General features: G+C 36.4%; 1 protein-coding gene across 1 annotated transcript; it reads left to right on the top strand.

Moving 5' to 3' along the window:
* Positions 1 to 60104: 60104 nt before the first annotated feature.
* Positions 60105 to 133573, top strand: PDE1A (phosphodiesterase 1A). Its single transcript, XM_026090980.1, has 16 exons — positions 60105 to 60160; positions 81739 to 81852; positions 93386 to 93568; positions 94018 to 94084; positions 95011 to 95127; positions 96540 to 96680; positions 100376 to 100476; positions 103058 to 103183; positions 106734 to 106835; positions 106955 to 107075; positions 111107 to 111188; positions 112896 to 113016; positions 115267 to 115451; positions 123643 to 123915; positions 132345 to 132464; positions 132781 to 133573. Exons 1-15 carry the CDS (start codon positions 60105 to 60107, stop codon positions 132419 to 132421), a joined length of 1866 nt encoding a protein of 621 aa, XP_025946765.1. The 3' UTR covers positions 132422 to 132464; positions 132781 to 133573.
* Positions 133574 to 144179: the final 10606 nt, after the last annotated feature.

Here is a 144179-nt window from a genome sequence, read left to right as displayed (position 1 = left end):
AAGTACCTGACCAGGAATAAAGGCTTAATTCTTAGTGTCAGTTGATCTAGTTTTGGTCATGTCACTGTGTTTTGCTAGCAAGAGAGTTTCTTTTAACACTTCATCTCTCAGAGAAAGAGACTGAAGTAGTATGAATGGCTGGTAGAGCTTGAGGTACTTCTTCAACAGTAAATTTAGGTAAGCAAAGATAATATATTTCAGATAAAAATGTATTAGTGGGGCTCAAGGAAATATGCATGTATTTGGTGGATGGTCCATTGGTATTTCTATGCAAGAACAAAGGCAGTAAAAAAGGTATTAAAAAAAGAAGAGTTAAGGCAAAAAATCATTGGAGAAAGAGAAATATTTTTTGAAACATAAAATATATTTTAACACCAAATTATCAGGATTTGTTTATATTCCCAACATTTTGCTTTATCTACAAAAGAAAGAAGGAAAGCAGCAAAGGAAGAGTTGCATGTTTATGTTACCACCAGGAGACACATCCCTTGTGACTGCTGTTGATTGCGGATTTGTCTAATCACATGTACAGAACAATGAGGCAGAGTTGATCTTTAGTGTTGGTGAAGCTGAGGGCTGTAGATTCTTGGTAACTCCAGTATCTGCAATGTCATGGTTAATTTTTGTGTTGGATTTTCATTTTAAGTAGGCATCCAGCTTTTTTTTCACCTTAAAGGGAGAAAAAACAGCTAACCAAATAATTTAAGTAGAAAGTTATATTGAATTCTCCTCATCTCCACGCCTGCTTCCCTCTGCAGTTTTTGATTATTCAGTGTTTCCTGCAATACACGCCACCAGGAGACCTTATTACCTTGGACTGACTTCTCAGGCCTATGGAATCCACAGTCACTGATAAAGCTGATTAAAAGCTAAGCTTCCCATTCTATAAGAAATATCAAATTTTGTAGGGTTTTTACTGGGATTGTAAGCAATTACAAGGTGATAGGTTGGGAAGTTCATGCATCTTTATTTTTTCTGATATTTTACCCCATCAGCTGGTCTTGGGACTCAGCTTCAGAAAAATGATTATTGACTCAGTCAGGTGTTCTGTCAAGATGGGACTTGCCCAAGTACACCTTGAAAAGGGAGTGGTCTTTAGTTAAAGAAGACAATGCATAGGAAGAACAAGTTCTGAACCTCCCCACCTCACACTCCCCCACCCTCCCTAAGAAAAAAAGATTCTGGACAATGGCCAGATTTGGGAAGTAGCTCTAGGTGGAGTTCACAAAATGCTATCTTAGTACAATATCCTGGTTTACTAGTAAAGACAGTCTTTGCAATAGGAATTTTTTATAGTGGGTATATGTGGGTACACCATAATCTTCCACCCTCTGCATACTCATGTAGACCTACATCTCATTACTGTCTAGCTCTTTATTAATTGTACGTGTCTGTGAACAATGATGGTTTCAAGTACTAAGCTGTCAATATGACTTTCCCAGATGAACATCCAAGTAGGCGTAAATGCCATGATAAGCATGCTGTCTTCATGTATCACAGAAAGTTATTATCTCCTTTTTGCTGATTCTTAAATAACTATACTTTTGCCTGATAAAATAGAATAAATACTTAATTTTTTCCTAGAAACTAGTTGTGTTCAACTTAGGCTCAACAGGAGTGAAMACTCCTCATAGTGGTATTTTTGCTTGAAAATATCCGACAAATCTTAATGATACTTTTCCACATGATATTTAAGTGAATTTGAATGCTTTAGAGCACTGGATACCTGAGGTTAAATACACCAGTGTGAATTAAATTCACCAACTCAGAAATTGTGGAGAAAGAAATGATTGGGATACTTTCTTTTACATAACAAAATGTAAGAAGTTAAGAATCATCTTCAGAGGTAGCAGCACTGCATACTTTGTCTACCAAAAATATATCTGAGTGGCTGGAGAGAGACAGACTCATCCACCTTTTTTTGAAAGTTATAAAGCATTAAAAAAGGTACAATTTACATTCATTTTGGATTTTTTTCTATTAGTTTACCCAATTGAAATAGCATTGCACCCATAATAAATAACAGGAAAATACACAGGAATAATGAAACATATTGCAGGAGATTGTTGCTCTAGACAAAAGCTTTGAAAATAAAGAAACATCAGAATGTGCCACAAATATATCTGAAAATATTCTATATGTTGATGCTGACTGTGAATTGTATGGCTAGCTGGGAAGTGGAGGACTAGAGATTATATCTGACATAACATTCAGCAATTTAAATTTGTGATTTTTACATTTTTTTTCTAAACAAAATGCTTTCCTTCAACATTATATAACTATTAATATTTGATATTAGTTGTCAGTATTTGATTAAATTCACATATTTGTCTCTGTAATGTTTTAAACAGTCTAGCAGATGTTTCAGTTTCCTAATGTTTTTTAGATACAATTATTTTCACTACTTGTGTTTTTTATCTTGATGCATTTTCTACTGTGTAGTGATACAGAATGAGGTTGTTGGATATTTTGTTCACTTGGAACATATAAAAAATTAAAAAGGTAAAGATATTATCACACATATCTTGAAACCTGTTCGATGGGACATTTTTGTGTGTAGATTTATCTTGAATAGGTGTGCTTTTCCTTTGTAAACGTATGCAAAAGAAGTGAATATAAGTCATCTCCAAAAATATATCCTTTTGAGTTTCAATCCTTTATTTTCTCCCTAATCCTAAGCATTTCAGAGGAAAAAAAATTATTTGTATTGTATAAGTAAATATACTTTGTATTTTTGTGTATATATGAACTATCTATAAAAAATCAAACAAAAACTCCAGCACACCTGTCATATCTCAGGAGTACAATTTATACATAAGTGTGCATGTTATGAAGCAGTATTTAACTGAGGAATTCTCTCACCTTAAGTAGTCCTTTTGGCTCTGGTGCTGATCTTGTCTAGGTTATCAGAAAGTGTATTTTAAAGTATGCATACTTTTAAGGAGATCTGGGTTTCCTATACAGATTATATGCAGAAAATTGCAGTACTTCCTTCACACTTGAAACTTAACCAACTTAAAGGTTGAAACTAATTTAACTATACTTATTCCCTCCTTAGAACAAAATGATTGGTATATAAATTTTCTCAAGAGACTTATAAAGTAAATCTAAGGACTGAAAAATTCCATATGGAATGGAATTTTTGGTTTGAAATTTCTAGGTGTTCCAAGTCAGACCACATACACAAAACCGATCACGTATCCAAAAACACTGAAGAGACGCTTTTACAACCATTGCTTTTACAAACACTGCTTTTTTATTTTTTGCTTTTGCAAACACTCATCTTAGTTCTTGCCCTATTTAGCATGTTTGACATTTTTTCTAGAACTTTATTTCACCTTTTTCCCTGTGCTAATTGTGGAAAGTTGAATATTCTGACAGTTAAAGAGGAACCTCAGGCTACATCTCTAGAAGATCTTGGACTTTTGTTGTCATTGGCTTTTCTCTCTTTCTTTTTCTCTTTTTGAGCAGTTGTTTTTCTGTTACATTTTTCTGTGTGTCTGTTTTAACCCTTGGTCTAGAAAAATACGCTACAGCTTTTTGGACATTTCCCAGAATAAAATGAGGATAAGCTCCAAGATCTTGGTTTTAAAATAAGACCAGCAAGAGAGTATAAAATGATTCATCACTTCCTGTGTAATTTCACTGCAATCACCATTCATTATCTATTTGCACCCTTTAAAGATGTGCTAAATATTACTGTAACTTCAGAAAGTTATCATTTCAACCTAATCAACTAAAAAATTAAAGCAGCACAGCTTTGTGTTTTAAGCAGGAAATGATACTGATTTCCAGGACTCTCAGGGCTGCCTTTCTTAGAATAACCTGCAAGAAATGTTTCATATCTGTGTAAAAATTGTATATGTTGAAGTTAGGCTAGCTGCTTTACAAAAGAAGGTATGTTAGCCTGTTTAGCTGTAGTATCTGTCATTATTGGAAGCTGGCTCTCAAAGTGTGAGACCAGTCCCACCTCATTTGTTCACTGTTGGAACTGAGACATCGGATATTCAATAATTATATTCAGTGTTTGGTTTGCATAGCTATTATCTCATTTTAAGCAAAGAGTTTGTTACTTTCACTCCTATAAATATTCCCTGGCATTTGTCTATAAACAAACAAGGAGTCTTATTTTAACCTGGTATAGTTGTAATTTCTCTGTGTATTGAACCTCATAAAAATGACTCAAAGCATAATTGATTCTGCCTACAAGTAAACTACTGTAGGATGCGAATTCATTTTCACCAATCACTGCTGAATGTTTAGAACAAAATTCAGACTTGGTAACATATCAGTGTGCTCATTTCTCAGATAACTAACTTATGTTGTGAGATCCCCTTTGGGAAGGAATCAGCTTTTCATTCTGTTTGTATAGCACCTGGTACAGTGATGTCTTTATCTACCACTGGGAACCGCGTACTATCACAGCAAACAAATGGCTATAATAAATTGTTTTAAAATGAAAAATTTTCCAAGGTATTATGAACAACTGCTACATTAGTGAAAAATCTTTACTCAGTAGGTAAATGCTATTATTTTAGTATTTTAGTATTTATTTTTTCCATGCTGGGGTACTAGCAAAAATGGAGGAATCAAATGGTGTGTAATAAAAGAATTTCTAAGAGAGACAGGTGGTGAGGAGAGAATGACTTTAATGGAAGTAATAAGGGAGGGAGAAGACCTAAAACTCCCCAGAACTGGTGGTTATAGGAATGGTCCTAAACCACATTATCCCTCTAAATCCCTTCAACCAGTATGCCCAGCGGCAGATTAATTTTGGTAGGACAAAACAGTCTTTCAATATAGGTTGCAGCTTTCAATATAGGTTGCAGCATGAATAATATATTGTCTATCTAGCAGGATTGTGTCAAAGTGTACACATTTCAGTACTTTTACATCAGGAAAACAAATAAGTGGATATTTCATGCATTGTGGTGTTCAATTTAGAGTCTTACATGGATTTGTCTTTTTAATTTTGTTAGTATCAAGAAGTGCTAGCAGTTAAAGTAGGTTTCATTTCAATTCTCTGTTAGAGTAAGTWTATAACTGGGAAGAGCTCTGAATAGCTCCTGTGTTTCTACGTGTTTCTTTACAATCCAGAATAGTTATATCCTGGACCTGTTCTCCTGGCTGACTTGTAAAATTTCAGTACTCTTCCTCCTTCCTCTCACCCCGAGTCAATGTTGTTAGTGAAGAGTCCTTTAAGCAGGATACTCCCAACCCTGTTTTTATGGCTTCAATTTAAGGGAGATTATTGACACACAATATTCCTTTCCTTGTCATGTTGCTTAACTTGAAAAATTGTGCCGTGCTGATGGGAGAGAGTAAGTAATTTGGCTTAACTCCAGACTCATTTAAAGATATTCTTCTATTAAAAAAAAAAAGATGATGATCATGAAACAAATTATAYACAGCCCTGTGATTTGACAAGTCAGCCTGGTCAAGTGTAGCAGCTCTCTTCTAATGCAAGGTTCTTCAGTATTTCTCACTGTGATTTGAAAGTTTATTTGCATTACTGACTGAGCAAAAGTCTGATATCATAGATGGAGTTTGTCAGCAAGCTGGCAGAACATAAGCTTTCCTTTCCTGGCACAGATCACATTAAGAAATTTATCAGGGAATATTATGCAGACTCCAAATCTGTCAAAAATATGAATGATGGTGTGACAGAAACCACCTGCATAGCTCATGATGTTCTTGGATCAAAGCACCAGCAGGAAATTGCTGCAGTATTACAAATATTAAGTGTGGTTTTGGAAAAAAGCAGAAACCTTGAGGACAAGATGATATTTGCCTTTTGTTGCTTTAAAGCAGTTCCCTAAAGCTTATACCAAAGGACATACTGAATTTGTGGAAACTGCTAATGAAAAATTGTAAGTTATATATGCACAAGTTGACAACATCTATATGAAGCTAAAGCATCTGATACATAAGAAGGATGAAAAAGATATTGTTAGATGTTACTGCATGGGAAACAGACTTTGAAAGGAAACTAATACTAAAAAGTCACTGAAATAGAAAAGAAAATATACCTGATATAGCAGAAACAGCAAACAAAAAAGGAATATGTAGTTCTTGCAAAGCATTTTAATCTGTAAAAGTCAAAGCACCTTTTGCAGGAAAGGAGTTTCATTAGCTCCCAGGGTTGAAACTTAGTCTGAGTTGAAAGCGACCTGTCCAATCAATAAACTAATCAAAAGCTCAAGGCTCTTAAGTCCTAGCCCAGAGGCTTATCTATCACTCCACACTGTCTGCATTTGTACAAGAAGGAAGAATAACCAGTTGCCACTTCAGGCAACAGAGGACGTTCTGTGAAGTGATCAGCTTTCACCATCAACACAGCATAAGCAAGGCTTTGTGCACTATTAGCAATAAATAACGTGCTAAATCTCTATAAGGCTAAAATCTAAGTTGTCTCATGCATATTCAGATGTCATCTCAATGTCATACTGTTGGATTAGTCTAAGAAATACAGTGAGGATAATGCACTTCCCACTTGTGAAGTATGTGATTTCCAAGATGGTTTCATACAGTTGGCAAAAATGTTTTTGTCCCAACTATAGTTAACCTGTGATCAATATCAGTTTAGATAAGAGTCTAATGAAGGGTCATTGCTCACAGCAGTTACTGATGGAAGGCTATTTTCCTGCAAATTTGAAAGTGTGGTTTTGATAATAGTTGGTTGAAATTAGAATGTGTACAGTCTGTTTCCTGTGTGGAGTCTTTGCCTTTTAGCCCTACTTTTTCCTCTGTAGTTGTCACTGTGAATAGTCACTTATTCATCACCTCTTTTGTTGTATGGTTTCTTGAGAAACACATCCATGTAATTCCTGTTAGGGCTCAGAGGAAGTTTCTAAGAATTACGTTGGAAAACTAATTTTGGCAAAGAATTATGAAAGGCTTATTGTCAGAATTAAAAGATGTGTCCATGGCTCTGAAGTACTCCATCATAGGTCCATTTCTGATCAAGAGTTTGGAGTGTTATTAATTTACTGCAAGAGCTTAGAATACACTGGAAAGCAAAATTAGAATTCAAAATGATGGATATGGTTTAAAAAAACATAATGCTCTTGCCAGACTTTTGCCACACTTAGGCAACAGTAATCAGCTGTACAAACACAGGATGGGGAACAACTAGCTAAGCTGCAGTTCCACAGAAAAGGATCCAGAACGTAATCACAAACTTGAACAGAAGTCAGCAGTGTTCTGCTGTTATGAAATAGGTAAAATATCATGCTGGGAGATATAATCTCTGCCACCACTTGTTTACTCCTTCAAAGTGATCTAACTACTGCAATTAATGCATCTCTTTCCAAACGGTGGCCACTGTCTTGCCTTGTTTGTGTTGCTTCCAAAATACTATTTTTGTGAATTCTGATTTTCAGCTTTACATGCTCTCCACAGCTTTTGGCTTAGGAGATTTTGTCCTTTCTAATATTCACAATGTCAATTGGGAGCACAAAACATTCTTTATTTGCAAATCTGCAAGTAAAGCAGTATTGCCATTTGCAAATTTACAGTTTATTTGGTCAGGAGCAGATATAAAATCTCTCAGTAGTATCATTCTGAGATTTTTGACAGGGTTCGCCATCATATTTTGTTTTTTATCAGAGATTCRGACTACATATTTTTGTCAATGAATGAATAAATCTTCTGTTTTTCACTCTTTTCAAGGATATTTKTTTGCAGTTTTCAAATTTTCAGCTTTAGCTGGAGTACAATTTTCTTCAGCATCTGCAATACAGTTTCCTAGTTAGAGTCCTCACCTGATGTAATAGGAAACTATTGAGAATGTGAAGTGCATCAGAACCAGTTATTGTAAGAACTAAAGCTACTTTCTGGCATATTGTCTCACTGCTGACAGCTGTTGCTTGGAAAGACCAGTGAAGCATTATTTAAATCTACAACTACTTCTTGTGTTTCCAAAGAGCCTCAGCTCTGCTGGAGCTTTTAATGGCTTCCTTCTTTCAGTCAGGTTATTTTCTTAATTCTTTTTGCTACTGACACCCCCAGCCACTTGGAAAGTCTGCTTCATCGTTATCCCACATCCCGGCTATGTAACATGAGCATCTGCACAACACAGTAACTGTTTGAACTCACTCATGAAAACTGCCCTGAAAATATGGTTCCCCACACCAGAGAAATATCTTCCTTTTAACATAAACAAAGTGGTTGACACAGGAATATGAAAAACAGAAGTTATGAGAAGCAGAAAACAACCTGTTTTTATACAGATACATATTCCTGCTATTTTAGTTTTTCTTTTTCCATGTTTTCCCTGGTTTTTTTCCCCTAAAAACGATCATGCCAAAACAGCTTTAGAAAAGTAGACCTAAGTACCCTATAACATTTTCCTTAGGCTATATTTTTGTGGAAAGTTTTTCTGCATCATGGTTTTTCAGTTGGTGCCTACAGTCTCCCTGCAAGAATCATTTCATGAGGGTCGAAGGGTATATAACTATAGAGCTATTCATATAACTAATCTGGATAAAGGTATAATTAAATAACATTGCATTGATCCATGTGAGAAAAATGCTTAATGTTAATTGACATTTTGCTGGCAGAAGTCATGTGGACACAGATGCTTGCTTGTATAGAGTCAGGGAGAAAACCAGGTTCATAAATGTTCCAAATGCTCTGTAAGTAGGGCTGATCAGTGAACAATTAAGTTTTAGTACCTGCCATGTAGTCATTAATTATAATATGCTCATTTCATTTTACATGCTATTTAAATGCTCACCATTGCTATATACTTTCTTGATTACCTGTATCTGCAGAGGAACGCCATTCACTATAGCAAACCAGAATCATTATATGGTCATTAAATTTAAAGTCTTTAATTTACTGTGATGGCATTAAACAATTTGCTTATTTCCTTTGCAATAAATATTGTGTGGTTCTTCAAATAAAACTCATTTGCGGTTAAAGAAAAGGAGCAGCTATCTGAATCTAATATCAAAAAAGTTAAAGCAAGAAGCTTCAAGAAACTGAGCAGCAGTATCAGARGAAAGGACGCAAGCTCATTCTGCATAGTTTGGAAGCAAGACACAAAATGTTGACAGGTGAGGCCTGGCTACTAGAAGGTTGATTTGACCCATGTGTTATTGCAGTCTAAGGCTTGGAGAAGGCACCAAGCTAAGTGCCGAGTGCTGTGCTATATGTTGAGGGGTAGTAATACTAGTGGCTGTTCTGTTTAGCATTCCTGTCTGTGAGCTATACTACTGACTGGTTATGAGGAAAGTTAGTTATCTTTAGGGATCGTATTCTTCTTATGTAAATTCCTCACTTCTTGAGAAATGTGAATGGGCTTTGCTAATATTTCTGGAAGCAAATCTTACAGGTGTTGTCCAAGTTCAGGGCTCCTGGGGGGGTTAAAATTCCTCTATGGAGAGTGTGTTTTCCCATAGGTTTACTTCAAGATCCACTAAAACCTGTTTCTTTAATGGAATAGGAGTTGTTCCTTTCTAATATTATCTCCAATTACTTTTTTTATTTTCCACCGCAGATGTCTTGATTAGATAGGGATAACTGTACGGGGTATATGGTTTTGCACAGACAGCTTGTTTAATGAATATAGCTCCTCTTGCTCTTTGAGGACCGAATTGAGAGTGAGTTAATCATGCAATTAATGCTGATGTTATACTGATGTTATAGCAACTTCTCCCTGGTGTGAATAAGAGGCTCCGTGTTTTTTAAAATATCTGTGAGTTGAATATAACTCATGGTGGGAAGTACTGAGTTCATATAAGTTTGTTTCACTGTGTGAATTAATTTTAATTAACTGGTGATGTTCAGTGTTCCAAGCTGGGCCTGTGTTCGTCAGTTAGAACTAGTCACATGACCATACATGTCATATATTTCTTTTTTCTAAGTGCATGAGTTTAATTCTTGTACCAAGTGCTCTGGTCTGAATATTCAAAAGCATAGAATAATGGACAAAATAAAAGCCTGATAATAGAAGAGCCATTAAATGCTTGACATTCCCCACGGAACACCCACCAGGTTTCAGCAGAAAAACCAGCTTGCTCTACCTGCAGTGGTATCTGTTACCTGTCGTTTGCCTGGATTGCATATTGTTATCTTGGACATGTTAATTCCAGTTCTAGCTTGTCTTTTCAGCATAGTAGCAGAGTAGCATTAATGAATGTACAGATCTCTATGCTTAATTATAAATTCAGCTATAAGATAATTAAAAACCTGCTACTGGGCTATTTATATCATTAATTTCAAATTAGTCTCATTATGCTTTACTGCTTGCCAATAATGTGTAACAAAAGCAGCTTACTGTGCTTGTGGCAGTGGTATTCAAAAGCTGTTGAGAATATGGATTTCATATTAAGGGGAAAGCTGTATATTAAGCATTAGTGGAGAGYTGATTTTGATACTTATAAAAATGAGATAAAAATTAATCACAAGTTCTAAACATTTAATAGATAGGAGCAAGAAAACAAATTATTGTGTAACACACTCATGTCAAAGAAGAAACTATGTTAAAATAACCACTGCATTGCACAATGCAATGGCAACTTTTGCTTTGGTCATAAGAATTTGAAAAAAGATGAGGAAAAGACACAATATTTCAGACTAAGGGGAACCGTGAGGCTCATGGGACCTGAAAGAAGAATCCTTCATCTTTGCATTAATGATTCACATCTGAATTGTGTTACCCAGAGTTCAGTGGTTTACATAAAATTAGTTTAGATTGTCAGTTCTGATTCTAATCAGAAAGTGCCCACATTATATAATCCAGAATCATAACAAATAACACAACTCAGCATGTTTTTTGGCAAGTTCTACAGAAAGAACAAGATGGGATGAATTGAGGGATGAGTGGAACTGAGTGGTAGAATTCTAATAAGAGCTACAAAATTGACACTGTTGGGGGGTGAGTGGGAAAACACACTCATTCTCCAGTTTTAATAACAAAAAAAATTATACTGGAAAACCTTTTTCTAACTGAATATGGGGTTTTAATTAACTATTCAGTAGTGACTCATGAAAAAAGTTTAATAACAGTTAAACCTGACAGTTTCATGAGAGATATCAATACACAGTTTTCATTAAAAGTACTGTTCTTTGTTGCTTTTTGTTCAATTTTAAAACTTCCATCTAAAAAATATCAACCTGTTCTGGGGTCCAGGTACACCTACAAGCCATATGTAGCAAAGTTTTCAATGCTTTATCTTTTTAGTGGATAAGAAAAATGCTCCGTTCTCTGAGGCTGGTAGTATAGCACCTTACATGTATACTAAATTCACATGTAAAATAAATGCATGAGTAATAAAGCCAATTATATTGTACCCACATTCAAAGACCACAGAGAATTTAACTAGCAAAATTAGTTTGCCAGATCCTGGAAGTCAGGTGTATTATTGTACAAAAAGAATATGTATTCAATTCTTTTGCAGTTTGTGGTTCGATTACAGTTTTCAAATTGATTTTTCTGAAATGAGATTTTGAAAGTATGAATGAAGAAAGATATATTTTTATGAGGAAGGGAAAAAAGAAAAAAACTCCAGGCAAAGAGCTTGCAGGAAACCATGACTCATTCATTGTTTATAAACTGTAACGTTTGGTATGTTTAACCTTCTTCAGTCAGGTCCTTTTTATTTTACGTTGTTTCCAAACTTTTGAGCCCTGATGAAAAGGGTGAGCACTGAACTACATTTGAGCACTGTTTTTATTAAAAAAAAAAAAAAGTTGATAAGGGATATTCCAGCTAATCCACTGTAGATTATCTGATTGTTGAAATTTATTGAAAGGAGTAACAGGTCCTAAACACAAACACAGTACTGAACCCTCCTTGAGGATCCTTAGCAGTGATTTCAGTGGGAAAATACACTATATGTTTCCCACACTTGTGTAACTGTGCTCACTTTCTCCAGCAGGAGGCTGAAGGATTCTTGGTCATACTTGCACACATAATCTTTTAAAACAAATAAGCTAATGCATTTGAGATATGTTCCAAAGATTCCTCTCAAACCTAGGSTACAGTTCTCAAGGGAGTCCCATTTTAGATACTTCAGTCATAGTAAGTAAGAATTAACTTTGTTGGGGAGAGAGGTAGAAACATTTGATATACAAAAAAAATCTGAGTTTCTGCTTTGCTTGTTAACGATATTTTTCCTCTCTGAATTTGATATTGAGAGAGCTCCTGCTTCTGGAAAGTGCTGCTGCTGTGGCCCACGGGTGGAGGTTTCTTCTGGGTCTCTTTGAAGTATTGATAGAAGAGAGAAACTTCCCAGTCTTCTGTCACTAGTAGTGCTGCTGTGAAGAACAAGTATCAAGCATAAGTGCTGCATGCAGTATTTACAAAGGGGAAAGATTCCTGGAATTAGGGATGGCCTTACAGTAGTCACAGAGAATGTGAGTCATATCCCTAGGTAACTGTGGAAGATGGCACACAGATGTTATCATAGTAAATAAAAATATATCAGAAGTAAGAGAACTGGGTTGAAGTCTATGTGTGTATGTGGCGAGGGAAGATGATGGCTTGGTATTAGGAGGAAAATAATATGAATAATTTATATGTAAAATAAAAGATATAAAATCTGTGCAGTCTTCCTGTCTTTGAAAACCAGTACTGTGCATTGCAAGGGCCATAATAGAATCTAGGCAGAATGAAAAAAAAAACCAAACAGATCATTACTGTATGCATTATGTTTTGTGAATATCTTTGTAATGGAAAGATAAGGTTGATCAAAATGTTATTACGTTAGAATAATAGATTTCTGAGTCATGCACAAGGCATCTTTTTGTGTATGGCCATATTACATTATCCTAGGGTAGAGCTGAACTCTGTACTTCATTTATCACTATTTGTAAAACTTTAAAATGAAGAATGTCAGATTTCAAGACATCTACAGGCAAACTGTTATTTAAAAGTAATTTTTGGAATCAGAAAGCAATGCTCTGGTATTATTAGTGATGCCATTTCAAAGAAGGAGTCTTGTAAGAAGATACATAATCACCTGCAGAGTTTCTGCTATTGCARCTTCTTTTGTATCTGGCCTGTGGATAATGACAATGTGACCAAAGAACAAATAGTTGATAAAAAAGACACCGTAACAACTGTCAGACAATGCCAATACTCTAGGGGAATGCTTGTGTGTGTACTTCCAGATAGTTGCCATTTCTCCCAGACTGGATGCCAGAAAGCTAATGATGAAAACCAGAAAATGTCAGTAACTGCACATAGGCCAGAGTTTTTTAGCCAATGAAAATGAAGTTCCAGAGAGCTAAGAAATAGCTGGACTTTGAGACAATGATATAAGGTAGTGATATAAAACACCTTCAAAATAAAAAACGGGAAAAAATCTTATCAGTGTATCAGAAGCAGTATTGCCTGAAAAAAATATTAAAAACTATGCTTTATTTTTCATATACCCTTAGTCAGAACAGGCCTTCAATTCTTTCAGCTCTCTGGCAATTGTTTCTCTAATATACATGACTGATGGTTGTTAAAAGCTCGCTTGAAATTCCTACTCTGGCAAAACATCCCCACCTACACGGAAGGGTAAAGCTAGATTTGAACCCTAGTTAAGAAGAATAAGCTRTGTAGTGGATAGGTTGTTATAATAAATTCTTGCCTCTTTATTCACATCTTTCAAATGGGAGCTTTCATTGTATGTAGAGAAAATAGACACAGTTAAGTTTCATAACTTTCATAACTTCCGTAAGTTCTTAAGAACTTCTTTCTTCATCAAATAYAGCTCAAGTGAACAGCCACCATCTACCATGTCTCTTCTGATTCCTTTTAGTATAGTCTCTGTCCTATTAAATGTTCATATATTTTCCCTGGGGAACTGCAGTTTAGCAGAGAAATTCTTTTGGTCATGATCCTGCAGCTGTCCAACAGCCATTCTTAACATGCCACAAGTTACTCCTGCTTTCCTTTCCGGATAAATTTGGAGATAGTTCTAAACTATTTTTTTGCTATCTTTAAGAATTATACCAAATATTTATACTGTCACATACATTTTAATTAATATCTTTTATAAAGTAGCTGTCATTTTTAATTAATATCTTTAAAAAGTTAGCCACTATTTTTACTAATATTCTGTATCTTATCAGTACAGGGCATTTTGTTACCACTTTTCCCCCTTGAAGAATAACAGTGTGCTTACTCAGAAGTTGCTTTATTGTCCGGTATATAGTTGCTGTTATATTTATGCATTTAGAAAGCACACAGCAAATCAACTACAATGTTTTCCAATAAAGACAGAAATTCCATCCACAGTGGCCAATAATAATATGGCACTGGCTCAAAACCAAAGAATGCCAAGTTTGACTTGTGTATCTCAGTACTAATTTAGCATCTTATATCCCAAAGGAATTTCTTTCTTCTTCCCATTTCTCCCCCCCTCCTTTTTTTTCCTCTTCACTAAAGATGCCAAGAATAAAATCCTGATAATACTAAGTAGAATCAAATAAATATGACTCTGATACTAGTCRTGGTCTTCAGAAGAGTTGTATTGACCTAGACAAGCAATGTCCTCGTGAGACAGTGTTCTTTGGTATCGTCAACTTCTGATATATATTTATGGCTAGCTAGCTAGATCTATATATATATCATAGATATCTCCATAGATCGATTATTCGATCAATCTATCTATCTATCCATCTATCTATCTATCTATCTATGGGCATATATTTTATGGTATATTGTTCAGTCTGGACTCTGGACTTCTGTTTCTCATGCTACTAGACTTGCAGCCTGTACTTCAACAACTAGTTAGTCTTGTGGCAACCAGGATGCTTCTTCTTCCAATACTATTCGTTATTTCTTGGTCAGAAAAAGTTGTTAAATTCACGGTCATGTAGCAGGATTCTAGAAGCTGTTGTAGTCATTGTTGTAAAGGATAATTCTATATCTTTAGTTACTTTGAAGATTGACTAATGCTACTGTTTTTATAAAAAGATATCTTTTAGGTTCAATATATTATAATTTCCAGTGAACTTGCCCTCTGATCTAAGCTAGCTGTTTAAGGGTCTAGTCTTCTCTTCTGTAAAGGACAGTGAAAGAAAARTACCATCAAAGGGCACCATTTCATGTTTAAGACATGTTGGATGAGTCACCTTCTGGAGGTGCTCCTGCAGGAGCAGAGAAGGTCTTCTTCTGGAATATTGCAGATGATGACAGATCCAAAGAAGCCCTGAAAAACGAAGGGACCAGTAGGATATTCACTGGGAATATCAGGCAGGGAGACATAGGTTTATAAAATACGATTCTCTGATCAAAAAAATGCAAGAGCATGTTTGTAAAGAGAACGTGTAGGGATATAAAAGAAAGCAGTGCCACTGGGTTTTCTGTGGAACAGTTTCACTTATTTGCTTAGAGCTTTCCTAGAAATCTTTAGATGTGTTAAAATATAAAAGCAAAAGTAAAGGCCTGGGAAGCCTCTTAAACCTAGTTCCTGTGCTCCAGTCTGAGCAGGAAAGTCTTTGCAGGGAAATTAATCTCCTGTACGATGACATTGACATAAGCTTCTGTGCTTTGTTTGCRTGCATGTGTAAACAGGGAAAGCAAGAGGGAGAATAAAGCAATTTTATAAATATTCATACAAATGAGAGGTGAAAAGGGAAGCCAGATCTTAAAGACCCGCACAACTGYTTGCACAGAGCTTTACCACATGCACTACAATAGAACCAGTAATGTTTGCCAGCTTTTCTATCTGGATTCTGAATAAGTCACAGTTATCTCCAGTACTGCCTAGTTTTCAAGCACAGAGAAGCCATTAGGTTAAGTTTCAGAGTGGGTTTTGCTGATGTCAGCACAAAGAAATGAATTGAGACTGACCTACACAGCTGTCAGAAGAACATACTAGTCAAATATTGTCTGTGATGGACTAAGTATATAACGTATCTCCATCCAAGTCATTGAAGAAAACATTGAATAGTGCTGGCCCCAGGACAGAGAGCTTCCTAGATAAATTATCTTTCCACTTTGAGAGAACCACTACTCTTCCAGTACAGTTTACTAATTATTTTTCTCACTTATATTCCAGCAGTTTCATAAAGACTGTTTCTTTCTCCCATATGTGGTTGGCCAATCATTTGGAGTTTCTCTGTCCTCCATTTTTGTTGGATCTCCCACCCATCTATCTGTCTATTGGGGTAGATGTGCTCTTAGCCCTGACCAGCAATCTTAATTTGTCAGTAGGTATTTTAGTCAGAAAGAATAGATAGTCTGTTTTTTAGGCACATACAGGTTACTGCTTCCTAAATTTACCATATTAATTGCCCATAGGTTTGAAATTAAAGTAGGAAAAGTAATTACATTTCTAGACTTTTAGCAGAAAGCTACAGATCATTATGAAATTAAAGCAAATAGGGTAAGAGTATTTTGGGCTCTAGTTCACATGCAGTCATTTGGATTAAGAAATAGTACTAGATATCAAATCACTTGCCTATTGCTATAGGTCTTGAGGTTGGTCAAGCTCAGGTTTTGTGAATAGTAAGGTGTTACATGCTTTTGGTCCAAAAAGTCTGCTTTCACATGAACTTATGCATGGGAGATGAAATAAAAATAGCTTCCTTATAGAAAGAACAATAGCTTGCAGAAAGAGCAGCGGTCATTGGTTGTGATGGGCAAACAATAGCAATGATAATTGGAAAAAAATTGGAAACAAACAATTCAGGAGTTTTCTGCTTGAATTTCATCCAGTGTTGGCAAATTAAATAAGAGATCTCTAGGGCATTATTTAAATAGTTTTTTACCGTTCTAATTTCTGCTGAAAGGATTAGTCTGAGGCAAGAAATAAAGTGAAGATTATCTATAGAGGATTTTTTAAAATTCTGATAATGCTTTCATGAAAAAGGCTTACTCATTCTAATAAAAATGCATCCATTCAGTGTATCTGATCTGAGTATGTCGTATGATTAACTAATATCACTGCATTGTTATACCCCAGTACTGTAATCTGCAAAAAGTTACATGCTGGTTAATTTTACTTGTGTTTTTCCACTGAACAAGATAGGAGTAATTTTAGTGGGATTTAGGCTTCAAATAGTCCTGTCACATTTTTCTGAAATGCCCTTTATTGAAGAAGTTGTGCAAATACTTTTTCTACATGAAGAACTGATTTCTTGATATTATAGGAAAAGTTTCAGTGGCTTTAAATGGACAAAAAAGCTATTTGGAAGATGAAACAGTGTAATTAAAACAAAGTTCTGTTACCATTTTATATTAAAATTTTCTTTCTCTCTCTCTCTCTCTCTCTCTCTCTTTTTTTTAAACAGCTGTCAATTCCTTGTATCCAGAGTAACCACACTGGAGGAATTTCAGTTCCCCCAGATAATACTTTCTTCAGTTCCATGCTTGAATTGAAGTCCCATAAACAACAATATTCACTGCACTAGGCCCAGAAAAAATTACTTTTAAAGTGTTTACTATTTTCAGGACTGGTAAAACTGCTAAATGAAAGGGTGGGGAGTTAATTGGAAAATAACATATTTAGTATAGCTCTCACTGAGAATTTGTAGATTTTTTTTCTAGAAACTCTCTGAAGATATCAGGCTCTTTGCCCTGAGTTACAGCTAGTCCTTCTGAATAACAGAAAACACAACTGTCCTATACACATAATGTGAAAAAGAAAGAAAAGGGAAGTTTTTTCAGTGATCTGCTGGGTCTGTAGACAGTGATTTAACATACTTCAAAAAGCAGAAGATTGTTTTGAAAAGCTGAAATCAGAGGAAGAAAACTACATAGAAAAAAATGTGAATCTTGACAGGCAACAAGATCATGACTATCTGAAAGGCTTTAAAAAATATTTCAACGTTAAAACTTCTTCATTTTCTAAACACTGCATATGTTTGAGCAAAGATCCTCAAGATCTTCAAGATCTTGGCAAAAACTAATCTGTGATGAAGATGTACTCCTCTTTACTTCTCAAATTAGTGAAGTGAAGGGTGGGCAGGGTGAAACTGGATTAACAAAAAATAGCTGGTGATGGATGTCTGATCATTTTTCCATTAGCTGATTGCTCCGTGGTTGGGTCAGGAAAATAATTTTACATAGTGTGGGGATCAGTTTCTGGGTCCTTCTAGGCTAACCAAACTTTACACTATCACTCTGTTCTATAAGCAATAGATATTAGATCTAGGAAAAGATTTGACCCATTTCAGTAAAATCTACTAAATTGCTAAATTTTACTGTGATTGTGAAAATATTTATTGCTGGAATAATGTTATGTGTCTGATTGTTACATATTGTTAGTTCATGGAAATTTTGTGAAATTCATAAAAAATTGTGCATAATGTAATATTAATTTTCTTAGTCATATACAGCCTAAGACAGATCTCAGTATTACTTAACTTGTCCCTTTTTTTTGCTAATTTATAATGTCCCTCAAAAGTAATTTGATTTTGGCAGTGTTGTATACTTGAACRTGGAAATTTAGCACTCTTCTGCTCTCCCTCCATCCCCTAATGCAATTTCAGGGGATGGCCAACCTTCCTGATCCTACTTGTCACACATTAAAAGCTTCACCTAGCCAAGAGTGTTATGACACCTACCAAGTGCATTTTAAGAGTCAAGTTGAAAGGGAGCCTCAGTACTGGATCATAGGGAAGAAACACCGGCAGCAGAGCCTTTCCTTCCTTTGCAGGAAGGTGGCATGCAGTTCCAGGGCACAGCCAGGGTGTACAGCTACACATATGCTGATGTTGAGGTGCTGGTTTACTGCTGCTGTAGCTGGGTTTCCTGTTACTGTCAAGCCCAGCGGCAGCACAGCTTTGTTATTGCTCCTGGAGGTGCCCAGGAGATGGCATCTCACCTGAACCACTCGTGGCTCTCAGTTCACCCAGAACCGTGGTGAGCCACTGCGGCTTTACAGCTTTCTTTACAGCCTCTGTTCACTCTGGTTGAAGTCTTCCTGATTTATGTTCACGTGACGTCAGAGTAAGCTCTTGAGTTTGAATTTCTGTTGAGATTTTTTCTTGCAAACAGTAATGGTTTGCTACTGCCACTATCTGAATTTGGTCGTTTTTGTTTTCCTCACTAATGTAGCATTGGTTTGTTTTATGTAGTTTTGGTTATACCAGCTGCAAACACCATATTCTGCTTCAGCCAACTGTAGGTTATTAGGTTATGAATGCTAAAAATTATGAGCAGTGCTTTAATTTGCCTAGTTATATCCACACATCATCCAGAGTGAATAAAAGCCAGATTGTAAAATAATTACAATCTCTTGAAGTAGAGCCAACCTCACAGACCAGATCCATCCGTCTTCATTAATTTGTGTACAGCTCTTTTACCAGAACAAACTTTCTGAAGGTACTCGCATGGGAATGCTGAAACAGCTGCACAACTTTTATTTTGAAGAAAAAAAAGTTGAGTCTCAGAACAGTGTGTTTTAAAGAGAGAGAGAGAGAGAGAGTGACTCTGCATTCAAGACTTTGACCAGCATGTGTAAGAAGTGTTCTCACGGCTGGAATAATCTAACAAATTTTTACCTGGGTAGCACTTGGCAAAGCTTCCCTTTTTTCTTGCACAGTTGAAAGGAATCCAGTACTATTCCGTGCTTCGATCAACTTGACTCCAGTGCTTTTGCACAGCCTGCACAGTTTGGTAGTGCACGGACGTGCCTGGCTTATGTGGCCTCTATGGCCCTTTTTTGCTCAACTGTCAGAGAGAGGGAGGGAAGCTTCCCCCAGCACCAAAATACCATTCTGTGTGCTCTCTGCAGCACAGTAGCTAAGAACAAGTTTCCAGATTACTGCCTGGGCTTTTTGGAGTTATTTGCTGGAAGAAGTCTTTTTTCCTCCTTTAAATGGATGATTGTGTTTCAATCAAGAAAAAGCATCTCCAAAGACCAATCTTTAGGTAAGTGATGTTATGGTTACTTTGAACTGAAAAAGTAATGAACTTTACTTTCTACATCCTATCTGTTAACTTAAATTTCATATGCAAGCACAGAGCAAAATAGTTCAAGAGAAATAGTTTAAAGTTTAACGTCGCGTATCCTAGTAACATATTAGATGTTTTGCTGCTCAGAATATATTTCTTCCACTTGTACTGAGACTTTGTAGAAGTTCTTTTTCTGTCCTCTCAGTCATCTACGGTCTGTAAAGTTTTGTGGGGGATTGGCTTTATTTTGAAAGAGGAACAGCATAGCTCCTGAAAACTTTGTGTTTTGTTTTGTTTTTGTACAGCTCTGCAATCCCTCAGTGTATTCTGGAATTATAAAGCTGTTTAAATGCGAAACATTGTTCTTGGTTGGTTTAGCTGATTATGTCTGGATGTCTGGATTTTCATACTCAAAATGATACACCTTTCAGAGTCAAGTAGCTTGTCTGCAGGGACTTGCAGCCGAGTGACTGAAGTATAGCTAATCCATAGGACTCTTCTGATAGAAAAGGTTCAAGTTTAAGGAGTAACAAGTTGGAGGTTTTGTGAGGTGACTCTTCACTGTTTCCAACACGTGTTATTTTGATCTATGAAATGTCTTTCTGATTTCAGATTGTTTTATATTTTAAAGTCAATTATAAAATTCTTTTTACAGATCTAGATTATTTCTGATTTTTACCCCAGGAAACTCCTTTCTTTCCTTTGGCCAGTCATAGTTTCAGATCAAGTGACCTTGCATGGGAAATAGCATCTATCAAACTATTATGAACAAGGATTCAATGGCTATAAAATTAAATAAACCTGCAGTAGTTCACACTTCTGTTTATAGCTAGTGACATCTTTAACAAAACTCTAACACTTACTGGGTGATATCAATAGGCTATTGTAACCACAGTATTGATAAGGCTATAGATGATCCCAGAGCAAATACAGGATTGTAACTTATTGGATGGCCTTTGCTGATGTCATGAATTATGGGATTGCAGTAATGATTGGCATTTGAGCTTCCGAGTAGATTCAGACAGGTAATAATCACAGGCTTTTATATTGCTATTGTTAAGTGAGGAAACATTTTTCAATAGTATTACAGTTATGGTACAGGAAGGAAATATGGACATTATGAGTACTGTGAGAATGAAATGATGTAACTGTCAACCTTAATTTAGGATGTCCTAAACTGTGTGGATTTCCTATGCGATTTGCATCATAGATTAAACTAAACATTTTGCACCCTACTTTAATAAAGTTAACAGTTATTTTGTAGAGAGCTTTTGACTGATGATTAAGAGATGTTCAATATTTCCCTTAAGTAATATCTTTATATTTAGGCTAATAATAGCTTTAGCTGACTATATTTGTGTTTAAACATCAATAATTATTATTGAGGATGTATAATAATTATCCACTAAACTGTGACATTTAAAAAATTTATTTTAAAGGCACATTCTTTGCAGTCTTTTGGGGCTGTTAGAACTGGGGCAGAATAAGTGCATATTTCCTGATGTTTTCGGAAGTCTGTTATAGAAATATGATGTAGCTAATTCAGTACTAGATAGTTTGCAAAGGCTTTCTTATGGATGTTTCAGTAAATTCTCTTTTGGGAGGAAACTTTAACCCAGTGAAATACAAGAAGTTTCAAAATTTCTTACCCAAACCAATTCTTGTAAATCAGTTTTAAATACATAATTGCAACTAACTGCTGTTGGCTCCTTTAATCCCGAGCTCGAAAACCCCTAATATGGAAAGCCCCCTAAGATTCCATGGCACCAAAGTTACTCCTTGGCAAAGGATCTCTCTTATAATACAGTAAATGCTTAAGAAGTGTTTCCAAGGTTGAGACCAGTGTAATATTTTAGGCAGCTCAAACAGAAAGACAATCTCTTTACGCCATAAAGATTATATCATGTACAGTAAATACAGATGCTATCAAAGTACGTTAAACAGCTGATTTTTTCATGTGTGTTCATTTTCCTTATGATTTTGGAAATTATTTCTCAAGTGAAAAAGTGTACTTACAGTATTGTGAAGATTTAGTCTCAGTTCTTTTAATTCAGTAATTATCTCTGCATTTAGGTGAGATGGCTTTATTAGGCACAGACCTTACATCCAGGTAACTGAATTGTCACTTCAAACCATTCTTTCCTCAAAAAGTGAGGAAAGTATCAAATTACCCATGTTATTTTTGGATTTTTATCCATATGTCACCTACATCAAACACTGACTGTAGATGTACTCTTAAAAATAGCTCTTTCTTGGGATCTATATCAGAATTTAATAAGTGCATGTGAATATCTTCCTTTCCTACTAAGCAAAGTTACATTTACCTTGGATCTGTACTTTTACTTGAGTTGCTTTGAAGGTAATGTGAAAAATAAACTGAGTATTTATTCTAAATAATCCCTTCAATATTGCCAATGTTCTGCATAAGGGTAGGATAACTATTATATTTTCAGACCTGAAAATGAATAATAAAAAGATATTTCTACTTAATTTTCAAAGTTTTTGTAATACTTGAATTCATGGAGGAGTAAAAATATGAAAATACTGGGAAAGTAGTGGAATTTTGATATTTCCTACCCAGTCATGCTTGGAAATAACTAAAAAAATTCATTCAGAAATATGACAGTGTAAAAAAAAAACCCTGCTTATGAGTAATATATAACTGCTTACTAAAGCACATCAGTTTGGATAAAAAATTATAATTGCATCAGAAACCAAGCTCCAAATGCTTAGAGATTCCCACTTCCCTTAGTATCAGAAGAATAGCCCGTCGTATGCAAAGATATATTTCATCACATCTCACGGCTTGGGTATTCTCTAGCTATTTTAATGCTAACATAAATTACTGAGGACATTCTGTATTTATTATTAAGAACTGCTATGTCTTGTGCATGTCTGTTGTAACTGGAGATGGTCAAAATGATTCAAACAATAAACAAAATCAACTTTCCCAAAGCAAGCAGTGGGGGCCTCATAGCTCTGACGTTTAAAATTGGCCTGAAAAAAGCCACATCAAATACACTGTAGGGAACACATCTTTCTCTGCCAAGGGCATAGATTAGATAACATAATAGGTATTTTTATTCCAAATTTCCATGATTTCTATTAAAATAAGGATCTATACAATCCTTTACTCAGATCTTATACTGAAGCTGATATTTTTCTGCAGTCTACTTTGGTCTTTCTTTTTGGTACAACTTTGGTCTTCCTGGTCTTGACAGTGAATCGAAGCAAAAGGCTCAGAATATTACAAGAGCAGTTGTTCTTCTGTTACCTCTACTTTGGCGGGATTGAAGTAAGGCTGGAATTATTTCAAGAGACCCATGGTCTTTCAAGATTTCCAGAGCAATGGCAGTTGGATAATAAAGAAGAATTTGTCATTGCTATATAACATCTTTTATTTAAGGCTTTTAATGTGTTTGAAAAAGATTAGTGCCTTAGCTTCAAAATACCTCTCTTTTCTGTTGTGCACATTCTCCTTGAACTCATGATTTTGGATTAAGGGTTTGCACTCAGAGCAGCAGGGAGAGAAAAACACAGCGCACAGTGCTGAAAGCAGGAGAAGGAACATGGGTGAAAAATACTTGTTTTCCAATTCTTCAGGGAGCTCTATTATTATATTTTCTATGGTTTCTGCATATGAAAGAAGTTCCTTGTACTGTTGCTGTTGTTCCAGAATCTTTGCTCATTATATATAGGCATATTGTGTTAATTACAGTTATCTAGACCAGTTCTCTTGGTAATTTTAACTTCTCCTTTCCTAAGAAAATGGCCCAGTCCAGTCTCTTTGGTCTCTTGCTTGCAGTCCCTTAAAATATGTGTGGCTGATGTTATCCTATGTTAAAATCAGCTCCAAAAGCTAGGTGCTGAACCTTACTGTAAGCCACTGGCAGAAGCTATTTCCAGATGATTCTTACACCGCCACTGGGCCTGTAGGTCATGCCAAGTGGCAGCTGTACAGTATACTGCAAACATTTACAAAGACTTGGTTTTCAGAAAATGTTCATACTGCCATAATTTGTGAAATAAGAATAATCCATACCAGTAACTTTTGTTTTTCTAACTTGCACATAGTGTAATAAAATATAGAAACAGCATGTTCTGTGACTTCTAGACATTCTAATTTGTTGGCGGAAACTCTCTTCCTCTTGAAAAAATACACTAACAAGTATTTTCTAGCAAAAAATAACCAGCAGTGAAATGCCCTTACATGGCTTCTCTTTTCTTTCTTTCTTTTCTTTTTTTTCCTGAGAAGCTCAGAACATTCGAAAGACCTTTACCACAAGCAAGCATATTCTCTTATGAGAGAATGCTAATTTATTATTTTTTTCTRTTTGTGAGTTCTACCTTTTCTCTTTTTATCCAGTGACTACCATACAGTATATGTTGAATAGATATACTTGTATTTTGCATGGGCTCACCTGATATTTGCACCTCTTCACTCAAGGTCCATAGAAAAGGTACAAAATTAGAATGTCTTATGAAAAGGAAGCACATAACTCTGTGAAAAAGGAAACAATTGATGTTCATGTGGGCGGCCTAAAAAGTAGTAGATTTTAAAACTACACAAAGGCTGCTTAGAAGCTCATAAAAATTGCTATTTTCTCCCTTTTTGTGTAGTGGCCTTCCACTGGTCCAAATTATTATCTTTCTACTGTGCATAGGGAATAAGCAGATGTGTGGGAAACTTTGCTGGTTTATGTTGAATTATGCGCTGCAATTACTATGAATGTACATTATATATCATTACTGCTAGTGATCACTTAATTGTAAATTAATGTGGCGTATTAATTTAATGAGTGATAATTTATTCCTGTGGTGTAGGAGGGAGGTGGGCAGAGAAGAGAAGATGCAGTCATCGTTTGTTCTTGCTTTAAGGAAAGGGTTGAACGCAAAGGTACAGCTCCCCAAGAAAACCCTGAAATCACTGTTCATTACTTGATTGCCCCTTCCCCTAATGACCAAGTAATTTGCTGCAGCTTCTACAAGGCTACATACAGTTCATAGCTATGGCCCTCCTGCTGCTGATGTTGCTACATCGCCACCGACTTGCCCCTTTATATTTTCTATCGACATGCTGACTTCTACCTGTTCCTGTGTGGCTCTAATGGCTGTGCTGATGGGTAAATACCCAAAGATACTATACAGCTGTGTGTTAGTTCAAACTGTCGATAATTTTTTTAAATGGTTGTACATTAGAAGAGTTAACTTAGAAATCAGGACTGTGAGGAGGTTGATGTAAAAAGTAATGATAGAGAAACTGGGCTTTGGGAGGAGGATCGAGAGAAATAAGAGCATCAGCTTGAGGCATTGTAAGAAGATGTGAGAAAAGAATTTTATTGAAGCAAAATTGAAAACATTTTTGAGGAGTGTCCAGACATTAGAAATGGTGTTAAAAGATCTTAGAAATCCAGGCTAGAGAATTGCACTGCTTTTGAGGGGCTGGCACTTCTAGAAGACAGTGGAAGGAAGGATAAAGTATAAAGCAGTACATCAGGGAGCTGGACAGTCGGTGGCATTTGTAAATCAGAAAAGCAGGAGACAGAATAGTAGACGAAGTAGGGAGAAGCCATGGAGAATCCAGTTTCTAGAGAAATGATACACATTCTTTTCAATAAGTAGATTGAAAGGAGGCAGAACCAAGTACAAAAAAGTACAATGGAATAGGAGCGAATGTCTAACATTTGCTTTTATAGCTTGAAGCTATTCAGATACATTTGAACAGCTGTCCAAATGTTAGTATTCAACCCCTTAATCATATTTGAAGAAGGTGAATAAATACATTTTAGGAATTTTAGCAAGAAAAAAACCTGCTTTAAATGAAATGAGTTAGTAATGCATTACAGTATAGCATGCAATATAATAATATAGGTAACTTGGCCATAAGCAGATTGAGGTAGGACATTAGAAGAATGTTTGTAGCCATCCARGTGATGATAGTCTAGAAAAGTATTTCTGTGGAAGTGATGGAGGAAATCTTAACTTGTTTCTAATGGACTTATGAAGGGGACTATTTATTATAGTACTTTTGATAGCAGAAAAAAAAGCTGGTGATAGATGAGACTTGTTGCATTTTTTACATTTTAGTATGCTAAACTTCCTAACTGAAGAGTGTTCATTAATGAGAACGTGCTTACTTGTTTTAGGGAAAAGCATTCTGTTTTCTATTGTTGTGTATCCAGTTTTATTCTGCCCTGGCTTTCACTCTCTAAGGAGCATACTATATGAAAAATAATATTGCTTATGTATCTCAAGCTTTGTATTAGAACTGTCCCTTTATTCATATTTAATCAAGAACTGATTTAACACCACATTTGGTTGTGCACTTCTGAAGAGAAAATGTTAAGTGAGAATTGATGTGCATCCAGTGATTCAGGCTAGATTTATTGTCTATCTCTAAACGTTACTTTTAGTTGGAATTAGAATGTCATTATTTGTGCATGGGTTGGAAGGATCTTCATAGGAAAGTCAGGTTATGCCTCCCCCAAAATCAAAAAGAGGCAATTTTTCAGGTAGTAGCAGAAGGGCAGCAGCAGATCAGGCATTGTTAGTTGATTTTAGAGGAATTAAGAAGGGAACAGAAGAACTTTTTCTGTTATCACTGAAGAAATAGGWGTGATAAGCAGTGAGACAAAACTCCTTCAAGAGGAGAAAGTGAAGAAGAAGGCACGAGAAAAGTTTCAAAAGAAGAAAGTGAATATTCTGCACATCCTAGAAGTGAGAGAGGACAAGAGGCAGCTGAGAAACTGAATTCAGTTGAGATCTGAAACAGAATTCATTTTTTTCCTGGTGAGAATTTTTTTTTTCCTATTTTTCTCTGAAAGATGAGTGAAAATGTAATTCAATCTGGGGAGGAATTGACCTATTTTGGAGGCAGATTTGAAATATGCAAATATTTGGGGCCCTGGCATTTTTGTGAAAACATTGTATTGGAAGTATGTTTCATCAGAGCTAATATTTCCATCAGAGCTAGTACCCTGCTAAGCTCTGTTCTTGACTTTTTTTGAGACAAAGCCAACAATGAATGAAGAAGAAACACCATAATTGGATTTGGTGAAAGGGAAGCAGCGGCCCACTCCACAGATCAGTAGTGATTTATACATTTGAAGTGGTGGGAACAGGAGTTGTAGTAAAAGATAAGAGTCAGTTTTCTACCTCACAGAACTTGCAGCCTTCAGTTTGGTGGGAAACATTTTTACTCCTTCTTTGCATTATCCTTTTCTGGAAAGTCATAGGTTAAAATCACCTGGTATAATTTAAAAGCACTCATGCTAGGTTTCCTGTGGCTGTAGYACTACTTATAGTGCCCCCAGAATACATGGTACCTATCTTGTCTCAGTGTAGCATGCTTCATATCCATGCAAGAAAGCCTGTGTATGAAAACTATAGCTTGTCTATCCTGATTCACCCATGTAGCAGAGTCACATATGTTGTGGTTGGTCAGGGTGCTGAGATGCTGATTACCATTTGTTTATTAATCTACTTGGAAATTATCTGCATTAAATAGGAGAATAGGAGCAGGGTATGTCTGGACGATGCAGTATTAAAAGTATTTCTTTCATTTTTTTCCACCGCAGACTTAATATTCCAGAGCACTCTGTGTTCACAATATTTTTGGCCTGCCCTTCCTTAAAAAGCTATCAGACAATGCCATTAAATTGATTTGCAAACCAGGAGAGAATAATAAAAACAATCCAAGCCAATATTCTGTTTATTACTGGACATTATGGAAATCTTGACTTCTCTTCTGAAATATTTAATTTGCCATTAAATCAGCTCACACTTGCAAACATTCGTTTTTATTCTCTGATATTTCTCCTTCTATGTACATAATGAAGGCTAATAATGGAAAAAATGACACAAACTGTCTATCCACCTAAAAATGATAACCATATTGAATTTACTTTTTTAAAGCATGTGAAGGTGAAAACAGGATTTGACAAGGCATTAAAAAGAGTTTATATTTTAAATATAATAACTTTTTGACATGACTGTGATGTCTATGAGGCAACAATGACAAAGTTATTAAGAAAATTAACAGAGCCAAAAGAGAGGCTGGGGAGCGGTTTATAGAAAGCTGTGGGAATGTTATCCCAAAATATTTTCTCAGTTCTGCTCTCAAGAATAATTTTAAATTTGTTTTAAAAATGTGAATTTCGGTGACCATGATGGACAACTGCATTGGCTGAGAATAACATTTGATATCCAATCTTGCTGATACGACCATTCTGAATGAATATTAAAAACATTTCCTTTTCTCACCTTGTGATTAGAAATCAGCATAAACCTGTGGTTTCCTGAGATAAGCTGGTAGTATACAAAAATACAATTATTAGTGTGTCTTCTATTAACAAGTTAGYTGGCCATTTGGAATATTGTATTTGAAATATTACCATTTGCTTTAGTGTTCTTTTCTGGCAATCCGGTTTTACTCAGAGGGTGGGAACCTGAAATTCAGCATTTCTAGGAAGAAGTGGAAGACAAAAAGCACTTGAAAGTCCAGGCACATATGTCTTCAGGCACAATGCAGGATCAACTGGAGATCCTAACCTGGCTAATATAAGTAGTTTGTTTATGTTAACCTTAATTAATATCTTAACTCATATACATAATCTTCTACATAGCCTTAACTAAAAATCTGTGCCTTCATTTATGTATCATGATTTCAGTGTAAAATTAGCCTGGCCAATGTAAAACTAGCCAGACAAATGGAGATTTCTTCTGTTACCAAACATAATTAATTTTCTGCTAGCTTGGGTATCTCCGCAAGACATTACATTGTATTGTGGAGACATAACAAGATTTTTATTTTTAACAAGAAGCATGCATGGAAACACAGGAAAAGAAATATTTTCCATTGCTTCATCTTTCAGTTTTAAAATTATTAGTACGATACTATGAGATCTAAGAGAGGAATGTTGGGTGATTACAAAAGGAGCAAGGAAAGGAGCTGCAATAATGGAAATATGATTTATACATCAAATATTTGTAAAAATTATATGCCTGGTGAGCTATTACTATATGTGCTTTCTGAGCATGGATATTCATAAATCATAGTAGTATTATGAAGAAGTCTGTCTGCAAATTATTAGTCTTTAAGATTGCATTTTACCATAACAAAAATGAATCCAGTGTTTATATTATTAGTTTTTGTACAATGTTAACATTTAGTAGACTCAGTCCAGATTGAGGCCCTTTTATGCTAAGTGGCGTACTGACAGAGAGTGTTAGTACATTTTGATGATAGCTTCATAAAAAGTTAAAAATACTAGCCATCTGAACACAACCATAGGATCATTAATAGTGATGGCTGTGAATGGTGTTCAGTGAATTGAGGGGAAGGAAAGCCAGACATCTAGTTGATGTTGGAGGTGGAGATTGGTTCCTAGTTAAGAACGGAGGAGGAGTCAAGTGTAGCTATTTTTTAAATGGAGAAGACCACTGCATTCTTGTACTGGGAGAGGAAGAGACCTGTGTTTTGGGAAGGTTGAAGAGAGAGCTGGTGATTGTGAGTGAGAAGGAATATAGGAAAAGGGGTAAGTGGGAGGATCAGGAATGGGGAAAGTGGAGGAGACTACGTTTGCATTATAAATTAAGCCTGAAAAATCTCAAGTTCATGACCTAAGTTTCCAACAACTTTCTTTTTGGACAAAAAACGAACACAGAAGTGTGGGTTACAAGCATACACCCTCTTCACAGTTTGGGTAGGAAAGATCACAAAGAGGTACTATGGGAAGAATCCGTTATTGGTCAGAAGAGAAATTAGATAGAAAGAAGAGGAGGAAAAAGGAAAGGGAAAGTCCGGATATATGCAGATACTGATAAGGTTGTATAAGGGATGAAAGTGAGGGAATTAAAAAATCCAAAAGTGGRAGAAATTCTTTAAGATGCCAAAGACAGTGGCTTTAGTGTCAGAGGCAGACTGGGAAGTTGGATAGGAATTGGTAGAACTGAAAATAAGAGGGGGATGAGAAAACTTTACAGAGATGATGTGAAGGAAAAAAAAAGCAAATAAAAAAACCCCTGGATAATAGAGAAGCGACAGCAAAATTAAAAGAGGGAAAACTGCTAGAAAAGAGAATGAGTAATGCAAAATGTAATGAGTCATGTGGAAATGTAAAGACAAGCAGGTGGTAAACTGACAAAGAAATTAATGAGAATATGGTCATTTGCAGTTTTACGTGCTTACTCATCCCTAATATATTACAACATAAATTGTGTTAATTACTCCATGTTATCTGTAGGTAGAGTATGATGACTAGTGACACTAGTGAAATATATTAAATATTTAATGTCATCGTGATGGTCTGTTTGGGACACTGCTGCTGTGGTGTTTYGTGCTATTTGCTAGGCAAACTTTTCCAATATTAACTATGAAATCAAGAGACATTACAAGATTAGGAGTTTAGTCATTTTCCATCTGGCATGAGTGAGCTTTGTAGTGTTTCTCAATATTAGTTTTGAAAGTTTCTTACTCCTTAATGTACTCCAAGGAAATAGGGCTCTGAAAATATCACTCGGGAAGCAGACCTTGGGGTTTTCTTTTTGAGTTTGCAAAAATCACTTAAAGCAATTTCCTGATCTCCAGAAATGTTGGCACTCAGCTTTCCTCCAGACCTGTAACTAGTATTTGAAAGATTGCCCAAGATAGAGAAGTCAGCTTTATTCTTTCAATATTGCCTTTCGATTCTTGGAGCTCAAAGATTCTCAGTTTTTGTTCAGATGTTAAAGAGAACTGCTTTTGCCAAACCATGGTGCTTGTTACACACTTTATGGGTAAATTTTTGTACTTTTTGAGGAACTTAATTTGGTCTTCTGGTAGTGCCAACTGAGAAACAATTTGTGATGAGCTGGTCTTTCTTAAATTATTAATTCCCTTACTTTAGAAAACCCAGTCCTCAGCACTAGAATAATAGATCTTGTTAACCTCTCAATTGAAAACTAATCATATATTTTTTGTAGCTTTGCATATACACTGACTGGAAATTTTATTTTATGTAAAGCAGGTAAAATGCATTTGTGTAAAAATAATGTTTTACACTAACCTTCTCTTAATAATGGACAATTACAAGGAATTGTTTAAACATTGTTGTGAAGCAGAATTAATAGTTTCCTTAATGCTGGAGGAAGAAAGGATATTAGCACTATAATAACATGATTCATAAAAATTAAAATTAAAATTAAAGAAATATTGCACCTGAATAATTGAGATGGTGTTTCTAAGTAGTAAACTGCATTTTCTGTTGTTTTGAACAAAAGCAAATTAACAAATCCATGTACAAATGCAGACAGGTTTTAAACAACTTTCAGCAAGACTAATCTAACCATAATGATTGCCCCTTCAGGGCCCAAATTAAAATATACTGCTGCTATGTTACCAGGTCTCCCCTTTTACATTCCATCCTCCTGGAATGTAAAAAAAAACCAGTTTTAATGATTCTATTACTTAATGTAAAACCAGACTACATGGAGCTTTTCTAAAGATTCCAGAAGAGCATGTCTTAACCTAGACAGAGCTGCATTCTGTTACTGGCTGCTTCCAACACCAGACTTAGCTTCTTCGTATATTCTCTCAAAATCTGTCCATTACACTGAGATCTGCAGTAAAGACATGCCAAAAGTTATTTAAAAGATTGCTTCTTTCTGTCCTCAGTTTATGGGGTTTAATAAGAACTTTTTACATGTTTACCCAGCTGGCTTTCAGTCATTTCTTATTTTGACTAATTCAGTCAAACTAACTAATCCGGTTCTTCAATATTTCATAGTGTTTTCCAAATTTCTGATCTGTATCGTTGCTTTTCTTTTCAGTCTGTGGTATGTCTATGTCTTTATTAAAGGTGTGATTCCTCCAAATGGACAGATTATTCCAGCAACAATTCTTTATAGCTGAGTTGACAGAAAAACTCCTTTTGTACCACTAAGATTTGATCTTTTACATCATCATCCATTCTTACTGACATTATCATTCCCAGTATAGCCCGCCAGATAATTTTCTGCATTACTGCTGCTTCATCAACTGTCTCCATCTCCTTTCTATAACATTTTTCAATTGTTATTTTATATACTGAGGACCTTTTTGCCAAATGAAATTTTTACTTAACCACCTTACCCAAGCTAGTAACATTCACAAGCTCTTATCACTGAGCTCTATTCCTTCATCCAGGCTGTCAAAGCGAATATGTATTAGATGTGACCAAGCATCTTATGATGTGCTTTGGCAGTGAACCATTGCTAATTATTTTCAACTAGACATGTCCTCATCTTAGATAGTTTCATCAAAGTTGTATTTCCTTACTTTCTTTATGAGAATGTCTCATTTTCTGCTTTAGCCTTTCTGAGTYCATTCCCTTTCTTATTGTATTATTTCTGTTCCTTCCTCTCTTCTTTTTTTCCTATAACTATCACCTCAACCATTTTATCACTACTTTTAGCCAAATTTCCTTGCATTTTCATATCATAACAGATTTCTATTTTAATGCATAAAACTGGAATAACTGACCATCTGCCCTCCCTTTCTGTAAATATCTCTACTTCCTGAAACAATTAGTTGCCCCCAGCACCTTCCTAGATACTTTGTGTTGTGCCATATTGTTTTACCAAGAAAAATAATGGAGCTGTCGAAGCGCCTCATTATCTTTGTGTGCTTTAGTCCAGCTCTTCCTCAGCTTGGTTAGTTGCTATATATTTACTTGGTTATTTGCTGACTCCCACTTAATAAAGCTACTTCTTACTGAAGGGCCCTATATCTTTCTAGCTGTTTCACTTGACACCATTTGTCTACATATTTACTTCTGATATTTATTTGTCTCTTTTGGGCCTTTAGCTTYAGCTGAAAGTAAAAGTTAGAACTCTTACTATGCCCTTGATTGCTTCACCATTGTGAGGATTGTGCCCAGCATTATCATCAGTGACCATGGATGAGCAGCAGCAATCAGAGAACGGATCGTGTTATTGCAATGTCTGTGATTTTGCCTACAGGACAGAACAAACTCCTGGAATATTGGCATACCTCAGGCAGAAGAACAGTTTTTGGCCTTCATCTTGCATTGATTCCTCCTAGCAGAAAACTGAGGTGTGAATTCTTCCCTCACTGGGGGTGTCACTCCTCTTTATTGCAGATTTGGGATCTTGATGGATAGAGGAATTGCACTGAAGGCAGAATACTGTCTGATACTTAAGGTAGGCAGTGGCTAATCTTCTCCTTATGCAGCTGTGGACTGTGCCTCCTTGCTGATGCAGCTGCTGTCTTCACTAGTTAGCTAATTTCCTCAATCCTGAATGTGTCTATGTGCATCCTGTTGATGAAGTCCTTTTTCCAAGGAAGTTTCACAATCAAACCATGCCCTCCCTGCAGCTCTTTCAAAGACTGGAGGGACTTCATTAGCAGACATCTCCCAGACTGAGTGATGCTTCTGACAAGCTTTCTTTGGCAGAAATACAGATGCTGGTTATTAGGACCAGGGTAGAGGTCCCCAGTGTCAAGATCCTTGTGTGGGCCAAGACTTAATAGGTGCAGAGAAAAGAAGAGCGGGCAGTGGTGTTGACATCATTTTGCTTTCCACCCATTCTGATTCTTCCCCTATGTAGTATCTGAAATAGCAGGGGAAAGACCTGCCTCTGTGACTATATCCATAGGTATATTTAGCAAAACAATTCACTTTGTCTCCTACCTTCTTTAATGTATGTCTACTCAGCCAGATTGACATGACATCAAGACCACAGCAACACCTTACCAGACCTTCTATCATACATTACAAACCAATATGTGTTAAGACTGGCCTAACAGGTGGAGAAAGTAGATCAGGACTGCTGGACTGAGTATAAGCAAAGAGAGAGAAGCAGAGCTGTAGTACAAAGACTTGGAAACTACATGGTCATTACTTAGTCTTAACTGTTAGGAATCAGCTCCCAGAGGAAGCCCAGTAGGAGCAGCTTTTCCTTCACTCTAGTGCAGTCAAAGAAGTTAGTTTAAATTACTGCCAAAGGAGGTTGAAATTAATGTTTGACTTGGCACTGAAAGGGCTGCTTCCATGGGCAACAGAGCCCTGAGTTACCACCTCTCATTTGAAGATGTAATGTGACTCCAGATAGTCTTAGGATGGACTACAATACCAAATGCAAATTTGTATCTATCATGCTGGTAAATAAGCTGTGAACAAACTCAGGCATGAGAGCAAAATGAATTAACCATGTTGAACCATGTCTCTAGAAACGTGTCCAGCTTAGTTTCACTTTTGAAATTAAGTGAAATCCAAAACAGTAAACAAACAGCATGGGTATATTAAAATTTCTTTATTTTTAATTTTCTCAAGGTAGTGATAAACAGTGTGGCTAGTTTAAAAATGCACCTGCTGTTCTACAAGTTTTCATTTAAAATAAGAGTTTTCTTTCTCATACAATAAGTTTTCCTTGTTAATATTGTATAGAGAATATTCACAGAATAAAGAGTGACTGGATGAATTGGATTGTTATCATCACTGTCCCAAGATGTTGTATGGATCATGAACAGATCCACTAGTGTGGTATTTTTTAGACTGCAGCACAGATGTTTGAAACTTCCAGATGAAGTGCCCGTCTGATCCTGCCAAGGATGCATTTATAGAATCTTGCAAACTTGCTTGTTAAAAGGGATTGATTTCATTATATCCATGTTCTTTCCTAACTGTCTCTTGATGATGTTTCTTTACTAGATAAAGATGTGATCCTGCAAATAATTGTGCCCATGGGTAGTCATTTTGAGAAGTCTAATGAAACTGCATTTAAGAAAAAACTGTACTTGACAGTTAGGGTTTSATAGTATCAGTATCCTAGAAGGTAAACAAATCTATCCAACAATGGTTTGGACTGAACACTGAATTATTTTTAATTCCATTCTTCTATTCTTCTGCTAATTAAAAGAAAATTAAAATACTTAGACTTTTGCAATACATGAAGTGATGGTAAAATTACATTTACATAAAAAGATCATATTTATAAGCAGTTATAATGCAAATAAAAATGTCTACAACCTAGACATAGGTTGTAGACATGCAATTTTTTCCATTTGAGGGCACATAGTCATAAGTTTGAGTCATAAGTGCGATATGCAAAGCTATGGTTGATTCAGTTCTGAAGACAGTATTTTCTTAGAAGGTAATATTTTGACTTTAAAACTCTATTATGTAACTTTACAGAAACTTTAGGCCAACTGCTGAGATAGATGTTGCACATCTTTCAAGATTAGTGTCGCTCGGCATGATGACCAATTGAGAAATAAAGTCTGTATGCTATTGACAAAATATTATCTTTATCATCTGCATGTAGCAATACCTTAATGTCAGATGGTACATTGCAAAAGGAAACTAAATATTACAATTTCATAGTATACAGGAAATGTTTTAAATGGAAAATGACTTTAGAGATTGTTCACTGCTACAAGTACAGGAGTCAGTTATTTCAGTTTCTCTTTTATATAATAATTTGCAACTGAATAAATCAGGCAGGCAGTGAGAGTTAGGAATGGTTTAATGATCATATATCCATTTCTTTATTACTTCTAAATAAATACTGGTTTTGTTTTAATTTATACAGTAATGGATTTTAAAAACAAGAGGGATTACTGTATTTACCTATATGGACTTCATGCTTAATAGAGTATATATGAATAAAACTCTGCTACAGATCAATTAGCATTTATTAGATAAAGCATATCTTTTAGAAAAAAAGCTGACAAAATTATCAGTGACAGATATTCTACTATGCATTTTTTAATTATTTTAATGCTTAATTATTTTTATCTTAGGACATCTCTAATGTCATTTTGTCTGATTTCAACTCCCATTTGGTCCACTTTTATAACTTTACCAGATTGAAATACCTCTCTTGTTTTGTTTTTCTCCCTTACTTATATGTTGTAGACTGTGATCTAGGAAATCCTTAAGCTGGCTTTAATTTTCTTTAGATAGACTGAACTCTAGAAGTTTTACTGCAGGGCATTCATTTCTGTGTATTCATGGCTTTTTTCTCCAGTTTTATATCCAGTTTTCAAAATGTTCGTTGAATTATAAACACCTGGTTTGGCTGCAACATTCCAAAGCCGATCTCACCAGTGCTAAACACAGAGGCGTATCACTTGCATCTACTTAAGATTCCCCTTCTTATGCATCCAAGACTGGAATTTACTCCTTTTAGGTACAATATTCAGATAACTCATATTTGTCTGATTATCCCTCATGATACCTGTGTAAGACTACATGTATATGTGAATAGGTACATATACATATATCTGTTTATTCAAGACCTCAACAAAAAGGTGAGATTTATGAGATTTAGTCACTGAAACAAGCAAACACATTCTTAGATCAAAATAAATTCTTTGACCTGAAATAAAACCAACTAATCACTAGTTTAAAAGGTATTGTGGGTTTGGCTTCTCAGAGTCTTCTTTTTATATTTTACCCCTTCATATTAAATATCCACTGGGAAAATGATTCCAGTTTTACGGCTCCCTTGCAGATGTCTTAATCATTGAGTTAAGTAACCATTTTCACACTTAGCTCAATGATTATTTCAGTACTCAGCACAGGAGCAACTGAAGATCCACTTTGTGATTCTCTTATTAGGACACTTCCATAAGATATGGAAGACCCCTTCCCTAAATCAGACGGAAGGTAGGTCTGAACAAGTTGCAAGCCCTAATGATCAGATGGGCATTAAACTGCATTGGTTGTCCTCTCTTCTTTATGATATCTTGCATCATTTCAATTATGTGCATCTTCTCATCAGGTTTTAGTAATTAAAATCATAATTAAAATTAATTTAGTAATGAAAAGCAAATACATTCTTATCAATGAATAATTTCAATTCAACTTATTTATTACCCAGCCCTCTAACACTATGTGACAGCCAACAGAGATTTGTTACACACAGTGTTATTGGACTCCGCTATGTAGTTTCTTGCTGCCTACCTCGCACCCTCCAAAGGATCTAGATTTACCTGTAATAGTGTACCACCCTCAGAAGAAATATTCTTCTTTCTCATCATATTTGCAATGCAACAGAAAGACTTTCCATTCCAAAGCACATGGATCCTGTCTCTCTGTAGTTCCTTACAACAGACACTGTTAATTTCCTGCTGACAGGGATTCTTCTCGCWGAGCCTCAGCTCCTCAAGGGTTACCCCTTTTTGGTCACCATGGGGTATCTCAAARCTCTGTAAGGTTTCACCACAAGGACCATGAAGGATATTTATTCCTCCTATTGCTCAGTCTGTTACTGATCTGGCTCCCTTGGAAAAGAATTTGCAGAAGGAGGGATAGCATATGCCAGTATATTTGTCATCACCAGCTGAGCCAGCCATCCTTTCATCATACTCTTTTATCCCAGATGAATACAACTCCTTCCAGGATCTTATGAGAAAAGTTTCTTGACATCTATATGGAAGCAGTCCAGGAAAACCCTTACAGTGTTGGATGTATTGCACACAGCTGTGCCCAGATGGATCGCCTTACCCATTGATGAAGAATTGTTGGACGTGGCCAAGTTCCTCTGACAAGCAACAAATTCTTTACCACCTATCTCCAAGAGAGCAGATTGTCATTAGTGTTGGCCTTCATGTGAGCAGTTCTTTACTTGTCTTTGCTGGACTTTCTGGTGGTAGAAGCAGTGAGCAAAAAGTCTGAAGAGCAGTAGTTTAAATCTCTTCCATGTGTAAAAGTCCACCTGTAATTTTTCTATATCTAGACTCCAAGACAGAATTCCCAGACCCCATTTACACACTAATTTCCTTAGGCATGAGGGAGAGTTTTAAGTCTTTTATTATTGATGGGCAGCTTGTAATCAGAACATCACTGAAGGCACTTAGTGCTGATTCAGTAGGCTCTCACATCCATTGCAACATCCATCTCAAGAAATGTCAGGYATGCATCAGCATTTGGGAGAGTTCGTTGAGGATTACAGTTTTTATTGAAAAAAAGTTACAAAATTTACGCTTTACCTTAAAGACTCCAATGTAATGGTAAGATTATCAGAAGTCAGATCTCCACCATCAAAAGGTAATTGAGAACACATATCAGAAATATCTTAGGTAGGGTACCTGACAATTTTGACAGACTGATTCTGCAAAAACTTTCACAAATTTTACAGAATCACAGAATGGCAGAGGTTGGAAGGCACCTCCAGAGATAGCCTAGTCCAAACCTCCCTGCTCAAAGCAGGGTCTTCTAGAACAGATTGCTCAGGACTGTGTCCAGTTGGCTTTTGAATCTCCAAGGATCTCTGAGGCCCCACAACCTCTCTGGGCAATTGGTCCCAGTGTTTGACCACCCTCAAGGTAAAAAAATTTTTTTTTTTTTTTTTTGTTTAAATCAAATTTCCTGTATTTCAATTTGAGTCCATTGCCTCTTGTCTGGTCACTGGACACCACAGAGAAGAATCTGGCCACATATTTTTAACTCTTCCCATCAGATATTTACACATTGATTAGATCCCCCTGAGCATTTTCTTCTTGAGGCTAAACAGTCCCAGCTCTCAGCTTCTTCTTGTATGTCTGATGCTCCAATCCCTTAATCATCTTTGTGGCCCTTCACTGGACTCACTCTGTCTCTCTTGGACTGAACATAGCACTCCAATGTGATCTCACCAGTGCTGAGCAGAAGGGAATGACCTGCCTTGACTTCTGGCAATGCTTACCCTATTGCAGGTCAGGACACCTTTAACTTTGCTGCAAGGGTGTATTGCTGACTCATGTTCAACTTGCTGTCCACCAAGACTCACAGTTTTTTTCYGTAAAGCTGCTGTCCCGCTAGTCTGTTCCCAGCATGTATTGGTGCAACGGGATAGTCTTCCCCAGGACTTTGCACTCTCCTGTGATGAACTTCATGAGATTCTTGTTTGCCCATTTCTCCAGCCTGTCAAGGTCCCTATGAATGGCAGCACAAACATCTGGTGTATCAACCACTCTACCCAGTTTTTTATCATCTGCAAATCTGCTGAGGGTGCACTTGGTCCCATCATCCAGGTCATTAATAAAGAGATTAAACTGTTTTGGCCCCAGTCTTTCCACAAAGAAAACTTGCATTGCTGCAGGTTATGAGTGCAGGGAACTCTGCAACAGGAAAAATAAACAGACTCTATTTCTAATTTACATGAGCCAGCAATGTGCCCTTGTGGCAAAGAAGGCCAGTGGTATCCTGGCCTGCATTATGAAGAGTGTTGCCAGCAGGACAAGGAAGGTGATTCAGCCCTGGTGAGGCCACGCTGGGAGTGCTGTGTGCTGTGCTGGGCTCCCCAGTACAAGAGAGATATGGAGCTACTGGAGTGAGTCCAGCGAAGGGCTACTAAGATGTTTAAGGGACTAAGTATCTGTCATATGAGGAAAGGCTGAGAGAGCTGGGACTGTTTAGCCTGGAGAAGAAAAGGCTCAGGGGGGAATCTCATAAATATCCAAAGAGAGAGTATAAAGAAGTCGGCCGAGTAGTGTCTGGTGACAAGACGAGAAGCCATGGGCACAAACTGAAACAGAGGAAGTTCTGTCCGAACATAAGGAAAAGCTTGTTTTACTGTGAGGGTGGAATAGGTTGCCCAAACAGGCAGTGGAGTCTCCATCCTTGGGGATATTCAAAAGCCAACTGGACAGGGTCCTGGGCAATGTGCTCTAGGTGACCCTGCTTGAGTAGGGGGATCGGACTAGACTATCTCCAGTGATTCTGTGAATTTAAGCCAACACTGCTAATCTCTTGGTGATCAGGGACTCTGAATCACAGAATCTTAGGAACTGGACATTCCTAGGAGGAAGGAGGCTTACTGGGTAGTCAGGACTAGACTGCCGCCTTTGCGGCACACATTTTTAGTTCCAGTCAAGTTGAAAGTAGCCTAAGGAGGAGTTCCTATGGAAAACTTTCCTGTAGCTTAATAATATACAATAAAATGCTTAGGTAGCTTGCTATTTTGCACAGCCACTCTCTTCAGACCAAGCGAAGACTGGTCTATTATGTCAAGTCCCAGATAGTAACATATCAAGGATTACAGTTGCATGTGAAATGTTCTTAGCAAAGTGATACACAGCTGTTATAAGGACTGTTAAATGCCTACTAATATTAGGAAAATCCAGAAAGAGTAATATTCAGATATTACCAAACCTGGACTCTGACCAGACAGTTCCAAATTACATCAAGAAATACCATTTCTGCAGAATCAGATCCCAACAGAGCAACATTGTGTTTGACATACCTTTTTGCAAAAATACAAACAATGTTTTGTGGTAGGTGAAATTTCTCTTTGTTCATAAACCTGTGTCTGGCAGCATGAAACAGATAGTTACAGCTTCATAGATCTAGAGTTAACTCCGTGTAGCTCTAGCTAGGTGAAGCAGTCCGCCCACATGCTGTCAAATGTTGAATAAGATCCTGGGGGTTTTGTTTTCTGTTTTTTTTTTTTTTTTTTTGAGCTTTTTTTTTTTTTTTTCTCAATGTTCATGATATAAATTAGGGTTAAGACTGTTTTGACAGTCTTTTCTCTGAAGTAGTCTCTAAACATGACTACTGTCTTGTAGTTTCAGCAGCAAGAAGTCTACTTCAGGAAGTCTATTTTATTTAATTTAAAATTAGTCAATGAAGTTTTCATACCTAAGGTGTGCAATTAAAGGTTTTCCTAATTGGAGCTCTGTTGGGATCTGATTCTGCAGAAATGGTATTTCTTGATGTAATTTGGAGCTGTCTGGTCAGAGTCCAGGTTTGGTAATATCTGAATATTACTCTTTCTGGATTTTCCTAATATTAGTAGGCATTTAACAGTCCTTATAACAGCTGTGTATCACTTTGCTAAGAACATTTCACATTTTGGAGTGAAAACCTGGGAGGCACAGGAACCCTAAGGTTTTAAAATTTTTCATTAATCTTGACAGATCTCCTGAAGGCAGAAGAAGAAATGCTCACAGGCATAATATTAGTGGTAGATATTTGTTTATAAACATGTGGATAGGTGGATAACCTTATGATAAAACATGAAYAAAGTATGGAAGGGGTGTCCTGTTGGCCTTCAGTGAAGAGAACCTACAGAAAATTGAAAGTGGTACAGTAGATATATTTATATAAAGTATGCCTCAGTCAGCCCTCATTTCATCTCTGAGATCTCTAGGATTACCTCAGTTAGAGTCATGCTCTTAGAATAGCAGAGGAAGCTGACAGAAGACTTCTGTGAGGACCATCTGACTATTGAACTTATTTCCACATTTCCTTCCAAAATAAGCTTCTATTGACTACCCCAAGCAACTGCCACAAAACTTTGTTTACCTCACAGTAAAAAATGGTGGTAAAGCAGCTTTACTAAGAAACTTTAGAGATCCTTAGAACATCTTCAGAAGTTGTATTYTATATAACTATATATATAATTGGGAATAATAGATTATTTTTATCACTATATTTTTAAAAGACATCAAACCCAACTTAAAATAAATGTTCTCACTCTGAAGTGGCATACAGAGCTGGTYAGCAAAATGTGCAGTCTTTCTTTTTAGTGAATTTTTTTCTTTTGATTACCTCTTGACACAGAGAAATACAGAAATTTTAAACTGCCCTTCTTTTTTTATTGCCCTTTTTTGGATGGGCCTCTCAAAAAATTTTTCTTATGCAAGCTGAAGTCACAATATGGATATCATTAAGAATATCTGGCCTAAGGCCAAGTGGTTCTTGGTGGGATAAGTGAATAAGTGAAAAAAACTTATAAAACATAGTGCCTTATATTTGAAGTCTTCATCTGTTTATCTTTTCCTTGATGGTTTCTTATTCATGAGCTTTAGGTAGGCCATAGATATAATTAAGTTGCTTTTCTTTTCATTGTTCACAGAACTTTATGCAAAGTACAATGATTTCTGGTTGTGCTAAACTGTGATTGATGTGGCCAGGAAAACCTTTGTTCATTTAAGGGATGTACAGGCTGCTGTCTCTATGCTGCTTTAGAGGCTAGTGCTCTGTCTTCTAGTCAAAACATTTCGCAATAAAAATTTAACAGGCTGGAGAGCATTTCCAGAAACAAACTGTTAATGTGAATGTGGGCTGGAATAACACAGGAAAAGAAGTCACGAGGAAATGATGTTTAAAGGGAAAGGAAAAATATCTTGACTTTGAAGAAATTTATATCCTCTGGATGCCATTCTTTGAATGGGTGGTCACAGCCTGCTAAGACAATGATGCCCCATCTGCTGCCCTAATACTATGGGCAATAATTCCAAATACTATGACAGTGCTCTGTTCAGTGCTAATGCAGTCTTTTTAGTTTGTGCTATAGCAAGTACCTGCATGAGGAGGTGGGGGAGAATGAGCATTTTGAAGGAGAATGAGCTTCTACCTGCAGATAGGCCTCTGGGTAAAATACAATTCTAGTAGGAAATAAAGAGAATAAAGATAGAAATTTAGTAGAAGTAATAGAAATTGCAAAATAGATAGCTAAGATTGCCCCAAACTTTTCATTATAAATACCTACTTCATTCATTATAACTTTGCCAAATGTACACTGAAATTTTCCATGCTAGATGCCTCTTCCAGGCTGATTTTTTTTATTCATTTGAAAGTTTTACCCGAAAAAGTACAGCCATTTCTGAAGCTAGGTACTTCAACAAAACCCTGGTGATTTTACTCCAGAGTGGCTCCGGGCTTCCCTGGCACTTGATATTTGGCAGAGGGGTCATTTTGTCATCAGCTTTGTACCTTTTGCTGACTACATGAAACTTTATGTGAAGTTGATAGTAATAATCTTCTAAAAAATTTCAGTTTTAGTAGACATAGTATTTGTTTGCTAGAGTTGTTATGCACAGTCCCCTGGGGATTCTCTCCAGCTCAGAAAGGGCTCTGTCCTCACAGCTCCTCTGTGCTCACTGGAATGGGTTTGAAATTACAAAGCAGCTATGCTAGGGGACTTTCCAGAATAGTCACATTGTTCTCCGGAGTGCTTTTGTTAGCAATTTTGCTTTAGGATTCCTGGTGCTTGCAGAGCTGAAGCTCAGGGCAAAAATTCAAGGTTGTCAAAATGATTAAAACTACAAGTGCTAGATGAAGCTGAGKAAGAATCTGCTCAGTGAAGCAAATCAAAAGAAGCCCGTACACATCCTGGGTTTTATTTATGTTCATGTGAAAAAATAAAGACAAAAACATCTTTATTTTGATACCAGCACAGTTTCAGACAGTATTCAGGTTGCTTTTTTCCTGACAGCTCCTTGTGCAATACCATCCAGCAATATACATAGTACAGTTAGTTCATAGTCCAAAAAGGTTAAAGCTGAGATGCTGGCCCAGATTACAATTATTTTTTTATTGGTACTTCACTAGAACTGAGGTCCTGGCATGCACAGCTTTCATAAACCAGTATTTACCCATACTGCCGAAGCAAACATTTCTTCTTTTTTCTCTTCTTTCTTAAAACCTTTGTAGAAGTAGAAGAAGGTGAAACGTTAACCAGTGTATTAAATATTTCCACAATCTATTCTGCTCATGCCAAAAATGGTATACAAAATTTGCTGTCAAGGAGAAACAAAAGATAAATTTTAAATTTATCTAGAAACTTCTACTACACAGTGAAGATATCACACATTCTCATGGAGTATATAAATCAGAAAAAATTATATAAATCCAAAAAATAAGATGATATATTTGATTTCGATTTTAGAAACTTTTTTTAGTTTTGCTTGTATCTGCACTAGTTCATAAAGCTCTTTCTTCTCTCTCTCGATAGTTGCTGCAAAGAAAACTACTAAAATCTGTGTTATTATGAGGATACAGTACCATCATCAGGGGAACAAAAGTGCATAAACAGTGTCATTGCTTGGCAAAGTCACTTACTATCCTACTCCCACTTCACTGGATAATTTTTGTTATGGTGTGACCATCTGAGTTTTCTCAGATGAGAAGGTTTATAGCATGTAGGGAGCAAAAAGCTCGTGGGAAAATGTCTTTTGTAACCTTTTCTCTGTTATTTTTCTTGACCATTAGATCAATATTCTCTTCTCTGTAAAATGTGTCTGCCATAGTACAACTGTTAAGTACTCCATTGCTATCTTGATATGAAAGTAGAATAAAATTACTTCATAAAATTACTTCAGTTTCTGATTAATGAAAAAGGGAACTTAAATTTCTTTTAAAAAATCTAATAATTGAAAATAGATATGAACTTAGACATTTTAGCTCTGGAATCTGGGAATTCATTTCTGCCTGACACAGAACTAGTGATCAGCCTACAGTTTGTTTAGATTGTGTTGCTTTTTTCGTTTTTTTGTTTCAATTATTTAATTTTGTTTCCTCCCAGTAAAGTAATCTTTTAAAAAGCTTTTAAAAAGGTGCTATAAGAATGTTTGAATAGATTGGTGTATATGATTTTCTAAACTGGGTGTTTTTAAAGAGAAATTGCAAGGCTTTTGAAGCCTGGGTTATTTCTCACCATCTTCGTGTTGTAGTTATTATTCAGACTTGAGTGTGCCCGGGGTCTTTTAGGAATCTGATGTATTTTGAAGTAGGGGGGCAAAATAGTGCTTTTGGATTAAAAATAGCACTTTAGTAGAATTACCTTTTCATTAAAAGCTGCCAATTGCTGAGGTACCCTTCAAGGAATGCTCATGGAAAAACAGTGAATGAACAGCTGTGGAGTGTGAGCTGTCCACTAGCTCTAAAATCATAACTCTTTGGGTTTGAATATCATGAAGTTGAATGTCACAACAAAGTGTCTGAAGTCCTATTCTTTCATTCCTGTTCTGTGCTAAGCATAGAGGAAATGTCCTAATGGTCAGTTTATTATCTAGGTCTTTCCATAAACCATTGAACATATGCCCAAAGCTGCTTTTAACAATAATAGAAGGATTATCATTCACTACTTATGAACAAAAATTTAACAAACAATGTAAAAAGTAATTATTATCTGGCTTAAAATATTTTCTGAAGGGTGGCATTCTTCTACCTTTGCTGTTAACCTGTCAATTATGTTTTTATGTTTAAACTGCTGTTTATTTTAGGAAGGGTGAAAGATTACAAATAGTTCATTACCAAGTTGCTTGTAGTGCTGTGCAACCCTTTTCAAAGAAATGTGGGCAATAGCTCTCTTTGATCATTAGTGCATGCACAGGTAAGAAAACAATTGCATGGGAAACTGTAGTAAGGAATGATTTTCCATGCTGGGCCTGTCAGCAGTTCTGAAATTTTCCCAGAATGGAGGAGAAAGGCACAGAATAGATAAAAAAAGTCCTTCCAGATTTACTAGCACTTCAAAACATCTTCTACTCATGCCATCACTACTCAGTTAGGACAATGCATATACTAAAATATTGGGAAATCAGTACTACAAGGGTCTTTTTGCTATTTTTTCCATAATTTATATTAACTTTTTTTCTTAAAGTGTCCCCTTAATTGATTTTAATCAGCTTCCTGTTTATCTTTTAAGTCCTGCCCTGCTTAATTCATTTTTGAATACTCAGTTAATATTGGTTTTCTTCCTTATAGTTTTGCTATTTACCAGCTTTTCTTTCCCCACAACTTTCTTTGTCTATCATCTATTGTGTTTCTTAGTGTAGGTGTTTTTTTTCCCCAGTCAGAAATGGCTTAATAATTAACCTGAGGACACCATACTCAGTCTTGTATGTGAGTACATCTCAGTGCTCTAATGTTTAGTTTAAACAATCTTTCTACAAATATAGGTACGAAAAATAAATATGTCAAGATTAGCATTGAAAACATCCACTGGCAAGGTGGATCGCACCTTGCTCACACCCTGCTCAGATCACAAAGATTACGCTGCTAATGTAATGTTTTTTCATTCTGATGTTAGGCATGACCTTGTGCAGGAGACATTTTCAAAGAGTGTATTTCCTTTCAAGATATGGTTTCRGACTTCATCTAAACCTGTTGGCATCTCCTCTCTGAGTCCTTGTGTAAAGAAGAGCTGAATGGAGAAACACAGTAATTTAGACCTGTTGCTGGAAGTGAACAGACTTATGAGGGTATACATAGGGTTGCTGTAAATGCCAAAGGTAAAGATGATTAAGTATCAGACTAGGTGGCCCATAAGCTAGAGAAAAACCCCAGCTTCCTGGTGTGCCAGTTTGTACTGTCATATGAATTTATAAGGAACAGAATTCCTCATAAGAAAATGATTATTTGATCSCAGCAACCATGGGACCTTCATTCTACCCACACATGACAACTCCTGGGATGCTGACTGAGCTTTTTACCTGCTGTATAATTGGAAGCAATTGCAATCTATTTGTATGCTGTTATAGGGCTAAATTTGGTAAGAAAGAGCCTATTTGATGTTCCACTGAGATTGACCCTGCAGTATTATTACGAGTGAAGTTTCACACTGCACCTAACCTACCCTGAGGTCCTCTTGGCCCCACATTTGCTTCCCTTCCCTTTCGTAGCAGGACGTAACAATAGCCAAAGGGTAAGTCAGTTTAGCCAGGTGACCTAAGGTGAAACCACTCTCTTTTTTATTTAGGAGAGGTTTGGGAGAGTGGTTTCGTTTTCTTCAGCTCAGATTCCTGAACTGACTTACCTTGTGACCACAATATCAGGTGCCTTGTGGAGAAAGCAGAAGGAGCATGTGGACAGGGGAGAAGAGAGTATGGCCATTGCACTGAATATCAATCGCTGTTACCCCAATTAGGTATGATACAAAATTAGACCTGGCAGAATGGATAGGGAATTGATCTATTTAAAAAACTGTGCAAAGTTTGGCCCCGATATAGCAGATTGACTGTTATAGTTGCACAGTACTTCTAATAGAAAAGTGCTTCTAATAGTAAAGGCTATGAAACATTTATTTCAAGGATGTAGATATTCTTTCTCACTTCTGACTCAGTAATTTAACTCCCCAGATTTATTTCATTATGTTGAAATCATTGAATGTAATGCCAAATGGGGGGGAAGATGAGGGCCAGTAGCAGGCCTTACCATTAAAATTCTACTTTCAGCCATAAAATACAGTCTAAGGTTATACCGCACTTTGCAGAGAGGTGCATGTTCCTTGTACAGAAGAAATCCAGAAGATGGACTGAACATTTATTAGCTGTTCGTGGGACATGACCCCGTAATGGTTATATCACAGAACAGTTGTTCACAGTATAGCCTATTCCTCTGTGGCTCCAGAACTGCCTGTTTTTTTAGCTGAAGAAAGTTTAGCATAGTGTATTGGAAATACAAATAGAGCTGTAAAAGCCGCAAGGCATCCTTAACAACAGTGCCATCAAACCTTCTGTTTCACAAATAAGTATCATGTTTTCCTTGGATTTATTAGCACTTTCTCACTGTTACTTTTTCCATCAGTAAAACTATCTCAGAACGTCAGAATTCATTAGAACAATTTTAAAAGATATAAAATTACTGCATTGTAACATAACTCTGCCTTCTAATTGTCCTCAGAGCGAGAAGCTCTTGCATATTAAATATCCTTTTTTTTAASGAATAAGTATTCCTGTTATCTGATTTGTTTTCACTGCAATCCTGTTTCATGGTAGTTACTGAATATTGCTGCAAATATTTTGCCAGTTCAGGTTTGTTTCTCAAACAAACACAAGGTCTTTATAACTAACTCTGAATCAACCACCTAATTTTGGAAAGCAAAATGTTTCCATGTTACAAAGATTAGCTGGTAAATGAATATTAACTTTTGTTTCTTTATGACATCAATAACAGGCAGAACAACTTGGCTCCAGGCAATTTTTTCTCATTTAGGGCACACAAGGTAAGCTTGTTTTTTAGTAGTTAAGTCAAAGACTAAATCAGGGAAGTATGGGCTGCAAGGGTGTATTAATAAACTACGTAACTTGTTAAAACATTCTGAACTGGGATAATCACTATGTTTATTAGCATATTAGTACATAGTGTACTACTTAATTCATTATAGCTAAATTCTAGTTACTGCTCTGTTGACAGTTACACCTGTGCATTCTCTCTGACGTCAGTAGGGTTTATATGAAAGTCAAGCAAGAGCAGTAATTGGCACTAAACATAAAAAGTTGTTTGTAAAGAAAACAATGTTTGCAGAAAGGAATGAGTATCAAGATGCTTTAAAAAGTTTGGCATATTATTAAGAGGAAATATTTAACAGGATGGTTAAACTTTAAACTAAAAAATACTTTCCCATCAGCTTTATTAAAAATATCTCTTTAGATTTTAAACGAGAAAAAGACACCTAAAGACCAACTGTTGTCACCATGACAACAAGTTAAACTCACCAAACACATAACAGTGTTATTTGGCAGCATTGTTAGCTTACAAGCTAGTACATCAAATCAGCAGAACACAGGCTATCCCATTTCACCCCAAATYGTGTATTTTTATTCCCTCTTAATGCATGAGCTAACAATGGCACACAGCAGACATGCAGTCAGGCTCTGCTCTGTGTGCTGCTGCCTCATTTTGTGAGTTTCAGTTGAATAACTAAAGGAAAAACCTGTTCTTTTAAAGTCAGGTCTTTTTTAGGAAATGTGACTGTCAGCGATTTTTAGCTAGTGGTTGTGAAAATAGAGACGGATAACTTTCTTGACTGTGCAGCTGGGGGGTTATGCATTTCTACATAGAATTATGGAAACCAGAAATGGCAATGACCTACCAGTATCAACTCATGCAACCGTATCATTTGCCAGTGCAGAAATAGCCCCCAAACTACATTGAGTGTTATTGTCTAGTCTAGTTTTAAAAGTTTGAAGCGATGTAGATTCCATTGTTTCCCTTGGGAACCCCATGTGTTTCACTGCCAGGAAGCTTTCCTGATACTCGGCCTCAATTTTTCCATGTTTAGTTTCAGACTGTTAATATGAGAGTCTCATACTGAATAACTATTCTGCTTTTTGTTTATGCTGTCAAAATATTTGTAGATGCTCTCAGTCTAGTCACACATGAACCAATCTATACAATCAACACCCCTCTTTAATGGGCCCTTTCAATCTCCTGATCAAGGCTCTCTTTGAGCAATTTCTACTTTACATAGACTTGTTTGATTATAGGAAAACATAATTCCATACCAAAGTTGTACAAAAAGTAAGACTTTCTTTCTTTTCCAAGATGTAATTCAACATCTCCAAATTACAGGAGTCTTATTTACAGCATCCTAGCATGAATATTTGTTTTCTTAGCTTTCTTTTTTGAGCCCCTTTACTCTGTCTTGGTGTTGCTCATTTCCAGTGCTCTCTCTTGCTGTAATGTTTGTGTATTCTAATATGTTCTCCCATATTTTGCTTAGCCTCCAATGTTGTGAGATTATTGTCATAGTGTTGTTTTCCATGCATTTCCAGTTTTTAAGTTCTCTTTGTTCTCATCTGGCTTAAAGTCTGAAAATGTCATTAATGTTTTGCAATTTTTAAATAATAAGTAAAAAATAATGAGTTTCCAGTCCTAGATGTTAGCAAAGATGCAGTGTCCCTTCTTGATGTTGCTCTGTTTATTATTTTCATGCCAATTTTCAATTCTCAAAACTATCTTCATTTGTGAGCCCATTTGAACTCTGTTTCCAGGTATGATTTAATGGGAGTGTCCGAATATTTCTGGAAATCCAATTATATAACATCTACTCTACTTACTTCATCTGCCAGTTGTGCTGCTCCATCAATAAGGCAGTTGAGATTGTTTGATTCAGTCTTTATTATAAAGTCAAACAGCTAAATTGTCCATGGTTCCGTAATTCCCCAGATAATTAGTATGCTTACTCTTAATATATTTTCTGAATTACTATGGAGCTAGAAATTCAAATGACTAGCTGATAACTGCCAGTGTCGCAATCTACTTCTTTCTGCTTAACATTTACTTTTCTCAGGTCTCCAGTTGCTAGTAGGTATATACATTGTCATTATTACGGCAAGTTCTTGTTTTGTTTTGTTTTGTTTGTTTTTTGCAAATTCCTTCTGTACAGGCATATTTGGAGCAATCGTTGGTGTGTACAAAATTCTTCCCTATGTAAATCTGTTCATTGTGATTATAGTGTTTGTAATGAAAAGAAAAAAAGCCCGAAGACCTTTCTTATAGGAAGTGCTCAAAAAGGAAGAGTAAATTCGATCATCAGCACAGTTTTTAAATGTAGTGGAAGACTTAAGAGACTGTTTGGATACATCTGTTTGTATTCTGGTAGATTCAGAGTAATCAGCAAAGAGAAAGAGAAAGGGAATACATCGTGCTTACAGAAGTCTGGGGCATGAACACCTGGGTGAAGCGCAGTAGCTCTCTTTCTGGAAAATAGTGTTACATTGTGTTGAGAAAACTTGGCTGTTTCTTGTCTGATACAATCATTTAATGAAAAATAATAGATTTTAAACCACAACCATTAAGAAAACACCATTGCACCATAAAGCATAGATCAGTGAAGTTTTAGAGTAAATCCTCCAAAACTTAAAGCTGAACAAGAAGACTGGCAGAATTCAAAATATTTCCTAATCCACATGTAATTTCCTCTATCAAATTCAAAACTGTTGTGAACTATGACAGGTGTAAAATAGAGTTTGGCAAACCGTGTCATCACTACAATATTCACTAGAGAAGAAGTAAATAAATATAAATTCATACAGCTATAGTTTACAAGAATCAGTATTCCTTCATATCATTGCATTTCGTTAGTTAATTACATAGCAAAAAGTTCAACTTACTTTTTTTTGCAGAAGGATATTTACTCATATTTAGCCTGAAGATTCAATAGCAGCTCACTAATCAGTTAGTGTTTGGAACCATGCTGGCATCATGATTTGATTTCAGAAAGGCAGAAAATAAAATTCCTATAAATGAGAAGGGATGCATTTCTAGAAATAATTTTTAAAATATACATCCATAAAATGCTTGTGTATCTATTTGTATTGAAAGAGGGAATATTGACATACCCAGACAGCAGAATGCTGGTGCTGTGCAGACAGTTTTTTCCATTTTCAGTGTTAACGTTCCATATCTCTGAGAATTTCAGTCTGAGAAACAGTTAAGGAGAGCCTACATCTGGTTATTCATTTATTCACTGTTTTTTTGATAAAAGAAAATGTTACAAATTTAGGAGCAGTATTGGTTTGACAACATTTGTTAACAATAAGATAGCATAAAGGTTACAGTTTGCCTTTTTATCCATATTGACAAATGCCATTGCTTTCACTTAATTAATGAGGTGTGCCCACAAGGTTTTTTTGTTACAATTTCTCAACCTTTGGCTTCTTGTTGAGTGGTGGGACAGCACCTAGGATTTGCTTGTTCATAGCTCTCTCTAAAAGCTGTTAGGAATCTTACCTGGGGAGGAGAACACTGTAAAGGATTTAAAATCACAATCACTGTGATTTTTAGTGAGTAACATTGAAAATTAAGGCCCTCGTGTATAAAGTTACTTGTGTATGTGTATCGTTTTATTTGGGGATATAGTGAGAGGGTACTGCACTTTTATGAGTGATTTAGATAAGGACTAGGACTGAGCAAAGGAGGTTTGGAAACTTAATCTGCAAAGGAAATGGCAAGCAAAAAAGTCTTTCTGTAAAGATCTTATGGCATACCATAAGGTGCTTTTGTGCTGTAGCTGTGTGCTTTTCAGCCTGTGGTCTGTATGCTCTGCTTCTCAGGGGTCTGCAAAAAGTAACTAAGAAAACCCACTTGATGTCTCTACTGGAAAAATATTAGGGGGGAAACCAACCGGGAAAAGTTGACAATCATTGCTTAGCTTGACCAAAAGCAACTGAATGGATAGGGAAATTTGTGGTGAAATAAAGACCCTTTTTATACATATCAGAATAGGTGACCTCAGCTGTCTCTTCTGACATTCAAATCTATGAAGTTTAAACATGTCAGTAGTCCATAGACTTAAATGGGCCAGCCATGACCTTAAAGTCACACACATGCTTGAATAGCCGATTGAAGGCTTAATTCTGTCTTTTGAYGGCTGATAACTGATCCAGTTTATACACCAGAAGAAACAGCTATCATTTCAGTTGTACAATTGGTAATCAAACACTGGGACTTCCCTATCAAGCAACATGCATCTCTCACATAACAGGAAAAAAGTGTATTTAGGATCTGGACAGACTGAATTAGAAGAAACAATGCAAGGGGCATCTGCTTATAAATATTTCATCTGTACCTCCTTAGGCATATGGGGGGACTTCTGACGGTTTCTGGAAGCTGCTTCTTCCACTAGTGGCTTCCTAGGCCTTCACCACAGCCTGTGGGTGGAGTTTCCCCCATGTGCCCAGCAGATGACCATTGTGTACAAGCACCCATCACAGGAGCTGTTCTTAATTAAGCTCACTATATCATAGTTTAGGTTCAAAAACTTTTCAAGATGGTAGTGAAATAAAAATACATATTTCAGTTAGGTTCTGTGGAGTTTTTTTATAGAAGGAGAAAAGATTAGATGGCAGTAAATTCTGGAGCTGGTTCAGAAGAAAAGAGTTAAATAATCAGAATTTCTTCATTATTGTCTTTGTTTGAATGGGGTTCCTGTCTTTGTCATGTAAATACTAAATGCAAGTAAATGTTTTAAAAAGTATGTCTTGAGAATGCTTCTGAGGTTAGTAGTAAAGAATTGTACGTAAGTACACGGGAAATACCATCTGTTCATTCTCTGATGTAGAGGTGTTTGTCTGGCCTGACAGCAAACAGGCTCTTTCTTTCCCAGAAGTTTTGTAATATTACATGTGGCCTCTGTTCCAGTAGCTTTCAAAGCAATTTTATTTCTTCATAAAAAAAGTGCTTCTTACATTATGGAAGCAAATCTTGGCATTGATTCATCTCTGAATATCTAGAAAGTAACCCAATATTTAGCAACCTATTTAAGTACTTAATAAATAAAAGACAGTAACAGTGCTTTAGTGCTGTTTGTGAGGAAGCAGTAGAATTGGTGATGAGRATTAAACAATTGTGAACTAGAGACAAATTTAGAAAGCAAGATGAAACAAGATTAAAATATCCTTCATTTAATGATGCTGAAGTATTTATCTCATCCTGTGCAAGAGCTTTGAAAAAATCATACAATTATTTTCATGTGGCTTGGAGAAAAATGAAACATTAAGCATTATTATTGTATTTTTGATCATACAATTTATAAAATGATTTGCATACAAAAAAAATAGGTCCTGTTATCCTTGCTCATTTTACTAGCATAAAAGCTCACTTTGGTAACAAGTAACAGCACTGAGTTACATGATTAAATGTTAGTTGGAAACAAGGATGGTCTCTAGCCTCTAGCTGTATATGCACAAATGAGTGAGCTTTCATGAATGTGATTTGAATTTTATGATGCTGGAGAATTATCTCAACMGATTTAAATCTGTTGAGGACTGAAGTACCACCTATGAACATTCTGAACGTGATGCAACTCAAAATCAGTACTTTTTCTCCAGACTTTAATTATGGTTCCTGGCACTCTAGAGTTTTCTCTAATTTAAGAATTTAGGAAAGGTAATAAGGATAATTTTCTTATAGAGAAAGATTGACTTCCTCATAGATTTTTGACAGATTGATGATGGTTATATGTGGTTTACCTGTTTTATTTTTCAACGTTATAAATATAAAAATATATTATAGATTCTGGTGGGATTATGGCCATGTACATTTGATAGTTGTCAAATTCCTTTGCATTGAATTATTAACTTGTTCTGCTAGGACTACTTGAGCTACTGTGTTTTGAAAATTAGGCAGAACATTAATGAGCAAAGTCAAATTAAAATGACTTTTTAAATTTTTTTGTTTGCAAGTTGATGCACTTTCTATATACATTGATCCTTGAATTCATTGCTAGGAAGCTGCATTAAATAACTCATTTTTTAGATGAAGTGGATATTATATTCAAAAATATTACTTAAAATTTCAACATTTTGTCTCAAATTTTCRTAATTAATATTAGTATTTTCATCTCTTCAGTGAATAAGTTAGTTACCTGCAAATATTACAGCTCCACTGTATTGCAGCAGTTACAATATACTGTTTTTTGTCTTTTGCCTATATTATTCAGTAAAGAAAGAAAAGATATAATTTATGTAACTTTACGACATAATGCAAAGTTTGAATTTTACAAGGAAATATGGCATTTTAAGTTAGCTTATGGTTCATATTCACCCATATGGTAAGTTCCTTTTAGCCTAGGGATGAAACTTGGTCTGACCTTGCAGCTAATCCTGCTTTGAGCAGGTGGTTGGAAGGAAGTCCCTTCCAGCCTGTTTCCTGCTCCTACATACTTTATTGAGAGCTGAGAAGCACTTGTAAAGGCACTGTAATAGACAGAACGATGCCAGAAAGTGCTTCTACACATTTCTGAGTTAGCAGGAGACGGACTTAAATTTGTTGCAAAATATGGACTTAAAAATAGGGGGAGAAGTATAACTGAAGTGATCTTGCAATTATGTTGATGTCTGCAACTGCTTAACCCTGTCCAGGTCTCTAATAGTGAATTCTAAAACAAAGCAAAGTTAGGCTTTATAACCACTTTTGCTGTCGTAAAATATTCTCTGAGTTTTGATGATGCTGTCTTTCAAGTGCACCAACTACAACTGGACCAAATTAGTGACTTACTAGTTCAAGTTCTGATGCCCTGTGACTGTTAAAAGAAACTAGAAGAAAAAACTTTCATACAAAAGCTTTGCCCTCCTTTTCCACTTATCCTTTCAATTTCTGAAGACTTCAGAATCAGGAGGATTTAAGTCAATGAACTATCTTGTAGAAGACTGTGAGAAGGTCCTATTATGTAGAACAAAAGGAATAGAGGACATCTCTCTCAGGCACAGGAGGAACTAGCATGTTTGCTGGGTTTTACATGTAATCAGTGCATATCAGAGAAATATAACAGTCTAGTTTTAAGTTTGCAGGCTCATATGATCTTCCAACTCAAACCTGAAAGACTGCAACTACTCTGGATGCAACTACTGATATTCAAGAGAATGAAGGAGGTTTGGCACAATCAGCTCCTCTGAAACTACTTTTTTAATTGAAGGGTGTATGACCATGTTAGGCAAAATAGAGCTAGTTTATCAGAGAGTATGGCAAAAATGTAATTTAAAAACTAGAAAGCAAACATCAGGACTAGAACTCGCAGGAAGCATTTTGAGCTTCATTTAAAAGTTAGGTTTGGGCAACATTTAATGAACAGATACTTTTCAGTAGTCATTGCACTGTCTTGAGGCTACAGTTTTGGGCAACGTACCTCACTCCCTGTGAGTTTTTCAACCTACAGGAGGAACACATGGCAAAGAGTGGCAAATAGTAAGCCTGTGAGCAATGAGAGTTGTGTACTGTTTCCCATGACCCCTGACATCTGTCTTCTCATGTTCCTCAGTATCCCTATTTGTAGAACAGAGATAAAAATTTGGTGTATAAGTCTCAACTTGTTTATAAAGTGCCATGGTATCCTTGGATAGAAAGCACTATGAAAATATAATCTATCCTACCAAATATAACCACACATTACCAGCTGCTTCCACTTCATTCCTTAACATTTTGGCACAACTCATTTCTATGCAAATAAACTGTCTTTACAAAAACAAAGAAATAAGTTAACTCACAAGAAATCAGTTAAGTACATCATCATGCTGATAGAAATTCATCCAACTCTTTGGTAAACAGATTTCTACATACTTCACTCCAGGTTAGTTTCCAAACAAGATGTCTTGGTATTCAAACACTTTTAATAGAATTGTTTTTGGAAGATTTCCAACAATAAAAAGGGAAATAGATTAGGAAAGCTTAGATAACAAGTATTAAATATATGTGATATAGGAAGTCTTAACCGGATATTTGTTACAAAATGTAAAGAGCCACATATTGCTACATTTATATGAATTACTTTTTTGCTCAAGATAATATAGAAACAAAGTAAATATAAAACGTGTAAATTCTGAGGAGCTAGCAAAAGCTTTTTCTTTAACCAGTGGTAGGATTCTGCTAAATTTTTAGTAGAATTTTAATTGAGGTGTGGCTAACTTGAAGCTGTTTTTTAGGTTTTATTGACAATAGAGCAACCCTTTCCAGGATACCATTGTTAGGGTCATGGCAGAGGAGAAGAATATGCAGGTTATAAAAGAAGATCAAACATTTCATTGCTGATTCTGTAGGGTCTTTTACTTGTTATTCTGAATGATGAGACATGTTGTGACAAACTGACCACAGATTTCTTCTGATAATATTTCTTTCAAACCATCTCATGATTGATAACTTTCTTTTTTTTTTATGAGTGATTTCCACAAAATGATTATTTTCACATAACATATGTTTCTATGTGAGCATGTGGGTTTTTTCCTTTTTTTGGTGGGGGAAGCATCTTTTAAATCAAAACCTATTTTTGATTTTGGAACATTCAAAAATCAGATTTGACAGATTCTCCGTAAATTTCTGGGCCCTTTCTAAAAGTGCTAAGTAACATAAAACCACCATATTTTTATCAAAACAAATGTGTAYGTTTATTCTCTGTTATTCACAAAAATACTTTTTAAAGGTAAAAGATGCACAAAGCAAGATGTGCACAAAGCACATTTACATCTTTTTATTTCCAAATCACTGGGTCAGATTCATAGTTTGATGGCATGAGCTGTCCTTGCTGAAAGGGATAAAAGTGACAGGATGAAGTTATAAGTTATACTTGAAAGTTCATATTAAGACACAATTTTAAACTATTGGCATCTGGATTTCATGTATTTCCTGACTTAAGGAAGACTACACCAGTTAGATAAATGTTATGTGGTATAAAGATGAGAAAGAGGAAAATTTCCCTTGCACTGAACATCCTACAACAGTAGGGTTTCTTCTCTTGTCCCCGACATCATTTTTTGAATTTCACCTTCCTGTGAAGAAAGTCGTCTAGCTGGGGAACGTGCAGGGCACGGGTGTTCCCTGACCTGGCCTGTTCCCTCCTGGAAGGGAAGTCCACTGTCAGGGCTCACAAGACTTCAGCACTTGTAGGCCTTTACAACTGCCCTGTTCCCTTGTACACTGAATTGAACTGCTCTCTAGATAAGCCAATAGATTCAATCACAGTAAATTAATAAACGCATGTCGCAACCGAAAAAGTGGCAGTGCAGTTAACTATGAATTAAACAATGGCAGTTGCTCCTATATCAGGAAATAGCAGGATGAGACTGTGATCTTTTCAGGTTTCAAGTTCAGGGAGCTGGGGAATTTTATACGATTTTATTATTATCATACTTTTCTGCTAATGTATTTTTTTTTCTTTCGTTTGCTTCTATTTTCTTTGTAGCTGACATTTTGGACTAAACTTCAGTATAGTATAATAAAATGAATATGGAATACTGATGTCCCACCTTACATGAAGAGGGATGGAATCCTATTATGTTGTTTTGGGCTTTTGAACATAGAGAACTCTGAATTATTTTGTACAACTGAAACTGTGGTCTAACAGCTGACAAATAATATTCGATCAAAGGAAATACATTCGGAGAGACATTGCTACTGAGAAACTTTTTCGGAGGTCTCTGAATGACTAAGAAGCCTTTATGTAATTATTGAGAGTTTGGTGCTAAGACAGAATAACAAGTGAAGAAAAAATATCCTGTTAACCTTTAGCTCTGCTCTTCCTTTCAGCTGACATTCTGGGAGATACAACTCATAAGTTATGCAGCGAAAACATATGGTTCAGCACTGTTTCTTATGTTTAGACAAAACATAGTCTTTTTTGAAATCAGTTGACTATAGGAATTAATAGCCAAATTTAGATAAAACCATTGGCTTGGAGTAACTTTAGAATCTCTTAAAATTAGTATTATAGGGCACTTGGGTTTCTGGGAAGGTTTTATTTTGGTCTGTTATGACGTGATATGGTATGCTGTGCAATTCTGTAGCAAAATAGCTGGCACTATTAGAAAAGTACAGATTAGTAGTATTTTCCATTGTTCACAAATGAGGCTTTCTCATTTATTGAATAGTATTTCTTTCCTTTGGAAAACTGTAAATATTATAATTATAGATTTGCAACAATAGATTTGCAATTCAAGTCTTCTCAGAAGAAGGATACTAAAAGTTTATGTATAAGGATATTGTGTACAGTAGCCATGAAATAGATTGTGTATGAAAATAGGAAGATGTGTTTATTTGAATAACTTTTATATGACTTTTTAGGAATAAATTTATTTTATGTAGCAATAGTAGTGCCATAGACCAGAAACACAGTCAAATACCTTTTAGCAGCTGGAAGCTCTTTACAAGAGCATCAGGTGGTTGCCTCTCACTTTTTACGGTGTTAAGCAAATAGTGGTAAAAAGCCAGAACTGTTGTCTTCTTGAATAAGAATCTGAAAAACAGAATAACGTCTCAATCTAACCATATGAAGCTACTAAATTAAATACTTGAAAACATACAACAGAAGTTTTTCATAGTTTGAACAGTCATTTTCTAGTTTGTAATATATAAAATGGCATTGTATTGACACGTTGATCTCTTTAAAAGAAAAAAGAGTACTAAAAGTTTTTATATAAGGATATTGTGTACAGTAGCCATGAATCCATTCCCACCTGTATGCTTGTATTCATAGATTACTAATGATATTCAGAAATTCATGAAATTAGAAAGTTGTATGTATTATTGATGTTTCTTTTAAGGTGCATCCTTTTAAGGTGAAAACAGTTGTACATGATCATGGCAAATATCACCGAGACTGCTGAGATGTCTATAGCTATTTCTGTCTACAGACAGAAAGTGCCCAGGGAAGTTATATTTGACTGGTTTAAAAAATTCCTCTCAGCGCCCTGTATTATAAAGTATGGTGCATAAATTATACCCTGTTAATTTTTATGTAAATGAAATAAATAAGAAGAGCTAAGACATGTAACTCCTATCAGATGAAATTCTTTTTGAAATTCCTATGGTCCTAGGTAGAGTGAGAATGGGTAAGCTACAGATTCAGTAATTACGCATTTAGACTATTACAGTYGCTGCTTGTGAGCCACTGATTCCTCCTTTCTCCAACTTACAAGTGTTAGCTTGACATGAAAATATATGGGCTACTCTAATGTCCAGTATCCATCTTATTCAAAAATATTCTTGTTTTGTAAGATAAATAAAAGTGTTGTATCTCACATACAATCATAGAGCCTAAAAAGTGTTTCTGAATATGATAAACTATATTAAAAAAAATTTTTTTTAAACATGGCAAAGTGGTAAGCTATTTCTCAAGGCACTATTATTTTCTGTGGCCTTTTATTATTAGCTTGTTACTGAAAATCTTCCTTAAGATAAGCATAGCTTTTAAACAAGTTTGTCTCTTAGTTCCTTTCCCATCCACACATAAAAGTATCTGGATGGGATTTGAAGGGATTTGAAGGTCAAATGAGCAGATACCTTTAGAAGTACAGGTGAGAGTCTGGATTCTGGTTCAGTATGTGGTGAACAACTGTTCATGCGGGTCCTATCTTTTGGTGGTAGATACAGTCTCACAGAACTGGCTGAGAAAAAAATCTTGGCCTGTCTCAGCCCAAGGAAGTGCATCCCCTGTCCTCAGGTACGAGGGGTTAAGGAGAGTGACAGAGGAGATTTAATACGAGGAGACAGGGAAGGGGGTGAGGGAGACCCTTGCCTGGGAACACTCACCTGTGTCCTAGGTGATCGGGGCGGTCACGCCTCCGAACTGGTAAGCTGGGTTAGCAGCGCGGAGGTCATACTAGGACTATGGTGCGTGGTCTTGAAGGAGAACAAGAAAAATTTACCGTGCATTAGATCAGATGGTTTTTATTCCCATTTACATAATGGCCAGTACATTATTTGCCCAGGAGGGGAGGCTGATTTAGTCTATGGCCCTTTAATATCGTGTTGGTGGTATAAAAAGATTTTGGTATAGGAAAGAATCAGGTTTCCTAGGTATGTTATTCAGGCTTCACAGTGGACTGAGAAGTGAGGTAAAACCTGGGCACAGTAGCATACGATGAGGCCTCTTTCATTAAACCAGGTTATAATCAGTCACAAGAGGTGAAAAATCATGTGTCATGCAGAACAAGGGGAAATTTGGTTTCTCTCATCTCAGAAGACTGCAGTATGTATGCGGTCTYGCTTGCTCGCTCGCTCTTTTTTTCTCTTCTCCTCACAACACATGTACCAGACCGGGCTTTTTATGTCATACTGCAGTAGCACCATCCCACACACTCTCTGTCTCTGAAGAAATGTAACCCTTTTCCCGTTTATCTTGAAGTAGTTTTCAGTGATTTGTGAACTGAATATCTTCTGTCTGAAGGAGCGTCTATCTGCCTAACCTGTAAAGAAATGACAGCCTAGGCTTGAATCAGTCGCTAAAATATAGGCATCTAGTGCCATTTGAGACACTTAAGGGTAACCGAGACATCCACACAGGGCTGGCAGATATGACCCAGGACCTGCAGGATACCTGCGCTCTTCTGGAGCAGCAGCTGGGGACCAGGTGAGATACTCCAGGGCATCTCAAATGGCGCTAGATGCCTATATTACATAAATGATTTGAGCCTCCTCTTTCTGGGCATAATGTATATTTGCTGTATAAGATGACTAATCAGAAATTACATTCCTGTTTTTGTTTCTGTTTTGTTTGAGGCCAAGTTGTACAAATCTGTAATTACAGTCTCCCTCTTGATGCTAATGGAACTGCTTATACACGTAATTGCTTGCTGTTGTGGGTAAAATTTACATGACTGAGCTCTCCAGTTTTGGCTATGCAGCAGCTGTTCTGGAAGTGAACTTTGCTAAATGACAGACCATTCAAAACCTGACTGGCTCACAATATTAAAGGAGCAAAGCAACACAATTTGTAGAGCTAATAACTGAAAATGAACATGTATATGTACACAGAAGGATTTGCACTTTAAGGCTTGTAAAATCTTCTGTCAATTCTGTTAGGATACAATTTGTGAAAGAAGCAATAAAGCACTAGATGATATAGCATCTCTCTCTGAGACCAGATTTATGTTTTGTGTGCCAGAACAATATTAAGCAAATCCTCTTCTTCCTGCTAAAAAAGCTAGTCAGTCTGCAGCTCTCGAGAATTTTCTGTTCCAGTGATAAACATTACTTTGAAAACTTTTCCATGCACCTGGGTGCTGACCAAAGACAACAAATAACAGAACAGGAAACCATAATTCAGTTCTTTACTATATAGAAAGCTTTGCAGATGACCTAAGCAGTTACATTATTTATATGCATTGGTTTTTTAAAGAGGTTGATATGGTTTTTTGGCTGATGAAAATGGAAAATCTGTCTCTTCTGGTGTATTCTGTGTACATTTAATTGTTTTTTAACCCTCTCCATAGTCACATGCCTCTATTGCTTTTCCTTCTGAGAGCAAGACAGAAAAACAGGCATGATGCATTTCCATCAAGGTGCCTTTCAAACATATAAAGGTTGCAGGGCAGATTGACCACACAGTTTAAAATGCTAAACACTTAGAGAAAAAGCAGTACAACAGGGACCTTTTTGTTATTACTTAAACCTTTCCTTACTTGAGATGAGTATTGAGATGGGCAGTTGTGGCACATTATAGTTTTATTATGAATGCTGCTTATTTTTTTCATTTCCATATCTAAGGCTGATTATCCATCTTAATGTTCAAGTCTGATTCAAGATTTTCCTAACAACAGCAATTTTAACATGATACCAGAGTTGAAACTTGTGCCAAACCTCAAACCTGAAGACAGGCTGGATTGCTCTGTAGATTGGCTCTTTTCCTTTGACCTAGCTTGAGAAAGCATACGAGCAGCAAAGCTTCTTCTGGCACTGCTCGTTGGGTCATGGGAAGAAGCCAATTATTCCAGCACGTCAGGTATATGCAGTTCCTTGAAAGGGTTTCTTCTACAGTGATGTGTAGAAATACATCTCAGAGAAAAGAGATGAAAAGTAAATTGTTCATTGACAGTTGCAGTAGTTTTCCTTAATTCTTCTGCTTGGACAGATCCCAGACATTTTCACCTACATAAACTTCTCCAGCTGATACTAATGGACAGCTGTCTCTATTGATAGGCAGTTAAAAGCTCAAGGGAACTTTTGCTATTATGCCAGTTAGGATTCTTTAAGTAATTTAATACAGCTTTTCTTTCTGACATTTGTAGATGCTTTCAGATGATGTGTATGTCTCTCTAGAGACAAAGAACTGAAGCTGAAATTTCCTATCATTCTGTCAAAAATGACTGAAAAAACCAAGAGCAAAAATCTACACTCTGCTTTCAGGAACTTTTTAAACTTCTGCACAGTAGATACACTATGCTTCAGTTCTCCAGAATCTTTACCTTTTTTTAATCCATCCTATAAGCCTATCTTGACAATTTGTCATATGAACATAAAGAACAAGACAATTTTCTTTGAATATGTTGGTATTATGTTGGGTAAAACCTCCTTAAAAATGTAATTGATATTTATTGCAGTTCCTGGCAGAAAGTRTAGAATACACAGATCCAAGTCCATTGGGGTTAGTGGAAAGAGCTCCATGAACATAAATAGTCTTTAAATCAAGTATTTCTGCACAAGATAAATTTCCCACTGTTCTGGAGAGAGGAAATTTAGTGTCCAATCTAGCTAGCTCCATAGAGTCAATTGGATCAGTAGATTTGATCTTGAATCCATTGATGTTAAGTGGATAATTTTTCCTCTTTGCCCTAGTGGAGTGTCCTAGTGTCCAAGAGGAGCTGGCTTGGGTACTATAGTCAGAATGTGTATATTTATGTGCAAATAGTTCTTATTAGGTGATTTCAGCTTTAAGTGTAGAATTTAGCACCTTTTACTGAGCTGACAACACTTCCATAGAGATTTAAAATGATGTTGTTAGTAATTTATTAATTAGTTACAAGAGGAATTTTAATTTTACTGAAAGGAACATGAATGGAAACTTAATAGGTTCATTTATTTCTCTTACTGATTTTTATATAAATAATTTTTTTGCTTCTTCTCCATTCCTGCTTCACCACCTTCTCCTCACTGAAAAAATACAGTCAGTTTCCTTAAATAAAATATATATACAGGAAAAAAATACAGAATTGTGAATTAATATGCTTATTTTTACAGCTGGCCAACCTCTGTATTCTGTTCCAGTGTCCTAGTCTCAGTGGTTGTGATCAAACTGGATTATAAAATCATCAAGACAAGGAACTAGGACAAATCTATTGTTTGTTGTTGGGTTGCTGAGAGCGCCCCTGATAAAGTAGGTATTCTGGAACTGGCTGGTATATAATTACATTGGCTAAATAGAGAAGGTCTAGTATTCTTACTAGTTTAGATGAGTGGAACAGTCCTTATTAGAAGACCTGGTGTCTGAGGCATGTGAAAATCAACCACTGAAGACATAAAGCTGCTGTGACATTCAGAAAAATGCAAAGTGACTGCAAAATGCTTCCACTGTTCTGTGCCCTACCAAAAAGACTTTTCTTGACAAAATACAGGCTTGTTTTTCAAAAGAAATTGCTAATTATTCAAAACCCAAACCTTTTCTAATGCTGTATCATTTTCAGTGAAATTCTGGTTGAGAAAAAGATCCAGACTTATGGTCTACTTGATAAACTCTAGGCTATTAAGAAGTAAATATTTTGTGTTCTTTCTGGAACATATTGAAATGTCTGAGGAAGGTTTTATGCTTTTGTTTACTATTTTAAGTGATATGAATGCCTATAGCTTTAAATATAAATGTTAAATATTATGTCAAATCTGAATGTAAAAGACAACATGTGATTTTAGGAAAGAACCACTATAACATATTGGTTTACTGTGATTATTACAAGATGGGACATTCTCATTTTAAGTTTTGGAATGCTGGCTAAATCTAGCAGCTAAATCACAAAAACAGTCCAGTTCTATATGAGGTCACTGATAAATGATCTGGCAGATCACATGGTTATACCATCTGATCCAACAGTAGATAAAAGGCAGGGACATTTTTTTATTAATAGTGGAAATGAACTAACATGAATCCATCTTACAACAGTGTTTATATTTTTAATAATTATCAGCAGCTAGTTATATGCAATGACAAGTCCATTAAATAGAGATTCTATAGGCATCATGAATAGGATTATCATGATATATTTATCTTAGTTTCCTTTTAAAACTCAAAATCTCTAAAAGGTCTGAAAAAGCTCTAAATGGACTTTTATGGTGTTTCTATTATCCTATTTATAACAGAAAAGTTTCCATGTTCATTCACTGATGTAGGTCTGCAAAATACTGTTTAAAGATTTTTCTGGTTAAATAAGATTTATGAGACAATATGTTTTGGAAAAGTGCCACAGTTTTACAAACGTGGGATAGGGAAGTGCTGACAAGATTCAGAAAAGCAACTCAAAAACTGCATTATTCATTGCAAGAAAACATTGAAGCAAATCTGAAGAAAAGGTAATTATAATTTCCAAAGCAGCTATAGGCCTTACAAATATCAAATTTACAGTGTTACGAGGGATGCTACAGAAAAACTCAGTGATTTTAAGTGGCAAGTAGCATTTATTCCGGCACCATGAGAGAAAGGAAAATTTAGATTGCTTTATAAGACACCTAAAATTGGTAGTTTAAGACCCAATTTTTAAACCTTCTGCAAGTAAAAGTCCAGTGGAGGTAAATGGAAAGTACGTAGTGGGTTTGAAAAATCAAATAATTTTTTCATTAAGGATGACTTGTTTTCCTCTTAATATCTTGTATGCCCTTACAAAATTGATCAGCCATGTACCCAAATTTGGAGCTTGGAAGAGGCTACATGGCTGAAACACTCTCTGCATTGCAACTGAAACCAACCATCCCAATCAGTAAGAGTCTTGTATGTAGTACAAATAGTGGAGAGGAAAGGAAAGGTCATTACATTGGTCTCAACAAAAGTTAGTGCTAAGTCATGAGTTCCAATAATGCGGACATGTAAACATGGCAGTGGTATAAGGCAGGTTGGTACTTGTGTTTTATGAGAAATGCTTGTGCAATGAATCTTCCTTCTGTGTGTGGGAGAGCTGTTCCCTCTCTCAGGTTCCAGCGTTCACCTTGCTGACACAGAAGTCACTTAACTTAGCTGTCTGCTCTTTGGTTCTGCTGGACACCAGTGTAACTCTGCTCTTCTCTGGGTATTTTCAAAGGATTCTCTCTTGAATTCTTTGCGAGCTAGTCCTGTAATGAAAAGAAGAATATACTGCAGGATTTACTATCTCAAACCTACGCAATTTAAAATTTTTTCATTCATGGTACTGAAACGTTGCAGGGGAGCATTGCAAATGAATGAAGTGAATTTGAAGGACAAACTGTGCTTCACTGCTGACAGCATTAAAATATTTTTCATTAACTGTTTATTAATCCATATATGATTATTATATGTGTAAGGTATTTCTTATCTGTCTTTATAATGGAAATTGTTCAATGGTTTTGTACTGAAACTGTTAATATATGCTGTACTGAAGTAAATTCAGTGCTGGTAGTCTAGACTTAGAAAATATTGATTTTGTTTCTTCATGCCATTACACCTAAAAGGATCAGAAAATACTTGTCCAAGTGTAAACTGCTACAACCCTGTTGTGGTCCATGAAGTTCATGCCAACTAAAATTCTTACCTGTGATTGCTAATAATATTACTGATATCAGTGCTATATTGTAGAGTGATGAAGATGTAGGAAACAATTGCCTTAAGTCCTAGAAAAGATATTGTGTTTCATATTCATTTGCTTTGCATCAGTTCAATATTGAAAATAAATACCTGTGTTGTCGTTAGAACAGGACTCACAAGAATCATCCATAGGAAGCTGCCTTGCCTAATGACTCTTGATATTTAGTTCCACGTACTTACTTTCATATTATTTTAGATCAACACATTTGAAAAAATTGGATCAAATAATATATCTAAACTTAGACTGTAGTTATATAATGTGTGAGCTATAGATAGTGTGATATGGTTATGTATAGTATATTTTGTGGATGAATGGGATAGTAGTGGAAAGTAAGGGAAAATGCTCTGTTAATGCTGTTACTGCAGTTCACCTCTTTGGTATGTTTGTTTGAGTGTAAGAAGCTGAGTGGCAAGAAAATAAACAAGAAACAAAATAATGGAAAGGACCAGGCTCAGCTGGAGTAAAAGTGTCAAGGGAACGGAAGTAAAGCAAGGCCTAGAGGTTTGTCTGGGGCAAAGTTTGTCTTTCACGTGCCTGGACCCAAGATTAGGGGCAATACTAAATAATTTAAGCATAATGTGACTAGAAAGTGAAAGTGGACAGATGGCATTAATGAGCTTTGACAGGAATAAATAGAGAAGGGAAGTTACTTTGTCCAGGGGAGGCAGCTTAGGATGAATGGGAAGAACAATGGCTAAGCAAGGGGGAAAGATACAGGCTTCATTGCTTTAGTCTTTGCAGGCATTTTGCTGCCTCTTTGAGCTGAACTGAATAAACAAAACTTTTGTTTAAAAAATCTGAATCACTTTACCTGCAGCTGTCACAGGCTTCTGAAAGAAAAGGGTTTGTAGGTACAAAACACAGTTAGGCCTCTGAAGTTAATGTAATTAATGAAATGGAATTGCAGCCCAGATTTTCAGTCCCAAAATGATAGGATAGTCTGGTCCTAGCCAGAGGTGGTAAGTCAGAGGGGTAAAACTCACAAATTGCCCTCACAAAGGAATTATTACCATGATTATGTTGTATTTTGTCAGATTTTGGGGCTCACATGAAGTTATGATCAAATATGTAACTATATGTCAAACCATTCTGCCTGTGAGTGGAATTAGTTAATTCCTCCTACTGCAAAAATAATTGACATCCATGTCAGACAACTAGATAATATAAATGAGATCATAGAAGTTTAGTAAATTTTTATGTAATTTCTGGAATGATGTTTGTGGTAGAGGTGCAAAGATCTCTTTTCAGAGTATATCAAAATGTAGCAGTATAGCTCTGGTTGAGTCAACTGCTCCAACTCTGTTATCACAAAATAACTAGATCTTGTTCTGATTAATCCTCTACCAGAGTTGTTATTGCAGTTTCATCAGAACAATTTTGAAAAGGTTTATTTCTTTGTATAGTAAGTGTATCTTACTCCATTGCTTTGTGTTTGTTCATTTAACGTTGCTCCTATTTGAACTTTGGTAAGTGTATTCCAGAGAACAGTCTGAGATTAACTATTCTGGATTAAATATAAACTAAATGCATCTGGCATGACCTGAGAATAATAAACATAGTGAATGAAAAGCTTAAGCAGGTTTTTATGTACCAGTACCTTTTGAAAACCAGAGCAGAAAGCAAGTATCTTATGGCAAAACCCACTTTAAATTACTCCCTGGATTAAATTCACATTCAATCTGATTCACAATAATACAAATGCCTTTCTTTAATACCTGATCTAGTATCTACAGAAGGAAAATTATTACACTGATTTTACTACATTTGTTTTTCATGTAAAATATATTAATACATATCCAACAGAGGACTATTAGCAGCATTTTAAGACACGTGTTGATCTATGCAAAGTTAGAATTGCATTCACAATAGACAACAAATTTGGAAGATAATAAAGAATTAAGATTAATAGATAAAGGTACAAAATATTTATAGGTTGTTTATTCTCCCAACAGTTATGCTAAGAATCATATCTTTTTCTTTTGGGTACACATATGTCTGATTTTTTTGTAACCATTAGCTATTCCTGCATATCTCACTTTAATTTTTCACTTTATTGAGCCTTTTGCAAATTTCTTCATGAAAAAATTTTATACATGTTTTTGCTCGTTTAACTGCTGTGTTAAATGTCAGTGTCTCTACTCTGGCTCATTCACATTTCCATTCATATTCCTTGGCTGTCAATGATGCAAGAGGGCTTTTGCCCGAGTTTCTTCCATCCTCTTGGTTAATCAATGAGGGATTTCAACACAGGATTCTTAAAAAGAAAGAGAATCCCTCTTTTAATAACTGTTGCATTTGCCTTAAGTGTTAAAAGCTAGATTTAGGTCTCTTCATTGCTTGCTTTGGTCCCCCAGCCTCAAGGCCAGTGCATATTTTTCTATGCCAATGTGTATTTTGTTTATTTAAACATGGGGAATAGCTCCAACAACAGTGGCACTACAGAGTTGTTAATAAGCTGGGACTAAGTTTCCAGCTCTATATCCGCTTTCCAGCTGGGTATTCTGCAATCCTTTTGCTTTTCCRTAAATGTTTTCAGGTGCATCCTTGCTGTGCAAAGAAATGTGGCTTTTCTTTCTCTTTTTCTTTGTGTGTTTGTGCTCACACAGAATGAAAATCTCTGGCCAATGTTAACACTGAAATCTCTCGCACATCTTCCCAAATTGTATCCTTGAACCCCTGAGTCAACTTACAAATCACTTAGAGTCCACAATTCCCTTTAATGTTCTTTACAGTAAAATTTCTAGTCAACAATAATCACAAAATATGGCATTAAAAAAACAAAGCCCACAGAAATATTGAGTTGAGATAGATACAAAATGGTTTAGAAGACACACTGCCTAGTATGGTCAAATAAATTGTTATTGAACATTGCAGGAGAGAGAGCCAACCAGGGTACTGTCTGTGGTATTCAATCCATATAAGCACATTGAAGTCTTCAGCAGTTACAGTCATTTGTTGACCTAAGAAAGAATGGTGGCCTCCCAAAAAGGTGATATCCCTCTGATTCGCTGTCATTTTAAGATCATCTTTCCAGAGTGAAATCGCACTCTAATGTGACTGTTCTCACCCCCTAATATTAGTAATAAGATCTTAAGTAGAGACTTCCCATCACAATGATGATAATCCATCAGAGTGTAAACATTAGTCTCATTAAAGTTGAGCTCTTACATGATTTGCTTGATCAAGGTATGTGTGCAAAATCACCTTCACCAGAATTGTTGTGCTTTTTAGCATTATACTTAGTTTTTCTTTCACCATTATCTGCTGAAGAATGTCCTGCATTGAATATGTGGGACAGAGTATGCAGATAATTGCTAACAGGCAACTGAACGTTTTCAAGGCATTTTCTGATTTGTGTTCCTTTTGTAAAATGTAACTCCTGCATACTTTTCTCTGGTATTTCTCTATGGTCCTTATTTGGGTAAGCGCTAATTGCTTATGTGTCCATCCCTTGATCAAGGTCTGGACTGATTACTACAGTATTAAAGCTGGCTTGTTGTTTTTGGGCAAACTATTGTCCTATTTCTCTGAATGACGTTATTTTAGATCAAAGTGAATAATTTGATTTCAATAGTGACTGCAGTAAAAAATATGCCTGCCATAGGAGAGATTGAAAAGCAATGGAAAACAAAAAGTGTATTGTTTGCGAATATGACAGGTAAATCGCAATATGTAGTTACACTTTATAAATCTAACAAACCTCTCTGTTTTTATTTTGATTTCAAATCATGTGTGTTATTTATTTTACACACAGGCTTTTCCTAAATCCTTAGTAAATGTATAAACAAACATTATCGTATAACACAGAATCAAGAACTTTACGAGTTTTCTATTCCAAAATTCAAACATAGCTAGGATCTTACTTAGCAGAAATGTCATGGTTTTGCAGAGAGACTGAAGAATAGTGATTCATTCAATAGAGCTATAAAAAATGAAGCATAATTTAGCAATTATGTTAGTCATGACCATAAGGAAGCTGAACTTTTCGGGTTGGATTTCAAGTCCCTAGAGGGGTACATTTAGAGAAGTTGTACTAACATCACGTTGAAGAATTCAGTTTTTAATTTCTGACTCCTGGAAAGGCACATGAATTACAAACAATATTTTATGTTATTAAAAGCTGTTTTTGAAAATTTCTTATAAACCAACCCCTACCTAGAAGCCCAACAGTTTTCATCTGAAAGCTCTTTCTCATGTAGTATTTGTCTATATAACAAACAGAATATTTCTAAACAATTTCACAAGTAATTAAATATAGCTAGATGAATTTAGTTACTTGGTTCATTTTGAAATCAGCGTAGGACTTCTTTAGAAAGTAATAGAGCAGTGCATCATTTAACAACCAAAAACAATGGTCATTGTGTTGTATAGAAAGCCTGATAATTACTTTTAGTGTCTTTTGCCGTGAGAGCACAAGAGGTGCTTTATAAGGCACATCTGTGTGCATTGCCTTCRGAAGGGATCCTGGATCTGATTCTTTAGTTAGCAGCACCAGTTGTACAATGATGTAGCTCCTTTGAACGGAGTGATGATTAGCTGAGGAACATTCAAACTCGTTTTCTTTTGTAGGAAATATGACACAGTTTGAAAAATTCTACTGCTAACCATTCAGGCTGAGAGACAGCTTTTGTGTTCTTTTTTCTTTCACCTGGAGATATGGAGAAGTTAAGTAAAATGTTGTATGCTGCAAAAATGCTGTTGATGAGCCAGTATAATTTCTATCTTAGTTTCTGAGTACTGTCATTATCAGCTTGAGCATTAGGTTCTGAATTTTCAGTCTATTCTACTTACAATAAGTATATAGCATATAAAACCAGACAAAGTACAGTCAGCTACACATACAATGAGGAACAAAAGTTTAAAATAATATCTTCAAGGTGAATTGCAGTCTGTGTTTGCTAAATTTTGTCAGTTTAAACAAAACATAAGACAAAAATAACACTTTTGATGATAGCTTCTGGACTACACCTTCTGAGGTATGCTCCATTACAAACATGGAACATCAACAAATTGGAAGCTATAAAAATATTGTCATTTTTTATTTGAATAGGCTGATAATCAAGTTGATTTAATGCCATGTTTTCAAATCAGCCAAGACAATGTGAACAGCCATTGCAGTTAGGTCTCATCAGGAGAGATGAGTTAAAGCAGTTCATTGGAAGTGTAAGAAAGAAGACCCAAACTCAGCAAAGTCCTGAGTTCAGTAGAGAAAAATCTAGGCAGTTATATGGTAGGGATAGTGACCTCTACTGTCCTCCAGATTAGAGCCAGCCTGCAGTTTGCTACTCTCTGCATAATGCTCTGACAAGCTATTCATCTGTTTTTATTATGTATGGATGGAGAGGAGTGGAAGGAATAAAGGTGATTCTGTTACAGGCAGCATAAGTTAAGGCAGAGGGAAGAGCAACAACTAAGGAATAGCTTTAATCCGCTTTTACCTTCCCAGACCTACAAAGCCCGAACCCTATATGCCATGGGGCTGGAGCACTTCACTGGCTGTTAAAAATGTCAGCTGTGTTCCAGGCATTGAATGTTCCCTTCTGTCTTGACTACAAATGTTTTTTATTTGGTTTGCTGCAATGCCTGTCACAATTGTTTACAGAGCCAAAACCAATATGCATATACGCCATACACTATATGCTAGATAATGGTGTAACCTGTGATATTGTGCAAGAGTAAGTGTTTCAGCATCATTCTTCCTGAAGAATTCCGGGGCTTGTTTCTGTTTGCTTCTATCCATCTGAAGTTGTCAAAGATGGAGTTATTCAAGCATAGATACTGAATTTCAGTTTCACACCTGACCTTAATTCAAATTTAATTTCTCATATAGACAAATCCTAGATCTTACTTACATGTGTAAGTAAGAAAGGTAATGTTACACTTCATCCTATTTATGGCCATTCTTAAAGAACATAGGGGAAATTTTGTTCACATGATTCTTTCCTCCTTTAAACATTTATACATCTCTCAAGATTGTTTAATCTTTTCTAAGGTTCTACTTTTCATTACCAAGATCTACTTTTAAGTACTTTGATTTGGCAATTCTTCAGGAGAACATTTATTTTTAACATTTTAAAATGCCAGAAGTTAGTTTCACACATAACAGAGTGCTGGATTCTAGCATCTCCTACTTTTTTCTTTTTTCTCCCTTTTAACTGCAGTTTTGCAATTTTAAATAAAAGCCCTATTCATGTTTTTAGGTTGTGATATATTTTACATGTTCTATATCCTTTCTTCAGMTTTACTGAGATGGTAACAATTTTATAGCAAAATTGTGCTGTAATTATTACAGACATTTTGTTAAAGCATTTATGTCTTGTTCTTTCTTTTGAATGAAAAAAATCTTTCATTGTAAATACATTTATTGTAGTTGTTAATTATTCAGTAAAAAAAGACCTCTGAATTAAGGTGGTGGTATTTTTTCTAGGATGTATGCCAACCGAGGCAACTCTTCATTTTAATACTTTATTCAATAGTCCATGATAGTTCATAATACAACTATTTGTATTTTTTCACATTTCACAATTTTGTCCCAGCAAATAGAGATCTGTGATTTGTTCTTCCAGTCCCATTACACACTTTAAAAATAGAATTAGAAGAAAATGGACTCTATGAATCCCATCTGTAAGGCATGATTAACGTATATATTAGAAGTATACCTTTTCTATTCTGGTGCTTCAAGTGTTTAGGCTTAATTTCAATAGGAATGTAGGACTTGTTCTAAACCTAGTAACAAGTTAGAGCTTGGACTGAATTAGGTTTATGTTTGTGGTAAAGGCATGGTTGTATGTATTGGTCCTGTTAGTCCAGCTCAGCCAACTATCCTTGATGCATCTCATAGCATAACTGCACCTATGCATGGCCCCTAATCTAGTTCTGTCAAAAGAGTTCAGTAAAAATCCTGCCTGCTTTAAAAAAACATGTTCAAGGTAAATCACATTGTTTTGACAGTGTCAGGTTAGAGAGCTGTTATTACGCATGCAGTTGTGTTGTCAGATGTGGAGGGCAGTAATTTGTAGAAAGCCTGGGATGGGACAGGGCAGAGAGAGCTAGCTGAGGCACCATGTCTGACCATGTTCTTTGGTTGCTGACTGATGAATATGAGAGACTGCCATATCAAAAAAATTTGCATTCTGTAAGTTATTTTTATGTAGGTCTGTATATAATCTCTGTTGACTGTTAATATAAAATCAGTAAGTTGTATGTATGTTGAGAAAAATGAAAAGGAAGACAGGGCCTACCAAGCAACTGAACTGTACCACATGTCGTGCTATGTCCAGTCTAAAAGGACTTCCTGTCTCATCGCATGCTGTTTTCAAAGGACAAGTGTCAAAATTCTTCAACCGAGATCTTCCGATCCCAAGGAACAAAAGAGATATTCCGCACGTTGGTTCAGCATGGGTGTACCATCCCCTCTATGCCAGTGACTTTAGGTTGGATGAAAGGAGACTGCAGATAGAATAAAAGAAAGAATAATGAGAGATCCATTTCTGCACCCTTATAATTATATGGTAATAAATTGAGAAGATAGCACTACATGAGAAGATGTTATCTCATCCATGAGTTTCAAGACTAACTAAAGCAAAATGTAGTTTCTGGCAGTACTAGGCAGCAGAGGGAACATCAGTGTTCAGAGCCAGGGAGAGACAAATATTCTCCGACCAACCGCTCAGTGTACCCAATTGCTGCTGTGAGAGGCTCTGTGCACTGGGTTGTGTGATGAGATCAAAAATCTAGTGCATCAAGATCACGCTGAAAGGAGTCTGGGTCATGTGAAGGAGAGAGGAATTGTGGCGCAAGCCTGTCCTTTGCAGAAATGCCTTCTAGCAGGAATGCTTTTAAAATAACAGACATCTATTCAATGACTCCATGACCATCTCAGGGTCAAAAACACATCATGACCCTGATTGCAAGTGTGCGAGAGGCAGTTGCCATGACGAGGTATTGTGAGGTAGGACCAAGAGGGTTCAGCTGGAGCACAGACACTGAGAGGGGACCTAACTGCTCTTCTCCGGGAACTGCCACTGGTACTTAGGTTTGCGTACACATTTCTTGTAAGAATATAGAGCCAACACTCGAATGTGATGGGAGGGACATCACCGTGAGGTAATCTGTTCGGAAATATCCTTCTTCTGCCATAAAGTTATTCTAAAAAAGAGTGTTTGTGACTGCTTTGCAAGATATAGAGGCTTAACTTTTGCCTCTTCACAACTTCTTTGATCAATGTGTTCAAAGCTGCTGCTTGCAACAGAAATAGAGCTTTTAAAACGACCATGGAGAATAAGGTATATGTGCCTTTTTTTGTGTGTTTATCACATTAGCTTCTGCAGATAAGACTTACTGAAAGTATTCCATCATCTTCAAGAATGATTTTTGACAGCTGATGATTTTATATTTGATTTTCCAGCTTGTTGGGAGTGAATTTATCTAGATTATAATGAACACTTTGAGACATACAGACTGTTCAAGCATTTGGCAACTTCAAGATTAAATAGCTTTATCTAGCACTCTATATAACATATATACAGTGCAGGGGAACCTTATAGATCAAATGTCAATCTTCAAAATTCACATTTAAAAATGTTCAGAAACATAAATATTCAGCAAAAGTGATTAGAAGGATAATTTGCAATTTACAAATTGGTCCTATAAATTTTGCATTATTTGCCTTTGATTTCATGGAATTATTATGAAATGGGAATATGGCAACTGAGATGATAGAAAAAGTCATAGAGTTTTAGGATAAGGAAAGACTAGATTTAACAGAAGACAGGAGTGAAGTATAGAATATTCAGATCTGTCTCACTAACTAGACACGAGATGTTGAGAAGACCGTGAAAAGATGCAGATAAAAAGACTCTTTTGCTTTAATCCTATTTAATGCAAATTTAAAAATGCAATTATTAATACTGTGGATAAGACCTGTGACTTTTACAAACTGAACTCCATTCAAAACAGTTCAAGGGACAGCAAAAGCAGGGGTGTCAGTGTTGTTTACATCTTATGGGGTATTATTATATATCAGCATCCATGAATGGGATGGAAATAGAACTGATGTTAATTTGTAAAACAAACTATAAACCCTGTAAAAGTTGCTGAGCTGATATTTCTGTCAGTGATGCTCCATGATGCTTAGGCCTGCTGAAGTGATTCCTACGATCATTTAGATTTCTAGGTTGATTTTTTCTTCTATAAGTTATTTGACAAACTGAAGACCATTACTGACAGTATGGTGTCTCAGTAATGCTTGATCTTTAACTGCATCTGAAATGCAGTGGAGTTATAAATCAGGAATGTAAGAATTCATCCTCCTTTCTTAAGTTGCCAGTGGGAGGGTCCTGTTTCTCATATGTTCCCTCAAAACTAATGAAAGTAGGCTGGTTAGGAAAGTTCCTGCTCTGCTAATGGAACGTATGGTTGCTGGTTCAATCAAATCTTCAATGCACGACTTGTTTGAGTTTGGGAAGTTCTTCTACGAGAACTCAGCAGTCATGTTTCATTGTGGGTTTTTTTTTTTTTTTTTTTTAATTTTGTACTTGTAGAGTATCCAGATGACTGGAGAGATGCAACTGGATAAAACATCCAAACATATATTCATACTAAGAAATGGGAAGTTTGGGGTTTTTTTTCATTAAGCTTCAACCTGGAAAGCAATTAAACAGAGGAACCAAATTAGCATTGTTTATACAGGTGATTCCTTGGCAGAAGTGAGAGAAGCGTCTGAAAGAAACTCAAAGCTTGACTGGAAAAGGTTTCATTACATGGCTTGTGTTGCACAGAGAAAGTTGTGACAAATTTACATGCACAAGAATTTATTAGTGGGGTCTGTATCTGATGGCATACATCAACTCTAATGGTGAAAGTTTTTTGTGGGGAAGAATGAATAACTGGGAGAGAGAGGAAGGACAGCAGGGAAGAACAGCAGCAACAGGCTCCCAGATGAGCTTCCTGGGGCATCTCTCCAGTGCAGCAGCTGGTGATGATGAAGATGATGGTGAAAGGTTACAGAGCTGCAAATAGCAGGTCTTTAACATCACTGAGGCTAAGACGCTAAGGCATCTCAGGCACTATGCAACATCTTTAGTCAGGTATGTTGAGAATTATGCTAAAATTCAAGAATGTTTTAGAGAGCTTGGCTCAATTTATGGTTTCAGGTGGAAATCATGTAAGACGTGGTTTTGTGTGGTTTGAGCACAGTGCTAAAGAAAACTTAGGAGCTTTAACTAAATTTTGATTAAGTCTTTATAAATAAACTTGAACCTGATACTAAATGAGACCCAAGGATAATATTTACATGGTATTACTGAGCTAAGTGCCATGAAAACTTACAAGATAGGTGAGGTAAAATGAAAGAAACCTAATAAAAAATCCCTGTCTGAAGGAAAAACAGTTCCTCTTGCATAACTATAATCAGTATTTAAATAGCCAAGGCAATTCTATCACCATGAAAATGTGAAGTTTTACCATGAACAAAATTTCAGTGTGTGCTATATAGCTGCAGAACTTGTATTTTAATTTTTCAGTATGGGATTGAAGTTTTAGTATATCAAAATGTTGGCTGCATTAACAGCATATTCAATATTTATTTTCTAATGACTGAATCATAATTACAGATCAGACTGTACCACTCATAGCGCTTAAAATAATCATGAAATAAATGTGATTCTTGAAACCCTTAGCAACCACAAGGCTTCCTGTGCATATGCTCAGACACAGGAGTAACTGAGAAGTAATTTTATAAAACACATTTGCTGCACTTAAAGTGTGATATATCTTTCTTGCATTTCGCAGTATCAGAATTTACTGAGAGGTAGCAACTCTAATTAGAAGAAATATTAGGTAACCACATTTAAAAGTGTATTTTTAAGGCTCAAGGGAAGTGGAATCTGACTCAGACGTCAAGGTCTGAGTCAGAAGTCCTCGGTTCTAATCCTAGTCTCCATTGACATGTTGACCTTGCCTTGATTGACAAAATGTCACTGTAACAGTATATGTTTTTACCTACCATAATTTAAAAAACCTTGAAGTGCTGGTTAAGCATTCTGAAGCCATGTTAGATGGTGACTTAGTAACTGCATGTGGGAGTGGGGGAACAGGAGTGACTGTTCAAAGGGATCACTCCTGAATCTTTATTAAAATATTCTGGATTTTTCTCTGAAATCTCTCATCCATTTATATGATTAGGTCCAGACTTTCATATCCATGCAATACAACTGTTACAAATATATCTATGGTTTTCATTTTGTCAAAGTCAATATTTTTCTTCCATCTTACAGAAAACACAAAAAAGGGAATTATATTCTTGTCATCACAGTAAAAGATTTCTAGTAATCCTTATATTATTACGATTTGTGACTTGAAAAAGTGAGAGCATGGGATTTGTGCATTTTTTTTGTTTTTATTATAATCCATTTTTTACTTCTCATCTATGTTATTTTTAAGCATTTTGACAAACACATTTATGTTTCTAGCTATGGATTTATTTCATACATCCATCTTCTTCATAGAAAAATATAAAATTCAAATGATAGTGAGTCACAAATAGCAAGAATCACTACATGTAGTATAATTGTTTTCCAATTTTCCAATTTTAATTCTAGATAATTTTAGAGGAAAATTTCCCACTTCCCCAGAGTTACTTAAAACTTATGGTGTTTAAACTGTAAGTAACCATATTGTCAGCACAGTTACTCTCCTCCTTCTTACTTTGAATTTCAGATTACAGATTATCTGATTTTTAGTTTGTGAGGTTCACTTGGAAGGTCAAATCACTTGTATAATCACGCTTATGATTATCCACTTAATTTTTTCATTCAATATTAAATTATCTCAAAAAACATGAAATTATTGCTTACAGGAAAACAATGATTTGTTCTGTCTTTACTCTTTTTAACGCATTGTCAGTATTTGCTTATCTTTTCAGGAGATTAATACGTTTGGCACACAGCTAGGATTTTTCTCAATTATTTCATGGGAATGTAACAACATGCAACTTACAATTGGAGTTGATTTAACCAACACAGGTCATTTTAAAAGTGGCATTATGATTATTAAATATTAATATGAATAACTCTTTCTATGTAATTAGCATTAGTGTGTGTTTATTATTTTTAAATAATTAATTATTTGTTCATTCCCTGTCCTTCCAATGACTTCCATTAATTTAAAACTATAAGAGGAAACAGGTTTGTTTACAGTTTACTTGTTACAGTTTATTTCACTTCTTCAATATGATCTGTTGCAGAAGCCAGCTTTTATTTTTTATTTTATTATTCTTTTTTTTTGCTAGTACATTTCCAGAACAGTTCTAAGTCTAAACGTGTAAGTTAGAAAGCTATTTCTTTGCGGTGGGGAGAATCAGATGGCAGATACAGGTCACTGAGAAGGCAGACACAGAGGTTTTCTGTCAAGTTCAGAATACACTAAGACTATATTTCTGTCTTTTGATTCTTGAAGACTGTCAGGTTGAACCTTTAGCTCTCATTTATTCACTGTGATCACTGATAATTTTCCCTTGGAAAAAGGAAGAGGCAGTCTGTAAAACTTCTGAAATTGAAATTGTCCAACTCATTTGCATCTCTACTTTACAATCTCCCTTCTTAAGTAAATTCATCCCTGGCATCTTGTCTTTGTAATCTGTGTTTAGGACAATTTTTCAGCATTTCCATCCACATTTCTCTGAACCTGTCCAAATTTGCTTGACTCCATAAAGAAAAAAATTTCTCATGATGACATTACAAAAAGACTTTATCAGTCACTGATTCCTCTTCCTTTATTTCCTTAGTTGCTTCTTTTTTTTTCCTTGGTTACTATCATAGAAAGCCTTCTCAAATATCATAAAATCTATCCTCAGTTAATCTGGTACAACCCCTGCAAGTTTCAGTAGATTTCCCAAAACTTTAATTCAAACATGAGTAAGGAGAGAATTTTTAACTAGGACAAAGCAAAAAAACAAGTCATGATTGTGATATTGCTAATCAAGGACATACGGCTCCTCATTTGCTCCTGATTTGCCTGTCTTGCTGGATGGGTCTCCAAGCTTACTGTGCTGCAGTTGGGCATTGGTATCAGCTCCATGGGAATATGAAGAATGGGGAAAGCATATTCCTGGAAACCTGACACTCACAGAGAGCACTATTAAAGATAGGTGGGAGCAGAGTGTCTTTGGATTGACCAGTAAAAGATTTTAATCGCACAGCACTGTTACTGGTGTTTACCCAGTATGACAAAAGAAGGTTCTCCATCCATACYCTTATTAATTGCAGATGTGTCATTCACCCTTACAAACCATGACTGCTAGTTTTGAAATGAGGTTGTCAATTGTCCTAAGAGAAATGTTTCTTCTTCTCCACAAATCTATTTCTTTCACATTGTATCATATTAAGTCCGTATATTGTTTTCTTCATACCTCAACATAGTTCATTTTTCTATTTCACAGTTACTTTGAGTATATACAGACCATTTATATACTGTTATAGCCTACTTAATAAATTTTGCTGCGTAGGAAAACCATTTTTCTAACTATTGCAGTACACCTCATAATTATCACCTAACAGAATTCCCAAGCGGTCAATCAAAAATGCTGTGGAGTGATCTTCTTGCTGTCTCCAGCTACCTAGTGGGAGGTTATAAAGCAGATGGAGCCATTGTAGCCRGACTTTTCTTGGAAGTGCACAGCAAAAGATGGGGAACACAAATTGCCACAAAGGAAATCCCAATTAGATATGAGGAGAATATAATTCTTGGTGAGGCTGGTCAAACACTGTAACTGGTTGCCCAGAGAGTTCATGGAATCTCCGTCCTTGAAGATATTCAAAACTCAAGTGGATATGACTCAGAGCAACTTGATCTGACTTTGGAGTTAGATATAACTTTGAGGTTGGCCCTGCTTTGAGCAAGGGGTTGGACCATATGTAGGTCCCTTTCAACGAAAATTATTCTATGGTCCTGTGATAGTTCTGCAATGGGTCAGCTGCAGACATTCTTGAGGACATCTCCACAAAGCCCATGGGTGCATGAGATGACAAGGTCACTTGCATCACTGAATTGTGCAGGTTTTGTGTTTTTGTGGTTCTGTGATCTCTTCAGAATTACTTTAACTTCAGCTGTGCATCTTTTCAGAATTGCCCTGTCTGGTTATTCTACTCTGCATTCCTCTCCAAATATGGACAATGACTACAGGGCAAATTACAGCAGCTGACTACCACCTTTGGCATAAAATATTCCAGGGTCATTGTGGTTTGCAGGCTCCCTTGGTGACTGTTCCTGCAAGCTTAAACATAACTCCACACATCCGTCAGGTGGCCAGTACCATAAGAAAACTCAGAACCACATAGATGGGAGCAAAAGACACCATGGAAGTAGGATTTGAAGCCATTTTGAAATACTACTGTACTACTGTAGCCTGGCTCCCCTCTGCAGCATGTTACATTTTAAAATTAATTTACCCTTCCGATTTGGAAAGTGTGACTTTAGGGTACATTCCATTCAAACGTCACAGGAGCAGCACAAACGATAAAACTGTCTTGCCACTATTGGCATGCTTCCAGTCTCGTGTGTGTGTGTGTGTGTGTGTGTGTGTGTGTGTGAGGAAAAAGAGAGAGGGAGAGAGAAAATTAGAAAATTAGTGAGGAACAGACTTCTCAGGAGAGTTACAGTCCCTGTGCTGGGTGCCACAAGATGGGTGTATATTTGCTGAATTAGCTTCTTCAGTCTATAGGTACTTCTGAAACGGTGTGCATTATGTAGTGGGAATATCTCCCCATGCATTCGGTTGTTTCTTTGTAGGAGATGCATTCCCACAGTATTTCATCTGCCCATCTCACTTCTCTGACAAAATTTTTTAACTATCAATCTCCTGTTCCGTTGATAATCAATTCACTGGGTAAAGTACTAAATAATTAAGGTTAATAAGAGTCTCGTTTGTGTTATGTCCTTCGCTAATCTGAATTGAATTAAGACTTTGGAGAACTGAGGAGGCTGGTCTTTCACAATCTGTTTGTTAAAATTATCCCTGCAGGCTTGGACATAATTATGCTTAGGTGGAAATAAATATACAGAAAAAACATGAAGGTGTTTTTTTTTTGTGGTGGAACAGTATTTTGCAAGCTTATGAGAGATTTGTTTGAAATACCACCGTATTTTCTTTTCATACGTTTTAATCGGGTGCAATCAAACATTGTGTATGACCACTAAAAGTAAATGGGCATCAGATTGCCATCATTTAAAAATTTTATTTATTATTACTTATCTCTGGTTTTGTATTTTATATATATTTATATATGTAATTGCTTTTTTGTGTGTCATAAATATGGTTTTATCTGAAAGTAAAATCAGCTACTGCTGACTCCCAATTTCAATCCACTTTTTAACCAAATACTTGTTTCACACATTTTTGCCATATTTCATAAGTGTAAAAAAAATTATTTCATGAAAATTATGTTAAAGTAATGATGTAGTATCTTCAATGAAAAAAAAATCTTTGTTTTACATAATAGAAAACTGTTTCGTTTCAACTTGGAGATACAACACAGAAAGAAGAAAATCTCCCAACCTCTTTAAGCATTCAATTAGTCATAAACCTATACAGTTACTGATAAGATTTTCATTTCACTACAGTATTGTGAGTGCTCTATATGGTTAAATACAGCAGGGTCAGAAGTGTTCCTCTCATCAAAGAGTTTAGGAAGAACAATCTGGTGTTCAGATAGTTTATCTGTATAAGTTTATTACTACAGAGACTTCAGCTGATGCATTACAAAATCTCTTTTGGGTGTATCCATGTTTGTAATGTAAAACAATGCTCTCAAAACTAAAAGCAAAAGCACACTTGGAAAAATATTTGGATTTTTCAAATGCTGTAGGCACCACCTTTCATCTGGTGTAATGATGACTTTTCTGTAAACACAGGAGCAACGGAGCTCCACATTAGCTCATGCTAATAAGAAATATAACTTCTGCAGAAAAAATGTACTGCAAGCATAAATAAAAATTAAAGACATGAAAATGAATGCAATAGACCTTCCAAGCATAGAACAATTATAGCAAGACATCTTGCAATTTTTTTTTAATTATTTAATCAAAATTAGAGACTCACTCAGACATCAYAGTAGTATCACAAATAAATGTAAAATAAGTCTGATGGTAATTATTGAGTCCTCTCTGACTTACTGAAATGCATATGCCTTTTCTTAATACACACCACAGATTTAACATTGACCAGCTGTGCACTTTTACAGCTGTTATGTGTGTTCTGAAAAGTTTTTTTTTGAAAAAGGACAAGAGATGCAATGAAGGTCTCTTGCTCCTACGGCAGCTATTGTATTGCTTCCAACATTTCAAATAGAAAATGCAGTTACTAAAATTTGATACAAGCAATGCACTGGTATTTTTATTTTCTTTTTTGCAGACTAAGATGCTTGGTAAAGCAGCTGGAGAAGGGTGACATTAATGTGGTGGATTTGAAAAAGAATATTGAATATGCAGCATCTGTGCTAGAAGCAGTTTATATTGATGAAACCAGGTACGTTGGGGGAGGTGGGGTGGGAGGAAAGGATGTTGGGAGTCACATTTATGAAACTTGATCTTTGCATGCAATTCTAACTAACATTAGCTGTAGTTCTCCACAAATCAGGAGAATAGTATGTGGTTTTTAGGTCCCTTAGTGACAAGATTAAAGCAAAAGATTCTAAAGGTCAAATGTAACTGCCATCTAGAGAATTTGCTTAGTTCTCGTCTACCTCAACGGTCAAATGTGCACAGTATAAAGTCATCAGAATTTTTCTGAAGGGTTTTTCCACCCCTGCCAAAGGCCACATGATAATCATGCTGAGAACTATATCATTGAACAAAATGAGTTTTTTTGGAATTAAGTGCTTGTGGAGATGAGTCAGAGTATTATAATTTGGCCCTTAAATCCAAAAATTCATGAAAAGCTGATTTATTTTATGTTTGATGTTTTGTTTATGATTTATTKATGTTTATGTTTATTGCTACTGGAAGTATTGCTGGCAAGTATTTTTGATGTGGGTTGACTTCAGTGAAATTACAAGTTTTAAGTATATGACTTCTTGAAAGAATTTTAAGTTATGTACTGTAACTGAAGTTAACTAACTAACTTGTGATTTTTTTATTTCACTATGCTGGCCTTTAAAGTTTTCTATCTATGCAGAACGTTCTTCTAAAAATGTCTGCCAAAATGTCTTCAATATTGTTTGAATATGCAGCATATGTCTAGTCTTGGTTCTGTATTAAATTTAAGTCTGACACTTTAGTAATTATTTCATGAATCTCTCTATCCCTCCCTCCCTCCCTCCCTCGCTCCTTGACAATCCACATATTTGATACAGTGCTTAAAGTACTGCTGTAATGTTTTCCTGTTTCCTTTCCTTTGATATGTAAGAGTCGCACACCAAGTATTGCCAGTCTATAATTTGAAGCATCTGCCATGGGGCAATAGAATAAAAGCTACCTGTCTGGAAACAGAAGGGAAACAAGAGCAAGCGAAGCTGGTGCCTATGTTCCTTTTGCCACAGATTATATATATAGGTTGGCAGAATCAATTATACTGGTGTCTTGCTCTTACGTTTGACACATGTCCAATTCCATAAAAGATTACTAAACCAGGGCTAGGGAAAAGACCTTCCTGAGCAGCCTATCAACCACAATACAGTTCTTTTAGGGACACTTTCAGAAGAGTCCCTAATGATCCCAAGTCAAATGCATAACTTGAAAAGCATTTTGATTCTCAGTGACTTCAAAAGGCTTTCATGTAATTTCTGTTATGAAGATGTTTCAAACTTGGCTAGATTAAGCTTAACAGAGAAGAAAAAAAAAAAGAAGAACCTGAGATTTAGGCGCTGTTGTGCGAGTTCCAAGGGATCTGAGCTTGTGATAAAACTGCATAAAATTTAATAAAATATTGTAAACTGTTAGTAGTTAGTTCAGCCTAAATGCCATTGTGAATATATTTGTTTCAGTTTGGTTGATTGGCTTAAGTCAATCAAGTTTGGTTTTTATCTTGAAACAATGGTTGATATGTGGATTTACATTTGTTTATGTCATATGTGCAGTTAAACTGATTCAGTTCCTTAGGGAAACTGATATAAAGGTATCATCAACAAACTTGTCTTTGGACAGCACACCACAATAGAAGCCAGAAAATTCTGTTTCCAGTGATGGTTCTAAACGTAAGTTTTGTTAACACTGCTCACATTCTCAGGCAGCATTGGAAAATCTTGATCCTCTCTGGCCTATTTTACAGAATACTCTATCACCATCAGTGATCGGTGCTTAGGCAAGTATATTACATTAAAAATCATGGGATTTTTAATCAAAAGGAACTTACAGCTGTGGATAAGGACATAAAACACTGGTGAATATTCCTTCCATACACCTCTCAAACATTATAGTTAAATGGGTTATTCATAGCTCTTTCTGAGTAGTAGCACCACAACTGTGAAAATAATGTGAGATTTAGTTTCTAAAATGAGACCTCTGTGGAAATGAATAGAGCTGTAATAATGAGGAATCCAGTCCTATTGGCTCTGTGTGGGAGCATCAAGACAAGGAAGCAGAAATTTCATATGCGGGGAAAATGGGGAAAATGGAAAATGCGCAGCCTACGGCAGCGACAGGTACATTATTGTTAGTGTGAGCAAATCTTAATTGCCCTCATAGGACGTAATGGCAGGATTATGTAGCTGCCCAGATGAAAATAAACATATATAACTTTACAGTGGTTTGGAAGACTCTCAGAGCCCTCTACTTTTTTTTAATCCTAGGGGCATTATGACTTCATAGTGAAGACTACCCAAATATTTAATTAGATTTTTTTGAAAATATTTAAATAAAGTTTTTGCTCTTCTCTGACTTGATGCACAGCAATATTTAATATAATTTATTTATTGCATCTAATTTTTTGCAGAAGAATCTGATTTTTCACTGAAAAAATCCCTTAAAGCTAAGGTCAGTAAAGGGAGCAAAGTATGATTTTTTTCACAGGGTGTGTTCAATAGTGTAGCCAAGGATCAAGGAAGAACCTGGCCTTTTCCACAGTTCTGGAGAACCATTTGTACTACTTAGAAATCTCAGGCATTACTCTAGCAAAATCACCTTGCTCTTTGCAAGTCTGAGCTTTTTTCAATTATCAGTTCCAGCTTCTTAAAGTAAAATAGATGGAGATATCCAGTTTTTTCTGTATATTGTTACTTTGAATTGACGGAAAGGCCTATATCTTTCTATAAATTGTGTGTGTTTGTATCAGTATAGGCACGTATATATAAACTGACAGCCCCTTGAATCTTTATTTACAGAGTACGACAGTCTTACTGGAAATGGGCTGTAGAATTCAAGCTCTTTAACAGAGTAAAAAGCATCTTTCTCAGGTTCTCTAATTTTTCTTCTGTCTGATCCTCTGTTGCTCTACAGTATAGCTTTTTATCTGAAAATAAGATAATATTTTGTAAAAAAGATATATAACTATAAACATACTAATATCCATATATGCTATTTCCAAAAATGCACCCAGTTGGGTTGGGGAGAAGGCAGAGAAATAATACAACAGATTTTATTTATGGAGTGCTGAAAGTAGACTCCTTAGAAACTAGCTGGACAGTAGGGACAGCCTTACAAAACTACGAAAAATTGTTATGGGACAGTGATTTTCAGTAGTCCATATAAAAAAAAAAAACCTGAAGTTTCCACAGGATGCCCTTGTCAGGTTCTGAGCTGATGGAAAGGCAGAAAGCACAGAGAAATCAGATGTGTGGAAGAGTTGCTTTCCTATAAGCTTAATCTGTTGTCCCATTTAAAATTTCCTACATTAATTAATAAGCTTAATTAAAAGGGACTTTTTAGGACTGCTGCATCTCTCGGTACTGGATAATTGTAAGCTGCCTTAAACACTTCCTTGAAAGAATACTAGCGCCTTGGTAGCTGAAGCAGAGGTTCATTGTCAGCTGAAAATATTCAGAAAAGTTTTTGCAATTCTGACCCCTCTGCAGATCTCCTCTGTGGAAAAAGTTCAAGTTTTGTCCATAGGTGTTACAAATAATGCCAACTAATCTTGCAGAATTTTCTCTGTCGTTACCTGACACTTGGGTCAAGGTAGTGGAAGAATGATCTTTAAGGTCAAATAGGAAATAAACACAGCTGGATGCTTGTGTGACTACAGCTGTGCTGTTCTGTGTAAACGCAGCTTTGCTCAGTCTAAGTGAGAAGGAAATATGGCTAACGGAACCCAAATGGAGGTTTCAAGATTTAAAAAAAGGAAATAATCCAAAACAAAATAAAACAAAAAAATTAAGCTTTCAGTGGAGAACATTTTTAAATTGTTCTGGATAAAATCCAAGTATTTTATTCCAATTATGATCTTATTTTACATTTTAATATGCTGTAATTTTTTTAGAAAATAGACTTGATTTCAGGAAGTTATACATGTCTTATCTAAAAATGACTGTGCAGTTTCAATTCCATACATATTTTTTACTTTGTTTTAGACTGTATAATGCCTTTTTATAAGGCTTCAACCTCTTGAGAACTTTTGCCTTAGAAGAAACTTTGTTTTAATAATGTAGATCCATTGTATGTAACTAGCAATTGCTTTAAGYGTCTTTTATTCAACAAGAGAAAACAGCAAATAGAAGTTATTGTTATGTTCTTGAAGCAGAGAGGAAAACTCATTAAAGCTAAGTGGTGTTATAACAATATACGTCATTTGTTTGCAGGAGTGCTCTGGAAATACTGAAGGGATTTCAGTGGTATTATAATGTTAAACACAGTCCTTCTTGAGAAAAAGTTGTGATTAAAATATATATACATTCTGCTAAGTGTAACATTAGTGAAAAAGGAGGTCATTAAACCCAAGCTTTGTGACTGCTGTTATAATAATCACCTTGGGCCATATTGAATATCCAGTGCACTGCTCGAGTAATGCACCAAGTATTTCTGCTGCCTCCAGATTTAAAGCAGGGACAAGCATATTTTCAAATTGAGGACAAAAGGGAAATTGCGATCGCGTCACTCACAAGAGAGAGAGTTGCCTCATTTCATCTCACGAAACGTCAGCACACCGCAGCACTATTTGCGATAGGAGCACACGCATGTGCATCTTTGTCGCAGGAAAAGGGAAATCGGTAAATGTTTAACTAGATGCCGGTGCTCACCAAGATTCTTTGTTGTAGCGTAGCAGCAGYCCAGCAACTAAATGCAAATATCCCCTGCTTCCACAAGGTGAGGAGCAATCAGTGTAGCCTGTCCTTGGGCAGTTTCCCTGGCAGCACTGAATACAAAGTTTTGGTTACATCTGTGAATGCGGAAAAGGAGCGTGGTCAGAGTTCTCTGATGTTCTCCAGCTTCCCAATACTGTAACAGCATCTGAGTCCACATCAGCTGGTCCACCTGAGAGTAGTAATTAATAGCTCCAAAAAATAATCAGCCAGGATACTTATGTTTGGACCTTATGTTTGGATCCACTTTCGCTTTCTTACAGCCATCTGTTTAGGTTTAGCAGCTTCTCTGTATTTTAAATGAGAATGAGACTCAATGAAGGCTCCATCTTTTCCATATTTTATTTCATTTTCACAAGCCGTACTTTACTATAAATGTTGCAAGGTTCTAAGCTAGTGCTAAATCAGTGTGGAGCTGCTGTTGCTTAGCGTCTCACAGCAGGAGTGTGTTGCTTGACATGACAGGGCCGTTTGCATTCAGTTCCCATTCAGCAGGCCGAACACAAAATCTAGTTGACTTTGTGAATCATGTGGTTTCACTGATTGCAGGGCTCTGGTTATGGAAGCAGATGTGCTAATTCAGGCACTATTATCCGTTCAGAGGTCATCAGTAGAGAAGTTCACACCAGCAAATCTCTTTGCTGGTGCAAGTGTTGACAGAGTGAAAATGTATTTCTTCAAAGAGATTTAGACCTTTGTTCAAATTTTTAAAAGCACATATTCCTAATCTCTTCACCTGCAGACAGATTAATTCATTCATTTATACATGAAGAAAAATGTGCATTTCTTTCACAGAATAGTGAGCCATTTGGTCAATGATGTAATTTATTTTGGAGGAACTAGACAAATTTCCCACTCAAAATCAACTTTTTTTTTCTAATCTAGGAATATCCAAAGAAAAAAAGCAGTTTAAGGTTTATACAAGTAGAATGGGATGCCCAATTTGGTATTTATTTGCCAAAAATGTGAACTATATGATTCCTTTTTGAGGTGACTTAATGCTCATTTAGGAAGATAATGAGACAGTAAAACACAAATAGTAGATAAAAATGTAAACTGGCCATTTGGACTGTAAATTCTTTACCTTCAGCGTTCTAGACATAGAAAAGGACTATAATCAATTTACTCCTAAGGGATTGATTATTAGCTTAATTGACTAAATAGGTAAAGAGCTAATACCTCCTTCCTCTAACCTTCCCTGACCCCCATAATTCATGGTGTTACGTTCTTTGAAATCTTTCACTATCTCCATTAGGAAGCGTGACTGATCAGCACTGAAGGATTTTTTCCCCTCAACCATTATCTATTTTTTTTTCCATTTTCTTTTCTTTTTTTTCTTCTTCTCCGTAGTACGTCTGATATATTCCTAAGGGAAAAGAAATGTACTTCTGCCTAGTTCATTACTATATTTAAAATTCTGATTTAAAAGAAAAGAGAGCTAGAAATTATCACACCTTGAATTTTGAAGAATTATTCTTGGCAAAAAGCACAGTACTATGACAAGATCAGGTTATCAGTTATTCTGACTACAGTATTAATGGACTGCTAAGCTGAAGTGCCTTGGGCCATATCTTACGTATTGCTGCTACTGTCAATGGGAGTTCCACTCATGGAACGAATAGAATTAAATAACCCCGGCCTCCCCTTCTCCTTCCCACGCATCTCCTCCACATGTTTCCTCTGATTAATAGGCCAATGATATATGGGCAAAATAAGCATTTGTAACCCTGAAATTCTGACTTTGTGTTGGGAAAAAAAGGTAATTTCTGTTGGCACTTTATTGCTTGTTTGTTAGCATTAAATAATGTGCCTGGTAGTAATAAATAGTAACATTTATTTAACTCCACTAGGATGTTGAAGTTCAGGCCTCCCAGCTGAATGGGWTTTGTCTTGGTACAGTTTCGTTCTAGGTCTGACTTTAGAGAACAGCTATGTAGCTTTAAAATAGAAAGTAAATGCTGACCATTTTCTTTGGTTTGGTTGTTTTTGAAGATGAGGCTATGGATTTTGCAGTTACTCCCCTCTGAATATTTTCTAAACCAGTTCTAGCCTTGTGTTTGACAGCTATGGTCACTTATTTTCTTCATGAATTTATCCCATGGCATTTTTGATCCTATGTAAACATTTATATTGAGAAATGTTGCAAAAAAACTATATAACAGTTGGCAGCAAGTTCCATGGTTTACCTGTGGTTGTTTTTGTTCTGACCCTGTCTTCTAATATTACTTGACTTTCCCACCTTGTTCTAATTTAAAGGCTTCCTGAATAATCACCTATAATAATAATTTACCTATTCACCTGTGATTCATAAAGTGGTAAGTTCAGCGCATCTAAACGTCAGCCTTTTCAACTGATCCATGTGCAGAACTTATACTTACCATTTATCTGGGCAATAATAACTTGCACTAGACAGTAGCTTCCTACTGATTTTACTGAAGTTTGTCAAAGTTGTCAATTCTAAGTAGCTGTAAATTAAAATACCAGTAATGCAATTCCTCAGGAATAAAAGTGTTCTTTAATATTAAACTTCTGGTCAATATTTTTTTCCAATACTTGCAGTAAGGGTAGTAGTGTAGGTGTTCGAAGCAGTGATTATTTCGCAGTGGTCACTGACATCAGCAGTGTGACCCCATAACAGCTGTGCTCCAGGACTCGGCTACAGCAGTAACAGTGAGGAGGACGCCCGTGTAGGAGCGGAGCGCAGCGCTTTACCCGATGGAGTTCATCTAGTGATTTACATCAATGGAATAGGGGTCAACAGACGAGCTGCAAAATGGCTGAAAAGAAAAAGGACAAGACTGCCCTCAAAACAAATAGTGGCCCATCCAAATTCAAAACTGCTACCCACAGGATGAAAAGGAAAACTTCAGCTACTGTATCGTATATACAGTTAGTGCTTCTGGTTGATGGGTACCGGTTCTGATAATGTTTCTGCTGAAGAGTTCTTCATGTTACATTTAGTAACTTTTTTATATATGCATTTTGTAAATAATAAGTAAAATTACTGATGAAAACAGTTCAATGTTTTTATGCCTCAGGGTATAAATGCATTTTATCTGGGTTATTTTACAGAAGTATTTTCACAATTGTAAATAAAAGGTGAACAAGTAGACAGATGTATTTTGCTGAGTACAGAGGAGTTATATATGTAATACGTACACACACATGCGCAGAGCACAGAAACCGAAATATAATTGAAATATTTTTAATCTAGGTATAAGTAGATAAATAAAATATCCAAAGGTAACGTCATGAAATAAGAGTTGATAATTCCTGCTTTTTTTGTAACAATTTGTGGCAATTAACCATAGTTTATGTAGTGCAATATATAGCCTAACTTATTTCCCTTTCCAAATAAAATTATTGACAAATTATAGATCCATCTAACTATCCAGCTGTTTACATCCACGTATGAGCCTTGTCACTGTAATTACTGAATAATGGCAGTCATCAGTGAGTTTATTCAAAGGCCATTTCTAGCAGCGCATATACCATGAGTAATTTTCCGTAACAGGAATCCTGTTTCTCCAAAAGGTTAGGAAAGTGTATAAAATAGTCATCAGATGAATAACTAGCCCTCATTTTCTCTCTTTAAATGTTCTTTCAGTTAGGCTTCTGAAAGAAACTAATTCTTTATGAGAAGTTATTAAGGTTTTATGTTGAAGGTCCTGATCAAGGGATCTATAACAGCTTATACTTGCAAAGGATCATACTTAAAGTGTAATTCTGTGTTACAGTTGCTTTCCTAGTTATTTGAGTGGGAACCAGAGACACTTAAACCCTCTCTCTCACATAAAGATTATTTGGCTATTGGAGAGGAGTGGTCTTATGCAAATTCCTGTAGTGTGAAGCTCAGCGCAGGAAACTGAACAAAGAAAAGAATTTGGTTAAATAAACGCTTTTTAAAAATTCTCTTTTCCTTCCTCTGTCTTCGTAAAGAGATTCTGTTAACTGTCATGTACAGACTGAATAGTCTTCCTGCTTTAGAGATGAATGATTAAAAAGATTAGAGAAAATGCAGTGTACCKTGCTAACCTTAATTCATACTCCCGCAGCTCACTGAAGTTTGGGTTTCTATAGTCGCCTCCTCCCTCATTTTGTAATGAACACTTCTTTATAATCCAGTTTCTTATACAGCTTTGGTGCTAACCAATAGTAGCAGTCAGTAGTACACTCACGCAGCTTCACAGGTTCAAACCTCCCTTGAAATATTTTCACTTTTGAGGAAACTGCTTTTTTTGTTTAAAAACCAGGGGACGCAAACCTTGCATGCTCTGGGCATTATCACCTTCTCTAACTTGCCAGAAACCCTGTTTCCCCAGTCATTCTGCCCCTCACAAACTCCTGCTCTAAAAACTCGCTGGTTATTGTCCCGCTCACATGCCATTCTGCATTAAAGCTCAAAAAAAAATGTATTGACTCTGTATCCTTAGACATTGTATTCAAATTACTGTGCTTGTATCTGCAAAGCTCAAAACCTGGTCCCAAATGCAAATCTGTATCAGGCTGTAGCAAACTGATACAGATTTTCTTCTTCGTGCTGCACAGGGGATGTGGAATATCCCTGGTGCGTGCTCACAGACAGCCTGATGCCATGCTTCTTTCATTTCTCACTTTGAGCAACAGCTTGAACAGTTATAAAAATATGTTTGAGGGATTATAAGGTTTATTCTTGATCATACAACAATTACATCAAATGCCAAATATTCCTCAGAAATATAAACATACTGATGTCTCCAAGGATTTTTTTATAACAGTGTTAGAGTAGTAGGGATTTAAGTGGAGTATAACGTAGTTCTTAATTTGGGGAATAAAATCACTTTATGGCCTTGACCTATGGCTAGTCTCAGCCTTAGTTCAGCTTTGCAAGATATTTGCCAGAATCCTTACCTCTACACAAATCGTGCTCCTTCAGAGTAAATTACTGGCTTCTGGCCTGTGCCACACTGCCCGAAAAATCTTGTAATTCTTGTCCATTCTGCTCCTCTTGCACTCTGCATTAAAGAGCCTTAGTAGTTTGATAATCTTATGTTCCTGAAAAATAGGAGCATCCCTGCCGTTCTTTCAGGAAACAGTGCTGTTGTTGGAGGCGTTTTATGGACTTCTTTTTTTTTAAACTCCGGTTGACAAATCTCACAAAATATACTGCCAGCCAGATAAGCTGCTGAAACTGAGAAGAGGGCACAGATATACTTTAATAACTGTTCACAAATAATTTGAATGGCAAATTTGAATGCTGGCATCATGCTTCCTACTAGGCATCTTCCTGTAATCTCTCAGAGAGTATTAGATTCACATGGGGATTCCTTTGCACTATAATGTATTCAGGCTTTTTTTCATCGTCCGTGTTTCTACTCACTTCCTCTGTATGCCAGAGAAGACCCGGATTAGGCAAGGTTTTGGAAATGGTGACGAAGGGAAATGAAGAAAGAGAAAGGTGTGAAAGAGGTGATGAATAAATATGAGGCGCAAGTGCACAAGTAGTGGGAAGAATTAACAGAGTTATGCTAGGAGAAGACAGAAAAGACAGCAGAGATGACAACATGAAAATGGAAGGGGAAGAGAGAATTTTTTCTCTCCCATACACCCATCCGCAAATGCTGTTAACCCAATTCCCACCAAATATATTTCCCAGAAATCCTGTTCACTCAAGAGACCCACGATTTCAACTTGACAACCAGATTGCCTGATAAGCAAATCACACACAAAAATACTCTTTGTCCATCACTGCTTTGTGTCCAGTTAAAGCAGTTTTGGAAAGACCTCACTAGGGAAATAGATCTATGTAATCAAATAATGTCTGCAATTGAACTGGTGTTGCTATTATTTCAAATATTTTAAAATAGTGGCTTTATGTATGTTCAGTTCATCCTAACTCTGGGGTTCCTTGCATAATTACATGAAGGGAAGTTTCTTATCTGAATATATAAGGGATTTGGTTCTAGGAAAAACACAGTAAATTGAGTGATACGGGCAAATAATAGCTAGATATAAATTGTGTGTTTACATGTGGTGRACTTTTAGAAATGCAGAGAATATTTAGTTACGTGTTTCTGCTAAATAAACTGATCTCCAATGCAATTTTGTTGAAGTTTCTTTTTAAATACTTTTTGTATTTTTCAAAAAGTATACATAACTTTTCTGTTTCTTTGAACAATTAAGAACTTTGAAAGCTGGAGCTGTAATTTTATCTTGTATGGTATCTTTACTGTTATGATTTTGTTACCCTTCCTTCAACAGGATTTAGAGATCTCTACACAGAAGGAATTCATTCTCATTAATACTTTCATTGCACTAGAATAATTTCCTGCACATGTATGATGRGTATTCATTGAAACACATTCATTTTAACATTTTTATATAATATTATTTATTTTATATGTAAGTATCAAAACATTTTTCATGTCATTTTGGAAGACGGATCAGATGAACCACTGGTGGTGTTAGTTATAGTGGCAACCGCTCTTCCTATAGACACTCATGTCAGTCGCTAAGCTTTTGACCTTTCCTCAAGGTTTTCTAACTCATTGATTACACTTCAATCCTCCAAAGCTGTGACAACTTTGTAGAAAACTCTCTCATTTGCCTTTGCTTGAATATTTTGCATTTGAATATTTTTTAGCTTCTGGAATGTGAGCAGAGTGAGAAAGGGCAGATGTCCACCATGCCTAGCTTTCTGGAGGCCTCATATGTCTAACAGAGAAAACATCTAGTAATACACTGAGTCAGTTCTACAGACTATCTTTACTTCTATTAAAATTAAATTGTTAGCTGTCCACACTCAAGTCTGCCATCTTCTCAATTATTTTTTTTATTATTTTTTTGTAGAAGGCTTTTGGACACTGAGGATGAACTCTCTGACATCCAGTCAGATTCAGTCCCRCTGGAAGTGCGGGACTGGTTAGCTTCTACATTCACGAGGAAAATGGGAATGGTGAAGAGAAGACCTGAAGAAAAGCCCAAATTCCGAAGCATTGTACATGCTGTACAGGCGGGAATTTTTGTAGAAAGGTGAGAGTTGTTTTTTTTATTATAGCAAGTAGTGCATTTAACTGCAATGTCTCTCTGCTGAAAATGCCTTTAGTGGTGGGATGAGCCTGAAGCAAATCTTTGAGGCAGGATTTAGATTTCAATTTCTGCAATTTCTCTCTTCTACATTTGAATGAAATCCTCTGGATTTTGGTAAATTCTGAGGGTAAACGTTATGGCTAGGGAACTTCTGCAAAAAAATGTAGCAAACGCTGCAGTAACCAACATTAAAAAAAAAAAAAAAAAAAGAAACAGCAGCAGAAGGGCTTTTCTCATGAAGTTCATAAAAAGACTTAGGTCATCTTTGGGATCAGACCTTAAATAGCTTAATATTATTTCACAAGCTATGAAGGATGAATTAAAAAAAAGAGAAATTGTTCCAATAATTTTTAAAAGAATGCTATTACTTAGTATTTTATTCATTCTTTTAGGATGTACCGAAGAACTTCTAACATGGTCGGTTTGGCTTACCCAGCAGAAGCGATGGCAACATTTAAGGTGAAATAAGTTTAATCATTGTGGAATTTGAATGTATATGTACTCCTGTTTAGTGACTTTTAGGGTGAAATGAGTGTGTTTTGCTGCTGAACATACCCTAGTCATCTTTAATAGTACAGAACTTAACACAACAGAGAAATGCAATGGTTAAAAATTCACACATAGCAGCTGATTCTGTTTATTGTTTCGCTGTTTAGCTATGATTTCATTTAGATGATATTAGAGCAATAGGATAAAATTTGTATAGAAATTTTTATTAAAATGTGAGAGTCATGGTTTTATCAGCTCCCACTTGTACGGTAATCAGTGTCTCGGAGAGCAGCATTTGTTTCCTTTTTAGGAAAGAAAAAGGAGAAGTAGTATTGGGACAGAGCTAACAAAAGAAGCTGAAGCTTATGGAACAAGTACAGTATTTGCTGTAAATTTAAGGCATCATTATAGTTCACCCAAAAGGCAATCTCTTATAATAGTAAAGTTCCTCTGGTTAGAGTATGTAATTAAAAAAGCAATATTTCTTGAGAAAGAAGGTAGTCACCTTTTCCCCTAAAAGACAGACATTGTTGTATTATTCACAGGTTGTTATACAGTTAATGAGATTGCATGATACCCTGTTTAAAGGACAAGTATTCCCATTAGCTCCACCAAGTTCGGTAGAAACTCTGCGTGCAGAAAGTTTAGTTTGAAAGATTAAGGCCTTAGATTCTAAGCGTACAAAGTTGCATAGCTGATGTTACAAGTACTTTCTTCATAACTAGCACAACTCTTTTCATCATTTCTATTGAAATAGTCATAAATGTATTACCTATAGTAAGAGTTTGAGAGACTTGGATGATAAACAAACAAGCAAGCAAAACAACCCCAAAAGCTGGAAATCTACTTAAACAGATGGAAACTTTATGTTCTTTTCCTCTTCCCCTCATCTGCAGGATGTTGATAAATGGTCTTTTGATGTATTTGCCCTAAATGAAGCAAGTGGAGAGCACAGTCTGAAATTTATGATGTATGAGCTGTTTACCCGATACGACCTTTTGAGCCGTTTCAAGGTCAGAAACTAGCCGCAAATAAAAATATGTATACAAAAATAAGTACATCAAATTTAAAATATTAGAAAGCCATAATGTTTGAAATGATATTTTATTGTACAATGAAGTGCAGAATTTCAAAGAACATGGCAAATCGAATATTGTAATATGCCAACAGTTCCACCAATTGAAACTTCACTCAGAGCAATGCAAATGTTTCTGCAACCCAAGAGATCRAAAGCTGTATAGACCCAYGTCAAGTTAATTTGGGATGGGAGGTTGCTAGTGAGCAGCTAAATGCTGTAAGCATTAGACAATAAACAGCTTTTGTATACAGCCTACTTTCTCAGCAGTATTGAATCAGTGTCTCATCTTCAAGGAAGAAAGTTGTTGTGCTTCCTTCCTAATAAGGCAGAAAACTGTAGTTAGTCCTAAGTACTTTTTCAGGATCAAACTAGATTACAGTTTGTTGCCTTAAACTTCGCGAGGGTTTCAGCTAAACCTTCCTCTCCTAACCAACTTTGGTGATATATACAGAGAAGGCTGCTTTTCAGTGGCATGTGCAGGGTGTCGCAATAAAATATGGAGTATTTATAACCTATTTTGAAAGGCTAGAATGAAAAATTGGATCCAAGTGCCAAATTTATCATTGAAAGTTTCATTATAGTTTCAAAACCTCTCCTTTGCAAGACTTTGTGCCCCATTTGAAGAGTGTCAGCCAGCCTCAGTCAGCCTGAGTAATTTGACTTTACCTGGTAACTCGACCTCAGCTTTTCCCATGAATGTTATGATTGCTTGAAGCCAGAATCACATCACGGCTACGTTAACAGCATGATCAGAAAGTATGCAATGTCACTGGTTCAGTGGGCTTAAGCCCATTCTCAGTCTCACTGTTTACCTTTCAGGGCCTTTGAATAAAGAAAAAAACTTCTTAAGAAAAGTGTAATTTAATTATATGGAAAAAATGTTGGGACTAGATAGTGCCTTTACTTCATACATTGTCTGGAGGAAGGGAAAGTGGACTATCAGGGTCAAGGAAACCTTCATTCGGGAAGGTAAATGCAACAAAGAAAAATAAATAATCCTATTGTTAGACTCCTATCTGTCAAACCTTTATTCTATAAGCAATCTATGCATTCCTAGTATAGACGGAAAGGAGCTTCTTAAAAACTTTTTGGATTATAGCTCTGCAGTCTCCCGTATGCTAACCACATGCTGTGCATAGTATATGTAGAGGGGTATAGCATCTACAAGAATTAACGGAAGATTCCTTGATGCAAATTATATTGTAGACCTTTATGTTTTAAATTTCTCTGTTGTTGCTCTGTTGTAACTAAATTCTATAGTGCATCAATTTGTGTTTATTTATTGCATGATTAACTTTGCAGTGTTGTCAGAAAAAAAAACTTTATTCTAATTTTTCCTCCCCCCAGATCCCTGTTCCCAATCTTATTTCATTTGCCGAAGCTCTTGAGGTTGGTTACAGCAAGTACAAAAATCCATATCACAATTTGATCCATGCAGCTGATGTTACTCAAACTGTGCATTACATCCTGATTCACACTGGTATCATGGTAAGAAATATTGCAAAGTTCAGTCAGCTTCTTTTCTCGGATTCTCTGCTCTTTTGGATAAATGTGTATATGTGTCCCTTATGCTTTCTTGAAAATTATTCAAATAGGGACTCTGATCAAACTAGCATTTGGGCTCTGAACTTTATGTCATCTTAACAATTCCTCCAGCTTMAAATTCTCCTAATGCTGAGGAAAAAGGGGGGGAAAAAATCTTCCCTAAATCCTTTTTGCTTGTCATTCTCTGGGCTTGGGATTATGTATCATACTAAAAGCAATACATATGCAGGAGTGGGCAGGCGAGAATTTTTCCCTTCCACGTCGGTGCCTGGGAGGTGTGATCAGGCAAGGAAACTGAGTATCTGCTGAGGGCTTGGCCATTGAAAGACCTTCTGAATCAGTGAGGATTTAYGCAAGCACTCTGCAGCTGCTTTTTCTTCAAGATGCTAACCTCCCTAGGGCTGCCCTTAAACACTGCCCTTGCTAATAGTAGACAGGAGATTGCAGTGGCTTTGCACTTTTGCAATATCCAAACATCTTTGGAACTGAAGTGAATCTGTTGAAACATCTTTACCCTAAACACTTTGATTTAATCTCAGCAATGGGAATCTCCTTACTTACTTTCAACTTGTTTAGACAAAAGTTAAACCTGACTCTGAGAAAATGGATGATTCTGCCAATGGCCTTTTGAAGAGTTTAGTCTTCACTATGAATGCACTTAAAAAAAAAAAAAAAGCATCTGATTTGTATTTGTGGAGCCATGAAACAATTCCATAGCACTTTTGGAAAGGAAAATTTTAGAAATCAGTGTTTGAAAGAAGCCCTAGTGATTTCGCAGCTTGCAAAGTACTTCTGTCCTGAATGTCATTTGTAGTTTGAGGTCTCATCAGTATAGTGCACAAATGTTCTATTTATCCTTTGGGGTTTTTTTCCTGTCATGTAGTTAACTTCAGCATTACAGAACCTTACTCAGTAACAATTTGAAGTTGGGTTCTCAAGCTAATTGTTATCAGATTATGTCTGTTGTAACAGCTCTTTTAACTCCGCTATATCTTCTAACAAATACTTGGAATGAGTCACTTACCTTTGACGCAATTCTATATCAAATGCCTGTGAGAGTTTTGCAGATTGACATGTGATTTGAAGTTCTTGTGCTTTCATTGTATCTTAAGGAGCCGATATTCACTCCCCAACCTTGCAAAGTGCTGTCTTTCTTGTTCACTTCTGAAAGATGTACTGAAGCAAATGTTTCAAAAAGCTGGTTTTTAGAAAGTCCTTTTCACAATTTCTATTATTGAAGTCGTACATTTTGTATCTTTTACAGGCGMTGGGAAAACAGCCATATTTCGGCATTTGCCAAAATGTTTAGCTGGTCAGAGCTTATGCTTCTCTATAAGCTTATAGAGAAGACTTCAGTGAAGAATAACAACTCACATATTCATATTCATATCCATAGCTCATTTAAAGAGATAAAATGATCATTATATTTTTCAAAAGCTATTGGCTGTCCATCTGAAAAAAGGAAGATCCAGCCACCTCAGATCAATGTGTGTTAGAAAGTTAGATATCACATATAGCAGACAATCTATTAACCTCCCCACCACCATGTGATTAAGCCGCAGATGATACAAATGAAATATATATCTCATGCTTGCATTTATGAAGTGTTCAACTTTGTAAAGATTTAAGAATGCAAGTCCCAGGGAAGATATCTTGTTAAGAACTTTTGAGTCATCGATCATCTTCCCACCATCCCTTTTCCCCTCCCACGTACCTGTATTGCTCAAATTGAGGGAAAAAATGTCTTCCCTGTCAATAAGTGTATTGTGAGACTCCATTTCTTATTCATTTTTTACTCCACCATTGTTTAAAAGAATAGTTCCAACGAGAGCTCATGAAAAGTTGAAATATGATCCTTTTACTTAGAAACAATTTACAATACTCCAAAACACCTCTGAATAGAAGAGATCTTTTCCAATAGGAGTTACACCTGAATAGCATAATATTTTACACCTAGAAAGTAAGTTCCAGCCATTTGGAGTCTATCAGAACTCCAAATACCAGAGGCTGCTTTTCCCCATCCCTTCAAAAAAATGCATTCTAACTCTTTCTCTAAGAGCTGTCTCCTGCTTCTTTAGAAATTCTTTAGCTAAAGTTGTTCTCTGATTCACTGATTTGAATACTGAACTGAATTTTGATTGTACAGCTACGGTATCTACAGTACTTGTTCTCATACAGTACCATATGAAGATTCTCTGTAGCCCATAGACATCATCTGTAAGGAACTCTCTTCTAATTATAGATGGATTGTCTAGCAACTCTTTTGGTTGCTAAAAAAGCTGATTTTTGAAAAGGCGGCTTAAAGAAGATGTTTATTTTTAGTTTTAGTTACCAATAATTTCTGGGTTTCTATTCCGTTGGTATGCTGAAAACATTGTGAAAGTCAGTACTAGTTCATGGCCTGGTTTCTTATGACACACAATACTATGAAGGTCATCGTTTCTATTTTTGGAACTGCTTACAGTACTTTCTCATTCCTCAGTTGTGCCCTTTTTAAATCTATACAGCTTCACCAACCAGCCAGTACTTTTTGTTCCTCAGCAATGTTATTTTGTCTCTTAATGACCTATTTTATTGTTCTTACACTACTTATGTATATTGACTGGTTCCTTTCTTCTTCTTTGAAAAGATTGTACTGCTTATGGCAGCTTATACATCTTATATGACGTGACCCACACAGCATTCATTTACATGTCTGCGCATATATGGGTGCATAAGGATGAAGATCATTTTTAGATCCTTTAGTGTAGAAATTTACTTCTGCACTTAAAAAAACTGAAATATATATGGAAATGCTTGATTGGCATATGACTAAATCAGTCCTATGACTGTGGGGGTTAATTATTGTATGATTTTTCTACCCCTGTTCTTAGATGGAGTAAATTTTCTCCTAAAAGTTGATTTATCATTCAAGAAAACAGAAGAGTAAAATAACAAAGGTGATTTTACAAACAGAGCAACAGAACAGCATCAGTTAGGAAGAGGTATAAAAGTGCATAAAACTCTAGGTGATTATTATTTTGTATAGAAGATGATCTTTACTATCTTTTGCTCTGTGTAACTGTATACTACCTTTATGCACTATATTTTGCCTTACAGTGCAAAGTATGGTATAATTTAGTACAGAAAAGCCTCCTGTTGGCCTGATTTCAATACTATAATACTGGTAAAATATAGTTAATGCTGGTGCTGTGCCTAATAAAGTATTGTGAACTACATATATTGTTCACTAAAAGACAAATTAAAAATGTAAAACTTTGTATCAAGTTTTTAGATGAATTTACAATAATTTGTCAAGTGCCATTTATTGACTAGCAGATTATATACTTCCTACTCGAAACTGCTCCAAAGTATATCATGCAATTTTCTTAATAACTTCTTATATTTTTGGACAGTCAATATTTACTTTGCTAGTGATTGTAAGGGCTTTAACTTTGTCTTAGAGAAGTCATAATAGGTACAAGCAACCATTTTACTATATAACATTTATGTTTTATGGATATATTTTGTCACCTGGAGTAGGAAAAGAATAAGGCTTATTTAAGTCAAAGGTAATGCAAAACATTTTTAGTACTGTAGACTTTAATCTAATAGGCTCTTATAGAAAATAGGACTAAGATTTGTTTTTCATTTACTAGCACTGGCTCACAGAACTGGAAATTTTGGCAATGATCTTTGCAGCTACYATCCATGATTATGAACATACTGGGACCACAAACAATTTTCATATTCAGACAAGGTGAGTAAAGTGGTCCCCAGAGTATCATATCTGAAGTTTGCTGTTCATTTGTCTGAAATGTTTCATACCTCTTACTAATACTGCCAGGAAATAGCTAGATAATTCCTGATTTTATGAATTGATTCTTTGACCTCTATAAAGTCAATGGGATCTCTGTAAAGTTGGAAAAGTAAGGAAAAAACTCCATAGTATTTGAAATGAAATCTTTATATTTAGAGGCTGATATCTCAGAACAGTGTTGTAAAAGAATGCCCATCATGCTGAAAATTTTGAAGTACTTTATCTGTCTTTTGCCCCTTTATTTGCTGTCTTAAATTCTGATACTTTTGACTCAGAACTTTCTTTCATGATGTCCCCAGAAAAATAACACTTCACTTTCAGCAATGTATCTACACTCATTTAAGGTGCTACATACATTTTGTTTCAGTGTATTAAACTGCAGGGTTCTAGCACACAGGGAGAGACCTTCAAGTATGTTTTTAAAAATCCTTACCAAGATTCCTCTCCTAGTGTGTTTTGTGAACATCTGCAGTGGTTATGAGATAACCCTCTAAGAAGAAATCCAGTTTGAAAGTCAAGCTAACTATATTCTCATTGAGGCACAGCCTGTCATCTTAGCCTCTGGTCCAGAACAGTATCRTATATGTCTCCATTAAAGTATTTTCAGCTCATCAAAGGAAAATCACTGACCAGTCCTTTAGTGGGTAATAGGTTGTGTGCCTGATACTTAACTCAGTACGACACACGTTCTCTCTCACTTGGCCATGCTTTGTTCTTTGTATCCTCAACTGAAGATTCAGCTTTACCTGCTCTTTTTCAACAATTTTCAGCAAAGCACTGGCATGTTCTAATGAAACAGCTCTAAGCAAGGGTGTAAATCATTATGGATTGCAAGAAATACTACTTGGCATAAAAATGAATAGGAGCATCCTCCCACTTACCTAGACAGATGAAGTGCCCAAGGGCTGCATTTAAATTAAACCCATGACATACTTGTGCATTGGGATATGCCCTTCAGCAAAGAACAAATTCTAGATCCACAGCTGAAATAAAGGTATAATCCTCTTCTTCAGCATAGTCTGGATAAAAATAAACTTCAGTTTGTAGTTCCAAGTTTATATTACTTTTCTATTTTTGTCCTTAATATTTTGCTCTGAAGTATTGCAAAAGTGGAAAATGAATTAAGCTGTTAAACTTTGACTTTTACATGTACATACTTGCCAACAGGTATTTGTTTTGCRATGCAGCTCATTCTTCCCTCCTAGGAGAATTTGACCCTAATATGACATACCCATGCCATGCTTCCAAGCATCTTTTGCCTCAGAAAAGCCAATGAAATAGCCCTCATAGTCATGTCAAATCTCAGCGGTGATTAAAACCAGTGATGATTAGCTATGCAGGTCAAAGTGTGCCTAAGTGATTGGCAGATCACAGATTTTCCCAAGATGTTACTAAGATTATTGACATAAACATACTAATTATTTCAGTAGGATATACTTTATTCCTCTAAGTAAACTTTTCAATCCAGTTTTAATTTTTTAGATTCCTTGGCACCATACCATGTATGTGAGTGATTACAGTGAATATTTACTATTGCTCACCAGACCAAGGGGATTGATTTTAGCTCATTAACATCACCGTAAGCGGAGCTGCTAAATCATCACACCTGTCTTCTAGCACAGAACTGTTAGTCACCTCCGGTCCAAGTGGAAATACTCAGCAACAGTTTTAGCAGAGCAGAAAGCTAGCAGGGAGGGGAAACCTGAGGTTGCTTACCAGTCAGACCACAGGGAGAAATAAATTCCCTGAGACTTCTTGAAGTTAGAAGCTAAGTGTTATAAATCCTTACCATATCAAATTGTGTGAAAATCTATATGTAACTCTTGTAACTGTAGGCTAGTCTCTGTCTAGTTATGAGTGGAAGGGTACTGTCATGGCTTAACATAAATTTGCCGTTACCAACAAACTGGTATTGACTTTGTGGTAAGGTTCTGGCTTTAGAAAGCAATTGAATGCACCCTTTGTTATGAGGCTCAAAATTTGGCTTGTCTTCTGACAAAACATGGCATCCAGTTGAAACATATGAAATATAAAGTCTTCTAGCATTTTAATAAGTATAGCTCTTTCTCTGATTATGAGCCACATGAGCCAAAGCAGATCTCAGAATAGCGGTACAAGCTTCTTTATAACCCATGCTATTTTGGGCACTCCCTCTGTTGGTGAATGTGTTGCATTTTAAGTGGTTGTATTGTCAAAGAATACTTTTGAGTAGCCTAATTTTAACATTTCTGTTTTTGTACAATCCTATCTACTATCAAGAAGCTCAAGGCTCTCCTCATAAAACTTTCTCACAGTTATATTATAAAAATAAAATGTTACACACTTAGAAATATGACTTTCCTCCAAACAATACATACAGTGGCAATGATGATAAATTTTCATGGTTTTAGGGTAGAAACTTTATCTATTCTGTAGGAACAAATAAGCATACTTGGATATATAATCAAGGATACACATTCCTAATTTCTCCAGCGCCTTCGTGAGTATTCTATTGCAAATTTTTTTTTTTTTTTTAATCTAGGTCAGATGTTGCAATATTGTACAATGATCGTTCTGTTCTTGAAAATCATCATGTGAGTGCTGCTTATAGACTCATGCAAGAAGAAGAGATGAACATCCTGGCAAATTTAACCAAAGACGACTGGAGGTAAGGCCTACTGTGACATTCAAGCATAATTCCAGTACATAAAATTAATAAAAAACTCCTGCCCTGCGGAGTCTATTTTAAGAGTTCAAATTACAAGGAAAAACTTTTGCACTGAAAGAAGTTATGGATGTTCAGAGCTTAGGGAAAGCTGCTGTAGTGTAAAGAAGTGCTTTATGGGACACTCCATACAGTTTTCTAAGTGAGTTGTGTGTTGATGAGCCGCAATGTTGGACTGTGCAGGCAGGGTCTCAGGTGAGATAGTTCTTTGGTGAAACATCTTGAGTTAGTTTATCTTTGTCTAACAGTGGGTTAAAACCTCAGTGCAAAGTCTCACTGTATTGCCAGCTTGGCCTCTACTGCCTTTGGGATTTCTACTGTGTGACATAGCACAGCATAGTTGCATCTTGGCTAAGCATTAAAAAGTGAATTATCAAGTAAAGGCTCAGCTACATTAGAGAAATATCTTGTTTTCCTTCTTATTTTTTAATGTAATTCTTAAAGAAAATTTGACCACCCAAAAGAATCAGGATCATAACTGACATGTCACAAATACCAAGATCTAGAAGATCAAAGTGAACAAGTGTTAGAGCTATGACTTTCTCCATTATTAAGAAAGGTATATTATCTTCGTATTACACAGATCACAAATCAGTATATATAGCACTTAAATTATAAGACTTCTGTGTGTTCCTGTAAATATAACTATCATTCAGAGATCCCTAAAATAACTTTTAAATAACTGGACTGTGAAGCCAGACAAAATGTTCTGCTTCCAGGAAAATCTGCCACTGTCAATGATGCCACCAGAAATAACAAACCTATAGTCTACTTTATTTGTATTTTCACATAACTATACATTTATGAAGGAATATGTGAATTTGAGAGCAAATTTTGGTCTGGTGTATTTTTAAAGGTGAAGGACTTATTTACATGGTAGGCTTACATTATTTTACTGTTTTACATGATCATATGCTTAATATGAACGTACTTTTTTATTTAATATAATGTGAGAGAGGAATCATACACTTTTCCCATCTCCTCAGAGGATAATCATTTGCATTTAGTTATCATAAAGTTCTAATTATAAATTCAGTTCTGGAGAACAATCTCTGGAAATAGATTGTAAACTTGAGCAAGAGTTTACACAGTCAGATTTTCATTGCCAACATGAGTCACTGTTGCTCTGATGGGAATTCCTTTGGGACTGATAGAGTAGTTTGGTCTCTGTGACCCTTTTTCTAGCCGCTGAGTATGAAGAAAGTGTTCATGCCACTAGACAGCCATCAGAGACTGACATCAGAGGGACATGTGGATATGGGAAGGCTAAGAAAGAAAGAGAACACAGGACATGACTGCTCACTTATGAATGGAGTTCGTATGCACAAAATCAGTATTCTTTCAACTATATTTGGGCCCGAAGAAATTACTGTGTGGTGTACATGAATGCTGTTATATTTCTCATCACAGAACTAAAGATTGCAACAACCACATATCGTTTTGCCTTCCTAACATTAGCGGGGCTAACTATATTATCCTGCGGCCTAATTAATGAAATGGGCAGTGATTTCTCTCTGGGAGTGGTCTGTGAGACCAGCTGAGGTCATCTTTGATCCTGAAGTTCAGAGGGCCTTTTACCCCTGGGAAATGGTTTGGGAAGTAGTCTCCCATGAAGCGATAGTAGACTGAGCTTTCTTATTCTAGTAAAACTCTAGTTTCCCTGTGAGTTTGGGACTTTCCATTTCTCTGTGGCTGATAGGAGGGCAGGCATGGGGCCTGAAATCTTCCCAAGTGTGTGAAGAGAACAGTGCTACTTCGTTTGATCCCTACTGAGGGGATGGAGGTCAGAACTTGCGTTTGTCAGCTGCCGTGGCAATGTAAATCTACTAGAAGCAGAATGTTGCTTTTGTGTTTTGTGTAGTAGGAGTGGGCTTATTTCTGGTTACTCTTAAAAGAAAGTTCAGACATGAAAAGTTCCTAGGAAAGTGTCCTGTAGAAAGAGGGAGTGGTAATTATTTTCAGTTTTAAAAACAGGATTTAACAATGCAGAGCCCTTGGTTTTCATGCAGTGTCTAGCTGTTCTTTGTTTTTATTTTTAATGGGTTTGGCTATGTTTGAAAAGTACAGTTTCAAAGCAATGTGGAGGAGGAACAGTTGGGATGCACATTAATTAGTATCATCTTATGAGGTCAGATAAGGTAAGGCATTTTCTAAGCACAAGTTGCTATGGCTGCATATTATTGTTTGAGTAGAAGTGAGAGGGCTGAGTCTTTATCCTGTTACATCAAAGCAAATCAGGAATAAATACACAGAAATCAATGAGGGATATCAACTTATATATGCAATTAATTTGGCTCACAAGCAATCTCGATAGTTTTTATAATAAACTACTATAACAGCCCTAAAGAAAACTGCAACTTAGTTCTTTAAAACATACTTATTTGAAAAAGTGCTTTGTTAAGTAAATCAAAGGTAGGGCTAAAATGTGAAATATCAGTGAGAAATCCTAAAGCAGGTTTTACTGTTGTATTTGATACTTTGACTAATAGTAAACAAGCATTATCAGTTCTTTGCCACATGGTACCAGGGCTCCATATTCTAAGGAAAGCATCCTTAAGGTTGGAGGCATATTCCTGAAAATAAATGCTACATAAATAAAGATTTAATGATGTAGTTGATTTCTGCCTGCCCCCAATAGCTAGAAGCAACCCTCTTTTGCATGTAAATCCCTCTAGGCCATGTAAAAAGCATATTAATAAAGAGCCAGTGGACTCCTACATAGTCTACATACAATCCTTCTACCTCAAGGAAAGTGTGTATTCCAAATCAGTAATTACTGGTGACAAAATTAATGTACTTGCATATACCATGATAATTAATATACTTTCTCACGATTGATGTTTTACTATTTCATATTCATTTAATAGAAAACTGATGGACAAGCGTCATCTCTGACCATGATATCAAGATACAGATAAACTGTGAATCCTGAACTTGTTCTGACTCATATAACAGGCATTAAGGAGTTCTTGAGATGAAGGCAGTTTGACATGATGTTCATAATATTGGCATAACGTTCACAGCATTTCAAATGTAACACTTCTTGCTCTTCTAAGCGTCTCCACAGCCTTCTTACTAGCTTTAGTGTTGTGCCTGTTCTGCACTAGAATAAGAACAGTAATATAAGACACTAATGTGTCCTCTTGTGTGGTGGTGGGGCCAGAGACAACTGGATTTTTGGTTACTCTAATGATGAAAAAAAAGGAAAGAATTATAATGGGTGATAGAACTGCATGTAATTTTAGTTTATACACTAGGAAAGAGGAATTACAAAACAGCATGACTTTGAAATAATAATTGCAGCATGGATTCTTTGCTTCCACAGAATCCCTTTAGGATACAACATTTAAGTTGTTAATAATTTATTTAAAAGCTTTTTAAAATGTAATAGAAAACATGGGTTGTTATAAATTAACAAGTGCTGCTTAAACAAATGTTCCATACATAGAATAAATGAATTGTAATAAGTCATTTTGCTTTTAATTATTCTTAGGGAGTTGCGTAGCTTGGTCATTGAGATGGTTTTGTCTACAGATATGTCGGGTCATTTTCAGCAAATTAAAACGATGCGACATACTCTACAGCAGAGAGAGGGGTAGGTTATTTTCCATTCTGCTCTTTATCTGTAGTCTTTAAATGAGCTCRTGTCCAAGAAAAGACATTAACTAGTTGCTTTTGTTCTGAGGTAATTGGAGCATGTCCTTGATTTGACAGGATAGACAAAGCCAAAGCCATGTCTTTGATTCTACATGCAGCAGATATAAGCCATCCAGCAAAATCCTGGAAACTGCACTACCGGTGGACCATGGCCCTGATGGAAGAATTTTTTCGACAGGTGCCGTTTTAAAAATCTTCCAGTAAATCTAGTTGAAGAAACAATGATTACGCAACTAAATCGTTCTATAACTTTACCAGCAAGGGTGTTGTTGGTTGTGATTGACTATCATAGTCAGTAGTACATGTTCCTTACTCTTAATACCGCTGACATTAATTCAACTTTTATGTGAGTGAATAAGATGAAAATGTTATTGCTCCGTATCTATTTCAGGTGATACCAGGATTCTAAGTGTTGTAGGTTTTTTTCTTTCAATAATATTATAACTTGTCAAGCTGTTTTCATTCTGTAGACAGAGATTTATATATGCTCTGAGTTAAAAAGAAACACGGATAGGGTAGGATGAGGGACTTGAAACGAGGAAGAATTTGCATTCAGCAAAGGCAAAAATGTTGTCGTCATCTTGTATTTCAGAAAGCCCTCCTATTTCTTTTCCTTGCCGTTGCTGTCATGCACATGACACATAGTTATGAAGGTTTTGCTGTCGTAAAGGCTAATCCAAAGTCCCCCAAGGTTACTGGGAATCATCCTGTTGGCAGTGTGGCCATATATCCTGAAACAAAAATGAAGACACACCTCTGTGAAAGGCTTTTTATGGCTGCAAGATACTGAGTGCAAAGAGAAAGCCCGAGGGAAGCCAGTGTTGGTGTGACTGCTGCCATTTGCTGGCTCACCTGGGCAGGGGCCAGAAAGCATTTCAGTGGCAGGCGCGTGCTCGCCCTGCGATGAATGCTCCCTTGAGCGGGGAGCACTGAGTGCTCAGGGCTCATGTCAAACGGGAGCAGCCAGGCGGGTGTTTCTACTTCTCCCATCACTCGAAGCACTTGTAAAAATAAACCATTTTTTCTCAGCATAGTAATAGTCTTTGATGAAGCATTTCTTTGTTATGAGAACTGATTAAAATAGTTCAAGTGGTAAAATGAAAGCCAGGACATTTTAAGTGTCCTGAAGCAAATAGATGAGCTTCCAAATCATCAGCATATGTATAAAAATGACCATGYCGTGATAAAATCAGAAACTACAATTTATGAGCAAATTATTTCTATGAGTGATTACTATTTCTGTTGTCTAGGAATTAGGAATTACTTGATACGAGAGAAAAATTGTGTTATGATTTTATGATTCTTTTAGCGCTCTGATGCAGGAAACAAAATYTGTAATATAACAATACATGTACAAAAGACTCCCTATTAAAACAGAAAAGTGGGAAATTTAGTATTGTGAACAGTTTTAAAAAACCCTGACATTGATTTCTCCTGGCAGTCAGGTTATTCTTTCAGTGTAAAAAAAAAAAAAAAAAAAAAAAAAAAAGTGAAAATTAAGGGAGACTTGGAATTTAGTATTTCTATACAATTTAGGAATGTTGTATACCAGGAATTAATAATCTTTCTTTTTTTTTTAGAGCAGGTACTATTTTTAGGGGGTGTCATATGTTACCTTTGTCAATGGTGGTAGTACAAGATCTTAACAAGTACCAGGCTATGTAGATTTTAAAGCAGTGTGCATGCCACTAGTGATTCCTGTACCATGGTTTAGGAACTTTTCTTTCAGATGCTTCATAGGGAGTGACGCACGCTGAAATTAGTTTGCATTTAAGTAAATAATTTTTGGTGACCTCAGCATAAACTATAATCTCCAGAGAAGCTGAAAACCAACCTCCATGGCCTACAGAGCATTGAAATATTTCCTGTTAAATAAATTTTTGAAAGTTACAAAAAAGAATGAAAGAAACCTTAGTGCTTTCCTGCATCAGGAATGTGGCACTTACTATGAGTGCATAGAGACCATGCATGTTTTTAAAATATCAGTTACTGAGATTAAACTGATAACCATGATCCATTTTAGATATTACATGGTTTCTGCAATTATACAGTTTTTAAAAATGCTTAATACAGATAATTGAACAGTGTAGGTCTAGCTCATCTTGATTGTCATTATTTTTTCTGTACATTGACATTTTCAAATCACATGGGTCACACTGGAACAGGGATCAGAGTAATAAAAGAGTCAGTAGGTTAAAGCATTAGGTTGTTCAGCCCACCTGCCCTGGAAGTTTCTTGCTGTGTTCCTAGAGGTTCTGAATAAGGAGCATTCAGACATCCTTGACTCTAGCATTTGCCCTGGGGAGACTGAGTGGAGATCTGGTGCCTTAATCTAAATAATGAATAGACTAAGTTTTGTGGAAATACTGAGTAGAGTCATGAGTTTGTGTCTGTTCCTGTAAATGGAAACGATGAGGATTTTGAACTTGAGAGAAGAAAGGAGGATCTGATTACCCCAGATATATATTACTTGAAAAGGTCAGAAATGACCAACTGTAAAAACATTTTAGACACAGAGACAGAGTAGACAGAGCCCATGAGACAGTGAGGCAATGTGTCCAGGCAAGTGGATGTAGCACTAGCAATAAGCAGCACCACACTGCCTTGGTCTTTCTGTACATAGGATCAGCTAACGTTTTAGTTATTCCTTTGTTCTTACCATATAAAAAGTAACTAGATCACAAATAAACTGCTCAAAGGCTTGAGGTGGCATTTAATAATGCAATCAAGCCACCAAGTATGTATTTCTGTCGCTCAGCGAAATAAAATATGAAAGTCTTTCAGGCTGTAGAGGAATGTGCAAAGAATTGAATGCCTTTTTATATGTACTGCTGAGATGAGCAGGACATATGGAGTAATTCCAACACATTTAAAGTGCAATGGAGTAATTGTAAATATATAAATGAACCGAGTAGTGCATACACAGAATATCTGCTTCCTAGAGGCACGGGCTTGGCTGTGCATCCTATGATCCGTTGATCTGTGTGTGGTGGATATCTCTGGGATTTCCAGATCTATGTCAGCCAAAATGGAGTGGGCCAAACTTATACAAAACCCATTAAGTCCACCTCTTTTTTATTCTATTTTTAATAATAATTCCCCTATTTCTATAGCCTTACAGGAAAAAGCAGCAGAGCTTGGAACTGCCAGTGAGAAAGCAATGCTTTAACATTCAGCTTTCAAAGTAGTGGGCACCAGCAAAAAATGAACATTCACCTAGGCAAAAAAACTTGTTAACTGTAGCTAACGATTAAAATATGCATCAGTGTTAACTTTAGGGAAAAAGCCAAACAACACTGTAAGTTAAAACAACAACTACAGAAAATGTGTTACAATGCCAAGGAAAATCTGAGCTACTTGTTTAAAATAGAAATACACCCACCCATCTCAAAAACGTAAAAAATAAAGAAATACACAGTTCAAGTCATTCAAAGAAGCATCATAGCTCCTATAATATTATGTTGTCAATCTGAGTAGGTCCAGTAGCACAAAAAGAGAGCTTGTCCAGTGAGTTGGTCATCTGGGAAAAGAATTTCTTTTTTTACTGTCTTTATCTTGATTTTAAATCTCACGAGACTCTAATGACCAATTTAAATATCAACACTGTGCTCATTATTATAATTTATGATAGGCTTGATTTTATATGACATTCAAATATATTTTTATTCTGTCTTCAGCAGCAGAGAGATAATCCTGCTAGAGAGAGTGAGTTAAAGTCAGATCATGCCTTTTTAACCTGTGCAAATACACTGAAGAAATTTTACATGTTGCATAAACCAATGCAATGGAAGGAAACCTTTAACCTTTGGAATATTTTTACAAACATGTCTAAGTGTCCAATCTCATAACATCAAAGATTTGCAGGTCTAAACTGTAAATGTTGATAGACTCCATATAAAATACGCCATTTATTTTTCTTCCTTGACAAATGTTAAATCTCATTGGCAGATGCCTTGCTTTTGAGGAACACTTGCTTTCAACAATTATTTCCTTTATCTAAAAATTGTTAAATGTAAGTTAGACTATTGACCTTTACTTTTCCTGAGAATTTAAAGACAAATAATGAGTTTCAGTTATCTGCAACTTGTTTTTATTTAGGAAAATAAGTGAATGAAGTAATTTGTTGAGTAAATACTAACAATGTTCAGATTCATTTGTCTATCTGATTATTCAATATGTGTTTATAATACTAAACATTGTTGTTTCCAGGGAGACAAAGAGGCTGCTTTAGGGCTTCCATTCTCCCCACTCTGTGACCGCAAGTCTACTTTGGTAGCTCAGTCCCAAATAGGTAATGACAAGTACTGTTTTTCTTCTTCTTGTATGTGTAGGAGCATAAAAAACTGTGTGGACCTTTCTTAGACCCATTTTGCATTTTAAATGTTCCAAATCCCATCATATACAATGTATTTTTTTGCACTTGTTTGTTCAGTGAACTCATATGCCCTCACAGCAGCAACTAACTGGTTTCAAACGAATATTAAGTTATTTTGACATGTATGATCCAAGGAGAGGTAGGAGAGGGTTTACCAAAGTACTAGACATAAGCCCATCTTTTACTATATACACTTCAGGGTTTGATAGCTCATGTCCTCAGACAGGTTGACTCTTGCTCAAGAACCCAAAGGCATGTCTCTGCTACCATCCAAAAGTCTGATACTATTTTGTAGCTGCATCTCTACTGCAAATGAATTGGTGGTATCAGCCCTTCAGCTTCCAAACACTTAGCCAGAGACCCAGGCAAAAGGACTTGTATTTTGCTCCTGTGGCCATGTTACCCACTTAAAGCTAATTAATAGATCAGACAGCTGGACTGTGTTTAAGGCTACCAGTGTGGCAGGGTCAAGCAGCACAGGGTCATGCCTCCTTGGGTTGACAAGGACCACTGCATGCTGCTCCCATCACTTCTAATTGCTCTCTGATCAACAGTGGCCAAACTTCAGTTTCATGTTTTCAGAAATGCAGGTCTTGGCTCCCTCTGCCTCAGTTTGAGCTATCAGATCAGCTATAATAAGGAAATAGAAAGTGGTAAAGTGAATTGGGGATGGTTACAAGGACATACCCTAGAAGCCTGCAGAGTAAAACAGCATGTCCTGTTAACAGCTGTACTTTTATGTGAGTGATATCAGTACTCCTTGAGAGATTCTACTGGTGCAAATGTGTTAGCTTTGAAATGAATTATGTCATCCAGTCTGATCTTGTCACTCAAAATGTTCTTTATTCCATTCCACTGGGACATGAAACACAATGTGCTTGAGGGTTATACCTACTGCAGGTGGGAAGCTGGATTCTAGGCTGAAGCGCTGTTGCTCACCTTTGGGCTGTGTTGCATTGTTAGAGTATGAAGACACCTGGAAATCCATTGCTAGCTTTTTTTTTTTTTTTTTTAATCTTTTTTTGTGAAATGCTCGGCAGAGAATAATGCTTCATTCTTTCACTATGTCATTCCTTACCTTGATGAGCACTTTAAAATGTAAAAGACATTGTTCAGAGCTGACATCTCATAACTGTGGGATGAATGCTGTCTCCTAGGGATATTACTTGTTCTCTTCACTGATTTGACAGAACACTCCTACACACTGTGAAATAACACTTTACCTCCACAGAATAATAAACAGCAGTTTGAAATATTAACTCCTTGGCAAGAAGCTCTGAATGGTAACAGAGGCAGTAGGACTTCTAGCCCCTTGGCTCTACTGTGGCTTCCTTTCCATTCAGTAATTCATTTCAAACTCAAGGTGTGTTCTACACTGCATAAAATTTACAGGGAACAGGAATAAAAAGCTAAAATTATTAGCATTTAGTTATGTGCATACAACTTCAGGTGGGTTTTTTGTTTTGTTTGCTTTTTTCCTCAAGATTGTACTAGTGGTAACTAGTATATTGAATCAGGACTACAGTGAGAAAATAAGCCTTATATCAAACCTTAGTTTTTAGATTTGAGAGCTGGAAAATGTAAAATCTGATTTTTATTTTTTTTCCTCATTTTGCTCTTCAGGTTTCATTGATTTCATAGTAGAACCAACATTTTCTCTTCTTACGGATTCAATGGAGAAAATTGTTATTCCTCTTATAGGGGAAGCTTCAAAATCTGAAAGTCCTGCATTTGGGACACCCAGGTATGAATACATTGCTTATTTTTTGAACTGACTTAACTAACTGCTGTCGTTCTCCGCCTTATCATAATTACTGTTAAGGTTGGAAAAGTAACATGACTAGCTATACAGTATTGCCACCTAGTGGTGCCGTCTTGTATTTGCAGTATGCTAGTCCTGCCTTGACCATGGACAGTTGTGTACATAAAATGGCAAAAATGCAACACAATGAACAAAATACACACTTCTAAAATGTAAAGGTGATTTTCTGCAGAATATACAATAATACATTCTCTTTTCCTTTGGCTCCATCTGGAAGACTACCAGCCCATATCTGTATAAGATTGTCAAAGTTCCTAGTTTTCTTACCACTGAGTCTTTTTCAGTATTATTTTAATTGACAGTGAGAAAAGTTGTCCTTCGATTTCTGAGAGCAAYTGAAAGTGGAGGTGGTGCAGGTAGTCTCAGTTTTTTTCTGAGTTTTTCTTATACTGTAGATCACTTCCCCCCTTTACCTTCCCATTTTTCAGTATTATTTGATATATCCACTTGAGACAAAATTCACTCCACTTATATCCCACTTGAGGGAGCTCCTGATTTTTATATCATGAAGGAAGGTGTCTGCAAAACAAAATAGCTATGTGAGACAATGTTATCCATTTGAGTGACTCTTCATTGAAAGTATCATTCAATAGTCAGATGCTGCTGTTACGAATGTTCCCTCTGTTACCATGGGTTTTTTTCTTTTTCTTTTTCTTTTTTTTTTTTCTTTTTCACTGCAATTTGAGTGTTCACTGAGGCTACTGATATCATAATTCTGCAGGGCATTTGTTCCTTTGCTGTACAAGGGTTACCTTTTAGTAGTAAAACAATGAACCTGGCTGCTTTCTAATCATGAATTTACTCTGCATGTATTTCAGTTGCTGTAAAGAAGTGGTTATTTGTGACAGCATTCTTACTTTAGGGCAACAGTGCTAAACTGAAGCATTAATGCTAACACACATCCTTTAACTGCTCACTTGTTCACATTAGAGATTAGCAGCTCCAGGCTTAATTTTCAGTTGACACTCCTAAGTGAATGGTACACGAACAAAGGCTTATGATCCAGCAAAGCTTACTCATTTGAGGTCAAGTATAAAGGGAATTCATTTCTGAGTGTGGAAGCAGGCACTAAGCAAGAAGAGACTGGAGAGCCTAGAGCATAACGTCTGAGCCGGCAGACTTGCACAAACGCTTTGGGGGGATTCCATGAATATATGGTATGACATTTACTGTGTTGTCTGAAAAACATTACAATTATAGCACATTTTTTCCATTCTATTCTCTTTAACATCTCTGGAGCACAGGGATATTATAATTAACTCTTCTTGTACAAGCCTCACTGAAATTTTGACTACAACTGTATTTCTCCTGATAGGATTAATGGAAATCCATTTGTATGTGTATGGATATGTCTTTGGTGCCAATCAGATAAACTGTGCAATGTAATCTAGTAAATAAAACCTAATGTGAAATGATTACCTACACAAGGCCAAAAATAGGTTTAATTATTCTATTCCTTAAAAAAAAAAAAAAGAGAGAGAGAATTTTTATTCTTTTTTCACACTTTTACATGTATCTTATATTCACATACAGATAATCAATTTTACCTGCACCTTAGCTTCCCTAGCTGCAGTAACTCTTAAGTGGTGGATAATGCCATTTTTTTTTCTTATTAAAGTTAATAAAATTCTAGTTCTTCATATTTTAGTTCTCCATTACTAATTTGAAGAGTTGGCTTTTAAGGTCATTGTACTAAATCCTGCTTTGATTACACTTGAAGTACTATGGGGAGAATTTTCAGCTGAAGTAAAATTTACTTATCTGCCATGTACTGTCACATCTTGCTTTTTGTCACATGGGTCAGCAAATAAGAAGCAGATGTCCCTCCTGCAAGCCCCAAAAGATACCATTCACTGTTTAAAGCCGTAGCTAAGAAGCTGCTCTAAAATGATTACATAAACATTCTTTTAAGAACCAGTCTACAGTAATGCATCATCTGCTGTCATGGCTTTTCAATAATTCCCTAGAAAAAGGTCAGTAGGAATCAGTCCCAGGTTACAGATTCATTAACTGAAGAAATGTCTAGTATCTTAGGCATTCTTTGATAAAGACTGTTATTTCTAGTTAGTGATTTACATGTAGGTCCTAAACAATTTAATACAAATTAACTGTTTGTGTATTATTAAAACTGCCCTACTGTGTTCATAATTTAGGATTTTCTTCCTTCTGTAGCCAGAATAGTTTGGGAGCAGTAAGCAATGCTGAAGCACAAAGACGACCTGGTTTTAAAAGTACAAGTGATGGAGGGACTTACACAGAAAATTCTCTAGCAACTGTAAATCTAACAACCTTTAAGGACAACTTGATGCAGATCATTCAAGCAAACAAAGAAAGATGGAAGGAATTAGCAATACAAGGTACGATATACTAAGAAGGAATGTTTTTATAGGTTCCTTAACCTTCCTTAAGATCTCCCCTACTTTTATTTTCAAATTTCTTTCAACCTATAAAAATATATCATTGTCTCATATTCCTATATTTTATTTCATAATGTTTTTATTTTGCTGTCCCAGGTGCAAGGCGATGTAGGTGGATAGGGGATGAGAATAATCTTACAGCCTGTAAAATAGGCTCTGTGCTGCTCAGTTTATCTTTAGAGGGCTGGTTTAGAAATGTACATTCTTGCAAATTTAATCATAACTGATACTGACAAGTGCTTTAAATGCCAAAATCAACAATTCAAAGTATTACATTTTGCCACATTTCTTAAAAAATGTAAAAGTTATATTTTGCTATTAAAAATGCTATTTGTTCCTCACTGTATGGCATAAAATTAAATATTGCAGGTTTCTTGGGACCATGCTGTAGGCAATTATTTAAATGACCCAGTGGATCTAATAATTTGGGCAATCATGGCACATACTAGACCCAAGCAAGGCAATAAGTAACTGTTCAGTTGCCAGCTGATAGTTAATAAAGCCAAACCTGCATCAAGCATCTTAGTTCATGAGCTGTACCTGAAAATTGTCTGGGGTTACCATTATCTTTGTGAAATGATTTGTGATAATTGTTGTGTGAACCTTGATCCAGCTTAATTAACTGCCATTTGGGAACATGGTGTCCACACAGTCTGTCTTGTTCCTGAGTAAGCACCTGGCATGTTTTAGGATAGTGTTTCACTGCTTGACCATGATCTGATACTGGTTGCGTGGACTGGTACTCTGCAACCCAGTGCCAGGCCTGTCTTTCATTCCATCATTTAAAGCAGTATCTTTTTTCAAAGAGGTGTCAGCCAACATGGAAGAAACTGCTGACCGGTGCTAAAAATCTCATTTAGTGCTAAAATGAGAACTAGTATTCTCATTAAGAGAATATTAAGAAAGAAAAAGCTTCAGTGCATATATTGCAACAATGACTTGAGAGCTAGGCAGAAGGGGCAGCTGAGGAAAAGGTTTAAATCATGTTGTCCCTTCTGGATGAGAAGCTTCACATGATCAATTGCTTCTTTTGATATTGTCCARCTAACACTAACTGGTCAAAAAGACAGAGCTGATAATTTGGGATGATCAGTAGTAATAGCAGAAGATCAGGGTGCCAAAGACCACTTAGCTACAGCCTGCAGAATTCAGCCAGTRCTGGTCTAGCTACATAAGAGGTCCCTCAACATAGAAGACTGGAGACTGTTATTTGGAAGTTTGCCACTTCCAGTTGTAGCTATTACTAATAATTAACCAGTTTGGTTTTGGGTGATCAGATTTCAGGTATATTTTATGGACATGTACAATGCTATCAAGAAGGTAAGTTCCCATGGTTTCCAGTACTTTTTAGTGCTCTAGAAATTACTGATAGATTTAACCCAGTAAAATTTCTCTATTGAGAGCCGTTGAAAAGACCAAACTTCTCCTTGCAATAGATTTAAGAATTCTTCAGGGTAAATGATTGTTTCTCTATACAGTCAATATTAACATGAGGTCTAGCAAGATCCAGGAAGCTCTGGGCATGTTTTCTACAGTGAGAAACAGAGGGACTAATATTCAGGACCTCTATAGACCTTGTTAAAATTTCAGTCGTCCAGATTCTAGGATGCCGTTCTTTTCCTCCATCAACTTGACTGATGAAGTATGTCTAAATATTTTTCTGAACAGAGTTGTAGAATTACAGTAGCATGTTCATTAGGAAAACTGAAGGGTAAGTGGAAATACCTGGTGTTGAGGCTGGAGCTTGATGAACAATATCTGCTTTGTGTGATTGTTGTTAGATCTGTTTTGCAAAACCTCTGTGAGAGCTAGGAAGAGGTGTAGAGAAAACTCCTCCCATAAAAAGGCCCCTTGCAGCAAGAGCTGCAGTTGAGCAGGACATAGCATGGAGATGTTCAAGGCATGCTGTCAGACTCTGCAGGAGTCTTGTGAAGAGTACACATGCTTTTGATTACAGAGTTCTGTTTTTGTTAATATACAGATATTAAGTTTTTTGTAAAAGCTCAGGGGGATTTTATAAGTTTTGAGAAAGTTATTTTCCATTCATTTTTCAGAAACAATTAATACTTTTTAACTCCATATGTGGGCCCTAAGGAAAGCTGGAAAAGGAGTTTTCACTAAGTGACTGTAGCCCTCCGTAGGGTGCAATCTGAGATAGCACATACATCCTTTGCCACACTGTGGGAGCAGGAATCTCCCCAATCAGTCCAGAATGGCAACGTGTATGCTCTGAAGCTGCACACTGCAAAGAGTGAAAATTCTTAACCAGACTCTGCAAAATTAACAAACATCTAATAAAGAATAGAGTCATTGAAATACATACTGTTTCCACTCTAAATTCCCTTCAGATCACACTCAAGTTTGACTAAGTTTGACTTAAACCTGTAAGTGAATAACCTGAGACTTTGCACCTGAGACAATATTTCCTATCCTATTGGGAGCGTACTTTTTTTGGTATATCATTTATGACCTGTTTGGATCTCATGTTACTGTTTCTGATTCAGTTGTTTGCTGAAAAGTTTGTAGGTTGCTCTGGATATGTGTACGAAGTAGAGTTTTATTTGTATGTTAGTATGTACATGTCCTGAGGGGGAAAAACTGTGGGGGTAAATCACTGCCAGGTGAGCAGAGTGTTGCTATTGCTATCATTACTCCTAGCTAGGTAATTTATTGCAGACCACAAAGAGCTGAATGCACTTAGGTCACGTGTGTTATGAGCGTATGCCATAGTAGTAAGCAGGCTGGCTGTTAGTGTAGATCTCCGTGCACACTTCCTGAGCTGATTATGACAAACAGTACTTCTGCTTTTAAAAAAGCCATCTGCATTCTTGTCTGTGGGCTCTGCGCCCACTAGACATTGTTCCCAGACTGCCAGACCAGTTCACAGACTTAGGAGAAACTGACTCTATAAAGTGTAGTAATGTAGCCGCCCAAGTGCAATTGTAAAAAGGAAACTAACAGCAATCCTTATAATTTTCTGAGTAGGACTCAAACTTGTTCCAGCTTCTCACCTTGTCAGGATAACACAACGCGTTTAGCAGTGCCTGGGAAGCAGCTCCACTGAAGAGAGGTGGGGTTGGGGTTGGTGGTCTGACTCACATGCCCAGGCAGACCAGAGCAGGAGACCAGGACACACTCGGTGTTGTTGACGTGGGGAGCTTTCCTGGAGATCCAGCAGTACCCCTCTGTGAAAAGATAGTTACTATTTTCAGAGCAAACAGCTTGTGCAGGGAACAAAGTGCTTTATCTTGGAAAGACCTGTGTTAGGAAGGAAAGCATTTACATACCTAGGCAGCTGTTCAAGAGCTTCCTTAACAGAAGGCTCGCTAAATAAGATGACTCCATTTTGCTAAAAAGGCCATGTCTTGTATAATTGATGCACAGGAGCTCAGTGCTCTATAGCCTAAGGGTCCGCAACCTTTCACCACTGGAGAATTAGTGGAATGTTTCTAAGGCCTTTCAGGGAATGCTGGTAACAGGGAATTACCATAATGATCAAACATCTGGGATTCTAATTTGAAAGCCTTGATGTTTAATTAATATTCCAAACCCCTAATCACCAGCTAATCTGTCTTTGTTCAATTCAGCACAGTGATAAAGAGACCATTCAGCCCTGTGCTTTTTTCAACATAGCAGTGATAGCAGCTGATATTTGCATTGCTGATATTTGTAGCAAATTGACAGTAAAGATGCTCGGATGAGTTTTAGAGGTTGTTTCATTAGAGAAAATGATTGGTAAATTGATTTTAAGGTCTGGGAGTTAGTGACCTACTGAGAAAGCTGTAACAAGTCATTGGGAAAGACTGAAATATTGTGCAAGACCCTTCACATGATGCAGTTCTACTCAGAACATAGAGAAATTGCAACACAGTGATTTATATTAAAAAAGGGCAAATCACAAGCCTTTGTGTTTATTCTTTCATATTTATTCTGTTCTATAAAAATGTGTTAAAGATTTACTAATGAGGATGGCCAGTGGATGGCAAGCTCAGTTACTCTCAACGGAGTAAATGGGCATACAATGGTAATCATGCTTATCATCTGTTCAGTAGGCATCACTGTAAATAAATTTACAGAGATAAATAACTATCATTATCTTCATTTTACATTTGAGCAAAATTAGGCACAGGCAGTTTAGGACACTCACCTCCGGTCATATAATAAAAGGGGATGCAGAATACAGACCAAGGGTCCGGTTGCCAATTGAATGGGCTCTGTACTGAAGTGTGCAAACATTGTTCACCCTCAGTGTTGGTAATAACACCAACACTGTTACTTGTTGTTTCAATCTTATGCTTAAGCATACTTACACTTAAGTAACTCTCTTGAAGAATTCACTGTTATGGGACCTGAAAAAGAAGCTGCATTATTTGTATGGAAAATCTCCTCAACATCTTTTGCCAGTGCAACTGTGCTACACTGCTCAAACCTCTATTTCTGGGATGCCTGACTGCATCAGGACAGGTGCTGAAAAAATGTGTGAGGCTGAACGAGGCTCTCATGTTATCCTGTGCTTAATTTTGATGATAAAATATGAAAAGCAAACTATTGAATCGTAGGGATCAGCTTGCTTTTGATTGGCTGCAACTTTGAATAACAAATGTCTCTTCTGAAAGACCTCTGCCTAGGACCTGCAGGCCCCCTCAGGCATTTTCAATCCTGTATACTTCCCGTCACAATAACCACAGGGTTCGGCTCCATTTTGTCTGAAGGATTATCTCTGCAGACTCACTAATCAGAAGAGAGTAACAGCTGCTAAAATATAAAAATCTCAGAGTGATAATCAGATACAAAGTCGATGTGATTTAGAAGCCCTTCGGAAGGGTGGGCAGTGGGAGGAAGCGTGCGACTGTCAGGGAAACTCGCTGGCAGTTTGGCACAGGACAGCTATGCTAACAGACTGCTTTAATCTGTTGGAGAGAAATAAATACACAGGGCTAACGAAGGACTCCCATCTAGGACCAGTGACAGTGATTTTAATTACAGTGCTAAAACATTTAGGTCACAAGCAGCTATCGAGCAAATCTGGAGAGGTGGTAAGAGCAATGCTAAGAGCAGAAGTTTTCACAATGGCCTGAGGAAATACAAGGAAGAGAAATGGTTTGAGCTAAGAGTAGCAAGAAACATTTTGTATTGGCACTGCCCGGTAAACCGCAGACTGATAACGCAACCTGGCAGTAGAACCGAATCCTTTGGAACGTGTGACGGAGAACTAGCCTGCCGCCGCAGGTGACAAGCTAGGTGATCTCAAACACCTTTTCCCAATAGCTCAGAGCAACGTGTCCTTACCTTCCACGCTCCCAACAGTTCCAGTGTTCACGACCTCGAGTTTACAACTCAATTACAAAGGAAAAATAAAAGCCGAGTTAGCCCTCAAGGAATCCATAAACACACAAATTATTTTTAACCAATCTTTTAGTAACATGTTTTGATAGCTAATTAAATCTCTGCTACATTCTCGGTATGACATTATGCTGTAACATCAAGAGCCACTGGATTACATGGTGGTTTTATATGCTGTTATATACTGTGATGAAATTTGTTTGAGGAGTTGAAAGAGGAAGGTGCCAATATGTAAATAACTCTGTGGGTTACTGCAGTGTATTCTTGGGTTTGAAAATGACAGGAAGCCAATCAAAATTGTTTGGAAACTTGGAAATTTCTCTGAGCTTACTTCAGAGTCCTGTAGAGACTCCAGGATCAGCCTGCTCATCTTCTGCGCTGTTTTGCTTTCTAGTTAATAGATATTCAGCATTACGAACTGTAAAAATTAGTGTTTTTACATATAGGAATATTCTGAGACATTACTTTTAATAGGAGAATAAAGTGGTTAGCCACCAAGTTACACCAAAACAAATGTAAATTCTGATTAGAACTGTCCTGAAACACCATTCTGTAAGAAAGAGATACTGTCTCCTCTTACCAGCTTTCAGGTTAAAAAAAAAAAACAAAAACTTTTGTACCTTGAGCTAAGAGAGTATTACCATTTTAACAGGAAACATCTTAAATCAATATCAGATTGTTTAAAAAGTTGTGCTATTAGAAATAGTTCATTGTAACTGTTAAGCACTAAAGGCATTTTTAAACCCAACTTAAAGATAGAGCATMATCTCAAGTTTTTTGCTTATTTTGAACACAGAAGTAACATCTCTAAAAGTCTAAATAGCTTCAAATATCTATACATTTTTTAACATCTTTTTATGTATTATTTTAATTTTTCATCTTTTCATTTTGTATATGTGTTTATAGTTCAGCTTTGCTTTCCTCAACTTACTGATGCACCTGAACAGCATTTGAAACGTTTTTTATCTTGGAATTTCCTTGGCTTTTTAATAAAGTCAAGGGAAAATGCTTGTAGCTCTGCCATATGGAGGCAAGTATGGTATGTAAATCAGTTTCATAGGACAAAAGCCTTAGGTACATAAATTATACCATGAATGACAAATGCTTTAATTAACATATCTGGATTGAAAAACATCAGATTTGCTTTCAAGCTGCACAAACATGTTTCTTAATTTCTTCAACCCAACCAGTTCCTTGGAAGAGCTGTATTGAAGTCTGTAGAGAAAGAGTACCTGTCCAAGTTTCTGAAGATTTGCAATCCAACACAAAAAGATAGTCTGTAAAAAAAAAATGGTTAAGAATTTTGAAATTGCTCAAATTTGAAGTTTCTTGATTTTTTTTTTTTAAGCTTAGATATGCCAAAAAGTATAAGAGCTGACAAAGTAGAGAAATCATTTAAATATTTCTTGCTTCTGCACATCAAAGAGAACTAGGGAGATCCAGGTTTGGAAGCATGTCTTTCCTTTGCATCCCATTTCACAGGCCAAATTGTACTTCAAAAAGGCCTTTCTTTGGATTCAGAAGAGTGATGTAATGGAGGTGTCAAATGCTGACTGTGGTGGAAATGTGATTGCAGCCTGGGCTGCAGAAATATTTCTGTCCCTCAGCGTATACAATCACTTTTTGTCTGAGTTTGGACTATTCACTCAGAACTAGAGTTTCTTCCCAGGAAGCTGGCAGTTCAAAATGATAAATATCTCAATGCTTGGTTTCCTTCCTTAATACAGTGAGCCCAACAGTGAGGTTGGAGATTCATGCAATAACTTGAAGCTATTTTGTGGAGGTATTGTTCAAACTGCAGTGCTTTTACTTTTTAAACTGATAGTGTTTCGTAACTTCTGTAGAAGTGTAAAGATTCTAAAATCTGAATTTATGAAACAGAGATTGCAATAGCAAGATGAACAAGCCCTCCAAAAAAATGGTAAAGGTTATTTCTATTAGATTTCTCACCCTCCATCACAAGTCTCTTCCATTCTCTGTTTTCTTCATCTTCTCACACCTCCTACCCACCTCTCTGTGCTGCTCTGAGTTCTGTCTCCTTTCATTTCCATCATTGCATGTGTACTTTTCTCCAATTCACTTTCTGCAATGGAGCATGGAATAGAGCCTTCCATGAGCATTTTTTGCCTGTGGCTACTGTCCACTGAAGCACAATTTTCTGCATATTTATTCATTTCCATTCTGTATTTGCCACTAGCCATGATGGCAACAGTACTGGATAGCATGCTTACAGCCCTCTAAAATTTGTTCCCTCTGCAGCTCTATATTTGCTGCYATTTTGGACCTTTCCAGACTGATAGGCCAGTTTCCTATAGGGCTTTGCTGTTCTGCTCTGGTGCCTCCACCTCCAGCACTTGTCTCTCCTCCACAGCCTTTTCCCTGTCTCAGAACTGAAGAGCTCTGCTCCTCCTAGTTCTGGCATCGCAAACCATACTGCTAGGTGGAATTGCCCTCCACAGGGTCCTCCTCTTCCCATCCTTCAGCTTACAATGTGTCTGCTGATGCTCCTTGCTTTGGACTCCCACCAAAAAAAAAGAGAGGTACAAATTAAAGTTCAAACTGCAGAGCCAGCCACTGTGGTTCAGTTGCAATTGTGCAATCAAGATCAGAATCTGACCCATATTAAGCACATCAGTGCATATGTCCTCATGTAGAAAGATGATGGTCACAATGTTCCCATGTGCAACTCTACCAAACAGTTGCTACTCTGAAATTAAACTGTTGGGGTATATTCATCATAATTCATATTTTGCTTTGCTAATTCACATATTTTATTCCCTCTTTGTAGAAGAACTTGTGAAAAATGATGATGAACAGCAAAAAAAACAAAGCAGAAAATCCACAGAAGCACAATTACAGGAAGAGACAACAAGGACACAGAATGAGAGTAGTCAGGGAAATGATGGTACAACCCGCCCTCCCAGATCCACTGTCCTACAAGTAATSTCTTTCGACACACCTCTTCATGAATTCGACTCAGAAAAATGCACTAACTCTGATCTGAACCAGAAGGATCTCACTGAGGCCCAGCAAGAAACACAGAGTACAGACCCACTGAATGGTAATAGCTCATCACAAAGCACCAGTCAATCTAATGAAGCTGTCCAGGGAGAAGCTGCAGGAGTGTCCAATACCTCTCTGTCAAACATCAACAGTGGTAAAATATCGGAATAAGGTGTTGTATAAATCTCCAGCATAAGAAAGCCTCTTTGAGCATATATCATACAACCATCAAATAAAGGGCATCTGATGCAAACAAGTATCATCTTTTTGATATTAGCTCTTTGATAACTAGTAGGAAATCCTTTACATAAAATACCAAAACTTAACTGGAAGAATGATTTTAAAGTTATTTAAAGATGCATATATGCAATTAAATAGCAGTTTGTTATTGGAGAATGATACTATGAACTATTAACATTTCCTCTTTGAATATGTAATTATTCTTCTGGTATTAAAATGCGTCTCAGTTTAGGCACTTAATGTGATTTAATTTTGTGAAATACATCCTTTTTACTAACAGTAATGTGAATTTTAGAGTTAGAAAATTGCATATGCTTAAAGTGATCAGAGTTAACTTTAGCAGGCACGGGAAGGTTTTGTTCTCTTAATAAGAAAGGTCATTTTCCCAGCTGTAGATTGTGGGACAAATGGAACAGCTAAAAAAACCCTATAAGGACAGAATTCTTTTTTTTTTCTTTTTTTTTTTTTTAAGTGCAAGGATTTTATCACAAGCTGACTGTGGTTTAGTATCTGGTGATTGTAAGACAGTATCAAGATGTCCAAGTGATAAGTGTAGGTATTATGAAAGTAAGAGAAAGGCACCATATATTTTTGTTTTATTCTTATATGATCTCAATTTATTTAATGATGTTAAACTAAGCTTTGAGTTATTAGGGTAGTAAGAGTAACTGAGGCGTGTAACAGCACTTGCTTTCTTCGCTTCTGCTTGAAATGCTGAATTCATTAATGCATTTATGAGAGTGAAGCTTGCAAGACTGTGCCAGAAGTATGGCATTGCCTGAGCAGCAGCACTGTAGKGCTTATAAGGCCTAGCCTAGAAATAACTATACGGTTCAGCATATTTCTCAAAAATCCTTTTTATGGAAAACTCCCACTTAATCTAGAGTTCACCCAGTTTCAGTGCCCCCATACTTTTATTCATCAGTTTTCTTCATCAGAAATAAGAGACAATGAATTTATGGTCCTAAATCCAAAGATTTACATTTAAACTAATTTTACAGCATTTTAAGTTTTCCAATGAGTGACATTTTTGTCTTTGACTTGTATTTTTTTTATATAGTTTTGCGTACTAAGGCCAAGCCTTAACAGTTTGAAATTTAACTGCCTTAGAAAAGTCTCCCATGCCCTGGATGAGGAACAGAGTAGAAAATGCTGCATCTTTTATCTTTCAAGACATGCAGCACACAGTTGTGATGTGTTACAAAGTACAGAATAAGGACATTGCTTAGGTTTTGTTTCTAATAGCATCTGATATTTGAAAGCATTTTTAATTGTTATTTTGTGTAGCATATACCTCTGTGAAACTTCTGTTCACTGCTGTTTGTTGAATTTACTCTCAGCCATCTCCTTCCATGATCACTGGTGTTCATTTTCCTGCATAGTTAAATCATAGGAGAATGGAGAGCTTAATGAATGTTTTGCTTGGTTGCTGTAGGATGTAACATTTATAACCTGCTTTTATTTAATCAAATAGATTGATTTAAATTTTAAATTTAATAACATTTCATTCATGCATTTTCCCTATTTTCACAGTATTTAAATCTGTCATCGCAAACTGTTTCGAACAGGAAAATATGTTTTTTGGTGATCTTTGGTGATTTACGAAGGGATGGTATCACCACATTTTTTAAACTTTCTTTCCTAAGGATAGGTAATCAGCCAGGTTACTATTCAATGAGAAATTTGCTTAAATATTTTTAAAATATTATAATCTTTTAAGTTAGCACTGACCCTTTCACAGAAATTTATCCTTCTATTAAACCTCAGAGGAGACCTGCATGATGTCATAGATGATATAAATAAATAAATCTATGATAGTTTTTTCTGTGCCTGCTAATTATATTGCAGTTATTTGTATTATTGTAATACTCAGAGGATGGAGCAGTAGATATTCTACAGAACACAGGGTGAGAATCAGGTCCTGGCTCTCTGAGACAGAGTGAATTAATATTGGGTTTCAGCAGCAGCTTTAAATACCTCTACAGAGACCCTGCCATCRTGTTAAAGCTATCCAGAACAAAAAGGAAGAGCAGGAACTCAGTATTGAAATAGTTTGCAATATTGAATACTGAAGGGAAAACTCATGCTTAAAATGCTTCACCTACCTGCTTCACTTTGGTGAAATGATTTCATATCATTCAAAATGGAGGGAATTACATTAACCTTCTACACACACTGCAGCAATGAATACTCTTGCAAGAACATTCATATTAAATATCTACATTTAAACACTACGATGACAGGTTACTGAATAATACCACAATTTCAGGATATTGTTGAACCTTACTAGATTAGAGAATCAGCCATTTCAAGAAAAAGATCCAGAATATATTATTTCCCATTTCAAATACATTTTTCACAAATGAATGGTATATTAAAATCCCATATCAAGTGCAAAAGATCAACTTTCCAAAAAAAAGAATCATTTTTATATATTTAATATTTCTTATCTCAAGTTGCTTCTGGTATTCCTGGGTGGAAAATGTTTCTCATTATAAAATGTGATTTCACAGAAATCATATTTTCCAATAGAAAATACTGAATTAATTAAAACATGTAACTTTTCCATTTGAATAATCAAGAAAAGTGTTTTGAATTAATATATTAGGCATTTTAAATGGATACTTAAAATGCTTTTTAAAAGTCAAAATACGATTACAAAGCAAAAGATGTTTTTGCAACTTTTGGTTGACTTCCTTCACTAATCAGAGTAACAAGAATGTGAAAAAAAACAAGATTAAAGATGATGTTTTGTGATAGCACTAATAGTTTTGCAGGAGAGGTAGGGTGGATAACAACTGAAGGGTAGTAACTGACTTGTCAGTACTGACAACCCATTAGGATTGGGATGCTTACTGCAGTCTTTGCTGTATCGTATTTACTCGTAGAACCCAGTACTGTGCAAGATGATTAAAGTGTTGGAATTGGATATTATTTATGTATGGATTAGAACACAAAGGAAAGCGGTGCATGTGTCCTTTCCAACCTTTATATATACTGTTAAGTCTCACTGGAGGTGTGAATGTGGGACATCCATGTCATCATCATAGTCTGTGTTTGCTTCCCCTTAAAATATTTTCTTCTTAAGAACAAAAAGAGGCTGAACTAAAAGTAAGACGGAACATTCATTAAGAGTAAGAAATCCAGCCAAACTATGAAATACAGCAGTGTATGTTTACATGCAGGAATAAATGAACATAGAAGTGAACATAGGTAGTTGAGAAAGAGGCAAGCTACCTATCTACGGACACCAGGACTCTGAGAATTAAAGGAAAATTAAAATAAAAAAATAGATTCAATCTAGTTTCAGTCTCCCTCATGAACAACCATTTATCTTATATGTTATTTTACATATCTAGTCTATTACTTCCTACACCACATGAAGGAACACTTTTCCATTTAAGCTAACAACCTGAAACTTGTAGATTGGCCTTGACATTTCTTATTACTAACATGTGAATATCACATAGTAGCAAATAACACTTTTGTGCCTTCATTTTTTAGAACCATTTAGGGGAAATAACAGTTGTCTTTCAGAAAGAGGGATACGTACCGTTATGGTCAGAGAACAAGAAAAAAGATACAATTCTAAAAGAGAATTTGGAACAAATCTCTTAAATTATACATTATAAATTATATATTAGTGCAAGGCTTTATCATCTGGAGAAGTATTAATATTACATGGTCAATTATGAAATAATTTTATAAAAAAGCTTTTGTAAAACAATTATCCTTTTTAAAAGAAGAGGAAAATGCAAGTGCAAATGAAGAGGAATTTTTAAGTGAATTACAGTTATGAATAAGGGATGATTGTCATCTATCCTTCAGGCCTTTCTAGCTCAGTCATGACTGGTGAAAAAGTTACAAAAATCTTGTTTTAAAGGATGATATTATCCGTCAGCTCACCTCTTCTCCTAAATCTGGAATAATGCCCTTGAATTTTGGTACATCTTCCACAATGAGTAGGATGAGCTTTATTACCTTCAGGTGATGGTTTGCTGACATCATGGGTCATCAGACCTTGTACATAACTGATACCGATAGTCCAACAGAATTTATCTGGAGAAAAGCACACGTATATGCCCTTTCCCCCCTCATAAACAAGAGGTGAGTTGCTCTGCTGACCAGCCTCTGATTAGTGAATATACCCTTTATTATATGCCCACATGTATTAAAAATATATTGATACTTACACATTCTTGAGTAAAATGATACTGAGCACTGTAAAAAATATATATATATATATATACATACCACATTGGGAAGGGCATCTAGTGCTCTACTTTGTATTATGAACTAACTAAAACAAGTCAATTTTAGATCAACAGAATTGACCATAAACTTTATAATCCTCATAACTATAAATAATAGAATAATCTCTGTCTTTTCATTTGTCTGGTCCCCTGTTTTTTCTTCCAAGAAAGCTGTTTGAGATGGTCAAGAGTGTGTGTTTTGTATGATGCAGTAGCATTCAGCAAAGAGGTGAGCTCTCACTGCGTAGCACTGGTAGCACCCCTACTTTTCAGTGGGGTCAGTAATTGAACATAGTGATTTAGACAAGCAGTGATTCCAGCAGAAGCAATTTGAAAACTTTTGCGTTATACAGTATTGTTGTTCAGTTAAGTTAGGTTCACTGGTGGTTGCATTATTACACTTCAGCATTTCATGCTGCAGAGCAAAGGCCGATATTGGTAATATGATGGCATCAGGAAAGAAAAAGACCGTAATTTCTGCCTCAGCATTTGGTGTGACTTGCTTAGCAGTCACTAATCTTTCAAAGCAAGTGACCAGCTGAAAGTGGTTTCAGATACTTAGGTTGCTGGAACATGACAGTGTGGATCCCTTCTTGGGATCCTTTCCGGCCTTTTCCATTACTCATGCAAGATGTAACTGCCCTTCCCGTAGCCCTAGTATTAAGTATGTGAGGGTCAGCAGAGCCAGCGGAGCTGAGAACTGCAGGTGTAAAAATCAAGTTATCACACCTTATACTTCCTTCTCACAGGCAAAGGCAAAAACTACATAAAGCTGAAGGCAAACAATTCCATACGGGTTCCTGCCACCTCTGGAGCAAAGCATGCAAAGCGTGCTTTGCTCATTTCAGACAACAGCCCTAAGTTGTCCACCACTGTTGGTGGCCAGCCAAATCTAGACTAGAATCTTTTTCAGCAGCAGTCAGACGTGACACCAGATAACAGAAACTTTCAGCAGAATGCTTTACATTCAAGCAAGCACAAGGTAGCATATGCATGACCAAGTTTTTAATGTTTTTTTTTTAAACTGCTTTCCAAATTACAGTTATTTAACTATTCCTAGAAGGAATATTCATTTATCAGGGCATTATTAGCACTACACATGCTAAATTTATCTACCTCTCTACTGTCTGGCAGCACAGCAGTGAGCTGTAGGGGGATGCAAGGCTAACAGCAGTGTTCAAAGTGCTTGGTGATCTCCCTGGACGAAGTAAGCACCTCGTGCCTCTCTGAGGCTGGGAAAATGAGACAGACACATGAAAGTAAATAAGAAGCAAAGCAACAGTGTTTCACATTTAGTTTTTTGCTTTTTATAAAGGACAGAACAGAGACAGCTAACATAGGAAATTAACTCCCCACCCATTTTCTGCAAGTAAGCAATTGCAATGCAACAGAGATGGAAAACAAGAGTAAACTCAGGGAAGATGATCTGTGTTCTTGGAAACTATCTCTGCCTGTTTAGGTGCACTATGAGGGAACTTTGCCATTAGAAAAAGAAGAAAGAGGCTGTTTTCTTACCCTTGTATAACATCTGCTTCTAGGCTTATTTCTTGTAGGCTATTTTATTAATGGGATTTGTTCTGCCCTATGTACTGGTTACTATGAATGGAGAACCATTCACTATTATGAGAGTTCCAGTTGTGACTGAAAGCCATTTTTCTCCACAATACCTTTGTCCTTTCCATAATCTCACTTTCATTTAATCGAATGTTACAAGATTAAGTGGAACTATTATAAGGCGATTTTTTTTAAGTGATGATTTTTCTTTTCTCCTGAGTGATTTATTAATTAGATCATTAATTTAAAAAACTTATGTTTAATTAAACAACTTAATGTTTCAATGATTTATAAAATGCTAATTGGCACACTTTCAACTTTTCACTCATTATGATTGCCACATTAATCCTTAATATCAAAATGTAAGGAAGATAATAAATCTGCAATAAAACAGATTATCAGGAACTTCTTTCAATGTGACAGTAGAGGACTATCCAGTCACATCCAGTTACACAAAGCATGCAAAGGTAGTCAGTCACTGAAAGCCTCTGGAGGATAACCACCCTATAAAATAGCAGTGGACAAATCCACATCAATGCTGTGCCAGTTTAATTTACGTTAACACAAGCGATATCAAGTAATCCTCTCTGCCATGCCGACATTAGTCACTGCTCGGTGTTGCAGTGGCCCTGCGGTGCTCGGCTTGGTCTCCCCCTCCGCCTTGCGGAACCGCTTGCACCAACGCAGAGCAGCGCAGGACGCTGCGGCTCTGCGGGAGCTGCTAGCATGCATTTTGCACGCTGTAAATAGCTAAACAGAACAGGGTCAGGATCCTGGTCCAAAGAGAACGCGTACGTGTACAGGGATCAGGAGTGAGGAAAGCGTCTATTAAAAGAGCAAATGATGTACTTAGAAAAAGGGCAGGGATGACAAGAAAAAAGCCATGGGCAACCATTTAGAAGGCACAGTTGATCACATACAAAAACTGACACATTGACCTGAAGAAAGTTATATATGGTTTAGAAATCAATATTTAGTTTTTATGAATATTAAACAGTTTCTGTTTACAAGGTCTTCACAAAACTCTCCTATCCCCCTCCTAAAAGCCTGCTAGCCATTCTAAGTATAAAAATTAATTATTTAGATCAATAGATTTTATTTTGGTACTCCAACCCCCTTTTTTTTCTTGTTATGGATAATAATAAAAGTTTTGCTAAATCCATCCAAAAAAAACTGTAGGCTGGAAGATCTGGAGAAAATTTTGTTCTGATTCATATTAGTCCAATTTTGAGACTTCAAAATCCTTTAGAGAACCAGGAGTCTATCATCCACCCACACTAAAGCCACCTTTAAAAAAAAACAAATGAGGAGAATGCTAATTTGGGGGAACACGACCCATCTGCTGATGGCCAGCATTCCAGAATGGAAAGCAACATGNGGGGGGGGGGGGGGGGAATCATTCTCACAATTCTTATTGTTTACTGTGATGCCAAGGTGAATTTATAGCTATTAATTTTCTTCTTTCCCCATTCTTTTCCTCTCTTCCCTCTCTCTTTTTTAAACTGTAGGTCCCTTCTTCAACTCAGTGTTTCTCTATTTTCCTTTCAGATCACACATCCTCTACTTTCTTCTTCAGCTGCTTGTACTGCAATATCTCTTTGTTTTCTGTCATTCAGAAGTCTCCCCCTTGCACTTATGGGTTTTTTTTTTTAAACCTTTCCCTTCCTTCCTGCTCATCTTCCCCACTTTTCAGTCTTCTATGCTTTCCCTTTTACCACATTTTAAATCTAGCATTAGTAGTCACTGGTGGGAAGATTTGCTCAATTGGTTAAAACTGAGCAATTACTATATAGTTAGTAAATAATGCTATAAGTTTACTACATTCTCCCCATGCATACTACCACTAATCATTTTATAATTTTCTCAGCTGTACATATTATTCAAAATTACTCAAGGAATAGTTTAGGTAACAGCTTAATATTATGACTGGAGTTTTTAAATTCATATTATATGGCTCAGTTTGAAAGCTACTTGTGTCACACAGTATCATTTCTCCTGTCTGATTGAATTAGAACTTGACATTGGCATCTTTCATTATCTAAGAGAAACTTTCCCCTAATCTGAGTGCCTACAGTGAAGAGGATTTAAACAGCCCTTCTCTACAGAAGGTGAATTTTGACTTTCAGTAAGTTGGAAGATATAAAAAAAATTAACACTTTATTAACATTTACTCATGTAAATGTCATCATATTTTCATTTTGTGCTGTGATCTACTGCTTTCATTCTATGTTTTGCCTTATGAATAAACCATAATGATTAGTTAACTCAATCCCATGTTTACTCTGGTGAGAAAGCAGTGAAAGAAAGCAGTGACTGAAACCCCATTTTAGCCTTAGAAAATAAAGGAGAAAGAATTCCTATCTGTCTAAGGCTGTACAGATTCTATTTACTTGATTAACTTCCTCACTCAAGTTCCCAATAACATTTATTTATCTTCCAGGTGAGCCTAAACACTGTAAGAAATCAGAAGATATAGTAAAAGCCACTGAGCAAAAACCCGCACTGATACACAACTAGATTTGCTGTTTCTTAAAGGCTTCTGACATTTCAGGCAGGAGAGGTAATTTTGTCTTTTTTTTTTTTTTAACTTTCATAAATATTTGCTTATTGATATTATTATCCCCTTTATTCTACTCCAATTGTGGGTTTATTACAAAATTTAAAAATTGGGACAGAGTACACCCTACTTTCTATATCTCCTTAAAAAGTCATTCAGTTTAATAGAAAGGAAAATCAATACTTATAGATGTCAGAATTTTTATTGTCAGGCTAAATAATTGCACAACAGAACATTCTCAATTAAAGTGTATTAAATACCTGAGGTAATAGTAGTAAAAATCACGTGTTTATGAATTTTCATTTAAACTCTGTTACAGGAGAAAAAGAAGTGCACTAACAGTTCCTATCCCTGTTCTCTCTGAGGCCGTTATCCATCTATTTATTCCTGGATCATACCGTTCTATGGAGAGTGATTGGACAAAACTATTGAAATTGTAAAACATAAAAACCTGAGCTGGTAACTCAAGGCACTAAACAACTCTCAAAATTTCAGTTGTAGTTGTTGCTATTTCTGCTTCTATTCTGCTTTCTGAAACTAGCCAGAATTTTTTTTTCAGCCAAAGTTGGACCTCATTTTACTGCCTCACTGAAACCAGACGTTTTCAACTAAGCATGAGACATGTAAAAATATGTGGCATTTATCTGCACTGGATTGCTATTACGTGGCACTGCTACTGGCAGTAGAGCAACACAAAGTCAAAATGAAACACTGTTATAGACACTTGTTCATGCAGCCATACTGCCTGCAACATTGAAGTTCTACTGGTTAGCTTTCTTAAAATATCTGGAAATAAAAAATGTATGTAAACTGTACAGGGAAGTTCTAGAGTTATACTGATCAGCGTGTGAATTATGACTCTATCCCATTGCTCTGGCTGCCATATGGAGAGCTTGTGTTCAACTAAATTAGTATCTGAAATATCTCTTTCAATTAATTAAGTAGCATTCACTATTAAGATCAAAACATTCTCAGTACTGTTTCCTGTAGTATTTAGTAAGACCTCAGCAATGGTGTCAGCCCTACCATGAAGCTGGCACACAGACAGCTACATAAATACAGGATAAATTGCTTCACTTCAGCAAAACATTGTGTTGCCTCTCATACAGAATAGGAAGGAGACACTGAGGCCTTATGCCATGGTTTTGCTCAAATGCAGAACTGACAACTTGGATCCAGCAAAATCCTTTCTATCACTTGTTTGGTTTAAAAAAAAAAAAAAAAACGAAAACCCCACCACCCAGAACATCTTTCTCCRAGAGGCAAGAGAACAGCACATGCAGGCAGCTTCCTCTGTAGGAAGTCCCAGAACGAGCCCTCCAGCCTGAACCATGCCCAGAAAGAGACTCCACTTTCATCTCCGCTTCCTTCAGAGCCGCACGGGACCTCTCCCGCTCACCTGCTCGGACGCGCGCAGCCTGCAGCCAACCTCAGCTCCCCGTACCTGGAGCCTCTGCGGAAACTCCCACGCTGTTCTTTGACTTGGGTCACTGCTTTCCCAGGCCCCTTTTCGGACTCTGTGATTTATACCTCACTGACCAAAAAGTCTTTGCAATCAGCCATGGTCCATTGTGAACAGGACTCACGGGGGGCTGACGTTCCCCTCTATGCAGAGGCCGCGTACGCTTGAGACATATGTACTGTTCAGCTGCTGCTTCAGGGATCCAAGTACAGCTAAGGGTAACACAGGCATCAGACTCAACCTCAATAAGGGCACATCCTATCTTGCCTGAATAAGGAACGATAAAACAATTACCTTCTCCTGATGGACACCTGGGCGTCTGTGCTTATTGACAGTCTCTTTTCTAACAGCTGAGCAATTGAAATTGAACTGGGAACACGACAAGCTCTTCACTCTGAGACAAGGGCATGCCAAAAGGTGGAATTCATGTCATTCAATATGTAAGCCATATACATGCTATGCATATTTAGTGTGCATAGTTTTAACTTAAGAAATGTTTGTGCATATAAGATGTAAAAAGTGCATTTAAGTTGTTTTGTGTATCTGGTCCAGGGCTTGTATTTAGCATGGACAAATTTCTGTACAGTGAGGTTAACAAATGAAATGTTAACAAATGAAATTGTATCATAAATGTTATAACGCAGTTGATATTTTTTGCTAAGAGTTAAGAATTTATATATTCTCTGCTAGCGTTTGAGCAAATCATTAGTAGCCTGAATCACTCCATGCACCTTTGCATCCTTTTATGGAATGTTGGACTTTTTCCCCCTTTATAACAATATATAAACCATCTTTTGGTTTCTTATTGCCATTATGACAAGAGAAAAGTGTTGGTCATATCAGATCTTTTATAGAAAGTTGTAAATTGCCAAATGCTGTGGCAGTGGAAAATTTTCTTGTTTAAAACCTGAGAACTTYGGTTTTATGCCTTTATTTCAAAATATAGGACCTTATTTCAGATTACGTTGAGTGTCTGCATTTGGAAAGAACAAAAGATAATTGATACCTGTAAATATAGTTTAACAAGCTGTCTGCCTGACAGAGTGTTCTTCGACATTGCAAGTCATGATTCGTTGAGATTGAAATCTAGAGCAATCTGAATTTGAAGTCTGTACTGTATTTTTAATTTCAGGCTTTTACCATAATTGGACTTGACTTTTTTTTCCCCCCTCTGTCCCATAGTGTTTTATATACTCTGCAAAAGTTTTCTACAGAAAAACATAAGCAGAACTTATAACAGATTCTGCAGAGTACTCGGTGCATCCTGTGGGGGACTCAGTGTCCTATTATTACAGGCAGCAGCCTGATGTCCCACTGCAGAGTCTGGAAGGAGCTCATGATCTCACAGGAGGCACTCAGTGCCTGCAGAACTGAATCGTTAATATAGAAATGTGATTTGCGTATAAATAATCCTACTTGCTCATTTGTTTTCAGTTTAATCGATGTGGTATATGTTATTGAAGTACCAGAAGATGAGCCCTCAGTTTTTCCTTTAATACCAATTATATTTCATTTCTTTCCTCTTTTATCCTTAAGAAGTTTTTGTCTGGATATGACCCAAAGCTTAGTGTGTTGCTTGTATGAGAAGAAGTTTACTTCAATGGAGAAAACCGATATAACCAACATGTGTTACTTAAGGCTTAAACCTTGAGCAAAATTAGCATTCAAATGGCTGAAAGGCTTCTTGTTAGGCCTCTCCCTGAACAATAGTTTCACTCTGAAACCTAGAAGGCTGCGCTACCAAAACACTGCATGGGGCCATAAGAAATGTTGTTTGTATCTGCCTATCTCCCACAGCATTATGGGCATGCATCCCTGCATTAAGCACACTGAGGAGCTGTAGCTATAGATTAGCCCTCAAAGGTTTTATTTTGTATTTTTATCTTGAGATATCTGATGAATGTATTATGTAATATTGTTATGAGTTATGATTTAGCCAGTATTTTTTATTTAATTTTCAACAAGGCAACCTATGACTGTGTTTCTATTCTGCTGTACTTGTCCGTATTTCCTATTATGATATTCCTAAATAAATTCGATTTGAGGGCAAGGATTGTGAAGCTTGTGAATGTTAGTTACAAGTTTGCTTTACTAAAGCATGTTTGCTCATATGCACATGGTTGTCTTTGAAAAGTGAAAGCACATAAATGGTTGTTAGCAAGCCTTTTGCCTGCTTGCGACTCCATGCTTTTTCATAACTGCGCCAGCTTGTCATGCAAGCTCACTTGCATCCTCATAGCGCTCTTGAAAATAATTTCTTTCAGTGAGTCTTGTCTTCTTAACCTTTACTGCTAAAATATCACTCACATGAAAATCATAACCAAAAAAACCCACTTTTTTTCCATCCCCCAAAAATCCTTACCATGGGATTGGCACTGTTGGAATCACCAAGATTTCCCATTGGCAACAATTCTGCAGGAAGGTCAGGACTTGCAGAGGTGGCTCCATGCCACATGCTAAACTTAATCAAGGGACCTCAGTGGAGCAGAGGGTAAACAGAGCCCAATACAACTCAACTGGAAATAAACGGAAAGAATCCCATTGACTTTGACTTGTATCAAATCCTAGCAAGGTATGYGATGGAAGTAAAAGACAAATACTTTATATCACGTTCTTTGTGGTTCCTTTTTCTGGATGCTCTCATTTTAAGCTACAGGCTCAAAGGGCTTTCTCCTGTTGTGTATATATGCCAGAAGTCAAACAAGATACTATTGTGACAAAAGTAACTTCAGATTAACAAATAAATAAATAAATAAATAAATATTTTAACTGACTATACAGTCATTGAGTGAGAAAACAGAAAATGTAATTAAATATTTTAACATTCTTCCACTGCAACCTAAAAAGATTTCAGTTTATCCTTTTTTTTTTTTTTTTTAAAGCAAAGATGTCTGAGAGAAAAGTGCATCTCATTTTAACCAATCTTTGAAAATTACATCCTTGAAAACAAAGATTTGGAAATATGACTAGGAATACCATTTAATACTTTCAGTTTAAAGTGAACATATGCACAGCAAATACATAATTACTTACATAAAAAAAAAAAAAAAGAGCGCGAGCTTCCTGCGTCAACTACATTACAGAAACATTTAGACCATTTCCCTGGGTATATACCTTTACTTTCCTGGTATTTGTTATTTAAGGGGAAAAGACCCATTTCCCACATCCCACAGCAAACATTAGAAGTTTTACAAAAATGTAGACTTGTTAGTAGGCGCATGGAAACAAAGAGGCAGCTCATAAGCAGAGTTATAAACATGGAAAAACTCCTTATAAGACTGGGATTTTAATTTGTTTAGGCTGGACCTTGCTGAAAATACTTGCATTTTGCTTAGTCAAGTCCTTACAGTCCTTTTGTGGAGGGCAGCAAGGATGGTAATATTGTGAGAGAATGTTGTATATCTTAGCTCTTCAATCAAGTGCAAATCAAGAGCATACTTTGGTGTTTGGTAAACTAAGTTATTGAAGTAATTAAGGTGTGGAGGCACACTTTAAGCCCCCTCACCTGTTAAAGAAAAAAAAAGTATGCTGGTAAAACTGTCACTGATTCTTCTTACATAAGGATTGTGGTTAGAGAACTTTTCAACAGCTAGTTTTGAGTAGATTATGTCTTAGCTAAATATACTTTTCTGACAAGTTACCCAATATTTGAACTTGAAAGTTTAGGGGTCTCATACATTTGCAATACCCTGCGCAGATCATTATTACAAATCTGAGGTAATAATTTATACATAAATAAGGTGGTAGAATCATGGTAGGTGGAACCTGGGCCTTGAAATGGAACAGAGTTAAGCAGAGTAGATGGTTGGCATTTTTGTCTTGACTGTAGTTATAAAGTTACCTCATTGTCATATAGGGCCTAATCCTAGTGAACTTAATCCTGAATCTGCAAGAATAACTTTCATTAGGGTAAGATTTGGAGACCGGGATCATAATACAATGAACAAACATAATCAAATAACAGGAAAGTACTTGCTATTTATTTAGTTTCAAATAGACTTTTTGGCCTGATACAATTCGCTTCATCCATTTCAACAAGCAACTGGGTGAAGTTCACCTATAGATGTTCTCTGAGGTTCTAATGACTATATACAAGGCTCTACCCAACTTTAAACCATGTTTAACTCCTCTGTTGAAGTTATTCTTCCTTGCTTCAATACCTCTGTCCTTTGGGAGAGAACCATATTTTTCTTTCCAGTTGAAAATGAATGTTAGCCTTTATTATTTGAGGTACTCCATTAGTTTACAATTGGAATTAATGGAAGTATATTTGTGTGTCAAGTACTGTAATATGATGCACAATGCATTTTTATTTTAGCATTCCTGTCTGAAAGAGCCCTATGCTATTAGTCTCAAGGTGGCTTATAGTCAGGCAGACCTGGGAGGATTTAAATTGCAGATATAAGTAGTTCTGAGGTATGCAGGTATGTTTTCACATAAGTAATGGGTGCAGGATCAGGGCTACAGAGTTGATATTTCCAGCAAATTACAGAGTAAAAATGGCATGAGCAATTTAAATATTATTTATAATTGACCTTCCCGCCTGTTTTTAATATTCAATCTGCTGAGTGTTTTAAAAAAGCAATTAAAAGACCCATATAATGTTAAAACCCTTGATAAATGTAATAAACACATGACATATTCAAAAGAGAGAATCTATGTCCCATTAGGAGAGAAAAAGAAAGATGAGAGCAACATATGGCAGTATAATTAGCATGATTAGGGAAGCACATCAACAGAATTTATGCTGCAGGGAAAATGTAATAAGAAACCAACACACTTTCCTCACTGCCTTGAAAACTGCAAATATCGCTCTCTGAAAAGGAGAGGATGTAGAACGGCTCTCTGGCATTTAAAGCTGTAACTTGTGTTCTTCTGTCTTTATTAAAGAGGCACACAGCCATCTGCAAACCATTTATTTTTTGCAGAGCTCACATTGTCCCATTGCTTTGATTAATAAGGAGCAATATTACACCTCAGCTGCTTTTCAGAAAGATGCTATTTTGGAAACCTAATTAATACTCATTCCACAGTTAGCTTGAGGTGTTCGTTAGTGCCAGATACTGAGTTCTTATTTGTTTCTCATTATGTGGAAAGTATTGCTTCTCAATGCCAACGTTTTCATTTTGCAATTTGGAATAACCTTTCGACACCCCCGCTTCCCACAGCCCTCCCTTCAGAAGAGCTAATAACACCTGTCATCATTATTTTAACATGCCTGTTATGCCTGTTGAAGACAACAGTRCGGGTTATTTACATAGAGAGACTGTGCTGATGTACGGCAAGTATTCCTGCCATTTTCTGAACAGTTGGGCCACAAAAAAAAAAAAAAAAAAAATCAGAAGCTTGGCAGTCCAATTTGATTTTCAGCTTACCACTAAGGGTCAGTATGTACTAAGCGAATGAGTCATTATAAAACTGAAACATAATATGCTTGATTTAGCAGCGGTGCAAAAACCCTTTCTGCCCTGAAAAGCACAGAAGATTAAGCACAACCCCCTCTCCAGCCCCTGCAAACCTATAGTGGAAATAGCCCTGCTGTAGACATTGAGCTTGTACAAATTCAATCAGCCAGCCTTGCTGTATCCAGAGATTAAAGTGTTATCAACTCGTCTGATATTCAGTAAAGAGTACACAAGTTTCTTGCTTGAGATTTGCCCGACGTGCTGCTGCTGAAGATAACCTCACTGGAGAAGAAAGGAGCAAATACAGCAAAGCTTAAGACATATTTGGTGCTCATTTTGTTGCCAAGCATAATGGTCCATAGGAAGAGGTCAAATGTAATCGCACATGTCAGGAACCAACAGACAACAGAAACTCTCCTTGCGACTCACCGTCGTGCTGAACAACTAAAGAAAAGAACAGCTGTTGGATACCACAGGGGAAGAAGAAAGAAAGAGGAACTCCTTTAAGTACAGCAGGTTTGGAATATACCCCTACATTGCATCCCCAGGGCTTGGGAGTAGATGATGCCTTAACTGTTCTTCCTGGGCCTGTGCTAGCCACGTCGTCTCCAGAGGATTTTGGCGGTACGCAGAGGTCGGTGTGAGGTGCATACAAGAGATCAGGAAGACATGCGTGTGTGTGCATGTACACGATAAAGCCTCTGTAAAACTGGTGATGGGGTAGAAGTCAGGCAGCAAGCCACGCTACAGGGCTACCCCAGTGCAGACTCCCACTTGCCATCTGCAGCTCTACCTTCCAAAAGCCTGCTAGCAGGAGGGATACAGCTCACCTTGTACGCCTCAGGAATAAGGAGCCTTATAAAGAGCCTGTGTTTCAGACAGAGTAAAAATGATGGGATGAAGCCCTGCACTGAGCTAAGAACATTTCATTGTACAGTGTCAGGTCCTAGACTTGCACAAAAGCAGCCCAGTAGCCTGCAGGATCCCCGTTTGGGTCCCTCTCCTAACCATCCCTAGGACTGGGACCGGCCTTGTCCAGCTTCTGGAGAGAGCTGGAAATCTCCACCCACCAGTTTGCCTCATGGAATAATAAAGTTTTAAAAAGAGAGATATCCCAATACAAAAGCAAACTCCACATTTATGTTACCAAAGAACATTCAATCACTGACCTACTCTTTGGGTTTCTGCTATTTGGTTAGAGGGAGGGTGCCCAATGATTAGCTTCACCAGCAGACACACCAAAAATCCCTTTTTGTTGACTGGTCTGGACTCCTGGACACTGAGGGAATCCCTAGCCAGGAATCCCCTAGGAAGCAGCAGGATGTCTGCCCTGGAACCCTGCTTTAGGGTCAATAAAATATTGTTGAAGGCAATAGCTATGGTTCAATAAAAATTGCTGTACAAGAACTAATGATGATTTTTTGGTCATCATAGTAGCTAATCAGAGCCTTTTTCACCTTATGCTAATGAGCACAAATAAAGACATTATCAGAAGACAGCAGGGTAGCCTTTGAAGGTGGGTTGTTTTTGTTTTTTTGTTTTTTTAAAATACAGCATTCATGGCAATCTTAAAAAAAAAAGGCAAGAAATTCAACAGATAAATTGATAGTAGGATGACACAAGGTTTCCTGCTATACACCATACTTTCCCCGAAGAAAGTATACTGTTGGTTAAAACCTGTGGCCATTGTCAAACAAAATTCCTCTGACTTCAGTGGAAATTATGCTTTAGAAAGGACTTTTTAATCTTGGCTCTTACTTCATATCTATTTAAGCATTATCTGGTTTTGCACCTGGAGAATAAATAAGACRTACCATCCTGCAAGTCAAGCAATGGAATTTTTCCAAATAATCTATTAGCACAAAAGCTTAATAAATCTCTCTAAAGGGAAAAGCTTGTCATGGAATAACAAGTATAACATAAGAAAATAGCAGGGCTGTAAAAATGCAATAAAAAAGCCAAAAACTTTAAACTACTGTACATTAACATGTTAAGGGATACTGGGAAGAGATAGAAATCAGTCCAAAGAGACAGTGTTCTTTTGAAACCTGCAGTGGAGTTCATTCTGCAAGAAACATTTCCTGCAATACATTCAAAGTGAGGACAACAGCAGACTTACAGCATGGAAAGGTGGTAGATTTAAGAACATCTGAGAAAAAAATAAATGAATTCCAAAATCAGAGTTGTCATTAAAAAAGGAACTATGCTCATTACTCACCTGCCTTTTCCTTGCTTTCTTTTTCCTCTTTCAAAATGCCAGACATAGGCTCCATGAGCCTGTACATGGAAAAAGAACTAATACAATCCATCTCTAAAGATGCTGCTCCCACTGAACCTGTGAAAACTCCCTCACAAGCAGCAGATTTTTTTTTTTTTGAGAGGAGATATTGGAAACAGAGACCATATCATTGCAGTTTCTCTTTAAGACCTTAATAAGAGGCTTTTACTTTTGGCTACTTAGTGTTAATTCACCTTTTCAAACAGCCATCCATATTTTCTCAACCATCTGTTGATTCATTCACACTGAAAAAAGTCATAATTAATGCTTTTTTTTTTTTTTAACCCATTCTTTTGGTGACGTAGACATGCTGAGCAACGATGATAGACTACTGACCCCAATGGTTACAGCAATCACCTGAAGAATACTGACTAAACATCTAACARAGAAAATAAAAGAAATCCTTCACATATTTTATGGATGTAACAATACTCATATCCCTTCCGCTTGCAAAGGCATCTCTTGGAAATTTCTATTTAATGCTATATTAGTACCTATACACTCCACATAATTCTCATTCCTTTTTCTCTGCCACTTTCAAATAATCAGGATACTTGCAATTTCTTTGRTCACCTCTTCCACCACAAGCACACAGCAATCATCTCTCTATTTTAGAGCAAATGAAAGCATACAAGTACTTAATATGATTAGTAGGTTTTTAGCATCTTGAAATATACACAAAGAAATTGCCACATCATACCTAATCCATTGATCCCAGCATTCTGTTCTTCAGCAGTACCACTAGCTGATTTTTCTGAAGAAAATCAAACAAAAGTAAAAATAACCATTAATAAAGCAAAACCCTTCAAACATTTTTGAAAAGTGAGTGGAGAGCTCCATGAGAGGATGGCCCAGCAACACTCTATTTTACCTTGAAATACATAGCTTAAACATTTTAAAATTTCCCAATGCATTTAAGACTAAACTAYAAAAACAAGCCTGCTGCCCTAAACTTGTGATGAATTCCTAGAGGACAGGGAAATGAGGCAAATTTATGCCAGCTGGGGAATCACACAGGTGTTCATTCTTTCAATAATTTCCTTCCCTCCCCCTGCCATTCCTCCATATGGAAGGGGCCAAAACTACTTTTGTGGTCATTTTTTGGCCTGCAGACAGCATTTTACATAATTACAATGAGATCTGCGTAATTCAAGTAAAACTCTGTAAAGCTCATCGCACTGTGAGACAATTAGAGCCTTCAATTACAGTCCAAAGCATATGAGAGACTCGCTGTCAGGGCTGCTGTTTTTAAAGGTCATTGGCTGGGCCAAAACCCAGAAGAGACAGTAATTACAATCCTCTCGCTGATCTTCCTTTCTGACTTCTCCACACCCAGAAATTTCCGTCCTGAGGTTGTCTGAAACCTTACTCCAGTGCTTCAACTCTGCTTCATAGCAGGTACTAAGGTGGGTATTTTTCCTTATTCTAGGTTCTGTCCATTTACGGATCTTTTCTTATAGCTCCACTTGCTGTGTGCTTCACAAGTGGAAGAGCACACAAACAGGGTTTGCTTAGCTTTTCCTGTTTAAAATGGCTATGTATAAAAAAGTGCACCCTGTGTCCTTCAGATGGTATTCCATCAGTAAATGATGTCAAGGTGGATTCGTAGTGAAATCTATGTGACAAGTTCTGTCTCTTTGCCAAAAAGAACCAGTCCATTCCTCTGTTCAGGCATGTTCTTGCCCTGAGTCAAGAAAGAGGAAAAGAAACAGGCTTTGAGAATCGTAAAGCACAGCTGGAACATTGAGAGATGAGGGGAGATGATAAGAGCTGGGTTTGGAGATGCATCCAAATACTGGTGTGTCTGTCTGAGGCTCTTATCAGACCATGATGCTTCACCCAGATCACGGCTGTAAAACAGAGTTGTTGTCCTCTCGTTGCTGCAGTAACAAGCCCAGAATGCACTCAGATCTAGTTCAAACTAAGTCTAATATTATTTATAAAGTGTAATCATTTTTGAGCCCAACAGCGGTCCTGAAATAAGATGTTCAACGATGAATTCTCTAAGTTCTTACTAGGTGTTTTGTGTTGCCTCTGGAATGTGAGATTCCAAAATGCCTTGTGTTGGTATCAACTGTTATCATTTATTAACACTTTTTCATTTGTACTATAATTAGTAAGTTCTAGAGACTCATTTGAAGCCCAAGGGCACTAATACCCAGCGAAAAGCCGTAATCGGAGGAGCTTTATCAGCTAACAACACATTTATATGATGAGAGGATCTGCAGTGATCACCATTTGACAACTGGGAGAAGTGAGAATGAGCGACGAAGGGAAGTGCCTGTTGCTGTGGAAAAGCAAAGCTGGGACCAGAGCCCAGCTCTTCCTGATACTGCTCCAGTCTTACCTCTGGTCCATTCAAATATTTTATGAAGAGTCGCTTCCCTTCTTTTGTTATTTGCATCCTAAAAAAGCCCTCAGTCCCATGGTCATGCCTGTAGAAGTGATTCTTCCTTATCTTTTCTAAGCTAGAGCCATGGATATTGCTCAGAGGGTTTCTACAGAATATGGCAACGAAGAGCACAGATACAGATGGAGAGAAAAAAAGATGGCTGTCAAATACAGAGAAACAC

This window comes from Apteryx rowi, unplaced genomic scaffold, assembly GCF_003343035.1.
Source record: "Apteryx rowi isolate R43461 unplaced genomic scaffold, aptRow1 scaffold_89, whole genome shotgun sequence".
In the NCBI taxonomy this organism is placed as follows: domain Eukaryota; kingdom Metazoa; phylum Chordata; class Aves; order Apterygiformes; family Apterygidae; genus Apteryx; species Apteryx rowi.
The sequence above is the reverse complement of the archived record's forward strand: the minus strand, read 5'-3'. Positions and strand labels throughout refer to the sequence as shown.